General features: G+C 46.6%; 1 protein-coding gene and 1 non-coding gene across 7 annotated transcripts; both read right to left on the reverse strand.

The window, feature by feature from the left end:
• Window positions 1–2,012: 2,012 nt before the first annotated feature.
• ZNF236 (zinc finger protein 236) lies at window positions 2,013–108,543 on the reverse strand. 6 transcript variants are annotated; one of them, XM_048218519.2, is made up of 32 exons: window positions 108,197–108,543; window positions 93,068–93,210; window positions 91,654–91,818; window positions 82,436–82,614; window positions 79,994–80,118; window positions 79,522–79,694; window positions 77,241–77,384; window positions 74,542–74,745; window positions 73,441–73,669; window positions 60,641–60,913; window positions 59,225–59,428; window positions 47,984–48,125; window positions 47,105–47,365; window positions 44,234–44,481; window positions 43,124–43,225; window positions 42,558–42,709; window positions 41,084–41,187; window positions 37,351–37,502; window positions 35,589–35,801; window positions 32,959–33,241; window positions 30,197–30,300; window positions 27,932–28,297; window positions 27,037–27,182; window positions 26,702–26,942; window positions 26,168–26,347; window positions 23,138–23,293; window positions 17,568–17,755; window positions 10,949–11,080; window positions 8,763–8,954; window positions 7,596–7,725; window positions 5,180–5,356; window positions 2,013–4,535 (listed from the first exon to the last, which is right to left on the reverse strand). In XM_048218519.2, the coding sequence occupies exons 1-32, from the start codon at window positions 108,249–108,251 to the stop codon at window positions 4,411–4,413; spliced, it is 5,688 nt and encodes a 1,895-aa protein (XP_048074476.1). In that variant the 5' UTR covers window positions 108,252–108,543; the 3' UTR covers window positions 2,013–4,410. The 6 variants fall into 6 exon arrangements, with proteins under 6 accessions (XP_048074476.1, XP_026352283.1, XP_048074478.1 ...); XM_026496498.4 differs by lacking the exon at window positions 23,138–23,293 and having other exon boundaries at window positions 108,197–108,542; XM_048218520.2 differs by lacking the exons at window positions 2,013–4,535; window positions 5,180–5,356; window positions 7,596–7,725 and adding an exon at window positions 18,790–18,871 and having other exon boundaries at window positions 8,849–8,954; window positions 108,197–108,542.
• A 5,718-nt stretch (window positions 108,544–114,261) lies between these two features.
• On the reverse strand, window positions 114,262–114,366 carry LOC113253587 (U6 spliceosomal RNA). Its single transcript, XR_003315478.1, has one exon. It is a non-coding gene; the product is annotated as a U6 spliceosomal RNA (small nuclear RNA).
• Between the last annotated feature and the right edge of the window lie 29,813 nt (window positions 114,367–144,179).

The raw sequence follows: 144,179 nt of genomic DNA on the forward strand, positions 1-144,179 counted from the left end.
TAAACAGTTGTAACTCACCCCAAACCCAAATAAGTAAATATACAGGAGTTTTAAAATAATGCAAAAACTATTTTTATTATTCTTCAAGCCAGCACAGTGGCTCTTGGCATAACTATCCGTTTCTAATACAAAATTGGATTAAAGAAATATCATCCAATGTATAAATAGACCATGAAACAATTTTTAAGATAAAAAAAGAATTCTTCTGAAAAAAAAAAAAGAACTGATTTTAAAAGTTCTCTTTAGTGGTGAATCGAGAACGAATCCCTATGTCACTGGAGAATTTGTCAAATGGTTTACAAATCTTGATTTAATACAAAAGTCTTCATGCCGTAAAGCATTACACGTAAAAAAGATTAAACAGCAAAATCTTTTATGATCACTGCCTATTGTTCCTGCCACTTAATCTTTATTTTAGTGCTTTAAATACTTTACTCATCATCCATCTGAGAAACTACCGGAGCGCCTGTCTATGAGGGGGGCCGGTTCACACTGGGTCAGCGGGACAAAGAGGACACTCGGCTTGTGAACCTTACGGAGGCAAAGAGAACGTCTTACTGGAGAGACACAGGGCTTCAAACGTTACAAAAACTCTGCATGCCCACACTTTTTAATCAGTGAAGGTGCAACTAGGTTTTAAAATGCTAATTTTCATTAGAATAAGGTAAAGATAGAGAGGCCCCAGATGGGAATGTAAGCACTTTTGAAATTCTATTCTAAAAAGCCAAAACACCGACTTTGCGTGAATAGAGACTAAGTGGCAAAAAGAGAAGAAATCTAGACGACTACAAAGTGCCGGTTACATGCTTTCACCTTGGCCTCACTTTACATGGTAGACTTGAGAAAAAGACAGATTAGCAATGGTCGACGCTTGGATTAATTTGTTTGGTGGGGGGGCACAATATTGACTTTGAAATAAACCTCTGGGGAAAAAAAACAAGCAAAAAGCAGGCAGGAGAGGTCTCTAAAAATAATACCCAGGAAGCAGTCCTATATATCTTACATATTTTCTTAAAACAATGTTACTTCCATAAATCTGAGTGATCACTTAATGTTAAAATGTGTATCTTCATGAGTTACACCTATTTCCCAGCAAAGAGGAAAATCCGCAGGAAGAACAGAGATCTACTTACACTTTAAACAAATCCTGTACCTGTCCTGACACATGCATTTCTTGCACATAAATGCTGCAGGAGAGTTTAGACGAGAGCGGAGAACACTAGGCATAGTCGTGAGGCTCAAATTCACATTCCCCCACGAGCAGCAGCGGGCAGGGGAGCGCGGATGCCCCGTGAACTGCTGCGCTTGGACGGAAGAGAAACTCGACCGAACAGCGGGAATCCCTCACTGGGCAGAGGTGCCTGGTCCGTCAGCACCACGTGGTCAGAGGGCCTCACGCTGTGAGGGACGCCTCTGCTCCTCGAAGGGTCTCCCCCGTGCACCCCGTGAAGGATCGGTGGAGGCCCAGGAGCGCTCAGGGCAGGGGCATTTCAGGTTACGTTTTTGTTCATCTGTCGCCGTTCTGGGAAAACAGGAGCGCTTCTGCGTTCCCCAGTGGGCCGGCTCCTACGCGTCCCAGCCCCCGGCTACCTCAACAGCACCGGAGCTCTCCCGGGACTCTAGTGTGTGTGCAAAGGCGGCTCATTCCCTCAGCGCACGGGACGGCTTCACGGGCAGCTCACCACAAAACTGGGTCAAAGACAGTCGTGAACTTCCGCGGTACTCAGACGCCCAGGGTATTGCTCACTAGGGCCCATCACGCGGGCGACTGAACACAGGACTGACGCTTGTAGCTCATACAGACGGCGTGCCTGTCCGTGACCCGTATCCTGACTTTGTAAGTTCGAAGCTCCTGAGACAGACCTTGCAGGGTTAGTTTCTATGTCTGGACTTCACGGAGGCAAGGAAAACACCATTAAAGTTCTGCTCTGTTATAAAATGATCTGAACTTGAAATTAATTCATGTGCCGAACTATCATATAGTAAATATTTCAAAAGAAAAAAAAAATTAATCACACTTCCTAACTTCATTTTTTATTTATTGTTATTCCAAAGCAGATATGCTATGATGAGATATTTCTAAAAATACAGTTATCTATTCTCAAAACCCTGGTTATGCAGGAGGCTAGAAATCTCGTCAGAAGACATTTATCAGCCAGTAAAATATAAAGATCAACCTGTACTCCACCAAAGGTTCAAGTGAAATTATGCCTTTACAAAACCTTGTATTTTCAAGGAATGTTTTGCAAAGAAGCAGCTTTTATAATTAGGAAGGAAATAAAAATAATATATTAATGTCTTGTGTTTGCCTGCCAATAGTTAATAAATTGAGAAAACTCACAAAATGAATCATTGACAGATCTTTTTTCCTTTTTCTTTGATGAAAATAGAAGTAGGCTTTAGATTCACCTGGTAAGGCCTAAGCAGGCAACGGTCACCAATACAGTCCACTGAGCTATGCTTTCTGTACAATTAGGAATTAAATAAACCCCTTTCAGAGACTTGTCCTGAGAGATGACATTTAATGCTACAACCAAAATAAATAACCTAGCAAGAACACAATTTTTTAAATTCCAATAATTTCAACTTTGGAGATATCTGTTCACCAAAATTAATCAACATTTCTAAAATATTTTAATACAAAATTATAAAAGAAAAGTGCATTAAAAGCAGAATCTTTAAAACTCTGGCACAATTACAATTCTTCGGAATATATGGACTACAGCCAGCTACACTGACATTCAAGGAAAACCTCAGGATATATAATAAGTCCAGTATCACAAGAATAAGTCAAATAAGGCTTTTTTTTTTCCTTAAAAAAATATACAATACACAAAGCAGTTTGAAAAAAAAAGTAATATTATTTAACAGTTTTCTGACTTAAATATTTTCACATAACCAAAGTTTTTATATCATCATCAATATTATTTATGTACATACGCCAAAAAGTCAACAACAACAATAAATCAAAAGATGCCCTTTGAAAAAATAACAGTGAAAATGTCTCTTTCTTCAGGAATCTGAAATGAGCTTCTCTCTTAATATACAAAGTCCATACAATATTTATAATAAAACTGCTCTCTTCTGAAACCAGGGAGGCCGTGAAACAAAATAAAGGCAATTATTTTTCAGGAAAAAAACAAAAGCAAAACAACCCCACCTGTATGTTACAATGGAAAAGATACCCATTTATTACTACAAGGACTACAATACTGATCTGAAGTGCTCGTGGGGAGGTCAGAACTCGGATGCGCTCTCTCTGTAATCGGGACGAGTGCTTCTATTTACAAAATATACTGTTCAGCCACACAGAGGCCCATATACCTGTCTATGTACACGTGTATTTATATATAGAACATATAAATAATTCTGAAGGAGAGATTCACATGAAGTAAAGAACTTTCCGTCTTTGGAATGCTGTAGGACCAACGCACACTCTGCCCCGGCTCGGGGGGGGATTTGGTTTGGGACGTGTTCAATGTGGCACCATTGATGACAGTAAAGAGCTCCCTGAAATAAACGACACACCTGCCTATGCATGAAGAGAGGAGCGCAGGCTCGGACGGGGCGTCATCTCTAACCTACGAACACGCTGCTTCGTGACGGGGGGCGGGGCCGCGGCTCCTGTGCTCCGAGGACACAGTTCTGCTCTCGCCTGCTTGCGATGTATGGCTTGTGCTTTCTGCGATCATCTAACCCGGGGACCTGAAGGTGGACTTACAAAAAAGCAAGTGCGGCCCCGCCCCCATCCTGCGAGGACACTTTCATCCTCATTTGTGCCCCCCCGCCCCGTTTATGCCCCGATGCTGCATTCTTGTAGCTAATGGTTCGAGAATCATAATGCAGAGAGAACGGTCCAGCCATCTCTCCAGGTATTCTAGTAACTTACGGTAGACTAACAAGAGTCGATTTCTAATTTCAAAATGCACAGAGAAAGAAAATGGAAAACACTTCCCTGTGTGTTCTAATATTTTTCTGAACATCATGCACCAATTTTATGTTTGTTTTATAAGCTATGCTTCTTATAACAGAAAGCATGAAGAAAAATCTATCTTACTTTTTCCATGTTAACTTTCGTCTTTGCTAATACAAAGAGGTCACACTACGATGATAGTAAGATCCAGTTAACGTCTTTGTAACCAGACGCACTGGCCGCCGAGGAGAAGGCAGAACTGCCTAGTGTATACCTGAGTTCAATGATTTGTAGACAAACGACAACGACGCGTGTGCACTGCTCCCAGGTGTTTCCTATCAGTCTCTGAAGACAATGATTCTGGAGATAATTTTATAGCCAACAAACTAGCATAGTAACATCTTTAACACTGGAAGTTTCAGAACAGGAATTCCAAGGGCTCTGTTCCTCACCACATTTAACTTCAGAAACGGCCTTCGAGGTGGGGACGGGCCACGTCAGAACACATTGGCCAGGGCCTGCCACTCGCTCGCGGACTCCTGCACCACCTCCTCCAGGTGGAGCGTCCGGCTCAGCTCCTCGGCGCCGTGCTCCTGCTGGATGACGGGCTCCTGCAGATTGCCTGCGCACAGACGGACAGAGTCTCAGACACTCAGCAGCATGGGGACTCACGTTGAAATAAAGACAATTTAAATCGAGACAAGAAATTTCTAAATTGATTTGCATTCCACCCCAAAGAAAAGGAATCACTTGAGCTGCAGGTGTACTAACTAGGTCGGTGGCAACCCCCACTTTCCGAACGTGAATAAACACAGCCCTTGTTCCGCACGCTCCCACCGCAAGGGTCACATCAGCGTGAGGTCGGCAGTAGCCGCTGACTGGGAATGACAGCAACACGAGAGCGTGCCTTCCTAACAGAAAGAACAGAGCGCTAGAGCGGAGGTGAGCGCAGGGGCGGGCGCACGGCGGCCCGTCCCGTCTCACAGACCGCACTGCCCTGGACGACCCCGGCCTCAGACGCCGACACACGCGGGCTCCCCCACAGCACAGCCAGCGGCCCTGCCCTCCTCGTGCAGACGCGGCAGGGCCCGGAGGAGCCGGAGGGAGACGTGGCCCAGCGCCCCGGCCCGCCCCCTCCACCAGCCTCCGCGGTGGAGTCGGGCCCGAGCGGACAGCCGCGCTCCGAGGGCCCGGATGCACCCGGATCCGGCCTCTGCCCTCTGCCCCTCAGCGAAGCCCGCGGAGGGGCCGCCCGGTGCGTCTCACCCGTGTAGCTGTGCGCGCGTTTCATGTGCAGCTTCATGTTGCTCTTCTGGGTGAAGCCCATGATGCAGTAGTCGCACTTGTAGGGCCGCTCGCCCGTGTGCTTCTTCATGTGCACCTGCAGGGCGCTCTTCTGGTTGAAGGCTTTCTCACACAGAGTGCAGTGGAACGGCCGCTCTCCTGGGGGACACAGTGTCGTGTCAGCGTCTCTGGCGGGACCGCACTGGACGAAAAGCGCTGCAGAAGGGACGGGAGTTTCCCAGCCCTCCCACCCCAGACTGCTAACTCACAGGTTCCTAGCAACACTGCCCCGCGTGAGGCACGGACTAAAACTTGAATCAAAAGCTACTCAAACTCCTAGAAGCATCCAGAAATAAAAACAGAGCACATATGGTTTAAACAGTGTTCTGAAGACAATTTGGGCAGTAAAGCAAAATGACACTAAGTATATAAGAATGTCAAATGCACTTAATTAAAAGGATAATTTATCCAATATTTTTTTAAATGTCATTGTAATTGCTTTGAGGTTAATACAGAGGGATGAAACATGGAAGGAAGTGGGCACGTTGACTCCTGCCGGAAGCCAGGCTAGGCCAGCATCACCCAACTCCTGGCCCCGCTGCGCCCTCTGGGGCCCGCTGTCCCTACCGCTCGCTGTCCCTCACTCTTCCCCACACACTCGTCCACTGCCAGGCCCCCTGGGGCACAAGCCCTCCCCCTGGGCCTACGAGGTTCTTTCCCATCGACTGGGCACGGCTGCCTCGTGGTCAGGCGTCACCCCCATTCCCTGCGTGGCCTCCCTGGACCACGTGTCAGCATGAAGCCTCACATGGTTGCTCCAGGAGCACCTGCTCTGCATCTTCCCCGGTGTCACCCTCTGTCACTCCCAGTCTGTCCCTCCCACCCAGTGCCAAGACACAGGAGGGCTTACCACTGCCCCCCACGCCAGCCAGAGCCCTAAAGCGGCCGAAGGATGAGGAAGTCACTGAGGTGGTTCCGCCACGAGTCGGGTGACGGGCTGAGTCACAGGGAGATTACCCTGGTGGGCCCACGTGCACCCCTTCAAAGCAGAGGCTTCTATGGCCAGAGGCAGAAGGGGAGCTGCAGGGACCAGAGGCTGCACAGGGGCCGTTGCTGTCTGAGGGCAGCATGCACACTGGGGGGGGGGGGTGTACCCAACCAGCAGAAGCAGGGCCCACAGCAATATGCCCTCAGCAGGTTCTCCCAACCCTGGGAAGCACCTCGCGCATGCTAACAGGCAAACGGTGGTCTCTATTTCTTAAAACCATGTTTTCGAGTAAGTATATTAGAAGTACAGCATCATCGTCTTTCATGCAAAAGCTGTTTGCCGAACACCTGGGCGGTGCCGGGTCTGTGCTGACAAGCAGGGACGTCACTGACCACGCCAGGGCCCGAGAGCTGGGGAAGGACGCTGATGGGGAGCACCTGCTGGCAATACAAGGAGGCCCGTGGGCCAGCCAGGGGGACTGGGGGGCAGAGAGGCCTCCTGGGGAGGGGTGTCCAAGCTGACACCTGCAGGCAAATCAGAGATGGCCAGGCCAAGGGAGACAGGGGCTGGGCAGGCAGGACTAGCAGAGAGGACGCTCAGGGAGCAGAGGCGGGACTCCAGATGGCGAGGTGAGTGTGGGACCCCGAGGCTTCCCACGACCGGGTGCCGCAGGACGAGGGTGTGCAGCCGTGGGTGGGACGGCTCAGAGGACAGCAGGGTCCCACCCAGAGGTGCTCGGAGAACTAGAGGGTCCCGTCCGCCAGACTCCCAGGGTTTCCGTGTGGCTCTGTGCGAACGCGGGGCTGCCCACCAGACCAGGAGGCAGGTCCAGCAGTCGGACCCCAGAGGACAGGCCGCAGCAGACAGGGCCCTGGGATGGTGGTGTTTCCGCATGAGCCGCAGTGAGCCTCACGGGGCAGCAGAGGCAGGGGCTCAAGTGAGTTGTCAGGAGATGGGCCAAGAGGCAGAGAGATGGGAATTTGTGTCTTGGTGTTCTTGGTTTTTCCTCTGAGACAACAGACCTGAGCAACCTGACCTGAGTTTAGGTGGTGACAGGAAGGCAGCAAAGAACACTCTGAAGATGTCCAAGGAGGAGAGAGGGTGGCGTCCCCCCAGAGTAGGAGGAGCTGGAGCCCGGAGGTGGGGGTGGGGGGATCCCGATGAAGGCAAGGTCCCCGGAGGCCATGGCACCCCCTTATGGTTCTACTTCCCATGGTCACCAAGGAAACCGCAAAATCTTTTACTTGAAAAGTTAGCATGATACATTGATGAAAAATGAGGGAAAAAAACGAATATGTGGACCTAGCTTTATAAATAACACATTATGCTGTAGATGAGTATTTACACATTGAGTCTCATTTTCTCGCCAGCTTCCAGAACCCTGACCCGGAAGCACGCAGCTCACGTTACCTGTGTGGATACGGCTGTGCCGCTCCAGCTGGCTGGGCTTGGCGAACGCCTTTTCACAGGTGTCACATTTAAACACTCTGGGCTTCTGAGAGCTCAACGAAGGGCCGGCTTGATGAGTCTGCATGTGCTCCTGTTACACACACAGAAAGGAAGAAAGACTGAGATCGTGGCGGGACTCACAGACCTGCAACAGGAAACATGACCACGGGACCACATGAGCAGCAAGGACGACCCGAGCCCCATCAGGGATGAGCGTCCCCGGGGATTCAGCGGGGTTGGAGGGTGGTACCCGGACACCCCCGGGTACCAGCTGTGCAGGTGCGCGGGGCCCCTGCCCTCCCTTGGCACCACGGACCTCGACGGTTTTTAGGAACACTGGTCAGCTGTTTGGGGGGATGGGCCTCGACTGAGAACTGTCTGAAGCATTTCTCAAGACTAGACGGGCGCTACGGGGTGGGTGAGGGAGATCAAGTGGGGTTGCCAGAAAACACAGCAGAGAAAGCACCTAGGCACACGAATGCCTGCGGGTCTGGAGGGCGGACATCCAGGTTACTGTGCGGCAGGAAGGCTGGGATCCATGACGGGCTAACAAGCCATCCGATGAGGCCACTTCTGGTAACGAGGAGCGCTGGCCGGGTACACGCCCCCCACCGCGGCCTGTGCCCTGACCCCGGCCCTGGAACGCCCTTCCCAGAGCCCTCCCTCCCCCTCCCACGTACTGTGTGCATGTCTCAGAGTTTACCCAGCGCCTCTCCCAGCACGCGGACCCCATTCTCAAGGTGGGTACAGAGCAGGCTGCCGAGGGGTCCCCGGTCCCCTGAAGAAAGCCGTGCCAAGTGCGGGCCCCCAGGGAGAGGGGAGTTCCTGCTTCCCCACAGCCCGGCCAGTAGGTGCTGGCGGGTGTTTTACTATTGGCCACTCTGGTTGGTGAGAAATGGTATCTTAATGTCATTTTAAGTCCCAATAGACACGGAATCGGAACTGCACGCAAACATGTAACCCAGCAGATCTGTTCCAACTAAAATCCCACTGACTTTTTGCTCCAAAAAATGGGAAAGTGTGTTACTCTTTCCTTTCTGCGAGCGAGATTCATGACTTCTACTGACTCACAGACACCACCGGGTAGCCCTCCCTCGCGGGGACCGGGGCCAGAGCAGCGGAGCGTACCTTGAGGTGCGTGGCGCGCTTGAAGGCCTTCCTGCACACGGGACACACGTGGATGCGCTCCCGGCCGTGCACCTCCTTGCTGTGCTGCAGGAGCATGGCGGCCGATGCGCAGGTGCGGCCGCACTCCAGGCACTGGTGTGCCCGGCCCTCCTTCTCGGGCTGCCCGCCCTGCGCCACGGAGACGTCCGCCACCTGCAACGGGCGAAACCTGACTTTCCTCAGGGGCTGAGGTTTGCAAAGGGATGGACGACAAGACGACAGATGCACGCTGACGCGGTGTACCCAGCCCCCCCTGCGCGCTGTCACCCCGGGAAAGGCAGCGGGTCAGACCGGCCTGCTCTTGCAGTCCCAGCAGAGCTCAGCGACCAGAACGGTGCTCCGTGCATGTCGCCTTCCAGGGCAAACTGTCCTGGCTGCTCCCTCCCTGTGTCCTCCTCTGGTAACCGATATCGGGGTGCTGAGTACAGGGGCACGCACTAATAGCACAGAGCTGTTAGTGGGGCAGTGTTAGGTTACGCAGGTATAAAGGGTACTGCCCCCAAATGCTACTGCTTTCTCGGCAAACTGAGGGCCAGTAATCCTGAGCAGAAGGTGTGTTAGCTCTTGACTGGATTACAGCATTTCCCGAAACTTTGAATCACAACCAATTAGGTTTTCAAATCATTGTAATGGGATGCCATCAACACCCCGAAAACAAACAGAGCAGGGGTTTATTACTTAGCTTTTATAAATAAGCTTAGTGTTGCAGATAAAAACTTGTATATGACAACTTAGTGAAAGAAAATTATAAGTAATTTTAACAAAAATTGATGGGATTTGTCAACATTTTTATTCTAGTTTATCAAGTACTTTTCATACCTTTCTAATATACAGAAATGGATAAAATTTAAAGAAAAATAGTTAACAGAAGATTTCTACAAGGTGCTCTAAGATCATTCATCTATACTATGATAAAAAAAGAACAGAATGAGAAAAGGGATAAAACAAACAAAAGAGATCAGGAGCGCACAGATGACGCAGTCTTGTCACCCGCCACCACGGAGCTTTGTCGGGTGACGTTCCTGTCAGGTGTACGTGTGTCTGCATGTGAGGCCTGTATGTGTGTGAAGCAAAGAAACCACAGAAACATGGTGACGTGTTCAGGTCAGTGCATAAAATCTATTTCTTGCGAGTCAAAGAAAAGTCTGAAGCCGTGGGAATCGAGGAGACTTGGGCAGCTCCAGAGCTTCAGACGCGCACACAGGACGAAAGCCGGCCAGGCGCACGGGCTCAGAGAAGCCGGGAGCCAGCGGTGCCGCGAACGTTCTACGCGGGCGCCCGCGGGTGTCCCCAGGAGCTACACTGACGGAAGGCCACGACGAGCCAGAGCGCCGCGCCCATGTCCACCAGCGCGCTCCGAGTCCTGGGGGCCCTTCCTGTGCGTCCCGGAGCTGCCGTGGGGCCACGGAGACCCCGAGACACAAACTCGCCTCCAGCTGGAGGTGCGGGGGTTGGGGAAAGTCCCCGTGCTGACCCTGTCTGATTTCTTTATAAAGAAGGAAGAAGGAGTCCTCGTCCCATTGAAAAACCAGTGATTATTGTCCTGAAACTCATTTGCTCAAACTGCATAAACTAATGCTGCTCAGAGCCAGTGATCGTGTATTATCCGTACTTTAACTCGGAAAAGTTTTAAGGGAAGAGTTTTTATTAAACTCTTCTATATTTAGAACCACCATTTACCAAATGTCTTAAACCCTCAAAACACACATTTTAAGGAAAAAACTAATCAAATCACAAATAGGCCATGCACACACACGCGTGTGTGCATACAAAAAAGTACAACCAGACCTAAAATAATCCGCTAGGGTGTTACAAGAAAACCCTTGAAGGGAACTAAATGGCCATGTGAAGTCTGATCAGTAGGCAAGCAGAAGGAGATTGAATAAATTTAAAACTCGCCTCACACATGACTGGTCTCTACATCTTATTCTGTGGCACAAAAACCGCGCCCCAGCAAACCACAAACCGTGGAATGAGGAGGCAGTACCCACCGTTCAGCACAGGCTGACCCCCAGGCCGGCGCGGCTCCACCCCTGCTCCTCACCCCCATTCGGTTGGAGACGGCCCCCCAGGAGTGGCCCCCAGCCCCTCTCAATCCACGTCCCTTACAGCCCGCGGCCGAGCGTGGACGCAGGTGCGTGGCGTACCTGGTAGGCGATTTCCTCACACGCAGCGGCGGAGGGCTGCGGGGTGTGGCTCACCAGGATGACCTGCGGCGAACCCGCGCCCCCTGGGCCCGACAGCGAGGGATCCGTGAGTAAGGCTGGGAACTGCTGACCCTGCCAAAGACGGACAGTTCAGAAGTTGTGACGTTATCCCATCCAGCAGCGACGTACAAGGTCTCTCACGGTGCAGCCACCGTGGACCACACGTGGGCGGGTCCTCAGAACAGTTCGCCACAGAAGCAGCACGGGACCCAGCTCTCCACTCCCACACGTGTGCTCCAGAGAAATGAAACCCGCTCCCCCTTAGCTCTCGCGCACAAATGTTCACCGCTGCCACAAACGGGGAGACCACCCCAACATCCAGTAGCTGGGGGGTGGGTGCACAAAACGAGGTGTGCGTGTGCACGGAATACGGTTCAGCCCAAAGGAGGCCTGGGGTGTGTGGCACAGGCCGCGCCACGATGACCCTTGAACGCAGGATGCTGAGGGAGGGAGGCCGGCCACACAGGACCACGTGCTGGGGGACCCAGGGATGTGAAACGCCCAGAACAGGTGCACCTACAGAGACAGTAGCCTGGTGGTTGTCAGGGGCCTGGGGCTGGAGGGGGGCACGGGGAGTGAACGCTAACTGCTCCTGGTGCCACATTTCTTTCTGGGGTGATGAAATGTTCCCAAACTAGATGTGGTCATGGGTGCTCAACTCTGTAAATACACGAAAGACCATCAGATCCTGTACTTTAAATAAATGAGCGGGCGCTGCAGTCTCTACGGTATATCTCAGGTCGTAAACATAAAGAATGCTTATTTGTTTACAAATGCGCCATCTTGGGAAGCCACACAAACTACTTTGAGTCCTACTACCATTCCAGCACACCTCACTACCCACGGTGGATCTGGGACAGAAAGAGAGAATGGAGGGGGTGGGGTGAGACGAGACATGCACACAGGGGAGTCTGGCCAGGCCGGCCAGACAACAGGCTCCAAATTGGAAGCCACACAAACTCGTACACCTGCCAAATCAACGCTGATTCTCACACACGTCACGTGTGGTCACAACACACACGTGGAACACAAGGATTTGAAGAGCTGACATCAATGCACAGGGGGAGGGGCACAGAGTCAGCAAGAGCACTTTGGTCATAGAGCACACGGCCCACGGCCCCGGTGCCCCCGGCCAAAGATGAGGGGTGCTCCTCACATCTCCGGGGCAAGCCCAGCTCCCATGGGGCAGATAAAGACTGGAGCAGGCGTGGGACAGTAAGAAATGGACTGAGAAGGCATCAGAGGGATTGTAGTCCACTTTTCAGGGGAAAGATACGTCCTCAGGCACACAGGGACCCCGAGGCAATGGGGTAGAACATGGGGCAGAATGTAAATTTACAAGGAGAGCATGAGGGATTCTAGAGAAAAAGAGCTTCTTAAATTGATTTGCATTCTCTGCTTTTCATACGCACCTTTAAGAAAAGTGGAATGATGCTTTAGGTATCTCCATTTCTCAAAGTTTTTTACACAAACATGGCATAGTTTGGCAAGCTCCTAGCCATTCCAATAAAGCTTCATGTTTGCCACCCCCCTTACGCGGGAAGTTAGTAGAGTACCGCTGTTTTCAAGTACCAGTCACATCTCACACCTGTTACTCATTGCCTCTGCCCCCGCTCTTACCAGACGACCCAATCTTGGAAAATGGTGTCAGTCAAAATTAATAAATTCACACTCCCTAATTTTATGAATCAAAGATAAATACGACTGCTAGCCAGAAATTCTGGTACACGTAAGAACCACTCCTGGCTCAATAAATTCGTATATCCTCAAAGGAAAGCTAAGGCCTTTGAGACTGTGCTTACGCAGGTTTATCATGGGGAAAGGACAGTAGAGAAGTGAGGACTTAGATTAGCAAGTGCCGAGGGGAGGGGGAGCACATTGCAACATGAGCGACCCTTGTGGGATGGAAGGTCCTGGGTCTTGACTGACTGTAACAATGACTATACCTGGTCGTGATATTGTACCTACAGTTTTGTAAGATGCTACCACCTGGGGAGGCTGGGTAGACGGTACATGAGATCTGTCTGTATCGTTTCTTAAAACGGACTATCAACAATTAACTTAAATAAAAAGTTTCATTAAAAAAACTCCCAATACAATGTAACTTACTAGCTTATTACTGGTGTTTCAACTGCTAATATTAAGTATTCTTAACGCATACACCTGATTTAAAAAGCAAGCGTCTAGTAAAATAAATGCTCAACAATGAGCCACACCCCAGGAAGTGGTGACGTGAGTCTGCTAAAATGATGCCATCTGAAAGTCCTTTATCTCTGGTTTGTAGGTTTATGTGTAGTGTATTTATTTCTTGGCTATGTTTTGGTTTACCCTGGGGAAGAAGCTACAGGAATTCTCACTCCCACATGCACAGGGCGGAGGGGAGCAGGGCCCGGGGCGATGGCGAGCAGCTCCCAGGCCGCCCACAGCTGCTGAATCACCCTTCCAAGGTGAGCCTGGAGATGCTGAAGTGCAACCAAGTTTGGGAAATGCTGCTTGCACATCCCTAAGCCTTGCCACGCTGAGGGACGAGAGTCGGTGTGACAGCCGACCTGAGTCCCCACCATGTCCCCTAAGTCAGCCTCATTCCACGTTTTCCTGTTCTGCCACCTCGCCAGCGATCTGCTCTCAGAGCTCCTCATTTCCATGCCCTACACAACTCCGCCTGAACTCAAGTACACAGCATGCGGCCTCAGCAAGCACGTCCAGGTATCCCGAACCAGCCAGGCACGCCGCGGCACTCCCAGGAAGGAAGCGGGAAAGCGTTAGCAGCCGGGCTACGTCACCTCCAGCCACTCCGGCGTCACGGCACCTGCCAACTTCCGGTGCAGCCCACGGTCACACTGTGACTCTTATCAAGACCCAAAAAAACCACATTTCCGTATCTAACAACCAAGGCTTAAATCTTTGTACCAGGCCAATTATCTGTATTCTAACGAAGTAAAAAACAAACAAAACCCCACCAAACCTATAAGAATTCATATAAAATAGAATTCACTTCAAGAATCAGTTACTTATTTTTGTTTTCAGAACAGGAACTAAAAAATCACTTTGCTTTCTCGAACAGATTTTTTTTAAAGATTTTATTTCTTTATTTGACAGAGAGAGGGGGAGAGAGAGTGAACACACACGCAAAGCAGGGGGAGGGGCAGAGGCAGAGGGAGAGGCAGGCTCCCCGCTGAGCCGGGGCCCCATGCAGGGCTTGGTCCCAGGACCCTGGGATCATGACCTGTGCTGAAGGCACGCGCTTCACCGACTGAGCCCCCAGGCGCCCCCTTGAACAGACTTTTAAGTGAACGCTTGCATCTCCTCCCCAAACTGTCAGATGTAGGGGCCCGATCCTCAGCCTGCTACCAACAGTCCAAAATTTGGAAAGAAAAACTCATCACAAGTTTGTAGTTGAAAAAGAAATCTTTATGACTTACCAATTTTTCTTTCAATAATTTCCCTAGTAACTACAAAGCTACTTTTTAATGCAGGTATGTGTCCCATCGCTGTATTTTAACTTTGACTTCAGCAAGTTATATGTTTAAATAAGCCCACTCTCCTGTGCGTCAGAAGGGTCGTTTACCCCACCTAACACTCTCTAGCTGGGCTGTCTGCAAGTCTGAAATTACGACTACTTGCAGACATACTTTCCAAACATTCTGCTATTACAGACTCAACTGTGACCCTTGGGTACGAGCCACCTACCACCACCACGTGAGTAAGTACTGAAGACTGCACCCCTTCGTGTTTTTACCTCCATTTTCTCTTATGGACGTTATAAAGAAACAAAAACATAGAAAAATGGTACACAATAAATGTATACTATTTTCATGTCTTTTTAACATTTATAATTCACGGGTTCACACTCTTGGGTCCCTTTGGCGGCTTTCGGGAGGCCCCAATTTTCCACGTGCTGAGTGAGTTTCAGAGCAGACACGTGGGACCAGCTGCAGCCTTTGCCCGTGGCCCCTCTCGCTGCTCTCGCTTCACGTCCTGAGTTCAAGAAGCACGTGTTGTGAATAAGCGTTAAGGGATTACTTATTAAACCCTTCGATATTTGAGCCTCTTAGTGACTACCTCCCACTGTACTGAACAATTATTTTTGGAATGGTTAATTTCTCACAAGCACCTTTGATTTCCAGCTCAAATTTTTATGGCCATAAACAATCCTAATAATTTACATATTTATAAGCATTTCCATATATGTTCATTAACCTTTTGCCAATAAAATGATGGTTTTATTTGTGTGATAATTCATTGTATTTAGAAAAATAGCACTCATAATGCTAAGACAGGTTTGATCTGGTTTTTTCACATTTTCAGAGTATTAGATAAGTCTGGCAGCTAAGAGAAAAGATTCCAATAAAACACAGGATTTCTATTGGAGATCTTTAATACTACTGTTTTATATGATGTATGCTAATTAATCAATTTGGGTTTAAATTTTTGATTTGATAATTCTTGGAAAGTAAGCCAGATACTATAGGTAGGTGAGACAACCCGCAGACACGCAGGCGGGAGCCGCCATCTCTCCAGACCGAATTCAGCGCCGCCCCTCCTGCTGCTCTCAAACCCCACCAGCCTGGACGTCCACGCTGCGGCAGGACAGACAGGACGGCTGACATGGAGAACTCCCTGTCGTGGCGTGCCGTGGCCCGCGAGCACAGAGCCAGTGCAGTCTGTAATCTGTGCTGGGTGTGACCCAGCAGGAAGGGGCGGGGGCCGGTGAGCAGACAGCAGACTCCTCCAGGCCACGGAAAGAAACGTGGACTTGGTGCTGAAGGCAGCAGCGACCACAGAAGGGTTTTAGCCACAGGAGCAGCACATGAACCTTCTGGAAATTCTTTTAAGCAGTATCACCAGGAGGGCCTGCTGATGGACCACGGTGGGGCCAGAACCCCTGGCCACCTCTGCACCACCCTGTGCGTGGCAGCCTGACTTCATCACAGCGCTGACACCATCATACGCAGCCCTGCACTCCGACGCCATCTGCAGAAGCTTCTCGGGGCAGCAGTGCCTGCTCAAGTGTATAGGGCGCTGTACACTTGGCACGACAGTAGTTAGAGAAGTAGTCGTGACGTAAAAATTCTTTAAGATACAAATTTTAATGAAATTTAATGCCTTTGAATAACTTTTGCAGCGTGGGGCCAGATTTGATCAGAAAAGCCAGAGGCATTTATTTCTATGATTATGTTTGTTTTCTGTTTGTTAAATTATATCACTTCGAAAATTAGCGATCGTTATAATTGCAGTGAAAGTATTTGCTGGGTTCCGTTTTTAAAGTCTGTAAATATTTGCTGGGCGTGTGTTTCCTCAGTGCCTTGGGTGGCTGCTGGGCCCCCAGTCCTGCCCCAGGCTGGCTCAGGGAAGACCCGCAGGCAGGGCGCAGGGATTGGGGCCAAGCAGGGCACTGCTGCCCCGAGAAGGTTCTCCAGACGGCGTCGGAAGCACAACCATCTTGGGTACGAACCACCCAAGACTGGCTCCGCGGCCCAGGGCGGGCAGGGAAATGCCCCTTCCTTACAAACAGCAAGGACTAGAATCCAGTCCAAACAGCCACCCTGTGGCCAGCTGTGACGGGGCCAGACCACTCCTGCCCTGGACGCCAGGATTGTAACTCCTCGTCCTGTGTGGGCAGCCCGAGTGGAGACCAACAAGCCACGAGAACGCATCCTGCTTCTGGCCACATCCTGCCATGTGTCCAGCAGGGCAGGTGTATGGAAAGGGGAACGACCAGATAGGGTCAGTACAATGACTTTTCCTTATCATTTACCATGGTTTTTCTAACTAAACTCTAAAAGTGTTCCAGCGTCTCAGCTCAATGCATTATTCAAAATGCACACCCTTCGATCCAGCACATTGCAGGCATTCACCTAGGACCATATGTCACCGAGAGCGTGAGAACTTCCACACTACTTCCCGAAACCCCGAATGCAACACGGTGCCCCTCAACAAATTCGTAAAACTAAATGCTGCATGGCAACGAAGAAACTTTTGTTTTGCTAAAATCACTGATGCAGGGGGAGGGGGAACCCAGGTGGCTCAGCTGGTGAAGCATCCAGCTCGGTCATGATCTCAGGGTCATGGGGTCGGGCCCTGCCTATCCCTCTCCCTCTGCTTCCCACCCCTCAACCCCTGCGCTTGCTCTCTCTCTCTCTCTCTAAAAAAATTAATAAATACAAATATCAAAAAATAAAAAAATTAAAGTGAAGTCACTGATGGGGAAGGTATTCACGGTGTAGTAAGAGGGACGTTCAGACTACATGACATATACATGAGCTCACTTCTGCAGAGATGTTAACACGTGTCTCTGTCTATCTGCACATAAAGGTTCGGAGGGACAGATACACTAAAAGGTCAATCGTGGTTCTATCTGGCTAGTGGATTTTTTAAAACAGTCGTCTGCTTTACCTGAAGTTTCCTGTTCTCTTCTTATTGCATTTAACACGTTACTTGTATTTTAATCAGAAAAAAACCACTTCACTTTTGAAAACAATGTTCAGCGTATACATTTAGGAAAGAAGAAATTAAAGGGTGCCACGACCCCCCCGCGAAAGCAAGGGCGGCGCCCTACCTGAGAAGCAATGTTGAGCGTGACCGTGTCCAGTCCTCCAGAGAGCAGGCCCTGAGTGTCGGCCAGAGTCAGCGTGACACTGGCATCTCCTCCCACTCCCGACGAAGACATGACCAGGTTCTGAGCAGACATGGCAGATGGAGACATCGGCGTTGTCGAAGGAAGGCTTCCAGTGGTGGCATTCAGCTCTGCGAAAGAGGAGCGAGCACGTCAACGGCACAGCTGGGAAAATCCGCGCGTAACGGGACGGGAGGGTGGTTTTATGAAGGACCTAATCTGTCAGAATCAGCACTGACATCGCTAAGTTTCTGAAATGACATCGAGATCATTATAGAATCTCTCATTCCAATTTTACGGCCAGGCTTCTACAGTTTCTAAATATCTTTATGCATAAATACACTCTGCTTACGTATAATATCAAGAAAAACACAGTGAAAGAGTAAAAATATGACCTTACAGTCCTAGTCACTACTGCTAAGGCAGAAAGAAACTGCCAAGAATTTCCAGGACACTGTCCCCGTCTAGGACCAGAGAGGAACCTAAAAAGAGGAACCAAGTGGGACCCACCAAGCATCGATCAGCAACATGGCTTACAGTGTGACCATTCCTGCTTAGCCCCCCTTCACCCCCCTTATGTCTGCTTAGGCCGAAATAAACCTCATGCAACCCTTTAAATATTAATTTATCCTGCATGATATCTTACTTTTCTTTGGAAAAGACAACAAGACTTTTTAATATTTTCCCCTTATAGCCAATGATAAGAGAAAGAAAGATATCTGGGACAGAATCAGGCAAAGAAAGGCCTTTTCTTCTACAAAACAGAAAGTCATGCACTCGGCTGGCAAATGAGATGGGCTGAACACGGGATTATCAAAGTCCTGTGGTGGGCACCAACAGAAAACAATTTTTTGTTTTTACTTGTAAGCATAACACACATGCACATGCGTGTACACACACACACACATACACGCACGCACACAATTCTCACCATCTATCCTTCCACTCATGTAACAAACACGACTTATCCACTGTGTCGGCCGCTGGGCTAGGTGCTACGGACACCGAGATGGTAACTAAAGCAAAAAGTGACAACACTATTTCCTAATTAGGTTTGAAAACAAAACAAAAAGAGACTCCTGTGGCTACTTTGCTGTGACTTGGGTCACACCAGTCCAGAGCCTCTGCTCTACGTCAGGGCCAACAGGGAAACTAGGTTACTTACTTGTAACTGGAATCCTCCAAATACAATGCCTCCATAGATCCACACTCTTGGAGTCCCACACTGTGCTGCACAGACCTGGAACCTTCAAAAGCAGTATAACCATTAGGAGGCTAGGAGTCTGCTCTGCGGCAGCCACCGGGGCTCCAAAGACCACCTCGTCAGACCCCTCCCGCCCTACTGAGCTTCTGCACAGAGTGGGCTGCTGGGACACGCTAGGACCGGAGGAGTGTGGATTTGTGGAGGGTGTATGCTCTAAGCACTCCAGTTACCAGTACCTGGGTCAACCTCGTGTTCTCCTAACGTCACCTCCACGCACCCTTACTCTTGCAGACTAGCATGCACGTATGATTTTAACGTGAGCAGACGGAGATTAAAAAGAAGAATCCCGAGAACCTGGCAACGACCAGCTCCACACACTGACGTCAATCAGAATCACTAGGGTGAAGACCGGGGTTGGGAGGTCAAAGCACTCGGTCGAGAGAAGCACATGGTGAAAGGCTCACCGGACTTACATTTACAAAGAGCGAAACCAAATGCTAAGGGGGTTCACTGCGACTCACACGGCCAAGACTTCAAACCTCACCCGAACTCCTGAAATAAAGGAATGTCTGTTCTCTGCTCCCCACCAGCAGAATCGGACTCCCTGGTGATCACTAATGCAGTGAGGGGGTCCAGCACTGTGCGGCACAGGAGATCCGAAGAGAAAACAGAAGCCTGCGTGTCGCTGAGCTGAAGCGAATCCCAACACAGAGGTCAGTGGGGACACTGACCTCAGCCAGCACTGGAGTTCACATCTCTACACCAACAGTATGTGAATGACTGTTCAGCTATGTTCCTCATTCAAGACATTTTTCCACCAAGAAGATGATATCAGTTCAAGTAGAACTTCTGTCCTCAAAATGGTCCAAAAACAGGTGATGCGAGTAGGAAAAAAATAAAGTTTTCTTAAGCATGCAATAGAGTAACTAATTAAAAACTATAATTACATTTGTTCAATACATAGTTCTTAATTATATAGAAAAAGATTTATTTAAAGCTCTAGAAACCACAGTTTTAATTCAAACTAAATACTCTCAACCTGGAAACTAAGGATGAATACTTGAGCACGGACTGCAAACTCTCACCTTCAGTCCGCCATTTACCGGCTCTGAAACCACAAGTCCTCTGGGCCACATCACAAAAATCTAAGTCCTATTCTCATTTATGGTTCTAGATCAAAAAAAGTCATCTCTAAAGGATTAGTAAATCCCTTATGGTCATCAAACCTGACACTGTCTTAAATCATTGTTGGGTAAGTTTTCATAGTTTCTGAGAAAGCTTAATGATAATTTTGGAAAGTTTCATAAGTAGTTTAAAGGATATGAGATCAGTTTTTTCTTGAGATAAAAATGTGGCAAGAAAGGTGTGTGTGTATGCTGGGAGAGGCTGCAGGAACAGGGAGACACATCACTGGGCCATTCATCCCCAAGGAGAAAGTGGGGAGAATGTCCTCCTTAATTATAAAACGTACCCACAAATGGGAAATGTTAGACTTCTGAACTGCTGGGAAGTAAGTAATTGATTGTACTTAAATCTAGAAGAAATAAAGGCTAAAATAACCTTACAAAGGAAGGAAAAAAAGAATTGTGGCTTTTTCCACTGAAAGTATGACTCAATTTATTCATCAAAATTATATTAATAGTGGACAAAGGTTAAGAACAAAAAGATAATGCCCATTTGAGATAAATTCCTTAAAAAGCTGTGCTAAACTTCCAGCCTCTGTTAGTAACACCGTCTGCCTCTGGAAGGGCACTCACATCACGTGTGACCACGTCCTAAGAAAGCCACGTGTGTCCGATCTTGTTGTGGATGCGTCAGGGTCAGACTGTGAAGTGGCCTCCGACCCCGTGTCAGACATCTGACGGAAGCCCATGCTTCTGTCTTGTAAGTGGAACTCTGTGGTACTTCAGTGTATTTCTATGCCCCTAAAAGGTAAGGCCCTTGTTCTTTTCACTGCTTCAGTTAAGATGCAAAGGGCCAGAGCTGTCCCAGAGGCTGAAAGCCTCAAGCACATCTCATGCCCAGAGAGAACTCCAGATGACCACAGTCACAGATACCTTTGCTGGGCTCTAAGGGCCATACAAAGTGGCACTTCCAAACACTGAGAGTTTTTGTTTTACTGTTTTTCTTAGAAGAGGCATGTCTAATCACAAAATCATCTTCGTTTCAATTCCTGCGTGGTGTGGCTTGAAGCCAGGCCTGGGAGTGACTGATGCTCAGGAAAACGTCACTTTTGTAAGATGCAATCTCTTGACCAGTGTTATACCTACGGGTCAGCTCCGTTATAACTAGTCCCAGTGGGATGTGCAAACCTCTAAAAATGTCTGCCTGCTATCAAGGATTGAGTAGCTCAACATATGAAGAATCTCTCCCCACATCCAGGTTTATTCAAAGATGCGAAAGGTATCTGAGGACATAATACCACTGACCTGCTCGTATAAAACTAACCCTGTATTTATAAGAGCTGATGTTACGTCATTAAACATTTTAAATTATGAGCTCAATTTTTAGTTCATTAAATTTCTTGGAAAAAAATTTTAAATAAGGGCACCAAATTACACCAAAGGAAAGAAGTGTTCTCAGCTGGCTCTAAGACAGTTAGTCTAAAGGAGAGACAAGCATTAAGTCACGGAAGAGGGGAACGCTGTGCTTTTTGAAGAAACATCAGTGCAGGACACACAGTGGCCTTACGCACTACTGCTGCTCCGAGCTCCTGCTGCACAGAGAGACCCCTCCCCACAGTACGACACTCCGTCGCTGCGTGTGGGGGAGACACAAGGGGTAAAATCCTCACGTCTAACTAACCAGATGACCGCAGAGCCCTCGGAGCCCAAGTGTTCTCTGCCCTGATCAGAATATCTCCCGCTTTCAACAACGTCGTGTTTGCATCAGCAAACATCCAGGATCACCAAAGTAGCACAAAAAACTACTCCATTTAAATTAAAACACCTAAAACTCTACTTGTCTTTCCATGCATTTGCCAAGGGCTCATTAAACAGGTCAAGCGGAGCTTCTAGACGGACACACGATTCCACCCCTGCCGGCCGGTACGTTCCCCAGGGAAGTGGGCCAGGGAGAGCAGGAACTGCCACCATTCCAGAGCAGAGCCCACGACAGTCACCCACACTGGTCCATGAAACAGAGAGCACAGATGCTATGGAAACATCACAGGCCAGAAATCCAGGCTGGGATCTGCCAACACAGGATTCTGACAAAGTCCTTAACCACGCAGGTGCCCTCACACACGTTAGCAGACCGGCCGGGGGGGGGGGGGGCGGGTGGCAGGACAAAAAGCTCTCTTCCACCGTGGCCCACGTCCCTCCCCCCATATGCCAGCCTGCCTCAGCTCACGGGCCTCTGCTCGGCACCGTGCCACCACTCAGGATAGACGCCCCCACTCTCACAGAAGCCGTCCCCACCAGGTCCATGCCCTGTGACCTATGACCTGCTGTCCTTTATCTGCCATTACTGCCATAATTTTACAATGCTTTACGGATTCTTCAATAATGTCTGTGCTTCATCGGTTTCTAGGATCCTAAATGCAAAGGGACTATGTCTGTCCTGCTCAGTGTCATCTCCCCAGATTGGGTACAATTCTTACTACACAATACACTTAGCCTTTTGTTGAAGAAATGAATTACTGCATAAGAAAGCATTTCAAATAAGCATGGGAGAAAAAAACCCTTCTTGTAGCTACAAATACATCTAAAAATTAAATTTTTTCTCAAAAAATGAAAAAGTTGGAAAATTAAAAGGGCTAAGAAATGAATAAAATCTCTACAAGATAAAGAAAAAGAGACAGGCGTGTCATTGTAAACCGCTAACAAGTTCTTGTGAATCTGTAACTTAATTGTATTGGAGCTCATTTGCTTTCATTTGTCCAAGTCTACACTTCAAAACCTTAGAAAGATGTCTTTTTTAAAACCGTGTTCTCGTCATATGCGCAGGCGCCAGGAGATTCTCGCTGCGGGGCACAGAGCAATGAGCTAGGCAGGTCCCCACGCAGGGGGCAGGGGCAGCTTCGAAACGGAGTCCTCGAAGTGCCCACGCACATCAGCACACAGCGCCTCGCGCATCTGAATGCGACGAGTCGCTTTCACGCCTTCGTCAGCAGAACGACTACCTGGTGGGAACCCTAGAGCGGATCTGCGTCCTGGACGGAGAGATGAGCACTCGTCACAGGTGGCGGAACACGCAGCGGACACACCAGTCGTTAGAGAAGACGGGCGCCTTCTCTCCAGCGACCGGGCACAGCCCTGCGACTAGGCTCTGGGACCACGTCCCTGGTGCTGACGCGCTGGCTGCGTACCTGAGGAGTTCAGGGTCGCGCTCTGTGCGAGCAGCTGGTCACTGCTTATGGTTAGGGTGGCCCCTGCGGACTGAGCACTGGCAGCAGGAGCTGACAGTCTTATGCTTCCGTTTACTTCACTACTTCCGTGAGCATTGTGCTGAATAAGGTCTTGACCTAAACGGAAATTAATATTGTGATATCTGCAAGTCACACGTTAATTCACATCCCGGCAAGCGGGTTAGACATATGATAACATCCTATTAAAATGAAAGCTGTTTATTTATAATAATATTTATAGAAAAGAATGAAAAGACTATGAATACATTGCCCCTAAATGACAGTCTTTGTTCACACTCTCTAAGCTGTAACGCATGGTGAGGTGCTGAGGAGCTCGACTTTAACTCGGTACTCAGGCACTTAAAATTACATATGTGGTTGAATACAACATAAACTGAGTTGAAAATACTTGCACATGTGTAGACCGACCCGGTGTGGCAAATGTGTGTTTAAGTGGACTGTAGGGACATCACAAAACGATGCTAGGCCCTCCCCTGACCTCCCACCACAGGGGCTCGAGGAAACGGCGATGCCGCAGGTCCTGGGTGAGGGTTCCCCGCAGCACGGCACTCGGGGCTCACACGGGCCTGGGACGCACGCCCACCGGGGGGGACCGGCCTCCGTTCTAAGCCTGTGCATGCCAGCTTCCGTAGTGACACTGATCGTACACCGTGACCAAACCGTACGGATACAAACACGGGGGAACTGGAAGATCTGCTGACAGGTCAACGAAACCACACAGAATGCGCTGGGGAGACTGGACACAAACTAGTTACTTTAAAAAAAATATCTGCTGTCAAGTTAGGCATAAGCAAGACAACTCTGCAAAATAGGAGGGAAACGCATCAAAAGACAGAAGGACGGGGCACTCGGCGGCATCACCAGTGCGTCCTCACCCCGCTCTGCAGAAGCAGAACTGGGAAAGAAGCTGTGTGTGGCGGGCAAAATGGGAAACACAGAGCTCTGCTCAGCACAGCAGACCCGTCTTCAAGACGCCCGTGGATGAAGGGTCAGAGTACATGGGTATCACTTTTTTGATTCTCTGCTGAAAACTGCCTGAAACCTCACATACCAGGGCTCTGGTACAGAGGAACTAGATCATTTGGGGGGCCTGAGCCATCCTTGCCTTTTACCCAATGTTCAGTTTCTTTTTCAAATGACCTCCGAACTGCTAAACGTCCACAAAACTTCACTGAAGTTTTTCTAGCACAGACAAGAGTTTATAATTATACACACTAAGGGGAAAAACAACTTCCTACAAAATAACTGAAAATCCTACCTAGATGCTTTCAACAAGTGACCACAAACTCAGTTTTCCTACAGCCTTTTCGGTGTGGGGTAAGGAAATGCTGACACGTGAGTTGCCAATTCTCACAAGCACGTTAATGAGGATTGAGAATAAGAAGTCTCAAGTCCAGGGTTTGGGCAAACCTCATGTCATCGACTGACTTAAAGATTTCTCCCAGGATAAACCTTTAAGGCTAATTTTTTTAAAAAATAAGTTAAATTTGTCTCCTTACTGTTTTGAAAATACTAATAAGCAATAAAATAACTACATGACCAATAACAGGAAAACACGGGAGAAACAGAAGCACAATGCAGAGCTAAATAACACGGTGCCTGAACTCTAAGCAAGAATCCCGCGTTGCGGGCTTTTGCACAGGACTAGCACAGCGCCTCATACACGGAGAGCACTCAAGGAAAGTTCATTTGCTCAACAAACAACTTCCTTAAAATAAAATAAAAAACATTAAAATTCAGACATATACAATGAAAGCAGGAAGGTTACTGAATTACATAAAATTTAAAGTTAGTATGTTTGCTGCCTAATAGCATCTAAAATCACTCCATGTCACTCAAAACCAAAACTCCATTCAAGAACAGGTTCCTCGAGTTTGTCACATATAGTAAAAAAAATAAAGACTAAAAAAGAAAGCTTCTGGTTTCCTTCTGAATAAATTTTCTTTCTATTGCACTCATAAATTTTGCAGAAATCTCCCTGAAACACGAGTCTATTAGCCCGGACTGCTCCCCTGGCCGGGTCGGTCCAGTAGTCTGCCCACCACTACCGCTCATGTTTTGAGGGAAAATGCTCCCACGTCCACCATCACACCCGCTTCTCCAGGGACAATGTTCTGCCTCCTAGCAAAATGTTTTTCTTATCTTTAACAACAACCTCATAAGGTTGCTATGAGGCTTAAATAAACTAGTATTAAATGCATTAATATTTGTAAAAATACTAGAATAGTGCTTGGCACATAAGAAGGGTCACAAAAATTGCTGCTAAATTTACTGAACAGCTAAGAATCATGTGGGCAAAGCACACCGGTACGTATGCAGCAGGCTGAGCTAGAGGAGAACGTGCTGTGAGAACTGAGGACACTGGAGGACAATCTGATCAGAAACGCGGCAGCCCTGACACAGGGACACCATCGCCTGGTGGCTGACACACAGGATTAGTTTGCCGAGTTCCAGTGACCTGCACTCCCAGATGATATTTTCTCCCTCTTTATAGACTTCTCAGTGCCCCACAGCACACTTCACATGGTCCTACACAATCTGTGCCGACTTCTGAGAAGGAGCCTAGGCATCTAGAGTGTCCCCACACACACGTCATCCCAGTCACATGCCTCCAGTTTAGTGGGGCAGGAACACGGACGAAGAAGCTACCGCAGCCCGCTCCCCACGGACCGAATCAACGCGACGGGACAACAGACTCAAGCCGGAAGGACGTGAGTAACTCTCACTGCTAACTTCTGGTAACAGATTTGAACCGTGACCCTATTTCACTAAACTTGAATTTCCCACATTCATTACAAACATGTATTAAGCACTGGCTTTATGCAAAACTCAGTTTTGCAAAAATTAAAAAAAAAAAAAAAAAATATATATATATATATATATATATATGTACACACATACATACACATAAACAAATAAAATATAGTCAAATTGCAGGGTAAAGGAGGTTTAAAATGTGAAGTGACTAACCAGAGATGGTCAGGGTGATCTCCTGGGGAGACCCCGAGGACGACGCAGCGGTGGGCCCGGCAGCCTGTGCCAAGACCTGGCTCAAACTTGAGTTGTTAATGGTCAGGGTGATCTCGTGGGGGCCGCTGGACGTGGATACCAGGCCTTGCGATGTCATCACCTGAGAAAGGTCTTGAGTCCCTGGTCATCATTACAAAACAGAACAAAGGTAGGCTTAAAAAAAAATAGTAATTTTCTCCTTTTTTATATTAAAAATACTTAATAGTGAAACTGTTATTTCAAAAGAAGATTCAAAATAAAACATCAGTTGTCTCTGATTCCCTCATGCAGAGAGATAAGAGAGGCTTACGGTGTGACCGGAAGCCAACAGGACCATGGGAGCAGGTGCGGGCCGCGATCTATGCGCGGACGGTGTCTACACATCCCTTGTCGCCGGGGAGGCTTCCATACGCTTGGGACATCTGCTGTGTATGCTGAGCTTTCCGAAGACAGAGGGGCAGCCCAGCATCCTAACTGCCCATGGCGCTCACTCACCACTGCTGCTGGTGGTCATCACGGGGTCCTGCTCAGACAGCGGGCCGATGGTCAGACTGGCGGATGTCACGGTGGGCTGTAAGGACAGGCCAGGGATGGGCTGGATGACGACACTGGCTGGGACCGTGCTGTCCTGGGTCTGAAGAGAGTTGTTCTGTGAGGCCAGGCCAGGCTCCCCTGGCAGCTGCTGAGTAAGCAAGTTGCCCTGCTGTAATGTTTGCTGCAAAATACTCGGGTCGATCTGCAAAGCAACAGAGATCCTCGTCATGGGAAGTTCATGCTTACATGTGATTCTGGACACATCAGAGCCTGGGACGCCACGGCACGCGTCGTACCTGTAATGTGATGTTATTAATGCTGGAGGCATCGATCCCGGAGATCTGAACGTTGGGGCCGACTAAGTTAGCAGCCAGTTGTAACTGTATGCCCTCCAGGGTGGTCAGGCTCCCGTCCGTCAGGGACACCGTCCAGTCACCGCCAGCTGCAGAGAGACACAATGGAGATGGCTGCCTATCGGACAAGCTCCTTCGACAGGAAAGCAGCTCATTCGCACACAGGGCTTTTTATACACCCAAGTCCTACACTTACGTCAACATGATCTAGTCAACGAGTACTAGTATTTACTCCACGCCACACACGCACCTTAGCTAATTCAACACAAAGCAAATCCTCTGAAATAGATATTATCCATCTTAAACACACCCAGAAACTAGGCTCAAAGAGATTACACTGATTAGCCCAAGAATTAACACAGCAACTAATAATTGTGTTTTTTCAGGCTTCGATCATTCCACGGGTCGCATACATGGAACGAAAGCCACACGACATGTCTGATAGCTAAAAATATTCACTCTACGTAAATACACGAAACACCTAAATGGCTCAAATGCAGTACTTCTCCGGCACTAGGTGACCCGAGAGCAGTCAGAGAACTCTCCTACGTTACACATGCCGTCCACGAGGACTGATCGATAACATCTCACTACGAAGTCTGTGAGGATGCTGAGGACAAACACAGTGACACCAGTGAGAAAAAGCTCACACAAGTGCCGAGGTGTTGAACTAGACTCCATGAAAGGAGAAGAGGGAACTCATCTGAACAACGAAATCTCCGTCTTCCCAGTGACCTCTAGGGTGAACTGCTCCCAGCGGCGTCTCCCCCGACAGACAGACAGGCAGGCAGTGTCCACGCCGAGGGGCCCCTCCCCAGCTGCCCCGCTCCGGGCTCACCTGACACGGACGCGGGCAGAATAGCCTGGCCCACCAGCCCTTGCTGAAGCACATTTTGCTCGAACTGTCCCGTGAGAACCGAGTTGTTCATGACGAACACGTTTGGGTCGGTGGACGTCGGACTGAGCAGGCTCACGGGCTGCAGTCCTTCCGACGAGCTTCGAGTCACTGGCTTCCGGGCTTTCTTCGGGTCGGGCTTATAATGGAACTGCATGTGAGTCTTCCTCCGGCCCGACGTGCGGAAACGCAGCTCACAGTGGGGACACTTGAACGGCTTCGCTCCCGTGTGCAGACGCATGTGCACCTTCAGGCTTCCCTTCGTCGAGAAGGCGTTGCTGCAGACGTGACAGCTGAAGAGCTTCTGACCTGTGGGAAGTCCAGCCGGGGGTTAGTGGGGGCCAGTGACACTACATCCGTGAGCACTGGCGGGCTCGGGTGGGGGTGTGTGCTGACGCTGGGGACCCGAGTGCTGGATGGTGAGCCCCGTGCTCCCACAGGATGCCCTGCAAGGGACAGAGTGCTGCTGCAGAGCCTCCGAAGTGAGCACACGGTCTACAGTGTGAGTCCGGCATTGTCACAACGCTCGGACGTGTGCAGCGCGTGGGCACTGCTGCCCACCCTGAACCTCAGCAAAAGCTGAGCCAGCGTCCCCGGGCAGCTCAGCCCTGCCGCGCTGTCACCCATCCCTCGGTGCACAAAGGGCACATGCGTGTCTCAGCACCTGTCTCTCTTCCTCTGCACGGCGGCCCCCCACATACCCGCACAGGTGGACAGCACCCTGGACCCAGGGGTGTGGATCACACAATCAGCTGCTGGGACTCTGGCGCTTTTCCCACGTCCAGGGCATGATGAAGGCTGTGGAGGTGGACCTGAGTGCCCTGTCACCCACCTACTCTGCCCCAGGGAGGTTCCGGGAGGACAAAGGGATCCTTCTGTTTCCTTCTACTGCTCCCAGCAACCAATACTGACTTCTATTTACCAGGCTGGGCTCACCGGGACTCACCCCAGACGAGGGCCCCCGGCCTGCTGACCTAATCCTGCTTAGGGGTGTCAAAGGTCACCCGAGGAGCCAGCGTGGAGGAGGAGCCCTGAAAGGTAGACTTTTCTTTCTATTCCTCATGCCTGGGAGCTAACCCTGAATTCCGTGAGTGTGAGTCGTCCTGAACACCGCTGGCACCGGCCGGCGAGCGACCGGCCGACCCCCACCGGACCTGGGCTGCCGAGCGGACGCCTCCTGGTCCTCGGCAGCTCACAGCAACTAACGAAGCGACAGAAACACTGCCCACAGAAGAGACACACTACGTTCACATATCTATTTAATTCCAAATATTAATCTATCAGAAAAGAATTACAGGGCTTTAAGTAAATGTGTGAGATTTGTTTTGTACATTTTAGTCAATTCTGCTGGTAACCAAAAATTAAGAAGATAAATTAGTTTGGTAGCCATAATCCTCTACCATTTCCTGAGAGTTCGCCACACGCCAATTTCTAAGCGATAACCAGAGGCTCAGAGTGGCTTCAGAAGTGGACACAGACCTCCAACCTAGCAGAGGTGTGGAGCGGGCCCCCCTAACCAGTGGGATGCCCTGTGCACATCAAGAGGCAAAGCCTCAATATCCTTTCATTAGGACAACTAACCTTCAGTTCCTCAAATGAGATGAAGGGAAAAACACGGCCATTGAAAACTGGACATTAATGTTTTTCCTTTCTAGCATTTCCCCCCACGTAAAAGGAATTATTGCCTGTGAACCCTAATGAGATTTGCTAAATCCCCAGATCTTCTAAAACCTCAACAAACCATATCTCTTTGGCCTAAATGAGACTAAGAAGTAATTTTTTTAACAAAGTCATTTTTTTAACAAATTTTTTCCTTTCTAGCATTTCCCCCCACGTAAAAGGAATTATTGCCTGTGAATCCTAATGAGATTTGCTAAATCCCCAGATCTTCTAAAACCTCAACAAACCATATCTCTTTGGCCTAAATGAGACTAAGAAGTAATTTTTTTAACAAAGGTGTTCAAGTCTGAATAAAAATACAAGACCACCTACAACCTGGCATTTGAGACCAAGCTCCTTCTCCTCAGTGTTATCTGGGTCATATTCCCCCAAGTCAGGAATCAAAAATCCTTGTATACTCATTCCTTTGTGGTTCAGGATTTTTAAGCTTTCTATGATTCTGAAAGTATTTCTGTGGGCAAGATACATAGGAAAAGTCTAAAACGCCATCATAAGGCCCCTACGTGTGACACAGGTGCTTGTCCTTACCTGTGTGGGTCTTCACATGGCAGTCCAGAGTCGACTTAACAGTAAAGCTCTTCCCACATTCGTCACATTTGTATGGCTTTTCTCCAGTGTGGATCCGAACATGCCTAGCCAGAAAGCATGTGCAATTAGAAAGCACTTGCAATGAAGTGCTTTTCATTTTAATTTTACATACATTTACAAACAACCTCATAACATCCACATAAATGAAAATAACGTGTCAGTACGGGCTGAATACATTTGGCCAAATAACACCTTTAATCTTCACTCTACACAAAAACACCACAAACAAATTCAAAAGAAAAAAAAATCTGCAAGACCAATGAAAACAGGGCTTTCTTTAAAACCAAGGAGTGCTTATGAATCGAGAAGAGGAGAAAGATCACAGTGGAAGAACAGGCGATATACAGCTCAGAGAAGAAACACATGACCGGAAGCCCCGTGAAAGGGTCTGGCCCATACTCAGCATTTCCAAAGAGCAAATTAAAATGATAAGGTATCAATTCCCCATCCGTGTGCTGAGGGCCCAGTCTAGGGTGGTCAGGGAACTTCCAGAAACTGACGGGCGTCAGCGGCATGCCCAGTCTGGAGACCAGCTGGCGGCACCTGCCAGCACGGGCCCCACATGCACGCAAGTGCACACAGAAGCACATGCACCGCGGTGCTCAAGCGGTGCTTATATAGTGCTCACAGCACTCATATAGTGCTCGTGCAGTGTTCTGCAGCGCTTGTGTAGTGCTCGTGCAGTGCTCTGCAGCGCTCGTGCAGTGCTCTGCAGCGCTCTGCAGCTCTCGTATAGTACTCATGTAGTGCTCGTGCAGTGCTCTGCAGTGCTCGTGTAGTGCTCGTGCAATGCTCTGCAGCGCTCGTGTAGTGCTCATGTAGTGCTCATGCAGTGCTCTGCAGCGCTCATGCAGTGCTCATGCAGTGCTCTGCAGCGCTCATGTAGTGCTTGTGCAGTGCTCTGCAGCGCTCGTATAGTACTCATGTAGTGCTCATGCAGTGCTCTGCAGTACTCGTGTAGTGCTCATGCAGTGCTCATACAATACTCATATACTGCTCATGTAATGCTCTGCAGTGCTCGTGCAGTACTCATGCAGTGTTCGCACAGTACTCACATGGTGCTCATGTGGTACTCACACAGTGCTCGTGCAGGGGTCTGAAGTGGTGCATGGATCCCCGCAATGCTGCCTCCACCACCCCACACTGGTAGCCCTGGTCCTCAGGACAGCCTCGCCTGGGATTCCCACCACCCCCTCCCGCTGACCTGGCTCACCCCACCAACTACCCTGTGCGCTCCCCTCCTGGCACCCCTCCTGCCAGGCTGCACTCCTACCTACAAAGCACCCCAAGTCCTTCATCACAGTGCCTGGTGTTCTCCTCGCCATACGCCTTGCTGTCTTACTCCCCAGCCTTGAATGCACCCCCTCACTTCTGGGGGGTGCCTGGAAGGGACACTGCAGCTCCCTGTGGGCTCGCTCTAAACCCCACTAACCCACCTCGCCATCACCCTCACTGGCATACTTCCCTTCCCACATGCAGGCTAGCCATCACCTTCTACGCTCACTGGACATGCACTTCCAACGCGGGAGCCACTCTGCCGCCAGCCTCTGTCCCGCCCACGCGGAGGGTCCTGAGGGCAGCCTGCTCCGTCACCCACCTCAAAATCCTAACTGCTCTTCCCTGCGCCATGCTGCCCTACACCTTCCACCCATGAGCTCTCCCCTAACACAAACACCAAATATCCTGTGTTGTCCTGCAGGACAAACTCTACCTCTCACCTCCTCCCCTGGGCTGAGCCTCCCCACAGCCGTCAGGGTCCTGGGGTCCAGTCCTGCTGGACATGACCTCACGCCAGTCACTGCTATCGGGCTGACTGGCCTTAATCACAGGCTGCCTTTTGACACTGTCACACACCCCAGCGTGTGCTTGTGCCCTCGCTCCCCACACAGACCAGCACTCCTGGGGACAGCAGGTCCCTGATGCGGTCTGCAAACCCACACAGCTTAGCACCATGTCATCCTCAATAAATAATTCATTTCCTCCCTCCCTCCCTCCCTCCTTTCTTCCTTCCTTTCTTCCTCCCTCCCTCCTTCCTTTCCTCTTTTCTTTCTCTTTTTTTCTTTTACCTCTGGTAGTCCTCCCTTATCTACAGGAATATGTTCCAAGACCCCCAGGGGATCTCAGAATACATCCGCCTGAAAGCGCGGATGTATACTGTTTTTTTCCTGTACGTACGAGACACTTATCGTAAGGTAGAATTTCTAAATTAGGCCCAGTTAAGAGATTAACTACGACAAATGATGATTGGGCAGAACGATCCCAACAACACCTGCGATGAACGACAGGTGAATGCGCTGTCCCTCTCTCAGCACCGTACCGACCGCACTCCCCATCTTCCTGTGCTGACGTGAGATGACGACAGCTGCGTGACGCAGTGTGAGGCTACCATGACCTTGTGACAGAGGTCAGCAGGAGGATGGCCCACTCAGGGACTGTGGTGACCTTGGGTAACTATCTGAAACTGTGGATAAAGGAGGGCTGTTGACGCCACAACCGTTTAGACATGTGCACGAGCCATGTACAGAGCACACTGCTTTCTAATCAACGTTCTGGAAGAGCCCCACAATCCACAACAGCTTAAAACCCTCGCTCCACACACGGATCAGCCTCTCGGGAGGCAGCGGCCCTCCCTGGCCACGGGGCAACACCGAGCCGCACACAGACGCTGTCCGCGAATGCTGAGAACACGGCGGCAGCCTCACCTCACCAGGTCGCTGGGCTTCTTGAAGCTCTTGGGGCAGTAGGAGCAGCAGTTGGCATACTTGGGCTCGGCCTCCAGCTCCGCCTGCCTGTCCTTCATCTCGCTGATGCGGTCCTTCTCCGCGGCCGACTGCACCAGGACCTGCTCGGAGACGGTCGCGCTTTCCTGTGGCCGAATCTTGGCCAACTGCGCCGTCTCCTCCTCCGTGAAAGTGATGACCTCCGGACGAGCTTTTCGAGATGCACTTCTTTCAGAATTCTCTTCCTCTTCCTCCATACACACATCTAAACAAAAATACAGGAAAAGGATCCAATCCTAATAAAAAATTAAGTTTTCACAAAACAAGTAAAATGAAACCAAACAAGTCTGTAGGGTGTAAAGTGAGTTACACAGGAAGCTCTATTAGGGACAAAAGCGTTTCCTTCCCACCGCTAGTCCACGGGGAAACCAAGCTGGGGCCCCAGAGGGAACGGCACCGTGGTCACCTCGTCACAACAGTGCCAGACTGAGGACCAGCCCGGCAGAGAGCTCCTTTGAAAGCACCAGCGTCCACACACGTCCCCAGCATTCATAAACACAGACACTCGCTGACTAATACGGGCAAAAACTGAATTATCATCAGATAAAGAAAATCAGTAGCTCAAGACAGAAGACCAAAGTGACAAATTCGCAAAAAGGTCCTAATTAGTTACCAAAAAACCCTTAAAAATATATACATTTAAGTATTCTCTCAGTGAGATGTAAGGATGTATTTACACTGACTGAAAACAAGAATAAGGTGCTATTAGAATCTGACAGAAGAAAAACAAGTTGGCTGGGAGTGGGAGGTTGGAATGGCACAGATGACTAAAAAGTGAAAGAATAAGACCTCAAAAGAAACACTAACTAGCCAAATGGACAGTGGTTAGCACCACGTTAGTGACAAGAGCTACCGGGTTGCTTCTGTTAGGATGAAGGGAGAATGATGGGAGGGAGGGAGGGAAGGAAGGAGAGAAGGAAAGAGAGGGGCCAGGGGGGGACAGGGAAGGTGGGCTGTGGAGGAGAGAATAAGATTTGGATCGATTTGGGGGGGACAGACAGTAGCCCCACCAGCACAGATAATGAAATGTGGAAAGTTCTGAGAACCCAATTAACACGGCAAAGCCACAGGAGGGCAAAGGGCAGTGAAATGGAGCACAACACACAGACGACGCGGAAGCCGACGGTGTCGGGCCACACAGACTCATGTCCTAACACATGTGACCGAGGTCAACCCCTAGGACATGAAGCCGGTGCAGTGGCTGCTCTTCCTCAGTGATCCCGGAGCAGACGGCACCACGACAGATCACGGGGGAGCGAACACAGACGCAGCAGAGTGGCGAGGCCACCACAGGAGCCCCCCGCCCATCCAAACGGCAAAGCTGCATCCTCAGCCCTGGAGGCTGCTGCGTTGGCTCCCCCGTGAATGCCCTCCACACGGCAGGTTCCAGAAACAGGGCGTGGTGTCCTGCGCTCTGTAAGTCCCTGCAAGGAGAAGAGTTACTCTTCTCTCCTTGTACTTCACTAATCACAGGACAAAAGTGGAAATAAAGGCTTTATGAGGAATGATGAGACTGAAAAGTTGGCGCGGTGTCCTGACAAAGCCCAAGGGGTCAGAAACATCGACATTCAGAATTACCTACTGAAGAGGCCAGGGGAGCAGACGCTCTGCAGGGGAGAAGTCAGAGTTCTTACCGTCTGTAGGTAGGTTAGGCACATTTTAAAGACACTTTGCCCAAAACATAAGAACAAGCTACAGGGCTATTACGGCAGTTGAGCGCACCGGAGACAACCGTGACCTTGAGGCCAGGTGAGCACAGAGCACACGGGGGTGAGCCACCGGGGACGGAAGCCAACGAGCCGCCAGCCTTCTGATGGCTGCGAGCATGCCAACCCCACATTCACAGCCCTGCCTCGTCACACTCACTCCACAAACATCACATGCCAACTGCGTGCACAGTCAGGTCTCATGCTGTGGACAGACCACCGTCGGGTAACAGGGTCCAAACAGACAACAGCACATTCTTCATCCTGGCATTTTACCCGGGGGATGTGCTAAAGAGAGATCACCTCATACGCTCACAACGCTCCTCCCCGGAGGCCTGCCTTACTGGGTGCGTCCGACACTGAGCTAGCTACACGGTGCTTCGCGTCGACGCACTGAGGGACTGCAGCGAACGCGCAGGCTGGCGGAGGGGTGAAGCCCTCCCTAACGGCTGGCTCCTGCTGGCTCAGGGAGAGACCCGGACGGAAGGCACACGTCTATCCATAGGGAATTACGTAACAGAATACAACAGACCTCCACGGGCCCCCAGGAGCTGACGTCTGAGACAGACACCGGCGGAGGGAAAATCGAGGGGACCGCAAGCACCACGTACAACTCGAATCCCTGCTTGTCGAGAAATTAACGTATCTGCTCGGCTACGGCAGATGGTCTGGGGTGTGCTGACTGGTGAGATGGTTTCCTTCTCTGCCCTCTCTGAATCCTTTTCCAAAGAGAGCACGTGCTGCTGTCATAACCAGAAAATAAGCGAGACTTAAAGATGCGTGTGCACTAATCTATCACCAGGCGAGCGTGTGGTTATTGACCCTCGAGTCAACGCTGGGCAGTACCTCCTCCTTCCGCCTCCCCCGTTGCTGACACCGCGGAGGGGACGGCCTGGTGCCTCCTCATGTGCTTCTTGCAGTGCACTGTGGTCCGGAAGCCCTGCTCACAGAACGGACACTTGTAAGGCTTCATGCTCGTGTGCGTGGCCATGTGCCGGGTGAGGCTGCCGTTGGTTGTGAACGAAGTGCTGCAGACGCTGCAGCTGAACGCCTTTACTCCTGTGACAATGGAAACAAGGTCAAAACTGTAGCCCAGTCCCTTAAAATCGTAAGTAGTGGAAAGCAAACAAAGATATGTTCGAGAAGCCACAAAACTGAAGCCGGGTTATTTGCCCTGGCTCTATTTTAGGAACACTGAAATGGTCGTGGCGTGTCTCCCTACTAATTCACTAGTGGAATTAAACCCACAAGACCATTGCCGTAAACAAACGCCAAGTGCTCTCTGTCCCTCCATCTTTGACATTTCAGCTGGCAACATGTTGTGGATTATGCCCCAGAAAGGTTTTCTCAAATCCATCTTTTTTCACCATTCCCACAGCCAATGACGCGGGAACGGCCTACAACACCTGTGCACGGCTTTACTTCCAAATCAGGCCCGCCAGGAAAGCCCTCTCCGCTCTGGACTGAAGCCACAGAGGCCACCGTGGCTGTGTAAGCACCTCGCAGACCAGCCATGGTTCCCGGTTCCAGTCGTACAGGCTCCTCTCTGCTACAGGGAGCGCTGACTCCTTAGCTCGGCCTTCCAACCGGCCTTCTCTGGACCTGCCCTCCACCTGTCCTCCCGGCGCCTGCGACCACCAACTGTCACTAATCCCACAAAGCCTGCCCTTGTTCTGTTGGTGTGTTCTTATTTCAAATAAAGCCTTACACAGAATACACTGGTATTAAACAGATACATTAATATATGAAATAAACATACTGTGTTTACTAAACAGATAAAAGCAACATATTTAAAATATATTTAACTGCAAATCACATATCTGATAGAGAATATAGTAAAAACTCCTTAAACAGCTCAACAATAAGATTGCAAAGAATCTAATTTAAAAACGACAGAGGACTAGAAGAGCCGCTTCTCAATGGGCACGTGAAAGGCAGCTGCACGACCTTCACCGCTAGAGAAATGCAAACGAAGCCCATGAGTAGACACCACGGCACAGTCCTAGGGACGGTCACGGCAGAAGGACAAACAACGCCAAGTGCGGACCAGAGTGGGAAATGGGAACCCTCACCATCGCTGGTGGACAAGCAAAAACAGTGCAGCCACTTTGGAAAAGAGTCTGATCGACTCAAAGGTTTAAACAGGTACCATATGACCAAGCCATTCCACTGTTAGAGAAATGGAAACTCGCCCACGTAAGCTGCATACACAGGTTCACAGCAGGATGATTTCCGGGAGCCTCAAGAGGGAAACTCTCCAACGTCCAACAGTGGCTGAAAGAGGAAGGAAAGGGGATCCGTCCACACAGTGGAGTACGGTTCAGCTCCACAAACGAGTGGCGTGCTGCCTACAGTGTGGAAGGAGCCTGGACACGTGCGCAGGAAAGAAGCTGTGTCTGCATGTTTGTGTTTCGACGGCATGCCCACAACAGGCAAATCCAGAGACGGAAGGAGACCCCGGCTGCCGAGGACTGGGGCACGGAGGGAAATGGGGAGTGAGTGCTCACAGCTACAGAGCGTCTTCTGGCCAGGACGGAGGTGGTACTGATGGCCGCAGCCCTCCATCAACACACCGGAAACAACAAAGTCCCCTGAGTGAGGCAGTCACCTGTGTGTGTCTTCTCGTGCGACTTGAGGACCCCGGAGGATACGAAGCCACGTCCACACAGCTTGCACTTGTAGGGCTTCTCCCCGGTGTGGGACCGCACATGCTGCTTCAGGTGGCTGGACTTCTTGAAGCCTTTGTTGCAGTACTCACACCTAGAAACACAGCACGGAGAGCAGACGCCACGTCAGTCCACAGCACGAGCACAAGTGTGACGTCGGAGACCGAGGAAAAACAGCCTCCCCCGTGATCACTAAACACTCAGGCATAACTGTTACAGAAGCTAGCTGTGCTCTCCACTGTTGAAGAAATGATGAAACATCAGCAATAGTAACTTGTGAGACCAAATTCTGCTCAGAGTATCTGTGTGTCATAAACATGTATTTTATTATTTCATTCTCAGTAAATCCTATGGCAATCCCCAGCAGGCACACTACCTGATTAATCAGAAACTAAAGGAGGGGCGCCTGGGTGGCGCAGTCGTTAAGCGTCTGCCTTTGGCTCAGGGCGTGATCCCAGGGTTCTGGGATCGAGCCCCATATCAGGCTCCTCTGCTAGGAGCCTGCTTCTTCCTCTTCCACTCACCCTGCTGTGTTCCCTCTCTTGCTGGCTGTCTCTCTCTGTCAAATAAATAAATAAAATCTTGAAAAAAAAAAAAGAAACAGAAAAAAAATTTATTACAGAGTATTTTCTTTACTAAGTCGTACAGGACACTGTGAAACCTTCCACTGCCTCAAGGTCAGAATCGCTCCTGAGTCCAGACACTTGGAAATGCCAATTCATATACTCTTTAGGCTTATAAAATACTTTACAAAACAGATTTTCCTAGAGCTATTTTGAATAATATGTAAATGTACAGTATCATCTTCCCCTAAGTTACAGAATATATTAAAATTACTTCAAGGATGAAATAATTATGAACTATTTTAAAATTCTTATTCACATATTATTAAACACTAAAAAAAGGATTCAGAAATCTTTCCCATTTCCCAGTCTGAAGCTGTAGGAGGACGTTAGGCACATTCCAAACCCCCGTCTCTGGGACCAGGCACCCGCACAGAGGCAGCCAACCGTCGTCCTCTGATGTCCACACCCAACTGCAGACAGACAAACTGGAAACACACTTGGAAATCTCACTCCGTGATACGAGCTTGATTTAGGGGGATACCCATGAAAAACAGAAAAGCAAGCCAACAGCACTCGTCGACTGATCTGAGAAAGAGATTGGTTCTGGTCCACACGGCAGCAGGACAAAACCATCCATCTGCAGAACCGAGCGCCACTAAGCCGTCTGATGCTTGCTGAGAAGGCCCTCTAACTCACACCTATGAACTAAAGCCATCCAGCACCACCAGGACAACGCCGGCAGGCTGTGGAGAGATGGCCACCCTCAGAGACAGTCTGAAGCAAGACCGTCCCCACCTGGCCCCAGCCAGCTCCCGCCCCAGGACCAGGCTCCATCCGTGGAGACGGGGCCCTTCTCTGCTTCCTCTCTCCTCATGGACGACCCCCGCCCACTCTGCTGACCACACAGTTATTCTCCCCAAGTGTCCACCGACAACCTAGATCATAGAAGCCAACACTGAGGACGCGCTCGCCCTGGGAGAGCCGCCACGTCGGAGGTACACACGGCCTTCGGTCGCTCCGTCACAACACGGGGGACGCCCCCAGCTGCCAGGGGCAGGGTCCACAGAAAGAGCTCCTCTGCAGCCGTGTACCCAGGAAGCACATCTCAGGGAGCTTGGCTAGTCTCTACTTTCGTCATAATATTGGGGCAAAAGGTAAAAATGTAATGAAATTATAGGCTACGGGTTCCATGTTTCTTAATGTCTTGGGGGAGGATCCCCGACGTCCGTGAGAATCCTATGAAAGTGAGACACCATCTCGTCCATAAACAATACACACACACAGCCCTGCCTCGTGGCTGGTCCCTCCTCACCTTGCTCGCCGCTAAGTGGCATGCCAAGGGTGCGACCTTGGCGCCCCTTCCTTTTTTGATGGACATGCACCCACACGGCTTTAAGGTTAGCCTATACACTGACAGCTCCCAGATGTGTAATTCCAGCTGGACCTCTCCCCTTAATCCCAACCTGGTATAACGAACCAAAATGACACCTCTTCTCAAATACCAACCTTGATGATACAAAACCAAGTCTTATTGGCCTTAGCGCCAAAGCCTGCCCGCCAAGAAATCCCCCCTTCCAGGGACAGTAATTTCTAACTTCCAGTTGCTTGGTTCCCTTCCTCTCACACCTCCACCTGTTATAAATCCCCTAAAGGTGGGTCCTGCCTTCTGGCCACTCCCAGGATGGCAGCACCTGCCTCTCCCATCAGCTGCCACACAGCGCCTGGCAGCCCCTCTTGCTTCCTCTTTCCCCACGGCCCGTGTCAATATCCCATCTACCGTGTGCCTCACTTACTCATTTTGCTCACCACCTCTTCCCACGAGCATATAAACTTCTGAGCACGGAGGGTTTTCTTCTGTTTTGCTCACTAATATAGCCCCAATGGTTGGCATATCACGGGTTCTTAACAATTGTTGAATACATGAATGAATGATGCAAGCCTACAAGTCCACAGACACCCAAGCAGATGTCACGAAGGAATCACGAGAAGACTTTAGATTCATCTCACTTAAAAATACCAATGCTACATCCTAATTAAACGTTAGCAAGTGAATACTCGCTGAACAGATGAAAGTGTGAATAAAACATGAGGCCAGTCTCAGAAATCCTGAAGCCCATCTGTGTGTATCTCCCTCAGAATCCATGGATCCCCCCAAATTAGGAACCACTGCTCTAACACAGTTTTGTGTTTGCAAATTCATGACGATCACAGGATAATACACTTCCAAAGGTGGAAAAGCTTCTCTACAAGAACACCAGTTCAAGGTGCTGAGATCTCGCACAAAGAACAAATCCTACGGAAACGCGAGAATGGAGTCACTCGGCCTCTCAGACACTATACGCTGAAGGGCATCAGCAAACTTAGCCATTTTCAAAAACCTTAGTTAGGACCACCCATTTGAGGTAAGGCACCTTGCCATTTTTAAAGAATAACTATAAAGTATTTTTTTTGTTAAATGGCTTTGGAAAAAATTATTAGACCTTCGAAAGTATTTTATGCAAATAATAAAACTATTAAAATATTATGAAGCCAAGACTATCTCAATAAACACAATACTCATTTTGCTTTGTATGTGACACATACAGTCGTATTCAGTTTTGTAAAACTAAGTGTGTCTTATTCCTGTGAATGTGCACACTGTAGCGTGAGTGGGCCAGGAGTCTGTGTCGGCAGCACGCTCCACGAGTCCAGAGCAATGCGGGCACGCTGAGGGCACGCAGTACGTACCACTGAACGGACAGGTGCACGAAGGATGCACGGTGGACTTAAAAACTGTCTTTGCAATCACGGTGTACCTCAAGCCCACAAAGAACTCTGAACAACAGGCACACAGTAAATTTCAGTTACTCCTGAAAACATGGTAACAGGAAGCCACGACCGAGCAGGTTCCCCAACCATGGTCCTGTCACGTTAGCTGTAGAAATCTTAGCAAGTGAACCTTTTTCATCTCACATCCTTTAATCATAATAAAGTGGGGATAATAGTGGACCCTGTTCACAGAGTTTCTGAGAGGCAAATCGCAAAGGCCCAGAAGGGGGAAGCACACACTGGGCATAGTGGTCAGGCCAGCAGAGCCCCGCGGCATCGAGCTCTCTGTGCAGACAGCTACCTGTAGGAGCGCCGGCTCTGGTCCTCCCTGTCCTCCAGGAATTGAGGACGTTGAGTCTGAAGCTCCAGTTCCTCTTGGGACGACTCTTGGATCAAACGCGTTGTCTAAAATTTAGCAGAAGTATAAAGCAGACTACCTGAGTATCTATAAATAAAGGCAGAACAACAAACAACTAAGGATAAGAAATTTATAAATGAAGATTCAAAGGAGAAACTCCAAGTAGCTCATTGTAAGCATTTGACTAGATTAATAATAAAAACCATTCATACCAATTTTATTCAATACTTACTTTCTATTAATTTGTTTTAAATACAAAATTTAGCCAAGCATGAAACTGATCTTTCCATATTTTTTATAATCTCAGGAAGAGATTATTCATCTGCTCTACTGTTACTGAGAGTGAACATGGTCCTACTACCCCGCCTGTCACCAAACCACAGGGAGGGAAAGCATGCTCCCCCCGCTGGGAGCAACAGCACGCCCTCGGGGAGCAGCCGTCAGCACCATACCTTCCTGACACAGGGACGGCAAGCCGGCTACCGCAGCAGGAACCGAGCAAAGACAGGCTCGAGGATTTCTGACTACTGCAGAAAACACTGCTGCTCAAGGGACAGAGGTCAGCTGACCTTCAGCACATGCACAACAGGCACCGGACTGAAGGGTGGCGAGCCCACCCGTGTGTGGCGACTGGCTCACCTGACCTCCGTGAGCAAAGCAGAGGGGCCCCTAGTCCGCTCTAAGCGTGTCGGGGGCGCAGCCGCACTCAGAGGGCTCTGGCGTGAGGGGCGAGCCACCACGAAATGGCATGCTGCCCACCGCCCCGACCCCACCCAGATGCAGCATCTGAACTCCATGGCTTCTATGCTATGAAAAAGTGCTCTGAGGTTTTCACAGGAGGGGCCAGGCCTACCACTCGGAGAAGCTACCGACAGTGACCCTGTTCTTTCTCAATGGTGGCTTGTAAAGAAAGAAAACAACTGATTGGCCGATCATTTCTATCACTAGTGAAAACTTTCCCAAAATGGGAAAATCAAAACCAAAACTTAAACGTCTCCAACCAGACCAAGTAGAAATTTTAAATGATGCGTTTAAATATTTTTAGTATGTCAGCATTCTTTATATTTTCGTTCTAAAGTGGAAGGTTCCACATTTAAGATTCCACCAATAAAAACATTCAGGTTGTGACACTAAAGCCACAAACACCCTTCACATGTGATTACACAGCACTTTACTGACTTTCCTGACTTTTAACCCAAAGGTAAAATCCCACATCATGGAATTAAAGTCTGTAGGTAAAATATAAGTGTTTGATGGGAAAAGACGTGCACGAGCATCTCGGCCTCACAGATGATGTGGTCTTCGTGGCCACAAGAAGTGAGCACGGCCTCCCAGGAAGCTGACCGTGCACACATACGACGCAGAGGAAAACAGAACGCGCCCGCCACCCACACGCGCCCCTTCCGTGGACACTCACGACGTTCATCGCGTCAGAGCTGGGGACCTGCAGTAAGTTCTGCTGATGGAAGCTCGTGGACAGGGCCTGAGACTCCAGTGTGCTGGAGTCTTGTAGCTGCTGGACGGGTGCAAACGGGGGCTGCTGACTATACGTGTCTGTCACGGTAAAGCCTGAAACAAATCACAAAATGTGAGCTTGACAAAAAATACTGCAGTCACACCAAAAAAAAGGCCCCAAAAGTTGGTTTTACAAACGAAGATTTCTACCTTCAGAACTAGAATCAGGGTTAGCTTTCGTCAGCTGGCTCTCAGAACGTCTGCTCACGGCCTTGCCGGCCGGGCTCACACACCAGCCGTCTACATGCGGCCACCCCACCGTCCCGACTTAAGGAGCTTTCCACACAACCCGAGCAGACCACAAACAGCACCGCACGCACACACATGCACACGTAATCCACGCGGAAAGTTACCGGGTTTGAAATCATACATTTCAGAAGGGCCTTAAAACAAACATTTTGGGCTGTGGTAAAATTCACCCGACCCGGGTACCACCCCTGAAACGCCCGGGCAGGACCCACCACTGACCCTGCGACAAGCCAGCCGGTTCGAAGGACTGCTGAGGAGGGGCCTGCTGTTCGAACTGGTCCATGTGCCCTTGGAGGGCGGGCGGCGGGGCCACGAACCTATCTGAGATAAAATACAGACGGACGGCGAGTTCATACATTTCAAAGACACTTACATCTACCAATGTGTCCAAAAGGATACTTACGTGAGTTTTCAAAACTTAGCCTCCTTATTTTGAAAAGACAGTAGGACGGCAATATACATATATATATATATATATAAAATTACATGCATATATTAATTTATTTATTAAATGTATATTATATATAAATTACATATTCATAAATATATAAACACATATATTTATATATGTAATATATGTATATATTAACATAGATATATAATTTGATATATAAATATGTAATATATATGTATAATTTATATATACTTTTTTACCTATGGCATATAGTTAAGGCATTATCTTTATACTTCCAGAATATCACTTCAGAGTTTTCCTAAGACTCAGACGTTCTTCTATAAGGAAATACCCTGAGTACAATGACATTCAAGGACCATTTAACACCTTTTCGGATGTGCATTGCTCCAGGCAACACAGAGGATAAAAAGCACAAACCCTGCTCATAGACTAAATGCGCTTGGGGCTTCCATACTGCAAGACCGTACGCAGCCGGCAAACAGTCTGTCGGCCGGCCTGTTGGCCTGTCGTAACAGACACACATCAACCACGTCCCCAAGCTCCCTGGCTACAGCTGAGCTGACAGCTCTTTGTAGCGAGACTCCATCGATGAGGACGGCAAGGCTGGAGGGCTGCCGGCCAGAGACAAGGGCTCGCAGACCCGCACCGGAGCGCGCCCCAGACTCCCGCTGCACAGTAACAACACTAGTGATCAGACACATGGAGACTCACTGAAAATGGAAGCTACTCTCAGCACAGGAGGTGCTGAAGGTCCCATGTGTGTCATTCTCTAGCACAGCAAACTCTCAGGTGTACACACACAGCACAGACTGGGGTTCAAAGTCAGAGATGAGAGACACCCAGACAGGAGTAAGTGCACACGGCTGGAAAACTACGCGGACTGCTGTAAGAGTGAGAACTTGGGAGATATTTGCCTTCATCTGCTTCCAGAGGCTGATGCGTCAACTGCTGACCGAGTCCCGCGTCCTCCGTGCGCACGACCTGCTGTGGCTCCAGGTCCAGCATGGCCTCGGGGTTCGCGGGCCCCGCCGCCGCCTGCAGCTGCTCGCTCTCGATCTCCACCTGCATGTGCGTCGAGACGTGCATGCCCTGCTGGTCCACGGCGCTGTCGTCCAGCGAGGCGGCTTGCTGATGCTGCTGGAGCTGCTGGGCAAGCTCGTATCTTCAAAACATCAACGACAATCCGCACAGTTAGGTGCTGTCAAAACCTACTCCCATGAAGTACTGCTGTGCGAGCCGCCAATCACTAGATAACACTTAAGAAAATTATTTTATTTTGAAGCCGGGGTGGCAATCCAGTTGAAATGAAATGCTATTAATTATTCTAAAGGAAAATCATGTTCCTTTGACTTTAAGCGCTTTCACAGATGATAGGCACATGAAAGCAGCAAGGAGAGGAAGAAGGACAACACACGCCAAAGTATATAAAGTTTAAAAAGAAAAATAGAAGGATACCATATATTTCAAAGTAAAACTGTCCCAGTTCAAAATTAAAATTAAAACTCATTCTGCAATGAGTTATTTAGACAAAGAATTGAACAAAATAAGACAACGCCCTTACAGACCCATTTCAGTATTATGTGTACAGACTGGGGGCAGAGTCCTGTGACCTGCTGTCCCTCGCAGTCTGGGGCCAAAGACCCCTTATTTGACCAACAATCTATGTGTGACCGAACACAGAGTAGGAGGCATATGAGCGGCTGTTCCTGTTTCTGCAAGACCGTGTTCACGTTAACACTGCTGTTATACAGGAAACACATCCAGTACATTCCAGCAGCGTCAACAATTTATCTTCCAAAGAGAAAAGGGAACAATGAATTCAGTGAATGAATCAAAGAACTTAAAAACAGAAGCTCAACCAACTACCTGATGAATAGGCCGCACAGTATGGGGGACGTGAACAGTCTGCCCCCCTCTCCAAGGTACCAGGGTCAGACACGAACACACTGCACCACCTGCCTACCTAGAACTCCATTCTTAGTTCCAAACAAAATCTCTTCATTTTCTAATATCAAAAATAGTTGTCTCTCGACTACTTTCACTGAGGAAGGGGAAAATGTAATAGAAGTAGCCAAGTATGAAAATGTGCACGGTGACACGTTCACTCACTACGATGGCGACTCAGCAGTGCCAGACGTTCACCCCGGGCTTCTCCACGACCCCCCACTGGGGAGCAAGTGTGTCTTGCGTGGTAACCTTTTTCTGTACTTTTACTACTTTCTATACTTTTACCTTTTATACTTATTTTTAACCTAAGTGTGTATGGTATTTTAGGAGTCCCCAACACTTCAAACAAAGGGATGAAGCACGGGAGCTCCCCGCTGCCTGCAGGTGGGATCACAGTGTACACAATCTGGAGAAGGAGGACACCAGCCCTGCAACGTGACAGACCCATCAGTGCTTACGCTGTCAGCTCCATGTCACACGCTCACCACCTAAAGTAACTGCGCCCTGTGTCCCTCAGCATAAGCTGTGACAATCAGCGGCCAGTGTGACACTCCACCTAACAGAGGTGACCCGGCCCAAACCAGCTCACCCACTTCCCAGAAATTCTACTCCTGGCTGTCACGTCCACAACAAGGCCTGCGGCGTGGACCCCCACACCACCACGGCGAGTGCACGGACTTAAAACAGCCTGAATTCCTGACAAAGAAAAAGTCTTTTTCGCATGTCACGGGCCAGGTCCTGCCCAGGTGCTACCCTCTTAGCACATACGGCTCTCAGGCAGCCCGTATGGCGACCAGGGAGCACAGGACCCCGAACATCTAGGCACCACTATTTCCCCAGTTCAAATGCATGTGAAGCCATAAAATGCAGGGAAGTACAAACTGGATATAAAATTGGAAGAGTCCCCCACACTGACACCACCAACATCATATTCCAGCAGTTCAACTTCTCAGCTAAGTAATCAACTGAGCCACATCAAGGAAGACAATTCTTCTGTGTCCTAAGTGCTTAGGCATCCGTGTGCTTGGGCATCCAGACGGATAAAACCACACACCCGTTTCTCACAGTTAGCTGCTTTTCCCATTTGGGGTTTGGTTTTGTTGGTAACATCAGGCAGAGATATCTGGCTTAAAGTACTGCCTGAAAGTAAATGTTCTGGAGCAGAAGGTTTAATATCTTTGATGGCAGACCTAGTGACTCTTACTTTCAAAGTCTCCCGGGATGTGGTCGCCTCATCCAGGCGTTCCGTTACAACACAGACTACTGTGGCTTCCCAGAAACACCTGGGAATGAGCTCCAGATACAGCCCGCAATGCATTCTGCAAGGGCTTCTTGGCTCACCTCCATTAAGAGATGAGATAGCCCTCTAATCAAATAAAAATGTAAGTTAGCTTTAACGATGGATTTATGTGATCACCAAAACATACGTTCTTTTTAAGTCAACAACACAGAATAATGACCATTCAGATACACTGATGATATGCCGAGAAATCACAGGGTTGGTTGACTAAGATTTTCCTTTTTACAATCTTCATGACCCAATAATAATATCAGCTATAGTTTAGCATTTCAGCTACTACAGACTTCTTTAAGAGAGCTTACAAAGCATTTAGCCCAGTATAGACTACTTCGATATTATATTAAAAATAAAAGCATTAACGTTTTAGTCTGTGGCTCTTAACAGATCCTTACACAATGACATAAAAGTTTCTTCAGCCCATACACCTCAAACTAGACGTAATACTATAGGAATCAAAGACAATTATTTCTTAAAAACACTCTCCACCACTATCTGGGAATTACAGATTACTAAAAAGTGACCACAGAATTATACCTACCTATGGGTTTTCATGTGCTTTTTGCAATTTAGTGAGGTCTTAAATGTTTTCTGGCAATAGGGACACATATAGGGACGAAGGTCATTATGGATACCCATATGTCGCCGTAAGCTCCCACCAGTAGTGAAAGCTCCATTACATATCAGACACTTGAAAGATTTTAGTCCAGTGTGCGTTCGGACGTGTGCTTTGAGCACTCCTGCAGAAACAAAGCCTCTTCCACACTGAGAACATTTAAAAGGCTTTTCACCTGTATGTGATCTAAAAAGAATAAAAATTTTCATGAATAAGCTTCTTACAACTTTATAATGCTTTATACTCTAGAGTGCACTTGTACATTCTTTCACTTGAGCACCACTTTTTAAAGCTAAGCAGTGAGAAAGCCGAGATTCAGAGAGCTCGAGCGACTTGCCCGAGGCCACCCAGCTGGCACACAGCAGAGACAACGCTGTCTCGAGAGCCTGCGCCTACGTTCTAAACGTTTTCATGACATTTCACCATCTCTCAGGACTGAGCTTCTGCTTTCTTTTCACCGTTGCAGCACCGAGCATTAACCTAAATGCTGATCAACACGCCTGAAAAACTGCTCAAGTACGTAACTGTACCGCGACAGACCAAGTACTAGTTTGACGCGTCCTAGAAAGTGCAAATGCTGAAATATAAGAGGAATGCCAATAAAACTCAGCAACAATTTCTGGGCAAAATGTTTTGGTCGACACACTAAAGAATGAAGGTATCAGTCACCAAGAAATATTCTGGGGTCAAGTGCGACATTTTAAATACCCAAAGCTGACACTACTCTCCTTACTACTCCACGTCACCAGCTCACTAAATCACTGCATTTCCTCCACATTTCCATTTCCGAATCTGTTACCTTACCTGATGTGTTGTTTAAGGTGGCAAGATTTTTTATATGCACGATGACAGTAAAAACACTTGTACGGTCTATCTGCTTCGTTTACAAAATTATTATTAAAATAACTTTGAAAAAACTGGTTTCTTGGAATGGGCTGGATAAGACCTACAAACCAAAAGAAAATCAGGAATAATTCACTGTTAATACTACTAAAAAAGTTAAATGTCAAAAAGCAACTGCTTTCCCCCAAAGATGAAAATTTTGAGGAGTTAAAAGTATAGATCCCAGTGTTGCTGCTATATGCTATCTTAATCGTGTTAGAAAAAAAGCCCATTGGGAAACACAAAGTTAATGTAAGATATTTTCCAACATAAGGACTATCTGTACATTGCAGTCACTTCCTTTGGTTCTAGAGCCAATTTTTAATGGATTCCTACATTTGCTGGCACGGAATCTAAACTATATCCAAAATGAAGGTTAATCAGGACACTAAATCCCTTATTTGTTCAGTATAAAGACTGCACCCTAAGTATCATAATAAACTCAAAACACAAATGATTCTATCATGATCTTTTGTTCTAAGAACAAGTCAGCATTTTCATAGAAATTTTATTAAAGGGTTATCTGTGAATGGCAAAACTGCTAACTTCAGTATTTCAGGTTTGACATACTTTCAATAAAGGCAGAATCCCCTTAGATTGACCATGTAATAACATGTCTTGATCAAGCTCTTGAGTTAAATATGCGATTCAGGACAAACATACACCTGAGCCTTTTGAATTACTTCACATTCACCTGGCACATGAAGAGGAAAACTTCCGCTGTCAGTTCCCCCTGGGCGGCTCCTCCTTCCCCCAGGACAGCACGGCTGCCCGCCAGGATCTGGGCCCGGACCCCAAACTCCCTGCTCGCTTCACTGTGCCAGGCGCTTCCGTGTGAGGATTCTCGGCAGGTCCCTCTCAACACGCTGCGGTCCCAGCTTCCCCTGACACCCAGACTACGGCTCGATTCTTTGCCCTAAAACCTACTTCCCCCTCCCAACTCTCCTTGTCATACACGAGAAACACCCCTCCTCCCAGTCATACGGGGCCGGGTCTTCCAGAACTACTGAAAACTCCCTTCCCTGTCTCGTTAAGTCATTGGCCAGTCCTGGCAATCCTACTTCTCCAATGCCTTGTGAACCTGTTTCCCCGTTTCTTTTTTTTTTTTTTAATGATTTTTTATTATATTATGTTAGTCACCATACAGTACATCCCCGGTTTCAGATGTAAGGCTCGATGATTCATTAGTTGAGTATAACACCCAGTGCACCATGCAATACGTGCCATCCTTACTACCCATCACCGGCCTATCCCATTCCCCCACCCCCCTCCCCTCTGAGGCCCTCAGTTTGTTTCTCAGAGTCCATAGTCTCTCATGTTTCATTCCCCCTTCTGATTACCCCCCCTTTCTTTATCCCTTTCTTCCCCTACTGATCATTCTAGTTCTTATGTTCCATAGATGAGAGAAATCATATGATAGTTGTCTTTCTCTGCTTGACTTATTTCACTTAGCATTATTGTTTCCCCGTTTCTATTCTGCTGCCACGAATCTCAAACAACGGAGAAAATGATGACAAAGTCAGAGGGAACTCAGTAGCTCGGCTAAGCCACGTCACTCCTACATCAGATTGCGTCAGAAGCCCATTTACTTTTCAAAGAGAACTCAGAACCCTCCTTGTGGTCTGTGTTCAACCACAGCACAAACCCTCACACTGCATTTTCACAAGCGGAGCCAAATCAGGGCCATTCAGAGACTTCCTCTCTCCACAGCTCCAGCACTGTTCTACGCTCCCCGGGCTTTTTCCTAGCAACTCCGCTCCCACTCAAAACGAACAGCTTGAGTCTCCTTTCCCGGGACCCTCATACTGAATCTGATGGAGACAAACACCATGACGATGCTAGCCTCCAAAGAGTTTGTTCCTGAAGTAAGCAATGTGCTCACATGCCTTCAGTGGCTTCCTGTCAAGGACTCCATTACCACGACCGCTCAGCTTGGCATTCCAACACTGGCTAGTGTCCATCTCCACCTACCACCCACCCTTTATCTTGTCCCTCTAGATCCCTATGCTCTCGCTATTTTCTGAGCAAACCCAGCACTTGTCACTGTTCCTTCTCCCAACTCTTTTCCCCACTCCACTGGCTATAGCTTGAATACGGGACCTGTCCCAGGGACACAGCCTTGAGCCCACGACACCTGCCAAGGAGGACAGGTAATATGACACAATAAATTAGGTGAACAGAACAGAAAGCAGATGTGAATATTCTCCAAAAAGGTAAGTGAGAAGAGGAACTTTGCAGGTCACGACTCAGCTTAGGAATTCGTGACATTCAAGTGCTTACACAGGAAGTCTCTTGGGGCAAGCATAATAGCAAATCTCAGGCACAATTATTTGGGATTTTATGCAAATAGGCTCAATAACTATTAGCATAAAAGTACCACTTCATTAAAATCATAAACTCCAAATAAATAGTATCTGACAATCCATTTTCTTGTTCCTTGTTGAACTTAATAGAATGGTTTTTCTTTTTTAAAGATTTATTTATTTATTTTAGAGAGAGCAAGCGAGAGAGCGGGAGGGGCAGAGGAAGAGAGAGAATTTCACGCAGACTCCACAGAGCATGGAGCTGGATGCCGGAATCTGACCGAGAGCCCTCACACTGGCTGTCTGCACAGGGCCTCCCAGCTCCCAGCCCTTCTGAGAGCCACTCTGCGCGACAGGCCTAGTCTACACAGGCTCCCCGCTCAGCCACCTACCTCTGCAGCAACCCCCAAGCATGTAAGTCTTTCTCCTGTTGCTTCTGGAACCTACGTTCTCCATCATAAACAACTTCACAGAATGTCCAGTTCATCATTTCTTTTCTATAACAGTGGGTCTACGGTCAACAGCCAGTCCCTTGAAGCTGGCACTCTGACTTCTAGTGACTGCTTCTGCTCTGAGTTGAGGAGCCCTAGCCTTGCGCTCTGGCCTGGCTTGGGTCTCTCAATCTGCCCATCCTGCCTGCAGCTCCATGAGCCGGGGCCCTGTTTCCAACTCTCATGCAGCCTACAAACGCCCCTTCTCAAATAATTAGGAAGCACATAAAAAGAAAAAAGAACCTGCTCTCAGAGATAATCATAATTAACAGTTGTGTATATTCTAACAAGAGTGTGTTATAGACAAACACAAGTGGGATCAAGCATACGCCTGTTGTGGTTATACTTCATATATATACATTTACTGTCTTTCCAAGTCAGTTACATGGGACATCATCTTCAGTATCCTTCTGATGTCTGTAAGGTATTCCACTGGACCAATGCATCCCGTTCACTTTACAGAGTTCTGAGGAATATTTCTAGCGCTTCTAACTGTACATACTGCCACAATGCTGCAACAAACAATCGAGTCTACACACTGTTTGCCTCAGTGACTTCCCCCCTAGCCACGGAACTACAAGCTTTAGGGTGGTGTCCAGGCGTATATGTTTAGAAACAGACCCCTAAATGATTCTGAGTCCTTCACAAGTGGGTGTCGGGGGGCAGAGATCCCCTATGTTGAGCTATTAAGGCAGTAAAATAATAGACCTCATTTTTCAGATGTTTTTTCACTTCTAGTAATTTTACAAACACAAAGTTCTGTTACACAGGCTAATTACAAGGTCTCAATCTTTGAAGAAAAAAATGAAGGGTGAACCAAACATATATAAATGTCCTACGGTCTTAGTGATAATATGTCATTTCTACTAGACATGCAAATATGTCTATATGTCATATATAGATACATATATCAGTCCATATATATATAAATATATACATGTATTATTTTAAGGAAACTACTAATCTCAAAGAAAGGCATGAATAAATTCTAGTTGATTAATTTTGTGTCTCAAAAACAAACTGGAGGGGCGCCTGGGTAGCGCAGTCGTTAAAGCGTCTGCCTTCGGCTCAGGGCGTGATCCCGGCGTACCGGGATCGAGTCCCACATCAGGCTCCTCCGTTGTGAGCCTGCTTCTTCCTCTCCCACTCCCCCTGCTGTGTTCCCTCTCTCGCTGGCTGTCTCTGTCAAATAAATAAATAAAATCTTTAAAAAAAAAAAAAAAAAAACTGGAAATGTCCTTAAAACTTCCTAAAATTCCGGGGCAACTGGGTGGCTCAGTTGGTTAATTCTGACTCCTGGTTTTGGCTCAGGTCAATTATCTCGGGGTCCTGAGACCAAGCCCCGCATCAGGCTCTGCACTTAGCATGGAATCTGCTTGAGATTCTCTCTCCCCACCCCGACCCTCCCCTACTTGCTCTCTAAATAAATAAATAAAATCTTAAAAAAAAAAACTGTCTAAATTCCTTCTATGATAACAGAGGAGAAAGCTTTATCTTGTTATAGTGTTTGGGGAAAATATATTTAAGTCTTAGAAGAGCTTTCACATATTGTAATAGTAAGAAAATGCAAATACAACAAAATAAACTGATGACAAACATTTACCCACATTACGTATCATACATAACATAGAAAATAAATTTAGTATGTGAAGTTAGACAAATGTGTTAAAAAACGATAAATGCTCTAATATCGATATAATTAAAATATGAATATAAACTTGGAAGATCAATCACTACAGCCCTGAGGTTTAAAATAATAGATAACCAAAGGCTGGCTCACTTTCAGAGAAAAGATATTTCAAGTATCTATGCTACACAAAACGAAAAAATGGTGATACCACACAAACACACACGGTCCTATATACGGAAAACAGCGGCTTCTAAAAATATGTATGTATCAATCTGTGATTTGAAAACTGAGAAGCAACCACATATCAGAATCTCTTTTCCTATGTCTTATCTCCCCCAGTTTTACTGAGAAATCACTGGCACACACGACTGTGGAAGTTTAAGAGGTACAGCAGGATGGTCTGATTTACATCCACTGACACGGTTACCACAGCAGACTCCGCTAACACCGTCCTCCCATAAAGATACAATTAAAGGAAAAGAAAGAAGAAAAAAAGAAAAAAACATTCTCCTTGTGACGAGAACTCTCAGGGCTGACTCTTCGCAGTTCTCCTGGACATCACACAGCTGAGTCGCCGTGGAGCATGTCCCAACCCTAATGCTTATTTATCTTACAACAGGAAGTTTGTACCTTTGGACCCCCTTCCTCCAATCTCCCTCACCTTCCTCCCTCCTTCTCCCCTCTTCTGGTGACCACAAACTTGAGCTCTTGTTCTATGAGTTTCTTTTTTTTCTTCTTTTTAGATCCCACATAGAAGTGAGATCATACAGTATTTGTCTTTCTGCCTGACTTGTTACACTTAGCAAAATGCTTTCAAGGTCCATCCAGGTTGCTGCAAATGGTAGGATTTCCTCATTTTTTATGGATGAATAATATTCCAAAATTTCTTTACCCACTCATTCACTGATAGACACTTAGGTTGTTTTCATCTCATGGCTACTGTAAACAATTCTGCTATGAATATAGGGATGTGGTTATCTTACTGAGTTAGTGTTTTCATTTCCTTTGGATATATCCCACAAGTGGAATTGCTGGATCACATGGTAGTTCTAGTTTTAATTTTTTGAGGAGCCTCTACACTATTTTCCAATGCAGTTATACCTACTAACAATCCCACCGATGGTGCACAAGGTTTGCCTTTTCTCCACACGCACATCAACATGCATCATCTCATCTTTTTGATAATGGCCATTCCAATAGCTGTGAGGTGCCACCTCACCGTGGTTCTAATTTGCATTCCCTACTGACCAGAGATGTTGAGCATCTTTTCATATACCCATCAGCCTTTTGACAATCTTCTTTGGAGAAAAGTCTACTCAGGTAGTTTACCCAGTTTTAAATTTTTTTTAATTTATTTATTTATTGGTTTTGGGTGGTTATTTTTTTTTCTTTTTGCCATTGAGTTGTATGAGTCCTTTATGTATTTTGGATATTAACACTTTTATCAGATACATTGATTGCAAATGTTTTTTCCCATTCCATAGGCTGTCTTTCCACTTTATTGATGGTTTCTGTTGCTATGCGCAAACTTTTTAGTTTGATGTAGTCCCACTTATTTTTTTGTTTTGTTGCTTGTGCTTTAGGTGTCATATCCAAAAGATCATTACAAGACCCATGTCAAGGAGTTTTGTTCCCATGTTTTCTTCTGGAACTTTTCTCCCTTTGAGTGTTCTTGGCTCCCTTGTCAAATATTAGTTAACCATATATGTTTGGGTTTATGTCTGGGCTCTCAATTTTATTCCATTGTTCTCTTTGTTTTTACACCAGGAACACACTGCATCAATGACGACAGCTTTACAGTACAGCTTGAAATCAGGAACCGTGACGACTCCTGCTTTGTTCTTCTTTCTTATGATTTCCATGGCTATTCAGATTCTTTATGGTTCCATATCAATTTTAGGAGTGCTTTTTCTACTTCTGTAAAAAACACCATTGGAATCTTGATAGGATTGCACTGAATCCATAGATGGCTTTGACAGTATTGACATCTTAACAATGTTAATTCTTCCAGTCCATGAACATGGGATACTTTACCATTTATTTGTGTCTTCTTCAACTTCTTTCATCAGTGTCTTTTAGTTTTCAGGTACAGATTTTTTACCTCCTTGGTTAAATTTATTCCCAAATATTTTACTGTTTTAGATGCTACTACTCTAGTTAGGACTTCCAGCATTACATTGAATAGGAGTGGTGAGAATGGGCACCCTTGTCTTGTTTTGATCTTAGAGGAAAAGCCTTTACCCTTTCACCATCGAGTATATTGTTAGCAGTAGTCTTGTCAAAGATGGCCTTTATTATGATGAGATATATTCCTTCTTTGCCTAATTTGTTAACATTTTTTATCATGAATGGATGTCGAATTTTGTCAGATGCTTTCTCTGCATCTATTGGGATCATATGATTTTTTCCTTTCATTCCGTTAATGTAACATATCACATTGATTGATTTGCATATGCTGAGCCATCCTTGCATCCCTGTGATAAATTCCTACCTAATCATGGTGAATGATCCCTTTAATGTGCTGCTGAATTTGGTTAAGCAGTATTTTATAGAGAATTTTTGCATTTATGTTCATCAGGGATATTGGCCTGTAGTTTCCTGTTCTAGTAGTGTCCTTTTCTGGTTTTGGTATGACGATAATGCTGGCCTGGTAAAATGGGTTTGGCAATGTTCCTTCCTCCTTGAATTTTTTGGAAGTGCTTGAGAAAGGCTGATGTTAATTCTTCTTTAATGTTTGGTAAAATTCACTAGTGAATCCAGCTTATCCTGGGCTTTTCTATGTTGGGAGACTTTTGATTATTATGAATTTGCTAAGACTTTTTTTTGCGGCCTAACATATGGTCTAATCTAGAAGATGTCTGATGTGGACTTGAGAAGAATATGTATTCTGCTATTGTTAGTCAGAATGTTCTGTATACGCCTGTTAGGTCCCTTTGGTTCATAGTATTGTTCAAGTCTGCTGCTGTTTCCTTATCGATTCTCTATCTGAACAATCTGTTCATTGTTGAGAGTGGAGGATTAGAGTCCTCAATGATTACTGTGTTACTGTTTATTTCTCCTTTTAGCTGCTAGTTTCTGCTTTATATATTTAGGTACTCCCATGTTGGGTGCACAAATATTTACCATTGTTATATCTTCTTGATGTACTGACCCGTTTATCGTTATGTAACAACCTCTTTGTCTTTTTTTTCCACCATTTCTACTTTAAAGTCTATTTTGTCTAAAAAAATAAATAATAATAAATAATAAATACATAAATACATAAAGTCTATTTTGTCTGATGCAAGTATAACTACCCCTGCCTTTTTTTGGTTACCATCTGCTTGAAATGTCTTTTTCTATCCCTTCACTCTCAGACTATGTGTATCTTTTCAAAGCTAACGTGAGCCTCTTACAGGCAGCATATCACTGAGTCTTGTTTTGCTATACACTCAGCCATTCTATGTCCTTTAATTTGAGGATTTAATCCATTTACATTTAAAGTAATTATTGATAAGTAAGAACTTACTAATGCCGTTTTATTAATTGTTTTCTGGATCCAATGTTCCTTGTTTCTTATTCTGCTGTCTTTTTTGTGCTTTGATGCCTTTTGGTATCAGTATGTTTTAATTTCTTTATCATGCTCTTTTGTGTAATCACTATAGGATTTTTCCTTGTGGTTACCATGAGGCTTACAAAGACTACCTTAAACTTATAACACCTTATTTTAAATGGATAATAACTTCAATAGAATTCATAAATTTTACACTTTTACTTCTCCTCCCTCTCACATTTTAGGTTATTGCTGTTACAATTTATATGTTTTTTATACTATGTAACAACAGATTACTGTAGTTATAGTTATTTTTACTATCTTCCCTTTTTTTAAACTTTTAAATGAGAATTGTAAGTCAAGTGAACCACTGTTACCATATTGCAGAATCTAACTATGATTGCATATTTACCATTACCAATGAGATTTATGTTATTTTTTTATGTTTTTATGGTATTAATTATTGTTCTTTTACTTCCACTCAAAGAAATCCTTCAGTATTTCTTATAAGAAGATCCAGTGATATTAAAGTCTCTCAGCTTTTTATGATGGTAATCATGAACTTCCTCTGAATATTATGATCAGCTTGACTCCAATACCTCCCCAGTCTGCACATAGTTGTATTTAAAATTTAGCTCTTGAATTAGAAGAGAAAACATTTAGAGTATAAGACAGAACGTCTAGTGAAATACAATCCGTAACATGCAATAAATTTCACAATATTCAAGTTCAGTAAAAACTGCTGCTGCTTCATACCAAGACACAATGACTACTTGAAAATCATGGTGTGCTCTTCCACACTGCTGTGCCTGGGCATGCAATGGTAATGGGTGTGCGGAGGAAGTGAATTTTACTGAACACAACTCTGGCCTAGAAGTCAGAAGATCCAAATTCTAGTTCTACCATGAGTACAAACTGGTTGTATATGCTAAAAGCAACATTGTAACTCTTTCTAGATCTTAGTATTTTCATCTGTACAAATGAGGAATACAGAGAGGTTTTGGAATGACTATTTTTAAGTTCCTATACAGCTCTAAAAGTTTTTATGACCATATGGTACTATACCACCAACAGCGCTTCCTTCATATGCAGACTAAATGACTTGGTACGGTCGTTTTAATGCCTTCTAATACTTTTCTAAGTGACAGTCTAAGTCTAAATGACATATTGTGTTTTAAGTAACTAGGCTGAACTAGAACAGCTCATCTCCCAATGAAGTCAAATAACTGTAACTAATCTATGCTAAAACTCTGTCACTTTTTATCAAAATCTGTCCCCCAAAGGTTATCAAAGTCACGTCTTTTCTAGAGAGCCCCAAGGATCTCAGAGTCTGAAAGCAGAGACAGACACAAATATAAACTTAATAATAATGAAGTTAAGCATGAAAATAAATATTTACAATATTTTACATTTTACAATGTGAAGCCACTGTATGAATCATTTCCCTCATGTATCTCATTCAGCCCAGACCAAAGGAGAATTCTGCTTATTAGTCCAAGTTTTGATTCACAAGCATCTATGAAACCAAAAAGTAAAATGTACCCTATTTAACCTTAGAAAACGTCTGGAGTATTAGGACTGTAGTTTAATTCAACTAAGGCTTTACAAACTTCAAGTCAAGAAACCCACAGGTATTTAATTTGATTAATGGCAACCTGAAAAAACTGGTAACTTGAAGGTAACTCTCAAGCATGAAGGATAATTCTAGGGCCACTAAATAAATGTCGAGTTTGCCCTGACTTTAAGGGATTTTTCTGCATTTCAGGTATAGCACAAACCACTGAGAACCTACACATTAAAGATTAAATACACATGAAGTAAAACTGGTCTGTTGCTTTGCTTTGTGAGCGACCAAAAGCGGACAAGGACATCCCAGTATTCTAACCTCCCATGCGAGCTTAGATGAGTTTCTAGGCTTTGAACTACTAATGCCCTAAGAATCATAGCTCCTCGGAAGCCTAGAACTCAGACATAAAATCATCAGAGAACAATACTTTGGGGAGGATGACTCCAACTTGTCTGTTTTGGAGTTTTCCACTTCTTCTACAATCGATTATGATAAGTACATTATTCTAGAAAAGGTCTGTTTCGTCTAAATTTTCAAATGTGTTAGCTGTTTGAACTATAGCTGACACATTTAGTTACGTTCTATTATGCTTTCACTAAACCAAAATCAAAGACTGTGTCCTGTACAATATCTACTTTTGAAAATTTCAAGTTTTTCTATATCCTAGGACCTGATCAACTTTCTATTTCATGTATATTTAAAAAGAGTATGTATTAGAGAGTAAAAGATTCTAAAAAGCTATAAAATATCCCTTGTTACATGTGTACTTCAAATTTTCTTTAGTTTCACTCTTTAGTTAAATCGACCTAATTGAGGATCTTTCACTATACTTCAGAATTCGAATATTTCTCTTTACTTCTAATTGTTCTTGGTTTATATATCTGATGCTATGCTCCTAAATAAAGATTCATAATTGTCGATCATCTTATTAGCAGAGTATAATTAATTTAATCTAAAGTATCCCCTTTATACAACATTTAACCTTTGTTTATATTCAGTTATACATGGTGTTAATTTTGTTCATAGACTGGATTATCTTGCCTAAGACATAATGAACTACAGGAACTGCACAAAAGTAAAAGTTTTAGCACAGAATTTAATGAAGTTTCTTTAATTTTGTTTAGCACTTACAAAAATCATTTTTCCGAAGATTCTCATATGCCATGTTTTCTTTTTAGTTAGTTAACAAAATCATACTTTACTTGGATCATAATAACACTGAGCCTAAAAAAAAAACCTTAAAAGCTGGCAATTTTTCTTTTCAGTCCAAAGATTAAAGCAGCCATACAATAATCTGTTACATACTATGTAGGGATCTTAATATAAAAATAACAAAAGGCATTGCGTATTACACATAAAGAACACTTGACCACTTTGCTAGTTCCATTGAGGCAGGAATCTTTCTTCAGTAAGAACTTACATACTAATACCTTCACTTGTACACATCATTTCTTCCTTAACCAAGAACACAATCTGAGCAGTAGTTTAGACAGAACTAGGATCTTCATTTTGACTGTGGAACATACTAGGCCATAAAGCAAAAATGCCGAACAAAAACCTCATCAACACCATGCTTAAAAGCATGTAGACCGAGATATTTATGTAATCCTCGCACGGCACAAAGGGGAAGAGAACCTTACCTACGTCAGTTATGAGAATCGGCTCTTGCAGAGGAATATCGGGGACCGGAGCGCTGGCCTTGCCGACTCGCACCTTTGCAGGTTTGCGCTGCTGCCTCATCTTTCTTAGCTCCGTGTGCTTAAAGTGAGAAGCAATGTGAGTCTTCCTATGGCCTGAGGTGCGAAACTTTTTGTCACAGTGAGGACAAGCAAAAGGTCTGACCCCTAATAAAAATAAAAGTACACTGTAGAATTATTTCAAGAAAATACATCTCGACAACTAACACCAACATAAAATTCTAGTACGTTAACACTGATTTAACAGTCATCGCTTCAGGCTTGTAATTTCAGGGACATTATAAATTAGAGTTATTTTCCTTTGTTTGCATACAGTGCATATTCAGATGTATTAAGAGCATTTTAAGTAAAAAAGAACATTTGTTAACTCTGCATTGTAAAATATTTAAACCTTACGATATTCGAATATTCAGTCTTCGAGAATACTAGAGTGCGTGAGACTGCGTTCTCCCACATCACCGTCTGTAAAATGGAATAACAGCGCCTGCCCCCAGGCTGACTGCAGTGCCCAAACACGCTCAAGGCAAAGCAGCACTTAGCAGCTCTGAGCGTGCAGCAAACAAGCAGGACTCAATGCTGCTGCTCATGACGACAACAGTAATAATCTCCTCTTGGCCACTCTCCACTCTCAATTCGCTTTCCTGAAGGATACTTCCTTCACTTATGGTTTCATTGGTAAATGAAACTGGAGATTCCTAAGAACTTAGGGCACATAACAAAACTGATGCATTTTAGCCTTTTCAAATCCTCACCCACATGGTCAGCTCTGCCCAGGAACCCCAGGTTCGTGGGGAAGTACTGCTAATGGGCATGGAGTTTCTTCTGGGAGGGAAGGGGGATAAAAATGATGAAAATAGATAGTTGTGTGGGTTGCACAATTCACTTTAAATCTTATGATCTGTGAATTATATCTCAATAAAACTATTATAAACAAAATTACTGCCTAAACATGAATATTTTCATGCCTTAATACTGATTACAAAACACCCGAAAGGTAGAGTAGGTGTTAGGCTTTCCCTCGCTGCCCAAGGCCCCAGGACAAATGCCCCCCAAGGCGTCTCCTCCACAGAAAGGCCCACCTCCTCTACATCCAGCCGCGGTCGCCCACAAGCACCCCTCTCGTGGCTCTGCCCCGTACGTTCAACCCCAGGTGGTTCTGCTTAATGCTTCCCTCATGAAGCCCTCAGCTCCCTGAGAATCAACGTCCCATGGGCTCTCTTCACCAGTATGCACCCCGAGCTGAGCCTCTAGGGGGTAATCGTAAGTACTTATTAAAGAACGGAACCCGAGCCCTCGAAGTGCTCAGCGACTCTCCGCAGACCACGGTGACCCCGTGACCCCGGAGAAGCCCCGTGGCACCTGTGTGCAGCCGGATGTGTACTTTGAGGCTCCCCGAGGTGGAAAAGCTCTTCATGCAGTACTGGCACTTGAACGCCTTGATGCCCGTGTGTGTTTTGATGTGAGCGGTCAGGGTGCTCTTCACAGCAAAGGCCCGGAAACACTGTGGACACTTGAAGGGCTTCTCGTGGGTGTGAATGCGGATGTGGCGCACCAGGTCGCTAGGCTTCCGGAACTCCTTGGTGCAGTAGGGACACACGTGCCACCGAACGCCATTCTCCTCACGGATTGAACCTGCAGCCAAATGAAACCCAGCAACAGCCCAGCTATGATACCAAATATTAACACCCTTGAATGTCTTCCTAGGGTTGGATTAAAACAACACAGCATACGTATGAAAAGCTATACACTTTTTGCCAGAGCAGAAGAGAGATGATCGATTATGAAGAAAGTTGAAATTTCCATGATCACTGAACTTACTGAAGACTATGATTTAATCTTGCAGAAAATCTGACAGTCCCATGAGAACACAAACCACAGCCTTTGAGAGGTAAGAATGCTAACTGGACGGGTGATACAAATCAACAGCTGGTGACATAAACTCAGTCCACCGTAAATGTGAGTAAGAGCAGATTGAGCAAATGACTCCAAAATTAACTCAAAGAATATGAAGAGAAGGAAAGAAGTTGGAATAAGCATTGTTTGAATCTATCTGATGTCATGAATAAAAATAATACACATGCAAATAATTAGGAGATGGTGATTTTTTGTGCTGTAAAAGGCACTCATAAACAGTTACGACAAAGAAACAGTATGCATGGCATACACTCATTCGTGATCAAATATAAAAGATTCTTTTGTAACTTTATTATTACTCAACTTTCAATCAGGTTTAAAACTATTCCTATCAAACTCCAAATGGATGAAAGACCTCGATGTGAGACAGGAATCCATCAGAATCCTAGAGGAGAACATAGGCAACAACCTCTATGACATCGGCCAAAGCAACCTTTTTAATGACACATCTCCAAAGGCAAGAGAAACAAAAGATAAAATGAACTTGTGGGACTTCATCAAGATAAAAAGCTTCTGCACAGCCAAGGAAACAGTCAAAAAAACTAAGAGGCAGCCCACGGAATGGGAGAATATATTTGCAAATGATGCTACAGATAAAAGACTGGTATCCAAGATCTACAAAGAACTTCTCAAACTCAATACGCGAGAAACAAATAAACAAATCATAAAATGGGCAGAAGATATGAACAGACACTTTTCCAATGATGACATACAAATGGCCAACAGACACATGAAAAAATGTTCAAAATCATTAGTCATCAGGGAAATTCAAATCAAAACCACACTAAGATACCACCTTACGCCAGTTAGAATGGCAAAAATTAACAAGGCAGGAAACAGCAATTGCTGGAGAGGATGTGGAGAAAGGGGATCCCTCCTACATTGTTGGTGGGAATGCAGGTTGGTGCAGCCACTCTGGAAGACAGTGTGGAGGTCCCTTAAAAAGTTAAAAATTGAGCTACCCTATGACCCAGCCATTGCAATACTGGGTATTTACCCCAAAGATACAGACGTAGTGAAGAGAAGGGCCATATGCACCCCAATGTTCATAGCAGCATTGTTCACAATAGCTAATTCGTGGAAGGAACCGAGATGCCCTTCAACAAATGACTGGATTAAGAAGCTGTGGTCCATATATACAATGGAATATTACTCAGCTATCAGAAAGAACGAGTTCTCAACATTTGCTGCAACATGGACGGCACTGGAGGAGATAATGCTGAGTGAAATAAGTCAAGCAGAGAAAGACAATTATCATATGATTTCTCTCATCTATGGAACATAAGAACTAGGAAGATCGGTAGGGGAAGAAAGGGATAAAGAAAGGGGGGATAGTCAGAAGGGGAATGAAGCATGAGAGACTATGGACTCTGGGAAACAAACTGAGGGCTTCAGAGGGGAGGGGGGTGGGGGAATGGGATAGGCTGATGACGGGTAGTAAGGAGGGCACGTATTGCATGGTGCACTGGGTGTTATACGCAACTAATGAATCATCGAACTTTGCATCAGAAACCAGGGATGTACTGTATGGTAACTAACATAATATAATAAAAAAACATAAAAAAAAAAACCTATTCCTATCAGAAGAAAAATCACAAGCAGAATTTATGGAAATATAACAAATGATTTCTAAATTATAAAAATTTTAAAAACAAAATTCAGCAGGATCACTTTTTATCTTTCATAATTTTTTATTAGATTTACTCATCTGAAATTAAATAGACATCTACGACGAAGTAAAGAACCCACCTGAAATTACACAGATTTTGGCCAAGTTAATGAAATTAACTTGTTAACTTGTTAACTGTTTATTTAACTGTGTCTGTACAGACATAGCTTTATTAGGGGAAAATCTTATGTGTGCTTCTCTTTGTTATCAGTAAATGCAAGGAATTCTCCTTATGTTAAGTGAATCTATAAGGAAAGAAAATGTATTTTTCTGAATACAATGCTCTTTGCAAGACTAATTAACACAGGAAATGAAGTGAGGTAAACAATTAAAAAAAGAACATTTTTTTAAAAACAGTGCCACAATGGAAACCAGGACAAACCACAGGAAAAGAGCAGGAAGTAAGAAACGTGGCTTTAAAAAGGAGAGAAAGACATTTATTTTATGGTGATATTTTTTATATTACAGAACTCTGAAATTAAAGACTGTTTAATACCAACAAATAAAAATTAAGTCATAAAAGTGCAGTAATTTCCTAATGGTCTTATGACAAATCAGAAAAGGAAGGTATAAAAAGGTGGGAGAACTAGAGTACCTATCAGCTAAACATGGGAAATCCCCACCCCGTCAGGTTTTTTCTGGGCAAAAATGAAAACTTTTATCTTTAATTACCTACGATGACATAACATAAAACTGTCACCAGGTTCTAATTATTTCTGGGAATTGCATGGAACGGAAATTACAGACTAGCAGCCCTGCAGATGTCTCCAAATGTGGCCTGCGTATGTTTTGTTTGGCCCACGCACTATTAGAAAAAAAGTTAAATCCAGATTTTCAACCCTTTGACAAACTGAAAGACCTGGAAAACCAGATTCGCATTCCCACATGGCAACTGCCCCTGGTGCTGGGCAACTGCCTTTCTCTTCCAACACATGAATAAATGTAAAAGGAAAACATGCATTAGAATCATCTTCAAGATGAAAAGGCAATTACTAAAAATTTAACATCTAGTCTTTTTAAAAAATTGTCTAAAGACAGGAGGAGCTGAATAAACATATCTCAATACAACATTTGACTTAATAGGAAAATAGTAAAAACAATCCTATCACAGTCTGGAAAAAGTCCACTATCACGGCCATGAATTTATTGTGTTATAGTGATACAAGCCAATGAAATTAGATAAGGTACAGAAATATACAGTATAAACTATAAAGAAAAAGGTAAAATCATTATTTATAAATGATATGATTATATGCCTTAAAAAAAACTAAAACCAAGAAATAGGTCCGCATTTTAATACCTGGAAATCAACATCATTCATATTTAACAAAATCCAGGTGAAAATTTTAAACTACCACTAAAATATGAAAAAAATATAAAGAAAAGATCTGAATAAATGGAAATACACACCCCATTCTTTGGTACGAAGACTAGAAGTTATAAAGACATCAATTCTCACTGGTTAAATCACTTATATGCAAATAGCAATAGGATTTTTTAATAACTAGAGCTCTGGAACTTTAGCAGACAATTGTAAAGTACACATGAAAAAGTAAGTATGTGACAATCGCCAAAAACACACTTTGAAAACGGTGTACTGGGGAGGACTAGGCCTGCGAGTCATGAAGGCCTTCTAAGAGCTACCAGAGCACATGAATGAAAGACAGATTCGTGCCCAGAACACAGTCCGACAAGACCCATACGGGTCTGTGGCTGTAAAGAACGGAACGGTGGCATGGTGCCTGGACAGTGGGGTGTCCGCCTGGAAACAAACAATAAAACTGAGTCAAAGATTTTAGTTTAAAATATGAAAGTAGGGAAGTGCTGGATAAAAGAGGTTATTTCCCATAACGTCAGCGTCAAAGTCTGAGTCTAATACAAGTCCAAAATCTGTGGAACATTGACAAATTTAGCTATGGAAAAACAACACATTTCTCCCTTTTAACTCAAAAAGACAATTAGAAGAGAATTATACGCTCTCAAAATACTGTCATCCTCAATATATTACAGCAAATAAAGTCAAGAGTCAGCCAAACAGAAAAATGCAGGTGGCTCTTTAACAGGAAAAGCTGCTCGAGCTCTGACTCCATATAAGAGAAATGAAATTAAAACAACAGTAAGAAACCATATTTTTTTTTTAAAGATTTTATTTATTTATTCGACAGAGATAGAGACAGCCAGCGAGAGAGGGAACACAAGCAGGGGGAGTGGGAGAGGAAGAAGCAGGCTCACAGCAGAGGAGCCTGATGTGGGGCTCGATCCCATAACGCCGGGATCACGCCCTGAGCCAAAGGCAGATGCTCAACCGCTGTGCCACCCAGGCGCCCCAAGAAACCATATTTTTAACCTATCGATGAGTAAAAAGGATCCGCAGATCTGGACAACAACCCGTTCAAAAGGCTACAAGCAAACAGGCACTCCACTACGTGTCGTCGGGAGAATAAATGGACACCACTGCCCGAAGGGAAGTCAGCAATACATACCACAATTCTTTAAGTATGCATGAATTTTTTTTCCTTTGTTATTAAGCACATTAGTGATACAACTAATGAAATCTGAGTAAGATCTGTGGACTGGACCAATTTTAACACCCTGATGTTGATGACCGTCCTATGATTATCTAAGACAGTTTATCTTGGCCTTAGGAAATACACACTGAAGTATTTAGAGTCAAAGCGGTTTTAGATAAATTTATATTTATTATTGTTTGTATTAGCAAAAGACTGCAAATAATCTAAATAATTATTTATCCATAAAAGGGAACAATCCCTAGACATTTTTTAAAATAAGATAGCAAGGGGGGGGAAGTAAACTGCAAAAAAGATATACGTATACAGTATGCCCCCCATCCTGCTAAAAACCAATATAATACATAATATATAGCTATATGCCCTTGCTCATTTAAAAAACGGCCCAGTGGCCGCCCAGACTCTGGGGCCGGGGCGGGGGCGGGTGGTTCGTGGAGGACAAGGATGAACAGGGGTTGTTCACCATACACCATTTTAGATCTTTTGAATTATGTGACATGAGCCACTTCTACCTATTTAAAAAAATAATTTTCGGGGCGCCTGGGTGGCATAGCGGTTAAGCGTCTGCCTTCGGCTCAGGGCGTGATCCCGGCGTTATGGGATCGAGCCCCACATCAGGCTCTTCCGCTACGAGCCTGCTTCTTCCTCTCCCACTCCCCCTGCTTGTGTTCCCTCTCTCGCTGGCTGTCTCTATCTCTGTCGAATAAATAAATAAAATCTTTAAAAAATAATAATAATAATTTTAGAATATATGTATTTCTTCAAGCAGTCAGTTACCATGTGTCAGGCACCATTCTACACGGCTTCCATGGATTTTCTCATTCGGTTGTCTCCCATTTTTTCTGTCATTGCCCCATGTCAAAGATAACAAAGCTGACATTTTATTTTGTTAGATTTTTTTTATTTTTAAGTCATCTCTACAACCAACGTGGGGCTCGAACTCACAATCCCGAGATCAAGAGTCACCAGCCAGGCGCCCCTAAAGCTGACATTTTAAAGGTTAGCTAACTTGCCCAAGGTCAGGTGCCAGTCAATGGAAAGTCAAGGCACATACTGAAGTCTGTAATTCTAGAGTCTGAGCGTACTTTTCTCAGGAAAAGTCTGTCCTCCAGCCCGACTTCAAGGAGAGCATTTACCAGGTACCCCTGCAGGCATGCTCCTGCCCTGCAAGGAGACAGGCTACACACGTGCTGGGACTCGCCCCTGCGTTCGTGTACGAGGCAGACACCGTGCAGATTCATCCCATGGGGGTAAGAACACTCAGAAACGCCTGCGTTCGAGGGGTGCCTGGCTGGCTCAGTTGGAAGAGCATGCGACTCTTGATCTCAGGGTTGTGAGTTTGAGCCCCATGTTAGGTGAAGAAAATTTCTTTAAATAAATAAATAAATAAATAAATAAAATCTTTAAAAAAAATAAATAAATAAAAGAAATTCTGCATTCAAAAGACAGCAGGGCCTGTATTGAGGTATTTTTACCAGGTAAAGAAGCAAGAGCCAGGAATGAAGTTCCGGAAGCTTAAAGTCCACAACGGCCAGAGTGTGGCATGTCAGGCAGGGACCAGCACGCGTCCAAGCTTGGGGCCGACAGGGCAAGGTGCTGGAAAACTGCGCGCCACGAGAGATTTGCAGCAGGACGAAAACAAAGGTGTCCGAGACGTGTCCTCCTCACTCTTCGGTCAGGCTCCTCACAAGAGCACCTACTGCGATGCAGCCAGCTCCATCTTCACGTCAGCTGTGGCCGTGCTGGAGGACAGGGGTGACAAGGGGACAGGGACCCGAGCCCTGCAGGTGGGAGCAGGACTGAGGGACGGGAAGATGCCTGTGGACTGTTCGGTGGGGCCAGAGGGCACCCACTGTACTCAGAGAACAGTCAGGCAATTCTGGGGCAGCATCCAAGTGCTGGCTCAGACACAGGACAGAGGGACCTGGCTGATTTCCAGCGACGAACGATTTCCCCTGAGGCTACAGGTGCTGCAGAAGCTCCAGCCCAGGCGACAGACAATGACAGTCACAGAAAGTTGTTCTGCTTTCAAGCAGCAAAACATTAATTTAATACAGATACTCAGACCTAACTACTGTTCAACATTAACTCATCAGGGAGACGCTCCTTTCTTGGGATTCAGGTTCAGACGCTGGATCTCCGAAGAGACAGACCTTCGAACGAAGGAAAGCAGCCCTAGTCTTCCCTTACTCCTTGTCATAGAATATTTCACAACATGGCCTAAGTCTGGTTTTTATTGTTGTTGTTGTTGGCATTCTGTCAGCAGTGGCCAGAAACCCTGGGGAGGAGGTCTGCCCCTCTGAATCCTCGAGGCCACAGACTCGGCTGGTGGGTCACGGTGTGAGGCACAGAGCAGAGAGGCTGCAGGAATGCGCGAATAAAAGCTCGCCGCGGGCACCGCGCATTCCAAACTGGTGCACTCGTGCCGCCGCATCTTACAAACCCCTCACTGTACGCTCTCAGCAGTGACGTGTCAGAGCCTTCAAGTGGGTGGGCTTATGTCCCTTGCACGGCCAGTGACGGGGTTTATAAATAGGCCGCCCGGCCACATGCCAACAGAACTGGCACAGGAAGAGCCGTGCGACCACTCACTTGAATCGTACACGCTGATAAAATGAGCCTAGTAGAATTGCTGTGTCCAGTCCCAGTCGCCTGGGTTTTCCAGCATTGATCGAGAGCACGCTGTTGACTTCCCGGCTAGATTCTCTAAGCCGGAAATGGAAGAGCGTGTCATTTGTAGCTGGCTGGACTAAATTAAGAACGAGGAGATCAAGGACGCTCAAGAGGCAACAGCAGGTGTAAGGGGTGCTGGTGTCAGGTTGAGGCTCCTAACTCACGATGGTGATGACATCTCCTCCAACGTTATTGGGTTTTTCAGGATCACTTCACATTTGGAAACTGCCTACAGGGCTCTCAGAGCAGCAAAAGCTAACACAGAGGCCACTGTGTTGGCTGTTACGAAAAACTGACTTCTGATGAAGAACATGGGTTTGGAAATGAGGGTGAAGATGAAGCCATGTTTGTAGAGAACACAAAACAGCTGACGTCACTGCTGGGCACACTCCAGTTTCCCCAGAGGGACTGCAGGCTTCCATGCTGGGCCTAGTCGGATGCTGAAAACGGGTGGGCTACACGCTTTATGCAAGTGGGGGTGGCAATGAAACTGCTCTACAGGTTGCCAGAAGCTCTTCCAGCATCTCACGGAGCTCTCTTCTCAGATGGGGCTTCGAGAGCCAGTGCTCTGTAACACGGGACGGGAGCTTTGGTAACGGCGGCGTGCGTTCTTCTCCGTGGAGATCCGAGTTCTTCGAAACTTGCTAGATAGGACAAGTTTTCGCTGTTGAACCCAACATGTCCTTCACACACTGATGGCTGTCCTGGGTCACGGGCGTCTGGGGCCTTCTGTGGCAAAAGTACAGAGGAGAACCGCTTACCTGCTTTCTAGATCTGTCGAATCTCTCAACAAACAAAGGAATCTTTCCGCTGAGGGTATTCTGAATAGAATACCTGATTCATTAGAGCTTAGTCCACCTGAGAATGGTGAGCAATGGTGAGCAGTCCTTAGGAAGCAGCTTGTGATCAGTTACGTACTTAGGAGATGGCTGGAATGCTGGCTGTTCAGTGACCACCCAGCAGGAGGGAAGCAAGCACTCAGTGAGGCAGCCCCTAACTGCCGCTCATGGAGAAGTTTAAAATTCTCTTAGAATAACCGAGCTGGTGCACGATGAAGAAAGGCAAGCATCTCCAGCAGACGGAAGGCACGCCATTGGATGTGCCAATGGGACCCACAAAGCTTTTTGCAACAGAATGAGAAAGAATGTGTCAGTTCCAAAGTTTATCTGGCCTGCTCGCAGACACTCTTGCGAGCTCTCACCGTCCCTTACAAAGGGACACTCAGAAGGGGAGTTCCCACTCTCCTCCTTTCCATGATTACTCGCCTAGAGGAAGAAGCTCTGCTCATCCCATCCACCTCAGAGCACTCACTCCAAGCCTGAAGCACCAGACCTCCAGGAGTTCATGCCTTTGATCAAAGGTAAGACACAGGACTCCTGGTTTATACTACATATGGTCGTGCCTCTGCTTCGTGCAATGCTGGGAGTGCTGCCCCGACAAGAAACAACCAGTCCGCTGCTTCCGAGAGGGGTCATGCTGCCTTTCCGCAAACGGTGAAGGAGCCCAGTCAGAGCAAGCAGGGTGCAGAGCACGTGACTAAGGAGCAGTCCGACATCCGGACCCTCCTGCACGGAGGATGCGCTCTATCGCCCTCTCCAAGCTGGTACGACTCCAGGGAGGCAAAGATGGGCCAGCAGGGTCCACTGGGTCTGTTCCTCAGTACAGCGCCCTACGTGGTCCCCAGCACCTTCAGAATGCACCTCTAACCAGACAGATGCACGCACTGCAGGCTTCACCTGGGGGTGCAGTGACCCTGGAAGGGAGCCCAAAGTGTTGGGTCTTCAACAAGAACACGTCCCCTCCTACGTAGCTCCAGAAATAATTCAGAAGTTTTGGAAAGTGCTCCAGAAGCCTGACGCTACAGTTCTTAAAAATGACTCAAAGGTGTCCCTCTGGAGAGGAAAGCCGTCACAGCTGCTCTCCAATGCCTGCCAGGGAGCTCAGTTAACGATTTATAAAGAAGGAATTTTTCTGTGCCATTCACACCGATCTTTTTAACACTGCTTTGAGTTTCTTGCACATTATGACTTTTCTCTAAAACAGGTGTGATTCTCCCCAAATACAGATAAGTGACAACAAGAGAAGTTGCTTACATGCCAACTCAAATTGTTGCACATGAAAATGCTGCAGAAGTATGAGGAGAACACAATAACCAAAGTAATGTTTTCTAGACAGCATTTCTTGTTTTAACACCAGCATACATTCTATAAAAGAGAACGGTTTTATAACTTAACTGATTTAAAAGTAAGTACGGGTATTATCCATTTTTTTAATAAAAAAGGTATTTAATTAAGTGAAATTAAAAAAAAAGAATATTGGCCAAGCAAATTCAAAAATGTGTCATAAAGAAAAAAGACTCTGGTCTAAGAAGGTAAAATCTCTGTGGCCTTAAGAAAGATTTCTACACAGAATAGCTGTACCATCGTCATCCTTAAAAGAGTAAGTCACCAGCTTTCCAAAACACCTTTCCTTGTGATTTCTAGAGAGCCAATATTTTACTGCAATAAATTTCAAACTTTGTAATGATGATTTATATGTCACAAGTCATACGATAAATACAAAAGCATTTGCTAAATTTTGAATTAATATACAAAATACCTCTTAAAATAACGAAACGAACTCTACTAAACCCTTCTCTCTCACTCAACTACGTAAGCCGAATAGTGACAGCTTAAACAGCAGAGCGCGTGCAACGTGGGACACGCACCAGGTGACTTTGGAGCTGCTAAGAAGAGGTTACACTCACATCTGCTCAGGGTGCCAACCGGCCCTCAACTCCCCTTGCACAGCTAGTCCCAGAAAGAGTCACTACACTAAATGTGTTCTTCTCCCTACAAAGTTTTAATCAGAAGAAACACCTTTCTACAGAAACGCACCCCCACTAATTATCTCATGACACGTGAGGGATCACTCAGAAAAAAAACGCTGGCTCTAAACTCGTACTGAGGATCACATTTAAGGGAAAATTCACTAGAATCGCACGAACCTGCTCAGTAGTCTATGCACGTATGTAATTTATTCGGGCACTTCAAAAATGAACAGCCAGAACCTCTGCGGCCTCTACAGGCGGAATGCTCCCCATTAAAATCACGTGCGCTAACAGTAACCCCATCTGGAAACCACTGCCCAATGCTCAGGGCACGAGCAAACATCCAGTGGCGGCCAGGATGGAGCGCGCCTTCCTCCGTCTACGGGGCCACTCCTGCTCGGGGTCCTGCGCAAGTCTGGCCTTTGATCTGGAGAAGCCTGTGCGTGGGCAGCCCGGTCAGAGTAACTCTGAAGGTTTTAGCGCAGGAACTACAGACGGCAGCCAGCGCTCCCTCACAGGACAGGCTTCACAGGCTGGGAATTTCCATCCATTTACTGGGAGCACAAGAAGCAGATATTCAAAGACAACGCAAGGTAACTTACAACCTAGAAGGCTTCATATCGTAAATAAAAACATGGGGAAAAGGTGCTTTTCCCCCTTCTTTCCTCTCTGGACACCAGGAATCCCCAGATGATAAACCGCTTTGATTCTATCATCCTGTGTTTCAATTGGGGATGAGGGGACAGATCAGGGAAAAAGGGGAGTAGAACTGCCATGTTCTGTGGGTGGAAACAGGGATCTCACAACCACACGTCAACACTGAAAAAAGACACGCTCATAAGGAAGTGCTTGGGTGGAAACAGGGATCTCACAACCACACGTCAACACTGAAAAAAGACACGCTCAGAAGGAAGTGCTCAGGTGGAAACAGGGATCTCACAACCACACATCAACACTGAGAAAAGACACGCTCAGAAGGAAGTGCTCGGGTGGAAACAGGGATCTCACAACCACACGTCAACACTGAGAAAAGACACGCTCAGAAGGAAGTGCTCGGGTGGAAACAGGGATCTCACAACCACACGCCAACACTGAGAAAAGACACGCTCAGAAGGAAGTGCTCGGGTGGAAACAGGGATCTCACAACCACACATCAACACTGAGAAAAGACACGCTCAGAAGGAAGTGCTCGGGTGGAAACAGGGATCTCACAACCACACGCCAACACTGAGAAAAGACACGCTCAGAAGGAAGTGCTCGGGTGGAAACAGGGATCTCACAACCACACGCCAACACTGAGAAAAGACACGCTCAGAAGGAAGTGCTCAGGTGGAAACAGGGATCTCACAACCACACATCAACACTGAGAAAAGACACGCTCAGAAGGAAGTGCTCGGGTGGAAACAGGGATCTCACAACCACACGCCAACACTGAGAAAAGACACGCTCAGAAGGAAGTGCTCGGGTGGAAACAGGGATCTCACAACCACACATCAACACTGAGAAAAGACACGCTCAGAAGGAAGTGCTCGGGTGGAAACAGGGATCTCACAACCACACATCAACACTGAGAAAAGACACGCTCAGAAGGAAGTGCTCAGGTGGAAACAGGGATCTCACAACCACACATCAACACTGAGAAAAGACACGCTCAGAAGGAAGTGCTCGCAGAGATGAGAGCGTTCGTAATTCCACGTTTTGCAGCAAGAAAGCATTCACTCCCCAAGACACCTGGGAGAAGCAGAATAGTCAGAGTCACTAAGAAAACATTTCTAGAGGAACGCTCTTGCCCAAAAGACAGAAACCTATTTCATTGGGGAAGGATTTAATGATGCCTGGCCTGTGCAAGAGCCATACTGAAGCCCATGGGATCTTCAGAGACAAACAGAATGTATTCTAGCCGTACAACGGTCCACACGAGGGACTGCAGGGTCAGAAACATTCCAAGTGCTCCGAGTACCGAGAAGAGGAAGGGCAGAGCCCAGAGTCTCCTCCAGGTTCTGCTCTGGTTCAATGACCACCGGAGCTCTCCGAGACAGCGGGAGAGAAGGGGAGAAAGGAGACACTCCCATCACAGAAAGCCTATGGGAAGGATGGCCTGTTCGCACACCATGGGAGCCCGGCCTCACTGTGACATCAGCTTGCGTCCCCAAGTCCAGGACAGGGCCTGGCCGCACACACGGGGCAGGTTATGGAAAGCTCGACAGCCCACACCACGGAGCTGGAGGGGAGCACGGGGGAAACAGCTGAGGGTCCAGCCCAGGAGCCACGCTTACAAGTCAGGAGACGGCAGTGCCGTGGTGAAGAAGGGGCAAAAGTGGCCAGAATGTGGCTGCAGGGAGAAGCGGCCAAGATGACCTGGTGACGAGCCAGGGGGACTGCCAGGAGGACACACTAATCACAGGGAAAAAGGCAGCCCAAATTTACAACTGTCGAGGTTTTAATTTTAAATATCAAACAAATAGGTCGATACTATCAGAACATTCAACAAACATATCGCCTTCAAAAGAAAAAATAAGCAATATGCCTTCCAAAACGTGTAAACCTTAAAGCATATTAAAATTACCAGGTAGAAATGGTGATTTCTTCTTTATAATTTTTTTTTCTTTTTTATCCAACTTCTCTGGGCTTCCTTGGTCTTTTTCGTGCTCTGCCTCAGTGGGGTGGGTCTGCTCGCTGGAAGCGTGAGGGGTGTCGGGATTCTGGCCCTGCGCCGAGGGTGTCCTGGCGTGGCTGGTGTCGTGAGCATGCGCTGCAGCTGGAATTGAAGACAGCCCACTGTTTTCTAAGGCTTGCTGAGACAGAACAGAACTAACAGGTTAGGAGGCGGGAGGCCCGAATCTGCCTACCACAATCAATTACAGAGATGCAATCAGGCTTTGCCCCCAGAATCCTAATTCCGCCCTACTAGCAGTAAAAATCTGCGCTGCCAACAGCCGTTTATAGGCTAGACCCCCAACTCCCTGAAGCTGAAATGTCCCTTCTGCAAGCTGACAGCTCACCTCCCCCCAAAATACAGTATGGTAAATTAAAAGGAACTGGAATTAGTTAATTTGACATTTAGAAACTTTACCTCAGACCTCTTTGGTTCTCTCTAAACCGGTCTGGGAATCACTGTTTTAAGTTACAGTGGGTTCACCCTTAAGACTTTGGCTGTCATGTCCTCGAGACTCTTTACACCAACTTGTCACCCCAAATGTACAGGTAGGTGACAGGTTAGTTTGTACAGCTGGTTACTAAACAGGGAGGAGAATGCAGGCCAGCTCTCTTTGCAAATGAAAGACCTGAGGCTAAAGCTGGACTGGCGTAGAAAAATTAGAAAAGCGTGCTCTGCCCCATTTCCTTCTCCTCTCCCACGTGGGCGTGGCCCGTTCACACGCTGCTGAGAGAGGCAGACTGACTCCAATAGTTACAGGAGAGAGAAGAAGTTCTGAAAAGCCTATTTATTTCTTCTTAAGTAAATCACTTACAGAGTAAATTAAGTTTTAAACCTTTTTAAAATTTATAGATTAACTGTTTAGAATTCTGCACTGTCCATAAGCATACTTTGTTCCAACAGAATGTTTTCAATTAGGACGCATATCTAATGACGATTCCTTTACTTGGACAAGCCCTGCCCACATATTTTTCGGACAAGCACAGATGAGAGCAGGAAGGTGCGCCTCACCTGTAAAATGTCCTGGTTGATGCCCACGGTGATGCTGAGCTGCTGGCTGGGCTGCGGGGGCTGGCTGGACTCCGCCGGCCCCGGCTCCGAGAGCTCCAGGAGCTGCTGGATGACGTCGGTCACGGCCTGTGAATTCTGCTGGCTCGACGCAGACGTGACGTGAACTTCCGTCTGCTGGAGAGGTAACGTCTGAAACAGCGTGGCCTGAAACGCAGCAGCATTGTCATTGAAAACGTAAGAAGTACATCAATTTGTACTTCAACTTAAAGGAAAAAAAAAAAAAAAGAAAGAACAGGCACATCTTCCTTATGAGCATTAAAATCTAACAATATCCCAAACATAAATTTTAAATAAAATGCCTCACTGACTTTTACGTTAGGCACACTATGGGCTCTTAAAGGAACATATTGAATGAACTGTCGCACCACGCGTTTCAAAGGTTTCCTGAGTGACAGGAGAGACATCAGCTCAAGGTGGGGGTGTGAGCTCACAGGCCTCACCTCCCTGCTCGTCCAGTAAAACACAGAAACAAAAGGGTTACAAAATAAAGAAAACAAGAGAGAAACCACTGTGGACAAAATAATACAGGAAATTTCTGGAAAAGAGGGGCACCGGAGGCATAAATGCTCGGGAAAGCCACAGCCGAGAACATGCAAGGAGAGAGCCGCTCTGACTGCCCAGACACTCGGGAGTGCGAAACGCCACGCGGAAAGGAGGTGGAAGTCAGAGCCGGCATTCTGTGTGATGTGCGAAGGTGGCCGCAGGACACACAACCTGGGCGGGCCTAACGCACGGGGATGCCGTCGCTGAGCGTACAGCGGCGCTCACTCACCGCCGGGACCCGGCGCCACACCAGCGCAAGGCTCGGGCACCACGCGACGCTCTGTGGCTCTGGGGAGGGTGGGGGCGCGTATGTGGGCGTTCTCTGTACTTTCTGCTCAACTCCTCTGTCAACCCGAAACTGCTCTAAGAAAGACAGTCTATTAAGTAAGAAAATGGAAGTGACAGAAAAATACTTAGGACTGATGATAAGCCTTCTCTCCCCACAGAAGGGATGATGGGCACCTACCCTGAGGCAACAAAATGGGGGATCACCTCTAAAAGAGATAAAAATGAATACTTGGGGAGAATTGGGGCACCTTTTGTGGCCCTTAGCTCCCCAATGAAACAAAACGTCTCTACATCCTGCCACCAGGGACCCCAAATTTAAGAGCTGGCTCCCCGGGCACCCAGCAGCTCCATCCGTGCATGGACAGCCCCCACACAGAGGACTGGGGCCTCGTTCTCAAACACAGACCAGACTCCACACACTACAGGCCATGTGGAACGGGAAGGGGTGCGGGGAGACCCAAGGCCCATCACTCAAGCAGCAGAAGAGAACTTTAAAAAATGAAACACGAATTAGGTTTCAGAAGAAACTGCACCAAACCAGAAGAGAAAGAGGCAATCAGATCACGAAGGAACGTTCTCAGAAGTTAAAAGTCTTAGCAGCTTGAAAAAATTTCAATGAAAGAGTCATAAGACTGAGTTGAAGAAAACCCTCGAAAGTGGCACAAGAAGGCCTAGAGTCAGGAACTGTGAGAGGCAGAATCAGACACACAGAGAACTCGCCCCGGGGCTGAGCAGTGATTCCCAGACATGACACCTGGCTGAGACGCTCTTTCACACTCAAACTCGGGTAAAACGTAGGGCAGATTCCAGGTTTCCAAACGTTTCTGGTTTTTATTGAACATACAAAATTTTAGGATGATCTGATTATTCCAGGTGATTCACCACATCTACATACTGACTTGCATATTGCCAAAGAAAATGGTGAAAATCTAGTATTTGATTGATTCACACATTGGAAATCTTATTTAAGAAACAATCCAAAATACAATTTAAGACTTCATTATTAGACTCTAATCATTCTCCAGTTTTAGAACTTATTGACGACAGGCTCCCTCACCAGGAGTAAGGTGAGGAACCATCCCAAGCTGCCAATACTGTGAGAAAAGAGAAAACACAAATGGTAAATGCGAAAGTAAAGCTCGGGAACTAAACACTAATGAGTTTCCACGCTGGGGGGGCAGGTGCTGACGACACAAACCACCAAGAGCCAGCTCACGAGCGTGCGAATGCACGGTCCACTGTTGTGCACTTAGACTCGGCCGCCGCCTACCAACTGCGAGGAGAGGAGAGGTAACAGACCGAGGCAGAGCTGAAGACGCCCACCAGAACCCAACACAAGCGTGGGAGCGTGTGTCCTACACCTTTACACAATTGAGTTTCCCAAAAGGCCAGGGCCTCAGGAAAAATTGCCACTGTCCCATCAGATGTGGAGAAATATTATTTTAAAAGGATAACTGCTTCTTCAATCATGACGCAGGGATAAAGAATATTCAATAGTACTCATCAATAACACTGCAGGAATTACAATTTCATAAATTCATGGTTACATTTTGTGTGAATTTCATTGGTTCAGATGACAGTCCATAACTCAGGATCATCTGATACTATTGTGAGGTTTAAACAGATCGATTTTCTTTCACTAATTAAAAAAATAAGAAAGTACCCTTACCTCCTTATAGAAAAGTTTCATAGCACCTTTGTGGTACTAAATAATATTCTAAATAATATTCCATTTTAGGGGTCACAGTTAAGATGACCAATTTTGGTAAAAGGTTATATCCCCCAATCAAGCAGCTTGCCAGACTCACCGTTAGAACGTGAGCGGTCTCCGTAGAGCTTGCTGGATTCTGTGGTCCGCCCATGTGCATCTTGCTGATATGAGTGTTCAAGCTACCTAGACTTTTAAATACACAACTACATTCTGTACAATTATAGGTGGGGCCATTCTTGACCTTAAAGAACAAAAAAGAAGAAACGATTTTTTTACAATTAACTAGTAGATAAAAATATTTAAATTAAGCAAATCATAATTTACCATTCCATTAAAAATGGCAGAAACAATTTAACCATTTAACATTACTTTTTCTTTCCAACTGGATAGCTCTAAAATCAATGACCCAACTCTTGCATCAACCTTGCCAGTGTGAAATTAATTGAAATTTCAAAGTCTTTTCTGTAAATTAGAACAGGTTCGGAAGTAAAAAGACATAGTTTCCAGTTATTGTAATTTGGTGAAAATAAGATAGCTGACTTACATTCTCAATTCCGTCAGTGGTTACACCAACATAACACAGGTGTAAGCAGCACTCTGAGTCTTTGGCTTGCCACCACATACACACTGGGAAGGAGGACCGTGCACTGTGTAAGTTTTCATCATCAATTCTAATACCTCATATCAGTAACTACTTTGTACAACTATGATAAAGCCAACAGGGGGACCCCAGAGTGGAGGGAAATGAAGCAGAACCTCCGGGTACACAGAAAGTGTCTGAACTATTCCTTTGCCATTATTCAAGCCCAGCAGTAATTATTCCTATAATTATGAAGTCTGGCTTGAAAACAGACTGGCCTTCTCTAAACATGGACATTCTGTTCCATTTCTAGCACCTTGTTAAGGACCAAATTTAAGGCTTTAGGTTCATCATAGGACTGGATAATATTTACAAACCAATCCTTAGAGGTCGTTTCTGGAACACGGCCAGCTGCCCCAACACAGATCCCAGGGGGTCTCAGGCTGGGTGCCGGGTGAGGCCCCACCCTCCTGGAGGGGTTTCCTGACCTCAGGAGCACTGGCGAGAATCTCATAAGGCTGCACGGGGGGCCCAGCGAGGTCTCTCTGGCTGCCAGGCAAGCAAACGGCCATCCCACAGCAATCGTCTGCACAGAGGCAGCACCCCCAGAATAACTAGTACAGGCCCCTTCTACTCTTCTGAGACCGAAAGGAAACCTCACTCCACACGATCACTGCCTCACTAATATTTATGTGTTCCTCCTCACGTGTCTGGGTCTTAGAATAGAAAACTTAGTTTTAAAAAGTAACTCGCAGGGCGCCTGGGTGGCTCAGTTGGTGAAGCTTCTGCCTTCGGCTCAGGTCATGATCCCGGGGTCCTGGGATCGAGCCCCACATCGGGCTCCCTGCTCAGAGGGGAGTCTGCTTCTCCCTCTGCCTACTGCTCCCCCTGCTTGTGCTCTCTCCCTCTCTCTGTCAAATAAATAAACAGAATACTTGAAAAAAAAAAAAGTAACTCGCATATGGAAGGCTGAATGTGTTTATAAACTATGTGAAGGATGCAGGGCTTTTTATTTCAGTGATACTGAAGCCATCAACGAAAAATTAAAAAGATACACATTTGCTTTTAAGAATATGAGTCTTCATTCTGCAAAACAGTTACATAAAATAAAATGATCTGTGATAAAAGTGTTTGTGTCGCTTAAATGTTAATTTATATTCTACAATTATACTATAAATAAAACACCAAATCAGGAAAGAGCAAAGGTTAACCTGCTTAAGAGAAATACTTCCAGACGTTTTACAAATTGGTATGACCTGCAGACAACAAGAAATGGTGACCATCAGTCTCACTGAAATAGTTCACACGCAGGGAAATACACAGACCAGGGCTCTGGCTGTAAAAATGTGAAGGAGGCCATGGGCTGAGTCTGGCAATAATAATAGTAAGAGGAGTATTTTTTCCTCAATTTATTTCTTTTCCTTCAATTTCTTACACTTGATAGTGTCTGTGTTTCAAGTTTGCTAAAGGAATGAAATGTTAACAATCAGATCGATGGATCATAACTAGCAGACATATTATGATTATTTTCAAACATTTATTCATCAAGGCCATAATAGCATCCATAAGACCACAAAAAGATAGTATTTTATATTTCTCCCATACATAAGCCAAAAAGATATCCATACAGATATATATATATATTTGTTTGCTTTCTTGTTTAAAACAAAGTCTGCTCTGCACAAACTCTAAATCTGCATTTTAAAAGTAGAAAAGCATTTCTCAGGCTCACTCATCAACTCCAGAGCCATGTACCGCAGCCCCACGAGCGCTACACAGACCCGAGTGCGACAGTTACCTCCGAGTGAACTCTCTGCACGTGTGACTGCAGATTCCCTTTCTGAGAAAAGGCAGCAGGACAAAAGGCACAGGCGTGGGGTTTTTCACCTGTATGCTTAATCATGTGAGTTTGCAATGCCCCCTTCTGGTTAAAAGCTTTCCCACATTCACTACATTTAAATGGCCTTTCACCTAGAGAGGAAGAAAAACGATCAAAATGTAATTCCACTTGGGTGAGCATCCTATGGGTTAAAGAGAAACACATTACCCCCAAACCCAAGACCCCAAACCTGGCTGTCCAGACAGAACACAGCCCCACACTGTAGACTCATGCATCTAACTGCCTACTCAAAATCTCAAAGTTAAGACCAAGGTCAGAGAGCAAAGGACAGAAAAGCCAACATTGCCTTCCAGGTCTAGCTAGCTCGAAGGCACATGTTCTCTCCTCTAAGCCGCATCATAACTCGCCCCAAAGGGAACGTATTTCATACCTGTGTGTATCCTAATATGACGAGTTAACTGACTCGGCTTTTGAAACGTCTTTCCACAGTGTGGGCATGAGTACGTGAATCCACTCCTGTCGATGTTCCGATTGTAAGACCTTGTACTTGACACCCTAGTACAACACAGGGGGAAATATTGATGAAGTCATCACCTCTGTATTACAATTTCAAAACTGAAATGCTGCCAGCAAGTGTGGCTGACTGGTGCTCAGAACACACTCTGATGAGAAATCAATCACATGGAAGTGTGAGTCCACACACACAGATACACACAGACATGCAGCTGTTTTGTGTGTTCATTACCATAAAATTCCTTTTTCCCGACCTAATGAAAAGATAAACATTGCTTTGTTTTCTTGGAGGGGAGAGGTGAGAACGTCCCTCTGGACACGGCTGTACCCGTGCTGCTCGGACGCGAAGGCGTGTGTGGGTACGATCCCTGCGCTGCCGCGTCCTGCTCCGCCCGCCGGTCTCCTTGCTCTCAACACCATCCACAGGCTGATGATCTCCAAGTTCTCCCTCCAGCAACCCTGACACCAACCCTAGACACCGCTCTCTCTGCCTGACGTCTCTGCGCTCGGCTCCCTGGCGGCTGCGAGCTGGGGTGAACCCAACAGGACTTTGTTCATCCCCCACCGGCTGCTCTCCCAGACAGAAGTAGCAGCTCCCAGTTGGGCAAGGTTAAACCGCAGGAGTCGCCCCAAATTCTCCCTCTGTCTCACCCTGATTTTCAAGTCCATCTCCAAAAGCTACTGGTTTCACTCAAAACACCTCCAAAGACACTGAGGCCTCTCCGCTCTCCAGTCCTCACACCGCCACCGTCTGCTGTGATGTTCACGGGCCTCCCTGCCTCAACGCCACCCCCAGCAGCCACGCCACAGGCAAAGTTGGGGCAGGCTTCCCACCACCCTTGGGATACAATCCTCATTCCCAGGATGGCTGCCTAAGGCCCTCAGCCCCTGAGCTCTGCCTCCCTCACACCCAGCACCAGCAACCCCCTCCACAGCGGGCTCCCAAGCACCAGCCTCCTCACCGCAGCTGGGCTGTGGCCACTGCTCTCCCCTTTGCTCCTCAGTTCAAACACCCTTCTCAGCTCGGCCCGAACAGCCCGACAATCTGCCCGCCCGGCCGGCACGCGCCAGAGCCATCCAGTCTTATTTCCTCCCCACACAAGCACTGTCCCGAAGCGTCACCCTGACTCATCTCCTGAATAAACCAGCACCCCACGAGGATGAGGCTATCTGGCTGGCCCGTCCCTCCATCCCAGAAGGGCCAGAAGCCAGGGCAGCTGAGTGCATGCTGACACCTAGACGAGGTTCGTCATCTTTCCAAAACCCTCGGAGACACACCCACACTGCCTGTGTTAAAACTCCATCCAATCAAAACCTAGCGCGACGGATCCCGGGACGCCCATCAGCCAACTGCAGACAAAGCGGAGGGAGCGGGAAGGGCGAGGCAGTGCAGGCCCTGGGGCGGGGGGGGGGGGGGGGGGGGTCCCACACCGCTACAACACAGCGCTGAGAGGGTAACAAATCCTACGAAGTCTTCACGCGGTTCATACGCGTTATTAACCAGTGTGGAAACAGTGGTTGTGGTCGTAGCTGTTGTTAGAAAGTACACGCACTCCTAAGATCGCCCCACGAGTGTGACAACTGAGCAGGGACCGGAGCACGAGGGGCCAGAAGGCGCTTTGTATTTCGTTTCATTGAGGAAATGACGCTTCGAAAAATACATATAACTAGGAATAAACCAGATATGAAACTTTGAAAGACACGTTAGGTTTTACTAGAAATAAATACATTAAATGTATTTAAATACAGTCACAGTTGCTAATATTATGAGCTCAAAAACCAGGCAATTAGGGTTTAAATCCTTGAGGCTCGAAGCCTCCGAGCTGTAAAACTGGAAAGTAACTCGGTCCTGTACGTAGAGCGGCTCAGCCCCGAAGTGGGGACGTAAAGCCTCCTCGTCTGACAGGGCTGCTTGCGATGGTTAAGCTTTACTCACACAGGCTTATATGCACACTAAGCGTGGTGTCAGGAACACAGAAGTTCTAAACGGGAGGCATAAACAGACCCGTGTGTGAAACAGGTGCCGCTCTGGCCCCTGTGGGTCTGCTCTACACACCCCACTACCCGCCTGCGAAAACGTTCTGCCCGTACCTTGTCCTACAACTTTCAACACTACGATACTCGCTAACAATTTCTACTCCCGCAGCCTGATGCCTACTTTAAATTTCTGAGCTTCTCTTTCTTACCGGACACAGGACTACACGTTTTAAAAGCTCTCCGGACACCACACCAGCTCAGCCGCTGTGTTGCTGTTTCTAAAGCAGATGATATTTTTAAGCAATCATAGCGAAGTACACCCATTTTTAATATGTTGTATGCATTTCTTCTTTTTTTACCAAGCCCAAGTCAAGGCGCATACCTAATTTTATAATGAGTCTTCGTGTGCTCCTTCAGCTGGGAGGACGTCTCGAACTCTCTCCTACAGGCCTTGCAGGCATGCAGCCGGCTCCCGGCCAGCTCCTGGCGGTGCTCCTCCATGTGTATGGCCAACTGGCTCTGCAGCGTGAACTCATCCCCACACTCCGAGCAGATGAGATTCTAAAAAGCAAAGACCATCCGTGAGCGGCGCAAACATTTCAAAGCCATGACGTCCCAAAACAACTGGTACTGCAAATGGTCAATACACAGATTACACTTTCCTCTGGAACAAACACTATTTCACTCTCGAAAAATGTGTCATTATGTCCAAATATGCATATATAAAAATCATCTTGACTGGAAGAAAAAGCAACAGGGAAGCGGATGAGAGAACGGTGCCATTTCTGAGCACATACTGGCTGCTGGGTACCTGGCATTTGGAATACCTGTGCTGAGGTGTTCATGGCCACAGAAGGGTCAGGACAGAACTCGGATTAAGATTAGAGTTAATAGACTACCTTAAAACAAAATGACAGCCCATAAATTTTTGAATGGAAACACTTATCATTGTTTCAGTGTGTTTCACAGGCAGCCTCTCATGGAGAAGTCAGGGACTCAGTCCAGACACAGCTTGCCCGGCACTTGAAACAGGTGTAGTCTAAATAGCGTGGTGGAAAAAGTATAAAATACACACAGGATTTCAAAGACTTACTGAGAAAAGCAAAGAACGTAAAACAGCTCAATTTTAACATGTGAATAGTATTTTAGATATAGTTTCAAAATAAAATATATTAAAATAAAATTTATTTCATCTGGTTTGTTTTTTAACTTTTTTAATATGGCTACTCTAAATTTTAAATGACTCCTCTGTCCATTAGGTAACAGCGGTCCATGTGTCCCGGAGCTGGGTTGGCTCACTACTAGCTATGGCATCTGGGTGTTAACCACGGGGATGTCACAGCACCTGCCCCAAAAGCGTTATCCAAAAGTTAAATAAAATGACGCGTGTAAGACGCTCAACAGAGACCGGGGCACAGAGGGAGAAGTCAGCCTGGCTCTCGGCAGGAGGAACCGTGGGCTGAGGACGAAGCTGGACAAGCAGACTCAGAGTCCCATCACACAGGTTTTTAAACCATTCTCAACACAGACTGTCCAAACACAGGGAAGAAAATGAGTGTAACCTGTCAATGAACAGAAACTGTTATTTCCAAATAACAACAAAAAACATAAAATAAATTTTATTTTAATGTATTTTATTTTGAAAATATATCCAAAATATTATTTACATATTAAAAGTTGAGCTAGCTCTTCCACCAGACTTTCTTCTAATTCCTGTACATAACAGCCCTGTAAATGTGAGTAAACCCCATTAAAATGAGTAGTTCATCGATATTGAGAGCATCTTTGGCAAAAAAAGACGAGCTGAAGGGAATATTCTGAGCAATCCAATAATGATTTCAACTTAAATAACTTTAAGTTAGTATTATTATATAATAATCTAAGGAAATAATGAGCTACTACACTGTCAGCATCTTGTTGATAATAAAGAAAACTCTTTTCAGGAAACTGTCAAAAAGAAAAAAATACCTATCAAAGTTTGCTGCATCTCTTTAAAACAAAACAAAACAAAAACAAAAACACTCCTAAATTTGTATGGCAAAATATTCATTTTCACTCAGGACTGCCCCAGGTGTCCCTTCTTGTAATTGTGAAATAAAACTTGGCTCCCCAGACCTGTCCTGTCCTCACCTTATTCTTTCATTGCTCTGGCTTAGACCCGTCTCTTTTTACTTACTTTTTTACCAAATGATCAGATTACTATATTTCAGGAGCTATCTACACTTGTCCATTCTCAGAGCACAGCTCCCTTATTTGGCAAAAGCAAGGGCAAGTACCCCAGGGCCACAAGCAGAACACAGCACATGGTGGAGAGTGTCAAATCTGTCTCTGCTTCACACCCAGAAAGCCCCAGGAGCCTGGCCGTGCCCCCCACCCGCTCCACCAGCTGGTGACACTTGAGGAAGCCCTAGCAAGGAGCCTGATACCTTGCTTCCTTCGCTGACCGCTAAGGGACATTCCCCTGTCCTGCATTCTCCATATTCAGAGCTGACATCAATCCTGGAGGCTAGAAGTAGTGACTGCTTTCTCCCCTAGAAACGGACCCTTCTGGGTAATTTCCATCACAGAAGAGTGACAAGCAGAACTCGTCAAGGGAAATGCATGGCATTCTGATCAGCCCCCATCTTGCTGAAGGTCTAATTTTTACAGGTCAGAGTAGAAAATATGATAAATACTGTCTTGAGGCCGCTGCCCCTGTAACACCTGCCCTTCCAGTTCCCCACTAGGGGCCACCGCGTGACCCCTCCCTGCAGCCCCATCTATCAGACCCTCACTCACACCCTCCAGACGCCAGCACGGAATGCCCTCCCCCTGCCCCAGGCTTCCTCAGGAGCCTCCAGGTTCCCCACTCCACTGCCAAGCCCTTCAACTGAGTTCTTTATGTTCACTGCATTTTTCACTATAATTTCCCTTTGGTTCTTCTCTCTTCTATTCCATTTTTTCATTTGTTTCAAAACAAGTCATAAAGCAATTTTATGATGACTGCTTTAAAATCCTTGCCAAATAATTTCAACATCGGGGTCCCTTCAGTACTGGAATCTGCTATCTTTTCTCATTACCGTTGGAACTATTGTGGTTCTTGGTCTGCTGAGTGATTTTCAACTGTATCCTGAACACTGAGGGTATCGTGCTGTGAGAGCCTAGATCTCTGCTTATCTTTCAGCAGGCGGTAACTCTGTCTAATGCAGCTAGCAGCACACTGGGGTGGGGGCTGACCGCAGGGCCCTGCGCACCCCGGGGCGGGGGGGGGTAGGGGGGACCACGGTACGGACCAGTCCGCCCTGCGTCATCTGGTTAATCTCACTGCTGTCAGGGGCTCAGCGCCCCACTGACCCACCGGCACTACTCTGGCAGAGAACCAGAACTCTGCCTGCTTCTGCCGGGTGGAGTGTGAGAGGTCAGCTTCCAGCCTGGCTCTGCTAACACCATCGTGGGGAAACCTGGGTTCTACCTCCTTCTGCCAGGAGAGGGAGGCAAGATCAGCTCCGTACTCAATCCCCAGCGGTCCGGGATCAGAGGGCCACCTGTCTCTGAGGAACGGGACAGGATGGGGTGGCAGACCATTCACAGCCTGGTGGAGCAGTTTCTCAGTCGGTGTTTGGCTGGAGTGGGGGGGGCATCGTCAAAAAGATTTTCTATTGGTAAACCCGGTCTTTTGCCAGTTTTGGCTCAGGGGAACTAGGTTTCTTGAAGCGTTTTTTCATTTGCGCCTGTTGGCAGAAGGCTACGGGCTCCTCCAGCAACCTGTCCAGGCATACGGCAGGAAGAGAAGCCCGAGGAGCTCGCTGCCGTACTGCCCCTCAAGTCCCGAGGCCCCTCAGCTGCCAGCCTTCTTCCTGCCTTCCACAGCCTTCCGGCAACTGGGTGAAACCAGTTGGAAGGGGGTAGGGGGCTGGGATAGAAAGGCTTCTGCATGTTGGCTGGATTCTTACAGGTTATTTTGCATGTGACCGAAGGTCAGGCCTTCATCCTCTAAGTATTACTAATGTACCATATTCATACCAAGTCACTGAGAAATAAAAACACGCCAAACAGAAAAAGGTAGCCAAAACTGTATTGTTTCAACATACGTGGAAGAGACTAACACTCGTGTTCCAACATCTATTCTTTTCTTACACAGTACTAGATTGCCTCCCCGAGCGTAGGGCTCACTGACTAAAAACTCCACTCCCACCACTCTGGGTGAGGTCTGTGTTCTCTCACCTGCAGACTGGGCCTCTCAGGAGAAGCATGGCCCTCCCTCCCCCTTCTCACTGAGCCACATCTCAGAGGTAAGATTCAGAGAGAGAGGAGGGCAGGGGGGATCCCGGACAGCCTTGGAGGGTACAGCGGCCCCACCCGCTCTGAACTGCACAAGGCCAGACCAGTGACAGAGGAAAACTCCGAACCTGGGCCCTAACACCACCTTTAAGAAAAGAGCGCCTTATTTTTCACAAGAGGCCAATGCATTTTCACATCTGAAGTTAGCACAGCAAAGCCTTTTTGCTTCTGCCCCTGGAAAAACCCCATCAGGAATTCCCACCGGTGTGGGATGACGAAGTCAGGTGACTATCTTTCCCCAGCTTCTAGAAGCCGTCTCCTAGCAGTAGATGCCATGGCTCTGGGCCAGCATCCTCACTCCTCCCGCCACCTGCTGCAGACCCCCGTTCCACTGAAGCCCACTGACTGTCCACCCCTTCCTCTCTGATGATCACTCACTGATCTGAGAGCTCAGAGTCTGTCACACTCAGAGAAGACAGGACAGCAACGGTAACAGAAATGTAAAGTCTACTCATCAGGAAATACATGTTTCTCAAAGATCTTTTTGCGGGGGGGAAAAAGAGTCAAATGATGGAACACTGACATTCTCACAACCACGACTGTGAAAGGCAAAGGCAGCTGGGGTGTCACCGATGACACCGAGGGTCAGGTGAGGCCAGCTGCCTGCACAACGGGGCTTCCGGGAGATGATGTCATTGAACAGCTTCAAACCCACAAAACCAGATACCAGCCAAGGAAGGGAGAGAGGAGACAGTCATCAGAGGGAAGGACTCCTGGTGAGCCATCTGGAGGAACAACAGGGGAAAGAAGACGGACAAAGTGTGTGGAAGAGAAAATACAACCAAGGGAAGATTTTTGAAACTAATGTCCAAGAAACTAAGAATTTCTGGAAATGATAAATCACTGCTGTTCCCCTTTCGCGCCACGGAGAAAGTCAGAGTTGATCTTAGAAGGCAGCCCTGAAGCAGCAGCACCGTGAGGCACAGCGAGTCCGGCCCCTGGGAGGGGACAGCCCTCCCTGCCACCGCCACCCTCTGCGGGCACCCTGAAGAAGGCCAGCACGCGCCCCAGCCGTCCCCACCGGAGCAGCCGCACACCCCTGCCCCATTCCCAGCCCAGACCCACGTCCCCACTGTCCTGACGCCTCTCTCACGCCATCACGCGGGCTTCACACACGCTGAGCTGGCCGCGGGTGCCCAGGCTCCTTCTCGGCAACGGCCCACGTGTTCCATGTAATACAACGCGTGTACCCGGTTCGGACCCGGCTCCGCTCCCATTTCCCCAGGCGGGCTTCCCGCGCCCATCGCCAGCCGCCTGGTGTCTTCCCCTGGCGACGACAGAGCAGTGGCTCCATTTCACAGGGACGAACCAGGCTCTCGGGCCAGCGTCCCAGGCACTGGGCCAGGCGCCCCGCGGCTCCAGGACACACACACGGAGGAGGCGAGGGTCACTGACATTCTCAAGGGAGATGCACCCCGGGCGCAGGACGAGCTCCATCCCTACCTTTGTGAAGGTGGGTTTCGGAGCCGTGGTGGCTGAAAGCAGGGACTGAGCGAAAGTCAGCGTGGCACGGGAAATGCCGGGTTTAAAAGCTGTGCAGGGCCCAGTTCAGTGCGGTAGCTTTTCCCGGGACTGCTAAGTTAGTCAGACAAGTACTAGCTCGCTGCAGGGATCGAAGCACTTAATAAAAACAAAAAACCACCCTCAGGTTTTGGCCTGAGCGGAAGAGCTTAGGGATTCAGCACGGGAAGTCCGCTGCGGCCCAGGAGGAGCTGTCCAGGTGGTCCCCGCCTGAACCTCATCCTCACCTCCCCCTGAACTCACTCCCGCCCTCACCTTCAGGCCAAAGGGAGAGCTGGGTCTCCGGCTCACAAGTCACCTCCAGCAAGTCCTCACCCCTCACTCCAGGTGAGGGCCTCCGAGATGAATGACGGCAGCAACGGTGACTCGCGGGTCTGAGGACAGTTTTGTGATCATGAGGAAAAACGTCTTTGTCCTCACGAGACACGTACGAAAGTGTTTAGAGGTGAAGCAGTAACAGGACGATGGGGTGGGGCGGCAGGGTGGTGTCCGGCAAATTTTAATAACATCAATCCAGGTAAAGGATTCACTGTTCTCCAGTATTCATTGTACCAACCTTTCAAGTGTGAGATTTCTCAAAATAAAAAGTCAGGGGGATATGCTATCACGACAGAGTATGATGACTTATAAGGATCAACGGCGGATTTTATTTTAGACCCCCCCCCCCACGCTAGTGAAAAGAGAACATCTATTTGTAGACGAGGCTGTAGAGCTGAAACCCCAAAGAGAACCTGGTAGGATGGCAGGCTACAAAACTAACATACAAAAACACACTCCTTTCCCATAGACAAATGACAAACACGGAACAGAAAGACCCCCTAAATGACAGCAATAAAAATCCTGAACACTTAAGAATTTAAATAACATACTGGATCCATATGAACAAAACACTACCGAGATGTTTTTTTGTCTTTTGGGGGGGTTTCGGTGGGCAGCACAGCGAGGTTTATTGAGTGACAGTAAAGCGACAGTACAAAGCTCCCGAGGAGGGAGGGGACCCTAGAGGATAGCCACTGGAGTTTCTAAGTCCAGGGGGTTTTATGGGCTGTTGAATCTGGTTAACCCTCCCTGTGCCTGTCATCCAATCCGGTTTCTGTCACCTATCACACGGGGAAGAGTGGACGGCCACCGAGATGTTCTGACGATAAAGATTCAATACTATAAACATGTTCAATTTTCCCCTGTAACAATCTAAAACTTTAATTCAATCAAAGTAAAAGTACCAACTGATCTTTAATGAGGCAAAATTCTAACATTCCCATTAATAATAAACGAGAAAAGGAAAACAGGAAGCATATGAACATTTGCTTATCATGCACAGAAACACAGCAAAGGCAAAGATGAAGCACGAGAAGGTGGCAGTGCCCCGGGGACCCTGGGAGGGCCAGGCAGACAGTACAGGCGGCTTCGGCTCTTCTGATGCTCCGTGTTCGTACCACTTTGACTCGTAATAGTCAGTTACTATCCAGATATCGAAACTCACGCCCCCCCCCCCCCACGTCGCCCTCAACCCCACTCTGCTTTGGGCTGTCTTTGTGGTCACACCGACTGGACCCAGGTCAAGGGCAGTCAGTCCGCACAGGAAAGGGGTGGGCCTAAAACAGGACGCGGGCTGAACCCAAGAGCCCCGAATGTCCTTCAGATCCTAGGTGACATTCAGTAGGCTGACTTACAGTGGGCTGAGCCAGGCTACTGCAAAACGACTCCAGCGACAATGACAGAACAGAGCAAAGGACTGAGCGAGCGTGCCAGTGCTGGGGCCCCGGTCCCCACGGTGGAGGACGGCAGGGAGGCACGCGGGAGTCCCGGAAGGAGAGACTGGCGGTAGAGGGATCGGTGTGCACTCCGACGTGTGCTGCACCGCATGTGGGCCTGTGCTACGAGATGCGGTGGGATTTTAAGAAATGATCATTTCAGATTTGGGAAGTATTTCTAAGCAAGTCACAGAACCAGACTCTATCTGTAAATGAATAGATTGCTCACTGTAGCTTGGTCTGTTTGTATAGACAAAAGGCGGAAAACCACCTACGTGTCTGCCGGGCAACCTGTGGATTATGACACGTGTGTACACCACGTAATGCCGTGTGCTGCTGGAAAGAATGAGACGGCTGCACGAGGCGCGGACGCGTCGCAAGAGCCAAGGTGCAGCTCACCGAAGACAAAGGCCTGTATTAACAGGCTGCAGACAGCTGTGTATGTGCCCCGGATGCCCGGGGAAGGGCACAGAAGCTGCTCCCAGCAGGAGAGAATCATGCTCTGCACCCTCCTCTACTCGGATCTCTCACTGTGCGCATGTAGAACTCAGTCCGGAATATTTCAATATACCACCTAACACAAGCACTTTCTGCTTTTCAAAAAACAAAAGCAAAAACAAAAAAATAATCAGTGGGACAAGGAATACCTACACTCTGCAGGAGAAGGTGTGAAGCAGCACGGGCTTTCTAGAACATTCTAGAACATAATGTGGCATTCTACAAAGAACTTGAAAAAGTAGCATTAATTCAGTAAATCCAACTGCAGGAATCTATCCTAATGAAATAATTAAAGATACATATAAAGATGCACTGTGTATAATTTTAAAAAGTATAAATAAATGTTAAATAACAAAAGAAATGACTGCATATCATTATGCTATGTACAGATGCAGGAGAATAATAAAGTAATTTAAAATGCTGACATGGGGAAACATTTATAACATAGTAAGTGAAATGGGGAAAGATAGATTTACAAATATATTAAGGAAAAAGGGCAGGTTACAAAACAGTAGCATAAGTATTTTTGAATTAAAAAGCTATTCTTAAATAAATAAACTATTATGGAAAGCACGTATAGCAAAAAAAAAAAAAAAAAAAAGTCTGAAAGACGATGTGTGCTTTCTGTCCAAATGTTGTGATTCTTAGTTCTTCTAATGTTACTCTTGTTAACCTTTAGTTTCTAATTTTTTTCCAAAATAAACACACATTATTTATATAATAAGTTTTAAAAGATAAAAATAAATTAGTTTATATTAAAAGGTAAAGACATATATAAAAAGAAGAGACAAACATATATAGAAAGTATGAACTCAAAATTTAAAAACTGTATTTGTTTTTCTGTCTCAGGAAGAAAGTATACCAGTTTGCTATAACCCAGCCCTGAACAGTAGAATTAAAGGTGACTATTATATTCTCCTTTCTACTGTTTGCATTTTCCTAATTTGACACAATAATAATCAGGGATATGGGGGTTAATATTTTTAAAGCAACAGCCATTTTACTTCAAATTAGGCCCACCCACCCCGGCAACAGGGAGCCCCCGCTCACACATCAGCAGTGTAGCCCTGTCATCCCCAGTGCGGTCCAGAGACTACAGCTGTGGCCCTTTCAGAACCGCTCACTTTGGTGTATAAACTGCAGGGGGGCATCGTGAATTTCTTCTCTTCTCCCACATTCCCACAAGTCAGGGGATCCAGGAGCCAAGTGAGGAGATACTACCGTCTTCAGCGAGACAGCGTCTACTTCTGACCACTGCAGAATCCTACCTGGGCACATGTGGGTCTTCCAAATATACTACACACTGAAGTGTCTGCCCTAAGGTACTGACAGCCAGAAATGAAACATCTTGTCCCTGAAGTGGAGAATTAGGCAAGGCACACTGAATGATAATTAACTCCTTGAAATCTATACAAAAGGCTTTTTAAACTAGTTGATACCTAAAATCCCCCTAAGGATTAGATGCACTTTAAAAATCCATGAACAAAGTATAGGCCAAAATAATTACCTCTTCCTTTTCATGTAGCATAATATGCGCTTTGAGACTAGCCACTCTGGAGAATTTCTTGTTACACACAGGACAGGTAGGATCTTCCCCATTGTGGGTGCATTTATGAAGTGTCAGGTTGAATTCAACATTAAATGTTTGGGGGCACTGGTCACATCGATGTGGCTATTTGGAGAGAAAAGTCAAGAAGCCACTGAAATACAATCTTTCCACAATAAATGCCATGCAATATTCACAAGTACCATAATCTACAGACAATCTAAGGAACTTCTCAAGTCTCTTCTGGACCTGAAGTCAATAAATCCAAAATGGACACGGCAGATCTCCTTACGGAATTTCTCAAAGGATTATAAGGAATGCAGAAAATATCTTTAATAAAATGCTGCATATAAATGTATCAGGATATAGTCTCTATGAAAATAAACGTGAGAAACTTCAACTCGCTGGGGTGGATTTTTCTCTTCTTTTCTGACCAACTCCACTGCTCTAAACAGAATCACTTCAAGTAAAATCAGTAGTCATAAAACCGTTTACTAGATTATTAGAGAGTTGCTTATCACAGTCTAAAATTTTCCCCAAATGAAAGGTACTCTGCCACTTATTTGCAGAAAGATAAAATAACCACTGGTATTTCTCTCTGAATGTCCAGACACTAAAGAGTCAGTATTTTCAGATTTTCAATTAGGAGGGTAATACCAGTTGATATCAGGACTAGTGATATTATATATGAACATATATTCTGTATCATATTCACGCTGAAAACAAAGCCAGAGTTAGTCGTGTCCTGTTCCCTAGAGAAGAGGTCCCTGGCACTCTCCTGACCTCAAATGCCTCACCGGCGTACCCAACCTAGGGAAAGTCAACGATCGTTTTTTAATGGTAGTTTTAACTGCCACTTTCTATGTATCAGGCAGATCATTCCATTAAGACACTAATACTCTTAACCTAGCCCACAAGGGGCCCTGCAAAAAAGGATTCAAATCTCTAAGACAGTGTTACTCCCTGCTGAAATGCAATCTAAAATCTCTGGAATAGCATTTTTAAATGCAAGACCACTTCAGGATAATACTCCCTGCTGGAGAAAAACACATCAAGATACAACAATTCTGCATGCGGCACAGGGAAAGCGAACCACTGAACGTCCTGTTTTCAGATGATTTCTTCGTCCATGGACACAGAACTTAAACACAGAGATTCACTAGACAAGCTCTCACTTGATCTCATTAACCAACATAAGGCTTAGGATACGACTACGACTAAGCACAAAGCATCGGGGGACGTACTCACGTAAGATAAAATGCCCCACAATTTAGAAATCTAAATTACAAGGAAAATTTGTATTTGACATGCTGATTGTCACCATACCTCCAGTTTCAACGCTCACATTTCTGACATCCCTCTTGAGAATACATACCTTGTCATTTCGCTCGTGATCCCTCATGTGGCGTTGAAACTGGGACTCTTTTGGAAAAGATAGCAGACAGATTTCACACTTATGGAAGTTTGGAACTTGATAGGCATAATTAGTGTTCTCCGCATTCAATGTTAAAACTCCATCTATAAAATTGCATAAGTATAGACAATAAATACCAGTTGTTATTCTCATCACATAAATAAATTATTTGGTTATTGTTCAGAAACCAAATTATGTCAGATTTATGAGAGAATTTTAGAAGAAATTAATGATATCTTCAATTTTTTGAAAGGACATGATTTTAAGTCAGAATTGAGAAATGCTGGGAAGACTGAGGCACAGGACAACGGGATTATAAGCACTTGCTGGTAGGCTTTTTAAAAATCTGAAACTAAGCTCCTGAGTTGACATCCACCCAAAGACATGCAAAAGCCATGATGTCTCTCAGCCTTGCCTTCACGCTTAATATGGTTCAAAGTCGCTGGAAATCACAGCCCATTTCATCCCTAAGTCGCTTTGAGAGTCCATCAGCAACCCACACTGTTCACCTTAAGTCACTCAGCAAACAAAACTCAAGTAGAAGCATAAAAACTAATTCACTAATTCAATCTACCTCTGAAAACTGCTGCAGAGGGAGATTAAGTCAGAGAGGAAAAACTTCTGCTCTCCCATATGGTTAGGGTTTAGGAAGACCTTTGTCCACAGTGCTTTGAAGAATCCTTAGGCTTCATGATGTGCTTCTATAGACCCACATAAGTCAACAGCTATAAACATAAAAGTATTTTCAAATAAAAGTGTAATAATCACAAAAATTTATCAAGAATCTCGGAAAATAAAGATGTCTTAAACCTCTACAGTTACGTAAAATAATAAACTCCCAGTCTTATAATTTAGGCACAAATATATAACACATATTAATGATACAAAGACGAGAAATACATCACATACAATTCTTTGTATCTGGACAGTAAAGTAGGGTTGATTTCAAGACTCAAGGAAGCTCCGGACAGTCTTCTATTTCTCAAACGTCCTTGTGGTAAACACAGGCATTCCAAATTTTCAACAGACCTTTAAAATCCCCTCCTCTGAGAAAACAGCCTGCAGTCCAGCTTCGGCCACAAGGCCCCCTCCCCTACACTGGCATGTGCGGTAAGCAACAACTGAGAGATTCTCCAGGCGGGAGGTGGCAGAGGCCACAGAGGAGGTGGGAGAAGAGCGCCAAGGAGAAGGCTGGAGCCCCCTTCAGAAATTCTTACAGCAGATCCTTGAGGAAAGCACATTGCAGTTTCAAGAAACACTAATATAATTCAATAGAACAACTTCACCCAGAAACAGAATGGGCCACCACAGAAAAGATACACGTAACTTATATTCTATTTATTCCTCACTGTATCCACATTCTATCCAAAGGCCATGTATTCAAAATTTCCACTTTAATTAAATTAGTAACAAAATGTTTTATGCTCTCTGGGCCCCAATGAAATGATTGCTGGGACCACATCAACTGGTATAGTACTCCTTTTGGGAAAGTTAATACTATGGAAAGAAATAGCTTAGAGGTTGAGAATGTTCAAGTAAAATATCTGTTGAAAATTGTGTTTTAAAAATTCAGTAGCGAGTGTTTCCACCTAATGGCTGAACACAGTCATGAGAGAGCTCCTCACTAAAAAGCAAAATTAAAAGGCAATTTCAGGATGTAGAATGAAACAATGTCCACAGCCTCTATGTTGAAACTGCTTAATGTCACCCCAAAATGAGAAAGGATATAATTAACTGCAACCAATAGATAAAACCCTAAGAGATAAGAAACTATACATTTAAAACCAAAAATGACATTGTTTTGCTTATGAATTAAGACTTTTCCAAAAAAGATTTTTATCTTAAGAAACAAGATTTCCCTCTTTAACAAAGCTCAAAACATAATAAAATCACATTTTCACTAAGTCCCTTCCCGCAGTGATAATACAGTATTAATTTGGTTCAAAGACAAACTTAAAACAATGCTAATTCAAATTAAAGTGTAATTGAAGGGGAAAAAAAACATGCTTTAGTTTACACGTTGTGCATAATTTTAAAATCCACAGCATCTCCAGACCTTCACTTTGCTTTGGGGGAACAACTTTGTAACTGTGCTTTTTCTCTGCACTGAGAAGTCCAAGCCTTTCTCCCAGGGCGAGGTGGGCTCTCTCATCCACACTTTGCTTTCTGTGGGGGTGGCGTCCAAGGCCTTAATAAAACCCCTCTTGCCCATCACCTCTTCAAGCTCATTCAAATTGCTGGTCCCCAGGGTATGTGTTTTCCAAAAAGAGGTCTACGAAGTTGATGTATCCTTAGGACACGCTTCGGGAGATCCACGAGCCCTGTGAAAACTTCATGCAAACTCTCCCTGTCCAGGCATCGCCCGTTGCTGGGGAGGGTAAAAGCCACAGCCACAGAGGCCGCCAGACTTCTGAGGGCCAGGGAGCCCTGTAAGATTGGCCAGATCCACGGCCGCCTCCTGGTGCCCTCCTGAGCACGGCTGCATTTCCTAGGAGCAGCCAGAGGAACTTCCGTGAGATGGTGACACCACAATTCCTGACGCCTCCCGAATGAGAACAGGTGTTTTCTGCAGCCCCCCTCCACACACACAACAGAAGCACGGGCCCCGTGCATTCAGCAGTGCTCAAATCCAGGAGTTCATCCAGGACAGCATTCGGCCCGCCCCCAGCGGCAGGGGAGGGGTCACTGTGAGGTTTCGGGAACGCAGGGAGACTCTAGGCTGATTCCAGCCGGTTTCCCCGACAGTCACCTTACACACACACAGAGGCGTGACCACATTCTCTTCAACCGCTCACCCTTCCTGATACCAAGAACTCAAATTCACTCTCGAATGTAAACACAAACTGATTGCAAAGATCAAAAATTGTTTGAGCACCTTTGTTTTTCTTGAAAAAAATGTGAAGACTCGTTTCAAAATCAATTTAACTCTTCACGCAGAGATTCTCAATAGTATAAAACAATAACTATCAGCCAACCCCCAAATCAGAAAGCCTGTCTCAGAGCTGAGCAGATTAAAATAGGCGAGTGTTCCTGAGGCTACTGAGACGAGTCTACCCACGATTTAGGAACACGGCCATCTCTTTAATGCTCAGCCTTGCCACCCAAGGCCCTAGCCGCCCCTCCGTAACCATCTCTGCCACAGCGACATTCAGGCCCGGTCCACAGTGGGGACTGGACAAGCGGTCTGATGAACTGCTCTTCTCCCAGGAGCGCGCGCAGCAAAGCAGCCCCAGCAGCTAAATCTTAATGGCAAAGGTCTGTCCTTATCTCTGATCTAAAGAGCTAAAATGAACTTTTCTTTTCCCTCAAGATTTTTAAGTGATCTCTACACCCAATGTGGGGCTCAAACTCACAACCCCAAGATCAAGACGCCCGCTCCACTGACTAAGCCAGCCACCCTGCTAAGTTGATCTCTTACACACAACGCCTCTCTATGACACGATGATTCAACAAAACCCATTGCATTTATAGCATTCCACTGATTTAACTCTAACTTGCGTCTCCTGACTTAAATCCTTAAGCACTATGCATTGAAGATCCCAGCTACCCATAAATCCTGCTGAGGCATTTTTAAAAAAATTTTTAAGGTTTTACTTATTGACACAGCGAGAGAGAGCACAAGCAGGGGGAGCAGTAGAGGGAGAGGGAGAAGCAGGCTCCCTGCTAAGCAGGAAGCCCAATGTGGGGCTCGATCCCAGGACCCTGGGATCATGACCTGAGCCAAAGGCAGATGCTTACCCGACTGAGCCACCCAGGTCCCCGTCTTCCAACATCTTGTCCCCGAGAGCCCACCTCTCTAACCATGGAGGCATTTTCTCTGCTTTTCCATTCTGACATTAGGATGCTTTCCGAGGTCACCAAACAGACCTTCGGTAAGTCTGACAGCTGTTGCCCCTACTTCAAGAAGGGTCCCACTTCAGCTACCATGCTTTCTCCTCTTTACTTTCGTGTGTGTGTGTGTGTGTGTGTGTGTGTGTGTGTGTGTTATTTTTACTGTTTTCTAGTTTCTTCTTTTCTCCTTTCTCCTGTTTTCTCCTGTTCCTCCCACACTGGTCAGCATTCAGGTCTAAGCACAGCTGGACTTTTTCAGGTAAAACTCTGCAGTGCTTGGGCCCGTGAGCCCTTTCTACTTGGTCACTGTATCTCCAAAGCCTTGCACAAAGCCCGGCACATCCTGAGCACCTAGCAAATATTTACCGAATAGTCAGAGATAAGATGAAAGCTAATGACTTTTTTGGTCTCTACCCAGGCGTCCGAAGCACCCAAGACCAGCATATCTAATCTCTGCTTGTAGCCTGACTCATGCCCTTCACCTCAAAATTACCTAAGTTAGTATCCGTCCAGCTTGTTTTGTACCCACTAACTATTCTCATCTGGTACAGATATTCCTTAGCCATTTGGCTGTTCCCAGGAGCTAGCTGAAATGCATCTACATTATTTTCTCCGTAGAATCTCTGTCAGAAAAGAAAGTGCTCGAGTTCATAGCACCAGCCACAAGCACCTGCTCCCCTCTAAGAAGGAACAAACATCTGTCAACTCAAAGGTGCCTGCACCCAGGGAGGTGTACTACCAGGGAAGACTGGCACTTTTTGAATTTCGCCCATTATTTTTTCAAACGTATTTATTATTAGTAACTATTCATTTGGAAATGAAATGTACTCATATAAAAAAGTAATCCTCAAAATGTAGTCAGTGAAAAAAGCAGTATGTTCTAGGTGCGTCACTCCTTTAAAAAAAAGGGAGGGTGGGGCAGATATACCACAGACGTGCTCGTATGTGCATAAAATACCCCTGTAAAACTACAGAAAAAAGTAATAGCATTGGTTACCTGTAAAAAACGTAACTATCTGGGGAATAGGGCTAGGAGAGGGACTTTTCATTTTTCTTAAATTCTGAAGCATTACAATGTATTACCTATTCAAAAGGAGTTAGATAAAAAAGAAATACAATTTACTTGGGGGGAAAAGGTGAGTTATACACTCCATTCCCCCTGTTGTATAGCTAAGGAACCTAAGACCCCAGAGAACTTTAGCCACTTGGTCAAAATCACACAATTAGGGCAGAACTGGGAGTAATTTTCAACTCATAACTCAAGGCTCTCTCCTTATTAATCAGGCTTCCATGCCTCTCAAGGTCATGATTTCTGAGATGAGACCCCAATTTCAACCTTGAGCCTACTGTAAAAACAGCACATGAACCTGGATTTTATCAACAATATTTTACATCAATTGTAAGCCTAACTCTGTTTAGGTTCTTTCAGTATAAAATACATTCAACTGAGAGTCAAGCCAAAGTACCCTGCTTGTCAAAACCATGAGAAGTTTCAATGAGACAATTAGAGTCTGAAACACTGATACTGGTTTCATGATAAATGATAGGAAATATTATCTGTGACACAGAGTCAAAGATAAATACCTCGTCAGAGACTCACCAAATGGTCCCTAACAGGGTCAGGTCGCTCATGTTCCCACAGTAAAGTTCACCTTTACCCAGGTGTGCTTTCAATATGCCCACTTCGTCAGTATTTGTATCTGTGTGGAGTTTCCCTTTCAAGCCTATTACTACACTGTCTCTTATTTTTAAAAGGAATATCAATCCTCTTTCAAATATTTGCTTTTATTACCTGTAAATTTTTATTTCTAAAGAAGACTTTAAACTCAGGTGGATGTATATTTAGACACCATATACATTATCCAAATTTAACAAAACCATGGTGTGTTAAAATTATAACAAAATAATACCTCCAGTAGTACAGCCTCCCCCCCTAGCTAAAATAATTGGAGGCCCAAGGCCTAAAAGTAACAGGGCCTTTTTGAGAATAATCCGGGAGTGTACTGCTGAGAATAATGCGTCCTTAGACAATGCAAAAAACTAATTTTCTATATGTAATAGAATAATTTCTTGTTGATCTATTTGCTGCCATTATTCTGTGTCTCGTCTCCACAAACGTACAATTTATGTTAGCACTGCAGCAACAATCACGTAGAGCTAAAGGGTGCCACAGACCACCGTGCAGAGCCCAGGCCAAGGTTCTGCCCCAATTTCCAATGAAGTATGTATGCACAGGGATACTATGTTTAATGTACAGATCTTAAAAAAATGGTATCTATAGATTAAAACATGGGTTACTGGTCACAGATTAGGGAGATGGTGATGAAAGCAGGGCTGGGAGTCAGGAGCTTTAGGAATGTCAGTCCTGCCAAGTGGTTCCTAAGGTCTCTGCAAAGCAGATCATCTGCTGCTCGGCTCCACTCTTCATCCAAAGATGAGGATGATTTCCATCCTGCGTACTTACGGGGTCGCTGTGAAAATCCAAGGTATGATAAATATGAAACAAAAAATACTGTTTTAGAAAAGTAAACTGCACATCTACTAGGAAGGCTAAAAGTAAAAAGAGAAAAAAACAAGGACTGAGGAGGATGCAGAGCAACTGGAAATCTCATATTCCACTAGAAAGGATGAAAATCACTACAATCTCTCAAAAACCATTTGGCAGCATTGACCAAAGCTGAACAGACCTGTAACCCAGCAATTCCGCTCCTGGGTATAGCCCCACAGAAATGTGTACGTAGGTGTACCAAAAACACATGTTTAAAAATGCTCACAGAAGCATTATTTACAACAGCCAGCAAATAAAAACAATGCAAATGCCCTTTAACAGTAGATGACGAATTATCAATTTAAAGGTGAAAAGTAGAACAATAAAGCTTCTAGATGAAAATATAGGAAAATGTCTTCATGATCTTACAATTGTCAAAGATTCCTTACACAGGTCCCAAAAGTACTAAACATGAAAGGACTGATAAATGAGACAGTATTAAGATTAGGAACTTCTTTCGTGAAAAGATACCCTTAAAAGAGTGAACAGGAAAGTACAAAGAACTCCTATACGGCACATATAAAGAACTCCTACACATCCATAATGAAAAGACAGAACTCTTCACCAAAGACAGACAGACGGCAAGGAAGCATACAAACAGATGCTTTACATTATATCTCATAAGGGAACTGCAATTCAAACCATGAGATACCAGGACACACCTATGAGAAAGACTAAAATTTTTAAAAAATCAATCAAATCAAGCAAACGTGGACATGGATGTGGAGCAGCAGGAACTCTCATTCCTTGCGGGTGAGAATGCAGAATGGCCCAGCCACTTTGCAGGAGTTTGGCAATTTCCTGCAAAGCTAAACACAGTCTCACTGTACCATCCTGCACAGTGGTCCTCAACATTGACCCAAATGAGCTGAAAACCTGCACACAAATGTTTACAGCAAGTTATAACTACCAAACACCAGAAGCGGCCAACATATCCTTCCAATGTAAATAAACTCTAGTGCATGCAGACAATGGAATATTATTCAGCAATAAAAAGAAATGAGCTGTCAAGCCCTGAAGACACAGGAAGAAATCTTAAATGCATATTGCTTAGTAAGAGAAGGCAGTCTGCAAAGGCTACATATTGTATGATTCCAACTATGCCAGGAGAGCAAGCAGAACTATGGAGACAGTGAACCCTAATGTAAACTATGGAATTTATTAAATAATAATGTATCAAAATTGGCTCACTAATTGTTACACATGTACCACAGTAACACAAGATGTTAATAACAGGGGACAGCCTGAGGGGGGAGAGTAAGGAGTATGCAGGAACTAGGTACTATCTGCCCAATTTAACGTAAGTCTAAAACTGCTATAAAAAGTAGTCTATTCTCCAAGGAACTGTTGAAAAGGAAAAACAAAGCTGGGGGCATCAGAATGCCGGATTTCGAGCTGTACTACAAAGCTGTGATCACAAAGACAGCATGGTACTGGCACAAAAACAGACACATAGACCAATGGAACAGAATAGAGAGCCCAGAAATGGACCCTCAGCTCTTTGGGCAACTAATATTTGATAAAGCAGGAAAAAACATCCGGTGGGAAAAAGACAGTCTCTTCAATAAATGGTGCTGGGAAAATTGGACAGCTACATGCAAAAGAATGAAACTTGACCACTATCTCACACCATACACAAAAATAAACTCCAAATGGATGAAAGACCTCGATGTGAGACAGGAATCCATCAAAATTCTAGAGGAGAACATAGGCAGCAACCTCTACGACATCGGCCAAAGCAACCTTTTTCATGACACATCCCCAAAGGCAAGAGAAACAAAAGATAAAATGAATTTATGGGACTTCATCAAGATTAAAAGTTTCTGCACATCCAAGGAAACAGTCAGAAAAACTAAGAGGCAGCCCACGGAATGGGAGAATATATTTGCAAATGACACTACAGATAAAGGACTGGTATCCAAGATCTACAAAGAACTTCTCAAACTTAATACACGAGAAACAAATAAACAAATCAAAAAATGGGCAGAAGATATGAACAGACACTTTTCCAATGAAGACATACAAATGGCTAACAGACACATGAAAAAATGTTCAAAATCATTAGCCATCAAGGAAACTCAAATCAAAACCACACTGAGATACCACCTTACGCCAGTTAGAATGGCAAAAATAGACAAGGCAAGAAACAACAATTGTTGGAGAGGATGTGGAGAAAGGGGATCCCTCCTACATTGTTGGTGGGAATGCAAGTTGGTACAGCCACTCTGGAAAACCGTGTGGAGGTCCCTTAAAAAGTTAAAAATTGAGCTACCCTATGATCCAGCCATTGCACTACTGGGTGTTTACCCCAAAGATACAGACGTAGTGAAGAGAAGGGCCATATGCACCCCAATGTTCATAGCAGCAATGTCCACAATAGCTAAATCGTGGAAGGAGCCGAGATGCCCTGCAACAGATGACTGGATTAAGAAGTTGTGGTCCATATATACAATGGAATATTACTCAGCAATCAGAAAGAATGAGTTCTCAACATTTGCTACAACATGGACGGCACTGGAGGAGATAATGCTTAGTGAAATAAGTCAAGCAGAGAAAGACAACTATCATATGATTTCTCTCATCTATGGAACATAAGAACTAGAATGATCAGTAGGGGAAGAAAGGGATAAAGAAAGGGGGGGTAATCAGAAGGGGGAATGAAACATGAGAGACTATGGACTATGAGAAACAAACTGAGGGCTACAGAGGGGAGGGGGGTGGGGGAATGGGATAGACCGGTGATGGGTAGTAAGAAGGGCACATATTGCATGGTGCACTGGGTGTTATACACAACTAATGAATCATCGAGCCTTACATCGAAAACTGGGGATGTACTGTATGGTGACTAACATAATATAATAAAAAATCATTATTTAAAAAAAAAAAGTAGTCTATTAACTAAAATAATAAAAAATAAATAAAAGATTCAACCGAGTAGGAAAATCGGAAAAGATTTAAATGATAGTTTCACAAACGAGAACAAATGGCTAATAGATATAAGGTCTTTATTAGCACAAAACTGCAAGTTAAAAATCAAAATAACACTGCACATACCAGAAGGGCTAAAATGCTAAAAAGGACAGAGTAAATGCAACTCTCCGACACCGTGGGTAGGAGAAGCTAGTACATTCACTGGAAAACTGTGTTTGACAGTGTCTGTTATGACCCAGAAATGCAGAAATTCATAGCAGCACGTGTACGTAAGAGCCCCCAACTGGAAACAACTCAGGTACCTTCAGTAGAAAGGATAAACTGACAGTACGTTATATATGGAATAATATAAAACCATGTAAATGAACCTATTTCTGCCAAATAATGGCAGGGATAATCTCATAAAAACAAACACTGAATGAAGGAAGCCAGAAACAAAAGGGTCCACACTATGAATTCAATTGAGTTTGAAAACAGGTCAAACTACCCTGTGGTATCAGAAGAGGATAGGGGAGCCGGAGAGGGAGGGCAGCAGTCGTTGGGAAGGAACGAACAAACCTGGAGATCCTGCCAACGTCCTGGGTGCTGGTTACATATGGAAATTCAAGAAGCACATCAAAGCCTGTGCACTTTTCTCTGTAGATGTTTTATTCAATTAACATAATTATTAAAATACAATAATAAAGGTTTCAAAAAAATGCAGACATCTGGCTTTCTTGAAAAATCCTAAGCCATGGCAATAACTGCCTGGAGCAGAGCAGGAGCGTGTCCCTGCGGACCAAACGAGAGCTCGGCAATTCTCGGAAATCCCCAGACCCGACTACTACCGGTCACCCACTACCTTTACCTGATTCCCGAGTTCGCCTTAGCTGTCTGACCTGTAGTAAGAGCACACTGTCCGCTCATGCCGCCTATTATACAAAATACTCCTTTTAATCCACTAAAGCAATAGTTTTCAACTCCGCTAAGATTTCGGGCGAAGGCACCGCAGTGGTGTGGGCTGCTGAACCCCTCCATCTCCTGCCCTTCCACCAGAACTGCTTTGCTGCAGACCAGTGGTGTGCAGCCCTGCCCACACGGCGGCCCCGCCGGGCAGCCCTCAGAGCAGCGATGCCTGGGTCCCACCTCACAGGCTTAGAGACACCTGGACTCAAGGCCTGCTCATAGGGATCTTCAAAATCTCCCCCAGGTAATTCCATCATGTTTGCCAAGAGTGAAAACCACCACCTGAGACCTTGCTGAATTATTTCGGGTAATAAATTCTAAGACTAAAAAGTAATTTGGAAACACCAACTGCTTGGCACAGACACGGTTTCTGTACACAGAGAATATAGAAAGACCCTGGTGTAGGATAAGCACGATTTTAAAAACTGCTGAATTGACTTCATCTCACGAAGAATTAGAGCTTCGTATCGTTTTCCCAGGCTGTATTTGTGTTAAAGACCAAGATTTTTTTTAATAAATCCTTATAATGAAATATTTTTCTTTTATTGTGGGAAAGACCAAGATTCTGAACTCCTGTTAACTCACTACTTTATTCCAGGATCATAAAATCTCTAAATTTGATGTGTTACCTAAAGTCCTCAAAATACCATAAAGTCCAAGTCTCTCCCTACCTAGAAAGTTCAATTACGGAGAATGAACATCCTTGGACACCGATACTGTTAGAAAGTTTTTAGTTTATGCAGAATCTGTCCTCCCCTCGTCCCTGCCAGTAGTTCTGAAGCACGAGTCACCTTGAAACCTGGCAGCACCCCTGCCACCTTGTATGCGAAACTGCACGGCTCTTAGCTCTCATCCTAGTAGTCGAGCCCCCTTGGAGAAAAGCAGAGTTCCCAATGTCACCCACGGCTAAAATGGCCCGAACTGATCATCTGAGCGAGAGAGGACTGTTTATTCATTTGGCTCAAGGTCTGTTTGTCTCAGCTCTCTGGAAATGAAGTATTACAAATATTCCTCCGACAGAAAACAAAAACTGAGCAGGAGGCCGGCTAAAGGTATAAGCTCGGGGAAAAAATCTGTACCACCGCGCTGGAAAAAACAAATGGGAACCACACAAGACCAACAAGGTCACATTACTACTTAGTAAGAGTAAACTAAAATAAGTACTATAAAGAAAAAGTCCGATCTCACTCTTTATATACCCAGGACAGTGCCAGGCACCAAGCAAGTGCCCAATAAACACGGCCCCCATTGACCCCCACTTCCTTTGCCTCAGGAGCCCATCCACAGGTGGTGTACTGCCAGACCCCCAGTGGATGCCCAAGACCGCAGGGTGCTGAACCCTAGCTGTACTGTTTTCTCCTACACGCACACACGTACCTATCATTGAGTTTAACTCAGAAATCGGCACAGTAAGAGATTAACAGTAACAACAGAGAACTCCAACAACACACTGTAGAAGTTGAGTGAATGTCTCTCTCCCTCTAAGTCTCTTACTGTGCTGCACGCAACCCCTCTTCTTGGGACGTCAAGCGAGGCACTGTGACACAGGGTTAGGCTACCGTGACCTTCTGACAATATGTCAGAAAGAGCACCACCTGCTCCAGACCACAGGGGCCTGAAACCACGGAGACGGGTGACTACTGTACTTATGTTCTAAGCGAATTATTATTCCAAGAAATGTTTTTCAGTGGGCCTCCTCCTCATCTCTTCTTGAGGTCTCCATTCTGACATCCTTTTCTCTGGGAATCCTAGACTTCAAGTGTCTGCGATCTGCTGCCACAGTATTCCCGCCACCACAGTATTCCCGCCATCATCATGGTCCTCAAGAGGACAACAGAGATCCTGTTCTCTGGTGCTGAAATCTGTGACCCCGCCCTTAGCGCTGCCCACCCATCACAGGAAGTGCTTTAACATATTTGTTGAATAAATTCATAAACCCATATGTAGGGCTTTATATTTATCCAGACAAAATAATAAAATGCACACTTTGGACTCAAATCCCAACACTGGCACTAGCTGGGTGGACCTTCCAAATCACTTAACCTCTCTGAACTTTATTCCCCCCATTTGTAAAAAGCCCCACCGACCTTCCAGGTTCTTCTTAGGAATACAATTCATAATGGTAACACAGAAAACAAAATCATTTCAGATAATGAGGGACATTATTATGACAGTGAACTGACAGAGCAACAGTCCTCCAACATTTTGATCTCGGGGTCTTTTTACATTTTTAAATATTACTGAGGACCCCCAAAGACCTTAGGTGTATACAGATTATATCGTCACTTGCCTTATTAGAAATTAAAACTGAGCACTTTTTAAAATATTCATTTAAAAACAAACCTATTGTATGTTAACGCAAATACGGTTTTATGAAAAATATATCCGCCAAAAGAGCAGTAAGAAGAGTTTTTACTTTTACAAATCTTTTTAAAGTCTGGCTTAGTAGAAGACAAGTGGATCCTCATGTCTGCCTCTGCATTCTCTCTGTTGCAGTATGTTGTGTTCTATTTTCCTGCAAATCATTTTACTTGGAATATATTCAGTATGTTGTTTTGGAGTGAAATGCACGAAGACACCGCAGCTTCACAGTTGGGTGCCGCAGCCGCCTGTGTTCCTGCAAAGGCGTCAGCAATTTTAACCCTAATAGTTTTCGTACGATTAGTGCACATGCTAACCGAGTGAAATAACCAAACAGTATTGCTATGAAAATATTTACTCTGCAGAGCCCTCCAAGCATCTCCAGGAACCACACTGTGAGAACCACAGTGGCAGAGAAAGACTGGGGTGAAGTTATTTTCAGACAGGTTTGAGAAGGCCTCTCAGGAAGCTGAAGCACTGAGACCTAAGGAATGAGCAAGGGCAGGTGGATTCTCAGAAAAGGAAGAGCACAGGCCTCAACTCACCACAAATGTGGCCTCCACCAGGATCCCAGAGAACAGAATACTACAGCAAGGCCGGAGGGAAAGGAGCCCTCCACAAGGCCAGATCAATTAGGATCCCACAGGAATGTGGATTTTACCTTAAGGAATGAGAAATCCTTTGAAGAGTTTTAATCAGGGTGTGGCCATTTCATCTACATTTTAAAGAGCTCCTCCAGGAGGAGGGTGATGGACTTATGATAGGGCAAGGCTACCTGGGACCAGTGAGAGGCTCCCAGAGAAGGCCACCTGGAGACAGGAAGGCTGAACCAGCCAGGAGCACCAGACCTGGGAAGAGTAGGGCTGACTGGAAATACATTTTGGAGGCAGAAGCTGCAAGACTAATTATGAATCGTCTTGAGGAATAAGAGAAAGAAAATTCTTACGTTTGGGGCTTGAAAACCCAGGTGAACTGTGATGCCATTTGGGAAGATGGGAGAGACTGGGGGATTATGTTCCCAGCCTTAAGTCGATGCAAATTTTCCACGGTCTAAGCTACACCTTCTTCCAAGTAACTGAGAGGCACCGCACCTTACATTATTTCTGGCAGAAGGAACCTCAACAAAAATTAAAACACTTAACAAAATAAGGCCAACACGGGAGCAGTGACAGGCTTTTAGGGTCTCCTTGCAGACACCAGCAGCCACTAATCCGGATTCTGAGCTGTTACCGTCCAACTAGGAACCCGCACACCTGCGTTATTCCCCAGCCAACATCTCAGCTCCTGAAAAGCTAGGCGAGGTGTGTCGAGTCTTGCTGAAATGCATATGCTCTTTATTCTAACATTTCCTTAATTACGTGTCTGCTAACTTGATGGCTAAGAGAACAGCAGTAATGATGCCTAGTTGGGTCCGTCCCGTCAGTAAGTTCACACCACTTCCCAGTCCGCCCCTCTCTTCCTAAATGCGATGAAGGGCAAAATCAAACACTCTGATCTGCAGCTCCCAGATCTGACCTTTCTCCGTTTTGAAAAGCAGAGCCCGCCGCCAGGCCCCAGCCCTCCAGTGAGTCCCACTTACTCCTCCCCAGGGGCAGGGGACCCCGGAGTCCCCGAGCTCGGGAACCCGCCAGCGAGGGGACGAGTACCAGGAGCCCATCCCCTCCATCCCCACTCCCGGCCCCAGCTCACACGCAGCCGCCTCTGCGGCCTCCCCGTCCCCCCAGCCTCCCCGGCCCCTGCAGGAGCCCGCCAGGCCCGCCCCCGCTGGCCCGCGCGCCCGAGGTCCTTCCCGGGCCTCCCCGCCGGGGCCGCGCAAGCGAGCGCGCACTCGGCAGTCCAGGGCGACCAGGCCCAGCCGGGGCGCCTCTCCCTCCGGCCCACTTGTGCGGAAGGCCCCGCCGACCGTCCGCCCGTCCGCCCGCACACGCGACGCGGGGCCCCGGAGACGGCGGCCCGGCCCGGCGGCCCCGAAACCCGCCCCGGGGAAGGCGCCTCCCTCAGGAAGGCCTCCCGCCGCCCGGGAGCGCCGGGCTGGGCGGGCGGGCCGGGGAGGCCGGATCCCCGCGGGCTGGCGGAGGACGGCGAGAGGGGACGGCGAGGGAGGAGGGCGAGGGAGGAGGCCGAGAGAGGAGGGCGGCCGGGGGAGGAGGGAGGAGGGCGGCGGGCGGCGGCGCGCACCTCGCCCCCGGCCCCGCCGCCGCCCGCCCGGCCCAGGAAAGTAGGCCCAGCCCGGCGGAGGGGCCCGCCGTACCGCGCCGGTATCATTCCGCCCGCGCCCCGCGGCCGCCAGTCGTGCGACGGCGGCGGCTGTGGCGGCGGCGGCGGCCCCCGCCCCGACCCCGGCCCCGACCCCGCTGGCCGCCCCCGGCCCGCCGCCCCCGGCCCGGCCCGCTCCCGGCGCCCTCCGCGCCGCATCCGGGGACTATATTCGCGCGGAGCGGCACAACGCGGCCGGCCGGGCCAGAGCCGCTTACCGGTGTCGCCGCGCGCCTTGCTCTCCTTGGGCTTCGGGGGGCGGCCCCGCGGCATCGTCGGCGGCGGCGGCGGCGGACCACCCCTCGGCCGCACACACACTCACACACATACACTCGGCGGAGCGCGCACGCGCGGGGACCGGCCGCGGGGGCGCGGCGCGCGCCCGGCCGAGTGGCGGAGGCGGGCGGAGAGGCCCGGGCGGGCGGCCGCTAAACCCCGTCTGAGCGCCCGCGGGCCTCACGGGGGGAAGTCGCCCGACTGAGCGAACGGGAGAGCTAGAACCGCACCAACTTCGGCGGGTTCCATGACTCGGCGGGCCGCGTTAGGGGCGTTGGGCGCGGGCGCGAGGTGGGGGCGGGGAGCGGCGCCGTGCGCATGCGCGTTCCGCCGTTCGGGCCTGGTGCGGACAGAGGGACAGCCGGCCATGGTCACCTGGCTACCGCTGTCTCCGACGGCCGACCTGCGGGGAGCGGGTGGTCCGTGATGACCGTGGGTCCGCCTCGGCCCCGACGAAAGGCATGAGTGGGGAGCGGGCAGCCCGTGGTCACCCTGAATACCTCTTGGCCCCGACGGCCGGCTTGCGGGGAGCGGGCGGCCTGTGGTCACCCTCGGCCCCCCTCGGCCCTGGCCTGAACGGGGTAACTCAGTATGTGTCCAGCCGAAGTCACCAGCTGGGACAGCCGTCCGGAAAATAAGAAAGGTGCCCTTTGAACTGGCACAGGTGGTAAGGAGGAGCTATGCTGGTGGAAGAGAAGGGGCAAAGCAAGGGTCCTTGATGTGCCAGGTGCTTCGGATGTGCTCACCTGTGTTTAGGGTGTTCATTTAAGTGCAGGAAACACCAGGCGCATGGTCCTCCCGGGTCCCTCGGAGCGTATCCGCGCCCCACACTCTCTTCTAGGGGCAGAGTCCCGGGAGCCCACACTTAACAGATCAGGGTCTTGGACGGAGGAAGACCCGATCATCTGGTGTAATACATTAAAATGTACAGTTTCAGATGTGTGCATCTTTTATTTCTATTGTTGTTTGCTCATACTAGCTTCCACAAAATTGTGACACAGTAACAGGACGACAGAGGTCGGGGAGGCTTTGAGAGACTACATTAAAACACAGGGAACGATCATTTGCTCAAGTAAGCCAAAGAAAGGAGTCTAACAGTCAGTATCCTCCGGAAAATCAATCCAAAGCAGTAAATAATGATGACCAACTGCATGCAAGGTGCTTTGAGGGAATACAAAGGGAAAACAATGTCTTCCCCCAAAAATCTTGGAATGGGACAAGAAAGACAAAATTAGTCAATATAGTATAGAGATGTGAAAAGTTGATAGAGAAATTTGAGGACAACATAAATATGGTTGGAAAAATAAATAGGAAAGACACTCTTTTTTTTTTAATGATTTTTTATTATATTATGTTAGTCACCATACAGTACATCCCCAGTTTCCAATGTAAGGCTCGATGATTCATTAGTTGTGTATAACACCCTGTGCACCATGCAATACGTGCCCTCCTTACTACCTATCACCGGAGGAAAGACACTCTTTTAACTGAAACTTAGTAAATGCTTGCATTCTAACAGAGATGGTAAGAAAGGGCTTCCCAGGTAGAGGGAACAGGGCAAAAGGAGGAGAAAAAAGTATTTTGTCGGGTGCTTTATATGTTTCCTTTTGTTTACATATATTCATCCAAATACTGAAAAAACTAGGCAGATAATCCTATCTGAAAGAAACAAGCTCAGAGAGGTTAACCTCCAATGTCAGCTAGCCAACAAATGGCAATTGTTACATCTGTTTTTAACTGCTTACATTTTAGTGTTTTACATAATCCTGCAAGGTGCCATTTTACAGATGATGGTACTGAGGTTCAGAGGGGCCTAGTAATTTGATTAAGGTACATAGACTGTAAGCAAGTCCAAGGTGCAAACGAAATCTGCTTACCTGTTCATCCCATGTACACAGTTGCATCAAAACAAATACACATAAATTTAGACAAAATATGACAGTATTAACATATGCAATCAGGGCTAGCATAGGAATAAGGCTGAGAAGATGGTAGATCATAATCTTGGGTCATTTGTAAGTCAATTTGGATGTTAATGTGTATGAATGTACCCTATTCTGTTCTGAAAATGATTGGAAGCAATTTATATCAGTAAAATATAGATGAGGAAATCAGGATAAAGGAAGAAAGTAGAAAATCAAAGGGAATAAAGTACCTAAACTAGTAAAGTCCTATGGTTATGAAAGGTGAATAGGAAATTCAACTCCAGGTTTTTAAGCTCAGGAAGCAGATGTGATTAGTTACAAAATTCTCACTTATCCATAGTAAACAGTTGTATCCCTATGTAGTTTCATTGGATTGTTTTCTTTTTTTTACCACCCATATGCACACATTACCATCTGTAAACAGAGACAACTTTACTTCTTCCCTTATGATTTGGATGCCTTTTATTTCTTTTTCTTGCCTAATTGCTCTGGCTAGGACTTCCAGTGCAATGTTGAATAGGAGCTGGTCAGAGTGGACACCCTTGTCTTATTCCTGATCTTGGAAAGCTCTGAACACCTCACCATTGAGTATGATGTTAGCTGTGGGTTTGTCATAGATGGACTTTATCATGTTAAGATACATTCTTTATATACCCAATTTGTTGAGAGCTTTTATCATGATGTTGAATTTTATCAAATGTCCTTTCTGCATCTAATGAGATGAACATGTATCTTTTATTCTATTAATGTGGTGTATCACTTTAATTTGCACTGCTTTCCAAGGATAAATTATACTTGATCATGGTGTACAATTCTTTTGTGCTGTTGCATTCAGTTTGCTAGTATTTTATTGAACTTTCACATATATTCATCAGGGATGTTGGCCTTTAGTTTTGTTTTGTTTTTTTCTTGTATCCTTACCTGGTTTTGGTATCGGAGTACTCCTGGCCTCATAAAATGAATTTGAGAGTATTCCCTCTACTCAGTTTTTTGGAAGTGTTTGAGAAGGATTCATGTTATTCTTTAATGTTTGGTAGAATTCCCTGGTGAAACCATCTACTCCTGGGCTTTTCTTTGGTGGGAGATTTTTATTACTGTTTTAATCCCCTTACTCATTGGTCTGTTCAAATGTTCTGTCTTCATGATTCAGTCTTGGTAGGTTGTATGTAGAATCATTTCTAGACTAATCCTCCTGGATGTCTCAGAGGATTCCACGGGGGGGCTGATCTTTTCTTCCATCTCTCTCTCTTTTTTTTTTTAAGATTTTATTTATTCATTCGACAGAGAGACAGCCTGTGAGAGAGGCAACACAAGCAGGGGGAGTGGGAGAGGAAGAAGCAGGCTCCCAGTGGAGGAGCCTGATGTGGGGCTCGATCCCAGAACGCCAGGATCATGCCCTGAGCCTAAGGCAGATGCTTAATGACTGAGCCACCCAGGCGCCCCCCATCTCATTTTTAAATTGATTACTAAAGCAGACAAAAAAGAGGGAACATAAAACATAGGCTCCCAGAATCACCATGCAAGGCTCAGCTAGAGAACAGGGCCAACACCCTGGAAGACCCGTATGTGCTACTCCCTTAGGGCACCCTCTTCCTGAGGTATCTGCTCTCCTGACACTAAGACAATCATCCCCTTGACTTTCTGGTTGTACAGTCTTTTTAGATGTCTTTCAATAAATGAAGTATTGGTCCTTTGGTCCAGCTTTTCAACTTTCTCAGAGTTTTTCCAAATTCTTCTGTGACTTGCATCGTTGTCTTGTCTTGTGTTTGAGACTCACTGATGCTGGTGCACATAGCTGTAGCTCGTTTATTTTTACTGCTGCATAACATTTCCTTGTGCGACTACGCCACAGTTCATCATCCATTCATTCAGTCCATTGTCGACAGACTTCCAGGTCATGTGGAGTTGTTCGTTTTTTCACAGACATGCTATGACTATTCTTGCACTTGCCTTCTGGTGTCGATTTCTTTTTTTAATATAGGATGAAAAATATTTATTATTTTTTGCTTTCAATTTGTCCCATGTCAGCTAAGTTTACTTTTCTCCACTTTCTTTCCTTTTTTTTCTTTTTTTGGATTTTTTTTTTTTTCTCATTCTCCTTTTTCCCCTTTGCTAGTTGGAAAGCTATATACTTATTCTGTTAAGGGTAACCTAGAAACTTCAAGATGATACTTATGAAAGTAGAAGGTTAACATCTTTACCCTTCTTCTAATTTATAAACTATTGTTTGGTGTTTTAATTCTACTTGAAACTGCAGAAGATATTATTGTTTTATTTAGTCTAATTTGTGTAGATATACTTATATATTCCAATTTACTTATATTCCGATTGTTTGTCCTCTATACTCCTTATGTCTCCAAACTTCATCTCCTATCTCTCTGTCTCATATATACACTTGCAATTTCACTGAGTGAACATGACTAGCAGCAAGCATTCTATCTTTTTGTTTACCTGAAAATGTCTTTATTTTGCCCTCATTCTTAAAAGATACATTTTCTGGTTAGATAATTCTAGGTTAACACTTATTTTCTTTCAATCCACTGAAAATACTCACTTTTAGCTTATCTTTTGTTGTAAGTGATGACGAGTCGGTTCTCAGTCTTCTTTCTTTTTCAGGTCATTTTTCTTCGCTAGAAGCTTCTATGACCTTCTCTCAGCCATTGGTGCCTTGCAGAGTCATCACAGTGTGCCTAAGTGTGGATTCTTTTTGTTTATACACTCAGGGATTCAGTAGGAATTCTCAGGGATTATATCTACAAAGATGGCCTTAGCCCCATTCTTTTTCTTTCTCTTGGAATTCCAGCCAGACTTACAATAGTCCTGCTCATTTTATTCTCTATTTTTCTTAACTTGTCTTTCATATGTTCTCTTTTTCTCTGTACTGCATCTTAGATAATTTTTTTAAGATTTACTTTGCAATTCTCCAATTTTATCTTCTGCCGTGACTTCAGTTAAACCTATCCATTGAGTTTGATAATTCAGTTACGTTTTATTTATCTTTTATAATTTGGTTCTTTTTCAAATCTACTTGGTTAATTTTTCCAGCTTTTTAGTGAAAAAATTATCAAGCATACAAAAAAGTTGAAAAAATAGTATAATGAACTCCTGTAGACGGAACACTTAGATTCAACAGTCTTAATATTTTTGCCATATTTGCTTTATCTATTTTTCTATTGTCTTGTTTTTGTGTGTGTGGGTTTTGTTTCTTGTTTTTTTGTTTTTGCCAAGCTATTTGAAATAAGCTGCCGACATCACATTTTTCCCCTAACTACTTCTGCATGAATCTCTTAAGAATACTTGCCTTTCCTTACATATCCATGATATCATTACTATATCTAAGAAAAGTATCAATCATCTAATATATTTAATAGATTTAATATCTAGTCCATAGATGCTTCACTGACTGAGCCACCAAAGCGCCCCAGGACTCATGTCTTAAATTCATATTGTGCCTCATTTTATTTGTAACAGCTTTGTTGAAATATAATTGATGTACAACAAACGTCACATATTAAAGGGTAAAGTGCGATACATTTGGCATATATATACAAATGTGAAGCCATCAATACAATCAAGGTGCAAACATATCCTATCACCCAAACACTTCCTTGTTTCCCTGTGCACTCACCCCCTCTCCCTGATCCCCAATTCCCAGGCAACAACTGATCTTTTTGTCTCTATAGATTAGATGGCATTTTCCAGAATTTTATTTAAGTGCAATCATATGATATGTATTCTTTTTGCCTAACTTCTTTCACTCCGAATAATTATTTTGAGATTTACGCATGTTGTTGTAGTAATCAATAGTTCATTCCTTTTATTGCTGAGTAGTTATTTTCTTTTTTTTTTTATTGAGATACAATTTACATATAACATTAGTTTCAGGTGTGGAGCACAATTATATGTAATTGTATATATCGCAAAATGATCCTGATAAGTCTAGTTCGATCACTACACAGAGTTACAAGTTTTTTTCCTTGCGGTGAGAACTTTTAAGATCTACTCTCTTAGCAACTTTCAAATATACAATACAGTGTTATTAACTGTGTTCACATTACATTTTCAGGACTTACTTATTTTATAAAAATATGGAATGCTTCACCAATTTGAGTGTCATGCTTGCACAGGGCCCGTGCCAATTTTCTCTGTATCATTCCGATTTTATAAGACGTACTGCCAAAGAGAACACTGAACAGTATTTCATTTTATGGATACACTACCATTGCTGTACCCACCCACCTGTTGATGGACATTTGGGTTGTTTTCGGTTTTTAACTATTATAAACAGGACCCAGACTACGGTGCTAGAACAAGGCAGCTTGTGCTCTCAGGGTCGTACATATGTTCCACGTGCCTCACCTTGCGCGGACGAAGCTGCTATGAACATTTGCGTCAAGTCTTGGCATGGACACAACACATGCTTTCGTTTTTCCTGGGTAAATACCTAGGAGTGGCAGGGTCAAATGGTAGCTGTTCCTTTCACTTGTTTTAGAAGTTGCTAGATTGCTTTCTGAAGTCGTCATGCCATCTTACATTTCTACCCGCAACATAGTACACTCTGTCGCTTCACTTACTCACCAGCACGTGGTATGGTCAGCCTTCTGAGTTTTAGTCCTTCAAGTAGATGTGTAATGATATCTCACTGTGGGTTTTATTTGCCTTTCTCTAATAACTAAAGATTGAGCATCTTTCCATCTGATCATTTGCTATCCATGGATTGTCCTTGATGTAGTGTCTGCTCAAATCTTTTGCCAATTTTTAATTGGATTGTTTGTCATCTCATTGAGATGTAGTTATTTGTATACCCCAAATACGATTTCTGTGTCGGCTATATGTTTTATAATATTTTCTCCTAGTAGTTGGCTTGCCTTTTCATTTCCATAAGATCGTCTTTTGAATGACATAAGTCCTTGGGTTTTTCGAAGTTCACATTATCAATTGTTCCATGCTTTTTGTGTCATTTCAAGGAAACTTTGCCAAACCCAAAGTCATTAAGATTTTCTGTGTTTTCTTTGGGAAGTTTTAGCTCTAACGTTTTGGTCTTTCTCCATTATGGTTGATTTTAAGTATGGTATGAGGTAAGGGTTGCGTTTCATTTCCTCAACATGATATCCAATTGCTCCAGCATGATTTGATAAAAAGATGATTATTTCTCCATTGAAATGCCTTGTCAACATTGTTTAAAATTAGTTGATCATATATGTACAGGTCTATTTTGGACTCTATTCTGTTCTATTACTTTTTGTATTTCTCTTATCTCCAATGCCACACACATTTCCTGAATTTTAAAATCAGCTTGTCAATTAAAAAAAAATGTAAAAGCCAGCTGAGATTTTGAACAGAACTGCTTCGAATCCATACATTGATTTGGGAAAAATTCACACCTTAACCATACGGAGTTACCCAGTCTATGACCACAGTATCTCGTCCAGTTTACTCAGGTCTCTTCTCATTCCTCTCAGCTGTGTTCCGTAGTTTCCAGTGCTCAGGTCTTGTCCATCCTTTGTCAAATATATCCTTCCTCAGTAGTTCATACTTTTTATGTCATGTTAAACATATTGCTTATCTAGTGTCAAATTGATTGCTTTATTCTTTTATATTGGTCGTTTATCCAGAAACCTTGCTAAATTTAAAAGTTATACTAGCTTTTTCTGTAGATTCCAAAAAAGTTTTCTTAAATAAATGATTATGATTTCTGAAAACAAACTGTTTTACTTTTCCAACATGGTGCCGTTTTTTGTTCCCTTTTCTGGCTTTATTGCACTGGCCAGAACTTCTAAGACTAGTTCTAGTACTAACGGGTAGACATAGTAGCAGCAACCATCTTTTTCCCCCTGATATTAGAGGGAAAGGATTCAGTCTGTCACTATTAATTAGGATATTAGCTACAGGTTTTCTAGACTTGCCCTTTATCATATTGAGGACATTCCCTTCTTTTCCTAGACTGAGAGTTTCTGTCACGAATGAATATTGCACTTGCTAACATTTTCTTATGAACTTTTGCATCTGTGTTCATGAGAGGTATCAGCCTATAGCTCTTCTGGTTTTGTTTTTATTCCTATAGTGTGTTCTTCTGGTGTTTGTATTAGGCTAACACTAGTCTTCTAGGTTGAATGTTGACGTGCTCCTTCCTCTTGAATTTGCTGGAAGGTTCAGCATTAGCACACTTTCCAAGTCTTATACTGTTCGGGCTTTTCAGTCTATTGTTGTTCTGTTGGGTTTTTTTAAAGAATTTATTTATTTATTTGTGTGTGTGTGTGAGAGAGAGAGAGAGAGAGCACAAGCCTGGGGGGGGGGGGTGGTGGCCGAGGCAGAGGAAGAAGCAGGCTCCCCACTGAGCAGGGAGCCCGATGTGGGACTCCATCCCAGGACCCTGGGATATTGACCTGAGCCCAAGGCAGACGCTTCACCAGCTACGTCCCAATTTGTTGTTGTTCTTTGTTTCTCAGTTTCCAAGATAGGCTCCAGCTAAGGGTAATGAAGAAGAAAAAAACACAGCACTGGGCATCCATCATGTGCCACCAGGCACATTTACATGTTTAATCTCTGTTAGTTACCCCAGGACTAGCAGTGTGCATTATAGTCCCATTTTACAAGTTTATTGAAAGAGGTTAAATAACTTGCCTAAGATGACATAGTAAGTCTTGGAGTTCAGATTGGAAAGCAGGCTTCTAAGTCTCCAAAAGCTGCATCCTCTTTCCTACACCAGATGAGCAAATTAAAGTATATCCCTCGTAGTTTGAGAAACTAATATCTGGGAGTGCGAATTTAACTTCACTCCAGAGTCGCTTAAACGCACAGGTTGCATGTTGAACTAGACTCTGAAATCCACCCGATGTTGAAGCTGCTTGGAGTAGTTTCAGAAATAAACTTAGTTTGACACCAAGGAAAATGGAAATAACATGATAATTGAAGCAACAGTGCTATAATAAGACAGTGAGTAGATGAATTTACTGATTGCTGAGTCCAGCTGGAGTTCATAGTGATACTGATGGGTTCTGACTTGCGATTCTCTCAGAAGCACACAGGAGCCCAAGAAAATGGGCACAGTCCACATGGAAGGGGGCCTGCGAGGACTGGCAGAGCTGACTGGGGAGGTAAGGAGGGGGCGCGATCTCCCGCCTGACAGTGTGATTTCAGAAAGCACAATCAGCGGATAGGAAATGAGGAATGATGTTCAAACATTCAAATAAGAAAGCGAATGATGTGTGAATGTCTTGAATAATAAGGAAAGAATGAGGCCTAATGAGGACACAGGACATGCTCAGTGGTGGTGATGGAGTGGAACAGGTGGGAAAAGAAAGTTTGCCATGAGCGCCGGGCCTCTAAAACACCAGAGGGCAGAACGACTGTGAATGATGACAAGTCCGCAGTGGGATCATGTGCGAGATTGCTCTGGTTTATCTGTCCACCTGCCATCTGTCGCCTACCTCCTTAACCGTCTGCTGGGTGCTTACTACACGCCAGGCACCATGTCACCCTCTTCAAGGACGCATGAAAGACAAGCTCTGTCACTCCTGTGTCTGCCAAAGTAATGAGCAGAGAAATGGGGGGACATGGAGGTCATCTACCATAAAGTTAAAATGGTGTTGAAAAGAGAATGCAGCTGGTAGGTTCTTTATGCCAAAGACTACTTACTACAGAGATTCAGTGTCCACTCTTCAAACGGTACGAATAGATTCAGTTCTGAAATGCTAAAGAAAGAATAGGCAAAACATCAAAATCCTGAAGAAAATTTTCACATTATCCTAACAATAGGGACAATGACTCATTTAAATTCAATTTGGGGGCATTCTGAAATGTCGCAGTCTCCCCGAATAATACTTATTTATCCCCTTTCTAGAAAATGCTTGTCTGTGCTATCACTTGATCCTTATAATCCAGTCTGAGGTAGATAAGGAGTGCTATTCCTTTCTATGCACGAGGACGCCGAGGCCCGAGTGAAGTCACTCTCTTGCTCAAGGTTCGCGAAAAGAAAGAGCAGAGCTCTTCCCCAGACCCCTTCTGATCTGCAGCCCGAGGGGGTCCACGCAATCCGCACGCGCACCAGCTCCATCTCCGTGCCCCTTGGCGTCTTAGGTCATATTTTGTCCCTTACGCACCTGCACCAAGGGTCATGCAGAAATACCTAGCTCGACTGCGACTCCCGTTCCCTACTCTAGGACGCAGTAGGACGTGTAACAGGCACGCGGATCACGGACCCGCAATCCGGCGACGTTCTTCTTCATTTTATTGCTTCGCGCCTCACGGAGCCAGGAAGCTGTCTTCGGGCACAGGAAGAAGCGCTGGGCATCCTGTGGCTGCAGACTCACCAGCGGCCACATCCTGGAAAAAGGTGACAGGCCCTCCAGGAAGGGGCAACTGAATCTATCTCCTGACACAGCCGCGTAGACTCTTCCCCAAATCTGCAGCCATCCTTCCCAGTTAGTGAAACAAAATGTACCTTACGTTGTTCAACGACACTCACGAATCTTTTGAATTTCTGTTTCCAGAAAACACCCCGGAGCAGTAACAGGAATGTGGCATAAACTAGCATTCCCAAAGTGCAATCTGTACACGAAGGACCGCCCTTCGGGCAAATTCCATAGGAATGCTGCTCTGCAGCAACCGCCTGAGCTCAGGCACCTTCAGCCTTGCCTGACACCTTCGACCGGTTCTTCGGGCAACTAGAGAGGCTTGTTTTCATTCTGTGCTGGAGCAAGGCCCTGATCATTTTTTCTCCTGAGTAGATAAAACACAGAAGTGTTCTTAATCATGTCTCATATTCGGGGGCATCTGTTCAAGTCTCCCCTAAAAATAAGAGGCTGTATGTCAACTGCACCTTTCGCCCAGCCAGCAGAAGCCACCCCCAGCCGCCCCTGCTCAAGTGCGAGGCAGCAGAGGCACCGTGAGCTCTACCTTTTCACGCACACTCAGCTCACAACGTTCTACGGCCCACGTTGTGCAGCAGGTGCTCTGTGAAGCTTACACACTTCCGGTACATTTTCTCCCCTAGAATCCTCACGGCTGCTGACAGAAACCTTTTCGCTTCAAATGTCAGGCTGTGTGACCCTGGGAAGATCACTTCACCTTTCTAGGTCTCCAATGGTAAAATTAGAAAGTTGAACTAGTGGCTCTCTGAGGTCCCTAAGCAGTTTTAATATTCTATCACTGCTCTATGCTTCACCCATAAAACTTCACACACTGTTTTTTTAAGAAAAGCCTGTTGGGATAGTGGGTAAAGGTCCTTGAACAGGTACATTTCCAGGACTCCCTGCTCGCCCGTGGATCACAGGCGTGAGAGTCACACTTGCCTATAATAAAAACAAAAATGTGCCAACAATTCACCAGCAGACCCCAGCTTCATTTATGCAGCTCAGTGATGCCTGCGCCCCTGTCTGGGGAGGTCAAGTGCACAGAGGCAGCCACATTGAAAGAGAGGACAGCACCCTACCCCATTCCTCTTGAATCCTAAACACAGTCAGCCCATTGCCTGGGAAGCTTACCCTGGGGCCAAGTGATAGAGGAAAGGGGGAGGTTCCGAAGCCCCGCCACCGCTGACCCTTCCTGTCCATCCCCTGGTCTCTGTGAGGACCTCAGGGCCCACCCACCATCACACTCGTGGAGTGCAGCAACCCGGTTACTCCTCACCTCCACTGCAGAACTTACAAGAGATCTCCTAAAGCCACTCTCAGCCGGGCTTCCCTTCTCAGGTCCCCCAGAACTCTTTAGAACACCCAAGTGGGGCCCACACAGCTCTGCTCTCTTCATCGGCTGCCCTGCTCTCCCTGAGGCCTGGTCGCCATGTGGCCACTCACCTGCTCAGCTGACTCCCCGTCTCCCACAGCCGCACCTGGCGCTGGGTTGCTCCCCATAGTCCGGCTGGTGTCACAGCCAACAACCCTTGGCGACGCACTCTCCGTTTCTCAAGCTGCTCGGGCTGTGCCCCTTCCCCTTCCCTGCAAGTGGAGACTCTCCAGCACCTGCCTGGTCTTCCCACAGCCATGTGCCAGCATCACTTCAAAGCCGTCCTACCACACCTGGATTGGCCTTCCTCCCGCCAAGCTCGAGTCCCGGATAAGGACATTGGCTCCCAGGACACGGTTTGCTGGCTTTCCTGCACGGTCCCTGCTGTCTCGACAGCGATGTCTGGAACATTCCTTACAGTTGGTCACCAGATTCTGCTAATCTTAGCTCCATCTCTTGTTCCCCAGCCTGGCCGCCAGAGCTCCCAGTTAGCCCCGGCTTTAAACACGCCTCTCAGTTTCATCCCCCATCGTGCCTGCAGTGAGCTTTCCAAAATTCAAACCTGACCTTCTCACTCTAAGCTAAACTGTTCCGAGGAGCTGCCAATTCCTGCATTCTGGATTTTAAAATCTGTTTTAAAATACATCATGTAACGATAAACTGCACACAAGTGCATAAATACTGCTACCAACACCTGCACGCTCATCACCGCACCTGCCCCAACATCACAGTTGGGAGGCCTGTGTCCTCACGGCCACTATTTTGCACAACTTCAAGGGTCATGCCCAGGGGTCGCGCCACACACCCTCACAGCTGTGAGCAGCCCTGCATGTGCTCCCTGCTCCCCAGGTTCCCTCTCCAGGCAGTCAGCCCCAGACACAGAGCTACTCTTCATGTGCTCACCCTGTCTGCATCTCGAAGCTGTATGCAGTACCATTCTGCCCATATGTGTATTGTCCTCATTGTCATGGCTGCAAACAGTTCCATTGCATGACTATGTTGCAATTTTCTTAATCTCTTCTGTTGATGAAATTTAGGCTATTTTTGATTTTTTCTTTGCTACCACAGATACTATTGCTCTGAACATCCTTATACATGTCTCCCTGTGGATATAAATATTCTGGGCTGTAGGAGCGGAGTTGCTGGGGTTTAACATGATTTTCCAACGTGACTGCAAGAACTCACATTCTCACCAGCTGTGTCTGAAAACTCCTGGTGCTCTCTGTCCTCATCCCCATCAAGTACCACCAGGCTTCTCAGTCTTTGCCAACCTGTGAGGTTTTGAGTTTTCTAAATTTCTAGTGAGGCTGAACCTCTTATTTGCTTTTCCTTTTTGGTGATTTGCCTGTTGTTTTGGGTTTTTTTGCCCATTTAAAAAATTTGGTTTTATGTATTTTCATTGATCTTTATAATTCTTTGTATATTCTGAATACTAATATGTTATATGATAAATACAGGTATTTTATCAGATAGATACTAATATTTTATCAGGAAATTCAAGTTTTAATTTGATTGTAATTTCATGTACCAGTCTTTTCCCCAGCCGAAGGAGATTTCAAGTTTTTCCATCATGTCATTCATGATCCTTTCTCATTCACCTCCAGAGCCCTTTCTGGCTTCCTAAACCTGGGTGTCTCCCTGCCATCTGTGACCCCCACGGTAGTGATATTCATGGCCTCCCATGCCTCTCACATCCAGCTTTCTCCCTGACCCCTTCTGCATGAGGCGTCCTCCGTCCTGCAGCCATCGGTTTCCTAATAGCTTGCTTTGGTTACCTGAGTGTCTCTTTTCCCCCATTAGACTTCAGGATTTTAATCCCTTTGTTCAGACAGGGGGATTTGTAGGAGGCGGCAAGGCCCTTCAGACTCAGGATCCACACGGGGAGGGGGGGAGGGGGGAGGTGGTCTGGGTGTGAATGTACCCCAGGCGGGGCTGGGAAGCCAAGAGCAAAACCAGGTCTGAGGAGCAACGTGCTGGAAACTCTGGACACACTTGGTTCACCCCACAGGCAGGGTGTGGATGGGAATCCATGCGGGAGAGCCACCTGGACAGTGGGGTGAGGCACAGGGGCTGCGGGTGGGGCAGTTAAGAGCTCAGGTGGGACTGCACTCCCTTCACTTGGTGTGTCGGTGGGTCCCAGGCCAGCTGCTCCCAGCCAGGGCAGCCTCACAGGGTCAGCCAGCACGCTGTGCAGTCATTGCGGCTCCCCACGAGGTGCAGAGGCTGCCCTGGGCTAATGTCAGTCCGTGCCCCTGCTGCGTGCCCTGCCCTGGCCCCCCCGGGGTGGGCAGTGCTCATCCAGAAGAACGGGGCTAGGCTCCACCTTCATGTTATTAGAGCCAGAGATGACAGTTCACACACAGAAATGGGAAAAGGGAAAGAGGAACAGAATTGAGAAAATGAAGAAGAAATGGGGGAGAGGGAGGGGAGGTGGAGGGAAGGGGAAAGGGAGGAGGGGGAAGGGAGGAAGGGAGAAAGGGAGGAGGGGGAGAAAGGAGGGAGAGGGGCAGCAGCGCCACCTGGTGGTAGGTTGTACCACCAGCACGTCCTCAGCGGCAGGGCGGTCAGAGCCATCTAGTGGGCCCGCCTGACCCCGGGCTACACCAGAGCTAGGAACACGCTGGCTGCTGTAACAACAACAGATAACCGCTACTTACTGAGCAACAACTCGGAGGGGGTTTTCAATGACTAGATTCTTTTCACAGCTTTAGCTTTACTGGAAAATTGAGCAGCTGGTAGAGAGCTCCGTACGCCCTCCCATCAGCGGTCTCTGCTAGTAATGGCATCTGGCATTGGTTGGTACATTTGTGATGGTGACTGAACCAATACTGACACGTCCGTATGAACCAAACTGCATGCCTTGCGTTGAGGCTGACTCTTGGTTCTACGGGTTTTGATGAGTGTGTGTCACGTATCTACCGTTACAGCACAGAGAACGGTTCCAACACCCCCAAATTTCTCTGTGCTGCACCTATTCACCCCTCTCCCGGCCTCCCACTCTTGAACCCCAGGCAGTGACTGATCGTCCCCATAGCTCTGCGTCTCCCAGGACGTCACTGAGCTCGAGTCGCGCAGTTCGTGGCCATCTCAGGCCGGCTCTGTCCTTAGCGACATGCTCTTCAAGTTCCTCCGTGAATTCTCCTGGCTTCGTGACTCGTTTCTTTTTAGGACTGATAACATCCCGTGGTCTGGATGGACCCAGTTTATTTATCCATCACCTGTGTAGGACCTCTTGGTCACGTCCAGGTTTGGGTGATAATGAATAAGCCTGCTATAAACATCTGTGTGCAGGTGTTTTCGTGGACATAATCTTCAGATCCTGTGGGTAAATACCAAGGAGCGGGGCTGTTCAGGGAGGCTCGTACACAACGGAAATGGATTGCTCACCATTCTGGAGGCTGCAAGTCCAAGATCGAGGTGCCGGCACAGTTAGGTTCTGGGGAGGGCACTCCTCTGAGCTGCGACGGCTGTCTCCTCACTGTGTGTCCTCACCTGGTGAAAGGGGCCTCTTTTCTTAGGCACTGATCCCATTCATGAGGTCTCTACCTTCACGACCTAATCACTCCCAGAGGCCCCAGCTCCTAATACCATCAGCCTGGAGGGTGGGTTTCAACACATAAATTGGGGGGAGGGGGGAAGCAACACAAACATTCTCTCCATAACAATACCTTAACATAATTACTGCTCTCAGAGGTAGGTCTTGTCATTTGAGACACGCTGCCTATACCAAAGGTGAGCTTTAATTTCAAATGATGTGTAGTGAACACCATGTAACTGTGGCATACCAGACCTTTCCGGGAGATATTCTGAGCGGGGACAGCACAGAGGCAGAGCCATCCTTCTGACAGGGGCCAGAGCTCTTACGGTGATGCATCATTCACTTGTTGTGTGTTAACATTTCTTAACTTCTCTGAGGCTCAGTTTATTCATCTAAAATAAGTGAGGGCTCATGTTCTCTCTAGCTCTGACACTTTTATGATTCAATGATTTTGGAAGCTTACCTTGAAGACGCAGGAAATTGCTACATACGGGAGTGTGCGGAAGTAGCGGGGGTCTGACATGCGGCCACAAGAGGAACGAAACTGAAGTTTTCGCTTTATCCTCAGCTGAGATCTGAAACAGAACGGTAGGAGGGAGGAAGCCTCAGACCCGCCCGTCTGAGGCTACTGTGACAACTGCATGCAGGACACCATGTGGCCCCAGCCACACATTTAGCAGCAGAAACGAAGACCCATAAAACCCAACGGAAAACTTCCTATGGGAATTTCAGTCTAAAACGAGATAGCTGCCATCTTTCTCTTAACATCGCAAGTCCAAGCTTCATCCGAAAGCCCAGCCTCAGGAGCCAGACCCACCAGCTCTGGGCACTGGGAAAGCCAACGGGCTGAAGACTCGCCCCGGCCTTGTCTCTTGTCTGGGGAACCGGGAGGGTCTTCACGCCTCCCTCAGAGGTTGTCATGAATGTCAGTGGTGTACGGAGAGTATATACGGCAGCATGACAGCCTCCAGGAAAGGCCAGCCATTGTCACGCCCGCCAGGCCCACTGTGGAAGCCCTGGGTTCCGTGGCGCCATACCGGCTGCCATACTGGCTGCCGTGCTGAGTCCCGGAGCCCTGGCCTCGCTCTGCCTTTCAGCCCACCTCACCAGCTGCGTCACTTCTCCAGGGACTTACACTCTTCAGCTCTCCGAGTGACCTCATTCAATCAGCCGCTGACCATGTCTCTGGAAGCAAAAGGAGAAAGTCAAAAAATTAAGTGAGACACAGGATATTTCAGAGTTGTAGAAATTTCAAATATGACCTGGAAAGGAAAATGACAGAATTTGTTTTCCTCCACCAATGAAGCACAAAAGAATTCCTTTTCTCACTCCCTCATTTTCTATATAATGAGAATTTTGGGAGCAGAGGTGTCTTAGCCTGGTTCAACCGAAAGCAGAGCCTGCAACAGAGGCCTCCATACGGGTGCTGTACCTGGGAGTGTGACTCTAGGGAACGGAAATCGGTAAGGAAGCCCAATGCCATGTACTCCCCAGTTGGGGCCACCATGCACCCTACCGGGGACCTTCCGAGGAACATTAGGAAATGCATTCCAGAACCATCTGCCTGGCTGATGGAAAGAAAGTCCAAGGGTCTTTCCTACCCTATTTTGGGGTGGTTTTTAACCAAGTAAACCTTGGCGTGAACTGCGGCGCATTGACATAGATCCAGCATGGTTCTCCCTCTGTTGACCATGGTCATCTGAAATGGGACTTCAAACCCAGAAATAAAAATAAAGTCCCCCAATAACAACAAAACGGGGCCCCAGGCATCCAGCAGCCATTGGCCTAGTGTTCAAATTCTCACGGTTTAAGGGCAATGTTACTTCTCTGCACCCAGCAATCTCACCAAATAGGAGAAGGAGCAGGACAGGAGCCCAACAGCACTGACTGCAGAGGAAGGAGACAAGCCCACTGAAAAAGGCAGCCCTGGGGACTCTGCCAGGGGGAACATGATGATTCAGGGGCTGCTGGGGCTGCTCCGTGCTTCAGAAAGCAGCCACAGGAAGAGGCTGCCAACACTGACCCAGCGTTCAGGACACCTAGTTTATACCCGTATGCAGATGGGCTCAGCCACTTACTAGCTCTGTGTGATTGTGGGCAAGGTGCATGGCCACTCTAAGACTTTATTTCTTCAGCTGGAAATCGAGGGCTAATAGCTGGGCTCATGCAATCGAGAGAATGCATTTAATCACCCGTGGGAAATGCTCACATAGCCTTCAACATAGGACACAGACAGTAAGTGTGTTCCTTCCCCATCTCACCAAGCTGCGTCTTCCAGGCACATTCCTGGTTCTAGACCATCCTAGAACCCACATGGCCCTGAGTCACCAGTGGGAGGGGACCAGGAACACCTGAAGACCCCTCTGCACTTCCACGTGGCACTATGTTGATGTAACGTGGAGGCACATCAGAAATAAAAGATTTGGGGGCGCCTGGGTGGTGCAGTCGTTAAGCGTCTGCCTTCGGCTCAGGGCGTGATCCTGGCGTTATGGGATTGAGCCCCACATCAGGCTCCTCCGCTGGGAGCCTGCTTCTTCCTCTCCCACTCCCCTTGCTTGTGTTCCCTCTCTCGCTGGCTGTCTCTCTGTCAAATAAATAAATAAAATCTTAAAAAAAAAAAGAAATAAAGATTTGTGTGAACAAGGTGAAGTTCAGGTGCATTTACTGCTGCACTGGAAAACAGTGGTTGGACGGACTGCCGCCAAGTCTGGTGGGTATATTTGGCTCGAGGGCATCTTACTGAACTTGGGGTCCCCAGAGGGGTCCTCATCTCCATGGGCAGTTGTCCCGGGCAGCTGAATTTCACAGACACGTCGCTGGTCATCTTGAGGGAAATGCCACACCTACTGAAGAGCCGTGGGCAGAGGCACAATGAAGGGGTAGTGAGTACGAGACCCTAATTAAGAGTCACAAGAGCAGGCGCTCCACATGCTGCGTAGTGAGTATTTGTTCCGGCTGCTTGTTAATGAGCAAGTCTGTGCAGCACCCCCGTGGGAGGGGCCAAGCTTGCTTGTTTGCTTACTTAGAGTTAACCGCAAACAATTCTTCCAAAAAGATATTAACAAACATTGGGGTAAAAAATTCACTTTTTAATCCTGGATGCTAATACTTTGACAAATGAGAGAGTATCACAACCAGAATACGCAAGGCTCCGTGTTACTTACACGTGGGGTGTGTGCAAAGTTCTGCTCAATTTACCACCTTACAGCTTGTGTAGCCACCAACCGCGGTCAGGACACTGAAGAGTCCCGTTACAGCCTTTTCCTTAATTTCAATTTTTTATTTAAAATCTAGTTAGTTGACATATAAGGTAAATTTGTTTTCAGGTATAGATTTTAGTGATCCATCAGTCTTACACAACACCCAGTGCTCATCACAAGTGCCCTCCTTAATGCCCATCCCCCAACCACCCCATCACCCACCCACCTCTCTCCAGCAACCCTCAGTTTGTTCTCCATAGTTAAGAGTCTCTTATGGTTTGCCTCCCTCTTTCTGTTTTTTTCCCCTTCCCCTATGTTCGTTTGTTTTGTTTCTTAAATTCCACATATCAGTGAGATCATATGATAATTGTCTTTCTCCGATTGACTTGTTTCAATTAGCATAGTACTAATTCCATCCACATCATTGCAAATGGCAAGATTTTATTCTTCTTGATAACTGAGTAATATTCTGTTGTATATACACCACATCTTCTTTATCCATTCGTCTCTCGATGGACATCTGGGCTCTTTCCATAGTCTGGCTATTGTGGACGTTGCTGTTATAAACATCGACAGTCTGTCCTATAGTCCACCTACCTTCCCTACCTGCATATTTAACCCCCGACAACCACTAATCTGTTTTTCATTTCTAAAATTTTGTCATCCCAAACATGTAATATAAATGGGAGCATGGATCGCCAGGGACCACCAGAAGCTGAGATAGGCAAGGGAGGATCCCTCCCCTAGAACGCAGCCCTGCTTTGACTTCAGGCTTCTGCCCTCCGGCCGGTGAGTGAAGGGGTCCTGCTGTCTGACCCCACCCCATTACGACAGCCCCAGAAAACTAACCACAGACAAAACCGGCAAACGTACACCTGTGGACGTATATGGGACTGTCGCACGCATTCTCAAACAGCAGCCCTGTTCTCAGGAGAGAAAACCTGGAAACTTTTCACACACTCATCGACAGGAACGTGAATTAACATATTAATTATTATATAATCACAAAGTAGAAGTACTCAAAACGAAACAATTACAGCTATATGTAAGAGAGATTTCAGACACGACATACAGCATGCTACTGTTTCTGCAAAGTAAAAATCATCTAGAAATCTACCTCCTGGAATACACACACACACACACACACACACACACACACACACGTATATAACCTGATACAACATAAAGAGAAGCACCAGCGAGAGAATAAGCCCGAGTGCCCTCAGCCAGGAGGGGTTATTGTCAAGCTTCTCATGTTCGTGCTGACCGAGAGGGGCTTGCGGGCACTGATGATGTGGTTACAGAGACACAAATTCACCAACACACCCACTCATAGGCAGACCTTGACAATTTTTCACGAACCCAGGATTCCAATGATTTCAACTTGGTGCACACGAATCCAAAAAGAAAAAATAAATATAAACATGACCACGTCCTATCACCGTGGGAGGAACAGGGAAGCAAGAACGGCCAGCTGCTTCTGCGGCCTGCCTGTCGTCTACTACTTGGGTTCTTTTTCTTAAAAGATTTTATTTTTGAGAGAGAGAGAGAGCATGAGCAGCCAGAGGGGTAGAGGAGAAGCAGGCTCCCCACTGAGCAGGGAGCCCTAATGTGGGACTCGATCCCAGGACCCCAGGCTCATGACCTGTGCCGAAGACAGATGCTTCACTGACTGAGCCCCCCAGGCGCCCCTGATACTTGGGTTCTTTCTAGGTCCTCATCTTGTGGAAAGCACGGTGATGGGGCTGCAGCCACATGCTCGCACCCCGCTCCTCCTGGGGGTAAACCGCACGAGCTCGGCTGCGACGCTGCTGGAGCAGATTGCATCTGTGGCCGCGAGGAGCCCACTCTAGACAGTGGGCCCACGCCTGCCCCTGCCAGCACCCCACAGCGGCCCCCTTCCCAGACTGTCAGTATCACTGGGCATTATCACTTAGGGGGGAAACCTATGCTCTTTGGAGCCCAAAAGGCATGTTTTACCATATTTTTGTTTTGCGTTTCTTTAGCAGCCTGTGAATCTGGGTGTTTTCCATTTGTTCGCCGGCCTTGTCAACTCTTCTGTGAATACTTGTTCAGATCTCTGACAGTCTCCTTTTGGAGTGGAGTCACGAGTGGCCTTTTTCTTATTCGTCCATAAGAGTATTTTATGTATTAATCCCTAGGAACATGGCTAAGTGATTAGTTAGCAATTCATTCGAACTTCGTTGTCTCCTCCAATGGTAAACTTGGTAGAACGTTTCTAACCTGTGACGATGCTGGGCCCCACTTCTCTTCTCCCCCCTGCTCCAGAAACGCACTGGCAAGTGCTTGCTCTGGGTGCCGCAGGGCACACGCCGGAGGCAGGGGCTCTGGACGAGTGTCCCTATCCCACTCCACCCTGCTCTAAGTCCGTCTTCTGCAGCCCACAAAGAGCATGAAGACTTCTGCAGGGATTAACAAGCCACACATTATGTTCTAAGAATTATTTGACATTTCAATTGCCCTGAAGTGTGAATGAGCTCTATTGTGCATAGATTTAAATTCGTCACGAGCTCTCATGATGTCCTGGTTAGAAGCCTGTTCTCTATTTTCATCCATATATCAAAAGCGATTTCCTCTTGGAGTCTGAAGACAATGTGCCAGTGTTACGTCCAGAAAAAAACAATTTGTGCACAGTAACCACATCGATGAATCACCCATCTTCCTCAAGTCAGACTTTGTGCAGATATCAAGATGCCTCAAAGGTGTCTTTTCCCACATATTTACCTGTAGTCTCCGTTAATAATCAGCAGGAGGCCCAGGCCGCCGAGGGAAGGGGAGGGCAGACTCAACACGGAACAGAACACGAGAGAAAGGAAGGTTAGAAGTGCAGGTGAAAGTATCTCGCCCTCCTTGGATGCCAGCGTATGACCCCTTTTAAAAGAGAAAGCCAGAAACTTTCATTTCTTTCCAAATCAGTATATAACATCCTATTAAAGAGATATTTGGATAAAATATTTGTTATTTTTCAAGTAAAAATGAGGTATATTTATAACTGGGGGAGAGATTCCAAGCTACTGACGCAATAAACACACAACCCCCACTCCCCAAACTGCATTCTGGGTGGAAGCCTGTGGACAGGGCTGCACACCATGCCACTGTCCTCTGTGGGCTGCTCCTTCCTCCCCATTGTGTCAAAATACAGTCTCCAGTTTACTCTTTCCTCTGGTTTCCACCAAGTCACTGAGCGAAAGAGGAAAGAAGACGGTTTTCTACAGTTACGCTGACCGAGCCCTGAGTGAGAGGCTGTCTCTGCAGCAGACATCCGGGTGCCGGCTGCGGTGGGAGGGGCTCTGCGGTGCGGGGTGCGGGACAAGGCCGGGGTGCACGTGGGGGACGGCGAGGGGCAGCACTTCTCCAGAACCTTCCAAAGGTAAGACAAACATAAAACAGTCAAGCCAGGAGACACTGACTGTGTGCTGTCCCCAGAACACACTGAAAGAACGAGGCTCTGTACACGACCCAAGATTCCACGCATCACTCCCTCCCCTTTAATAGATTAGGACTCACGCTGACCTTTCCGATCCACTACTGGCACCTCAGGAGCATTTGGCGGCCTGCTGCCACTCCAGAACTCGGATGCGGCAGGCACCCCTGTGCTTCGGCATCTGTCCGGCTCCAGGTGAATCCGCACATTCCATCTCGTCTCCCTTCAAGGTTCAACAGCCGCAGAGAGGACCAGAACTCAGCTATTCACCGTCACTTGTATTGATCTGCTGTCTTCCCCAGCGGGATCCCGGGCACTTGCCGATGTCTCCCTTTGTCTGTGAGATCCCTGGCTTTCGGACGCAGCTTTTCTGGGGTTTAGAATAAACAGATGCTGCTTTGGCTTCCACGAGTTCCCCGGTGTCCAGCCCCTGCTGTGCCGCGAACACGTGGGCTATGGGGATATCCTGCCTTGTGTGAGCAGATTCCCGTCCAGGTTCATGCCGCCCTGGACCTTCAGTCTCGGCCACGCCGGGCGCCCTCAGTCCCTGCCCCCAGCCCCTCTGCTGGCCTGTGCTGTTGTCGCCTGCACCCAATGTGAGGTGCCTCCTACTTGACTCTGTTCCTGTGCAGGCGAGTAGCTGTTTGATACGCGGATGCCAGGACAGCGGAAAACGTGGGGGGGGGGGGTCTGCTGGGCAGGTGGACCCGCTGGTGCTATGGTGCTATGTCATCCTTGGACAGAGGACAGAGGTGCTCTGCTCAGAGATGCTCATGATCCCACAGGAATTACACGAGATGATGGAGAAAACACAAACTGCACTTCATTTGGCTGTTAGTAGCATCAGCTGGTTGATGGATAATACACAACTTAGAACAAGATGGAAAGAAATGTAAACGTAATAACAAGTAGGTATCTTTTGTGAATTCTTAACTATGAAAATCAATTCTGCCTATCTTCTTTTACCTAACGCTTGAAGGTGAATCCACAGGTAATAAGCTCGGAGCTCTGAGAGTAAAGGGCTTGCGGCAGGGAATCTGCACTGTTCCAGCTCCGCTCCCTGGCCAGCTGTCACGCGCTCACACGCCGAGTACCTACTGGAGCCAGCGTGACTCCAGAGGCTGGGAGAAGCTAGTGCACAAGCAGCCACGACCCCGCCACCTCGCAGCTGACATTCTGTGGGCAGAGACGGAGCAGAAGCAAGCCCCCAAACAAGCAAGCATGAGCAGTGCTTCGCGGGGCAAGCACCGGAGAACTGAAACAGAAGGAGACGGCGAAGCTGACGTCCGATGAAGAGGAGGGTCCGGCGTTGTGAGGACCAGGGGAAACTGTGCCTCGGGACGTCTGTGTGCCGGTGGGCAAGTCAGGACCGTGATCGGCTGATGCGCTAGGCCCTCACCGCGGCTGCCCTGCCCTGTGGCTTAGAGGGGCAGGTGTGGAGGCATGGGCCAGCGGTGGCAGGGCCTGCAGGTGGTTGGGCCCAGAGCCGTGGTCGTGGGGGTGGGCAGATGCAGGCATTTTCTGGATGTTTAGGGCCGAGGGCCGTAGGGTTTACAGGACCTGCTGAGGACTCCGCGCAGGGCTGAAGGCAGGAGACCAGCAGTTCGGGGAGCTGCTGAAATCAGACATGATACTAAGTGTATTCGTGAAAGCAAAGTGGAAACATCCCTGGAACTTACATAGCTTGGCCTCTGACAGGGTTTTCTTTCTTACAACAGAAGCTTGTTCTTTTTTATAGAAAATAGTTTCAGTGAACAACAGATCACAACCAAGTCTGTAGACAACAAGCGTCTGAATTACAGAATTTGAGAGTCAGAAGGAGCCTGAGAGATTACGTGGCCCACCCTCCTCACGTTGCAGACGAGGCCGCAGACCCAGAAGGTCAGGTGGCTTTCCAAGGACACGCACCTGTTTAAGGGCTCAGATGAAGAGCCTGCGGCCAGGCCCTGCTACTTAGGTCTTCGGGTCCTAGGAGGCATCAGCTCAGCACCACTGGATGCTCCCCCTCCCCCTGCCGCTTTCACTCTCAGCCCTGGGGGAGGCTGAGACTTCTTGGTGCCCCTGCGCCTGCAGCCGCATTAGACATGACTGGACTCCTGACCCACTGCGCCTGGGCTCGGGTGCTGGCTCCATCACTTTCTCGGGTGACCTTGAGCAAACTGCTAACCTTCCATTTGCAGTGAGCTCATCTAATAAATAGGGAGTGGGGTTAGGGTCTGGATTTGGGATTTAACGAGCTTATCTCTGCCTTTAAAACCCCGAGGTCAAGCTGAACTCCCTAGCTCACACCCAAGGAATGGTGATAGTGTGCCACCACAGGAGGGACCATGCAGTGGCGGACCTTCCTACAGCTCTTCTCACTCACCCTCCGTCACCTTACATTGTGAAGTTCATCATCAGGTCCAGGGAACCTACCTCCAACACTTCTCCATAGTCGACATTCAGGTGCATTAAAATTCTAAGTTAGTTGAACTATCAATCAGGTAACAGAACTCTGTACAAGGGAAAAACATTAAGTCTGGGGGTATGCATGCACACCTGCCTGTGTTTGCATGTGTGTGGGCACCTGTGTGTGCGTGCACGTACATGTGTACATGTGTGCACCTGCATGTGTGTGCATGTGCGCATGTGTATGCTCTTGCACCTGTATGAGCACATGTGTGTGTACATGTGTGCACATGTGTGCACGTGTGCGGGCACCTGCGTGTGCGGGCACCTACATGTGTACATGTGTGCACCTGCATGTGTGTGCATGTGCGCATGTGTATACTAATGCACCTGTATGAGCGCATGTGTGTACATGTGTGTACATGTGTGCACGTGTGCGGGCACCTGTGTGTGCGTGCACCTACATGTGTACATGTGTGCACCTGCATCTGTGTGCGTGTGCATGTGTATGCTCTTGCACCTGTATGAGCGCATGTGTGTGCATGTGTACATGTGTGCATGTGTGCACCTGCATCTGTGTGCATGTGCGCATGTGTATGCTCTTGCACCCGTATGAGCGCATGTGTGTGTACATGTGTGCACATGTGTGCACGTGTGCGGGCACCTGTGTGTGCGTGCACCTACATGTGTACATGTGTGCACCTGCATGTGTGGATGTGTATGCTCGTGCACCTGTGTGTGAGTGCATGTGTGTGCATGTGTGCATGTGTGCACCTGCATCTGTGTGCATGTGCGCATGTGTATGCTCGTGCATCTGTATGAGCGCATGTGTGTGTACATGTGTGCACGTGTGCGGGCACCTGTGTGCGCGTGCACGTACATGTGTACATGTGTGCACCTGCATGTGCATGTATGTGTGCATGTGTATGCGTGGGCACCTGCGCGGGTGTGTGTGCATGTGTATGCATGTGCGTGTGTGCATGTGCACGCATGTGTGTGTGCGCACACCTCCATGTACATGTGATGGATGAAAGACAGAAGGTGGGGGTGGCGTGATGAGATGCTTTCGTTTTGGGAATATTACTATTTTCTCTTCTTTCTCTAAAGAACAGCACTTCAAGATTCAATTATTTAATCCTGAGAGAGCCCCACGACATTTTATCTGCATAGAATTAGTCACAATGACATTACATCCCGATTCGGGAGCCTCTCAGATAGCAGCCCTGCGCTCCCTCTGCATGGCTGCAATAACAGGACACCTTGGCAGACGACCGCGGGGATTAACACCTATGTCATCCTGAAGCAATGATTACTTCACATCTGATCTCAGTGTGACTCCCGCCTTAAAATTTCCTGGGGAAGAAAAAAAAGGCTGCAATATTGTCAGAAATAATACTATTGTCAGAAGTAATGGTCTCTGAAAGTCATATTTCATGTTTAGTACGATTTTTTTGGCTTCCTCTGAATGCAAACATGGAGAAGGGGAGTTGCAGAAAACTCTCTGTGTTTCAGCTCCAGTCTCTAAGGCAAAATGTACCTCTCGGTGCTATTTATTATTTTATTTTTTCCTGGTTATTTTTTTTTTTAATGTTGAGAGAATGAAGACTCAACTAAAAGAGGCTTTCACATTTCCCTGCTCTGTGTTTAGTGGAAAAAAACCCAAACTCAAATGTTTGACTTCCTGGTCTTCATCCTCTCTTCTTTCCCATTTTGTTTTCTTTTTAGGTTTTTCTTCCCCTGACCTCATTCTCCCCATGACCTTTGTCAACATGGCAAGACTTCCCGGGAGGATGTTCTTTAAACATGGCAGATTGGACACACGTGATATTGTGGCATCCTCCTGAAGTCATACCAAAATCAAGGGAAAAAAGTTATAAACTCATAAGAAAAAAGAAAATAGACGTGGTAAATTGGTAATACAATTTGGGGAGATGGATAGTAGATGAACGAGTGGCACACGCCTTAGCGACTGGAGGAAGCTTTTGCCACATTAGCTTCCCAGGAGCTGCCCAGAAGCGGGCTGATGGATCTGGAAGCACCGTCTGGTTCTGGAAGCAGGGTTGAAGGGGAAACCTGCAAACAGGCTTGGTATTTACAGGAACTCCCAGTTCTGCTCCCTCAGCTTGTGTGTACTGGCAGCTACTTAACCAAGCACACCCACACCCACACCGAAGACTGGAGAAACCGGTTCAGGGAGGCTCTGCTCTCAAGGACTCTAGGGATCGCTGAGGGCACGGGGGAGGCACCATGCCAGGAGTTGGCAAACCTGCCCACTGCTCACTTTTCTAAATAAAGTTTTATTGGAACACAGCCATACATATTCATTTTCGTGTTGTCTGTGGTTTCTTTGGCGTTAACAACACACCACAACAGCAGAGCGAGTGTGGAGTGGTTGCAACAGAAACTCTATGGGCCCCAAAGCGTAAAATATGAGCTGTCTGCTCGTTTACAGAAAAGGTTTGCTGACTGCTGCTCTAGACTGAGAACCAGCAGTCAACCACAGAACTCCCAGCCAGCTTTAACTCACTGTCCACTCGTGGCTTACGCGTGTTAACATGGACAACTAAACAACTAAACATGGCCACACGTTTGGGGAAATGTTCCAGCGGAGACAAAACAAACAGAGCAAAAGAACTCAGAGAGAAGAAAAGACAGTGCGGGGAGCCAAAGAAAACTTCCCAAAATATTTCTATCCTTAATGTCCTTGCAAAGGTAAGAGAAAGTGTTTTATCCACGCACGTGAGCAAGCTGCTGTAGAAAAGAAACATGGAAGAATAAAAAAGAGTTCTTCAAAATTAATATATGAAAACAGAAACAAAGTAACTCAATAGAAATATTAAAGATATAACTGAAGAAATCTCCCAGAAAGTAGACTAAGGAAATAGACATAAAAATAGAAGATAAAATTAGAAGATAAATTCAAGGTGTCCAACTGCTGATAAATGGAAGTTCAAAAAAACCCCAAAAACCCAAAACACCATGGAGGAGGAAATAACAACAACAAAAAAACCCCAGGAGAGACATCTGGGTGGCTAAGTCGATTAAGTATCTGCCTTGGGCTCAGGTTACGATCTCGGGGTCCTGGGATCAAGCCCCATGTGGGCTCCAAGCTCAGCAGGAAGTCTGCTTGTCCCTCTCCCTCTACCCCTAATCGTGTTCTCTCTCTCACTTCTCTCTCAAATAAATAAATAAAATCTTAAAAAAAGATAACCCCAGGAAATTTCCTCAAATTGAAGGACATGAATTTCCACATTGAAAGAACCCAAGTATCTACCCAATGAATGAACGTTCATCGAGTCCTGATCCCATGCAATTTAAGAACGGTCCCAATAAAGGCAGGATCCCTGGATTTCCCCAGAGGAAGGAGAAAGGAAAAAACACAGGCCACTTTTAGAAAGTTCAGAAATCAAAATGGCATTGGACTTCTCCAAGACAAAAACGGACCAGTGTGCAAATTCCGAGGGAAAACAATCACATCTAGTACTGGATGTCTAAGTGAACTGCTGTTGGGCGTGACAGAGCAGGCGTTTGAACACGCCAGTCTCCTGATGTCTGCAAGGCTCCCAGAGATGTGCTCTGGCAAAATGGAAGAACAAAGAGTCAAAATCATGGGAAAAACAAAAAATAACTGTGAAAAGGGATGATATTAAGAAATAGTGGGTTAATATCAGAAGAAATGTCTAATTGCCACACTTGGTTCACATACAAACTCACTCTCATATACACTCACACATTCTCACACTCACATGTACATTCTTACACACATTCACTCACACGTGTTCTCCCTCACAATCTCACATTCAAACACACTCAAACTCACAACCACTTACAGCCCACTCTCCCACACTCACATTCTCAACACTCTCACACTGACATTCTCACACACAACTTTCATATGCATCCTCTTACACACTCACATATTTTCACTTTAACACGTTCTCTCTCACACACATTTGTTCCCTCACATAATTACAACCACTCCCTCACACACTTGCCTGCACACTCTCATCCTCTAACACACATTCTTGTACTCTATCACACACACTCTAACACACACATTCTTTCAAATACACACTCACAGATTTTCACTTTCACATTGTCTTCCATAATCACACAGTATTCTCACTCTCACACAGTATTCTCACACATCCTCACATTTATACTCATACTTTTTCACACATGCATTCTCTCACATATTTCAACACATACACTCACACAATTCTCACATTCACACACTCTTAAAACCACTTTCACACACACCCTTACACACATATCCTATCTCTCTCACAACTCTCTCCTACATTCTCATGGACATTCTTGCATACACACTCACAACCTATTTCACATGTTACCATATACACTCTCATTCTCTCACACATTCTCACGCAGATAGTATCTCACATCTTCTCACAACATTCTCACACGATTCAACACATGATTCTGTTTCACAGATATTCTCTCACATACTCTCACAACCACTGTGTCACATGCACAGTCCACATTATCTCACACACACGCCCTCTCATACATGCATTCTCTCACAAATATTTCATACTTCCACTCACACATACTGATACACACTATCTCACATATACATTCTCTTATACACACCCTCACACTCACAATTCCCTTTTAAACAGAGTTCTCACACACATTCTCACACCCTCACACTCTTATAAATATGCATTTTTTTACACACACTCACACATTTTATTTCACACACATTTGCTAACAGACTCTCAAGCACATTCTCACATACCCATTCTCACACACACATTCTCTCACATGTACATTCTTTTTTTCTCTTTTATCTCATCTCAGAGTCTCATCTGTCTGCAAGTTTGGGGATTCCATAGTTTTTCAGTTCAGTGTTACATTTCCCAACACATACTGAAATAAGTTAAACTGTCCCAAATTGAGGCCTTGAAGAGTGACCATAACTGGTCCTTGTTGGTCAGGGGCCCAGCGCTGAACCGGTCTGCTACAGCCTGGGAGCTGTAGTCAAGTGGAACACACGGGATTCTGTGGCTGAGGAGGCTGAAAAGCTGAGAGCTAAGCAGACTTCCATACAGACGCACACTACAGCCATCAAATATTCCCTGGAGCTCCCACTGCAAATGGGACACGTGCTGGGCCCTGTGAACACTCTGTCCTGTTCTCAAGAGATTTACCGTATATTTGGCAAGACGCAGAACAGAAGAAATTATTCATAAAACAAGATAGCAAGAATTTCAGTTTGGGGTAATGAAAAAGTTCTAGAGATGGATGTCGGGGACGGCTGCACATTCACGTGAATGTAATGCCCCTAAACTATACACTTCACAGTGGTTGCCATAGTAATTTGTACGCGTGTGTATTTTATTGTCGTCAAGACGACCGCTAATGAAAATGCGAGTGGGCTCTGCAGTCACCAGTGCTACCGGCATTTAGGGGCTGAAGTAACCGCCCAGGGTTTAGATGGGGTACATGTCTTGCTCCATTGCCAGTATGAGAATCAAGACCTGGCTTGTTTCCTGAGATGCTGGGAGTCACATCCAGAGAAGGGAACATGCGAAGATACTGCTTACAGCACAAGCCCCATGGCTCACACTGTGAAGCTTCTAGAAACTGGATGCAGCTGCCACCACTGTGTGGTCCTTCAAGGCACCAACAATTGGGTCAGCTTCTGCTATGCCAGGCCCAACTCCCCTCACTAGGCCAGGTCATGATCGGGTGGCCTTGACTAAGGCAGAGAGCGACTGGAGAGCCTTCCCTCAGGGGCGTAGTTTCTAGAGCAGTTGTCTACCTTTCTAGAAGGTGTCTTGATGCTGTCAGTCCAATGTCTGGCCAGCCTGCAGCTCTTCCCAGGCCCTGCTAACACCAGCTGCAGGCCCCCATATCCCCCCAGGTTGTCCAGACAATGGGCACTGAGGCTTCCTAGGGCTTCTGGCCAGTACTCCTGGTCCCTGACAAACTGGGAGCCCTACACTGACCCTCACCCCCCTGGGTGGGTGCAGAGCGCACCTTGCAGTATCCTCCTCCTTGGGAAGACTTGCAGCCGTGGGGAGAAGAGGGACCCTGTATAGGAGCAGCCCCCACCCCCTGCCACCCCAGGGACGGCAAAGGCAAATAAAGGAGTAGCTGGGGACACTGGTAAGTCTCGTCAGGTCCACACCTTTGACCCTCATTCCCTAATCTCATCTGATGGATGGATAAGATTCAGTTTCTTTGATAAACTAACGATATTTGCCCCCCTTCTGCCACCACAGAAAAGAGTGCACCCCAGAGGATGTCGGTTGGCATGTCCTACACACTGTGTAGTGAGAAGATAGCTCCCTCCCACAGCCAGGCACTCTCTGAAGTAAGACTTGAGGACGATCACTACGTGCGATGCTTGGAGATTAAAAATGTTCTTTTTATAGGAAGGCCTAACATCTATTTCAAGTGCAAAAAGGAAGAAATAGAAGAGAAGATCCTACTAGAACTCCAGAAGTATTTATAGCAGAGCTTTTCGAAGTCGAGGTTGAACTGGCATTACACGGAGACCGACAGCTTCATTCTGAGAAACAGGCAGCAAGAAACCAGGCTGGACAATAAAGCAAGAGACCTACTTCACATTCCTTCACCATGTGAAGGTCTTAATCCACACCACACAACACTTTCAGTAAACAAACAACACTTTGGCAGGAGTGCTGCTCCTGGCATTTCCAGATAAAGTCTTTTTAAAAATCTCAATCAGTCCACAATTAACATGGGACGCTCACGAAAGCGCGGCCCCGGGTATTACACAAGATCTGAAAGACTGTCGAGAAGACGAAGTTATTTTGACTAAATACCTTTAAAAAAGTAGAATTAGAACATTTTTCTCATTTCTGTTGTGCCTTACTCTAATGGAATGATCTTAAAACTAAGAATTTACAGGGCATTTTTTGAAATCAAGGTAGCTTTTGGGATTTTAAAACGGCCGTCATGACAATTACCCTGAGTCAGGGCTCCCCTAAGTTGGTGGGCTGGACGATCCCGCCTGGGGGCAGAAGTGAGCAGCCCTTTGGGATGGAGCAGAGGACAGCGCTTTCCTCCTGTACTTGAATGTGGAGAAGCAGCAGAGGCGATGCCTCGGACACCCAGCCATGGAGTGGAGAGAAAGAGGTCAGGAAGCAGGCCCTCGGAGGGTGTCAGAGGACAGAAGGACCTCCTGGACCCTCCGGCTGCCCAGCCTGCTGTTCTGAAAAGTCACATCCATGCTGCTGGTCTCCTCTGGGTAACCGTCTTTCATGGATTTTGATTTTATTCATTTATTTATTTTTAGAGGCCGTGGAGTGGCAGAGAGAGAGAATCTTAAACAGGCTCCATGACCAGCGCAGAGCCCGACGTGGGGCTCAATCTCAGGACCCTGAGATCATAACCTGAGCTGAAATCAAGAGTCAGACACTGAACCAACTGAGCCACCCAGGCACCCCTGATTTTATTCTTGATGCTTTCTGTATTCTCTAAATGTTCTGTAATGAAAGTGTCTAAGTTTTAATCAGAAAAGAATCAAAGACATGCATGTGAACCAGGCAACAAGGACGCGGTCAACGAGCTGTCACTAGCCTGTGCATCACTCTCCTTTCCCACATGTCGCCTTGTCCTGCGTATGAAGTCACAGGAGGGTGGGATGTCAGCTGGTCCCTTCGTCCCACCCCTCCGTGATTCTGAACAGGCTTCCTCTGCAGCACGGAGCAGTGGCACCTTCACCCACGTCCCCAAGTTCCATCCCGGCTTCTGGGAGGCTCTGCTCCATCTCCCCTTCCCCCAAGACCAGGATTCCTCGGTGTCTCAGACCCAACAAAATGTACACATCTGCGTCCCATGCTGCTCCCAGAGCACCCTGAAAAGCAATCTGCCAAGTCATGCCAAGGTAGCAACAATGTTGATGACAGTATGACAATCAGCCCTTTACAGACACTTAGGTTTGGAAAAGGAGGTCCGGGCATTCCCCAGAAGAAGGACCAGTGGTAGAATGGATGCCTCACGGCAGGGGTGGTGTTTCCTGCGGGCGTGGATCGGCCGTTCCGAGTTGCCTAAACATCAGCACGCGGGCAGCCCCTCGGATGGAGACTAGCTGCATACACACCTCTTTCTACACATGTCTTATTTCCAACTCTAATTTCAAATTAGAAAAGGGAAATGAATTTATGTTATTATTTTTGAGGTTGCCACTTAATGTTCACACCAACCTAGAGAAAAACACCTAATTTATTCAAAAGTTATAATCTCTTAGGATTCTGTTGGAACCTTCTCCCCTCTCTTGATGACTCTTGCCCAACCCTCCCACCTACTAACATCCCTGGCTCATCACGAGACAGCTGTACATTCAGTTAACTATCTGAGCTACCACAGTCCTTGACGAGTGCTGTGTTAGGGACACCATTAGTCACTGACAGCGCGCAGGACGGGAGCCATGCGATCAGCAGAGTTGCAGGCAAACCACGGCTGAGTGCTGCTGCGTTTAAACATTCAGGAGAAAGCGGACCTGACTTCTGAAGGCTGTTGGGTGAGCCAGAACTACACAACTGCAAAAGAAGCCATCAGGCAGGCGGCTGGGTGACAGGGTAGATAACTGCTCGGCAGGTGTCTCCTAGGAGGCTACTGGCGGCCTAGAGAGGGCCATCCTGGAAGAAAGGCACGTCTGCTGGCGTAGGGCTCCCCTGTAGGTTGGACTAATTCAGCTGCACACTTCAGTACCTGCTATTTTCCATTTGTTTAGGGATTAGTTTTCATAGGAAGTTAAACCTTTTTCCAAATACTGAAGATGAATGCCTGTTTAAATAATCCGAAAAATTTACAACAAAATGATGTCCAGACGTAAACTAGGTTAACAAACATTTCTAGTGTTTGTGTTGTCCATCATTTCTCAAGTGGAGAAGAAATACTATCTACGAAACCCTAAATTCTGAGTAAACTTACCATGGAGCAGGATCCCACGTGCAGTCCTGGGAGAAAGTGACACAGATGTCACCTTGTGTCTGAACCCCTGAATCACAGGTGCCTGTGATGGAGCGATGTGCCCCACGTGCTCCCAGTGGAGGGCTGTGTGCAGGTGACCCCGATGGAGACCTTGCCCGTAGATGCCCCCAGGCCATCAGCACCCTCAGCGCATGCTGCCACCACGTCACCTTCACCCCCACCGGCACCGGGACCACAGTGGAGAGAGCTCCGTAGGAGGACTCCTGCTCACACGACCCCTCTCAGGACTACTTGCTACCTCTTGGGAGTTAACAATCCCTCATGAGTTTTCAGATCTGACCAGCTGAGTCCAGCAAATCTGAGAGTGTCTGTGGGTGGCCTGACTTTGCTCACGTTCTCTCGCACCCTGCCCCGCAGGGTGAGGGGGACTTTGCTGACTGATGACCCCACAGATGGATCGCTGGGGCAGGACAGAGGGCATCAAAGGGGAGGGGCAAGGGGAGGACCCCAGGACTCCGTTCACTACCAATCAGAGCCATGTACTTGGAGAAGCTGCTAGGTGCCGGCCACACCCACCCACGTGCAAACACATTTAATAAAAAGGCCGGAGCGCTGCACGCGCAGGCTCAGTGACGGTGGACGTCAGGGGCAACGCCTCTTGATTCAGATGCCACTGGCTGTGGGCCAGGGTGTGCATGTCATGCAGAAAGGCTGGGGGCGTGGACAAGCCTTCCTAGAGACCAGGGTTCTGCACTTTTAATTGTGCTCTCAGATTTGAAACACTCCCTCGCATGTTCATGGTGAAAAAATCAAACTGGTTGTAGTGATACTAAAAACCCTACCTCAAACCATAAGCATCGTACGGGCCCGCTAGGTGTCTCTGACCCAACGTGGGGCTGCCGAGCCACGGCAAACCGAAACACTGATACGGACCGATCCGTGGTGGGGAAATTTCCAGAATCAGGATTTCAGATGGTGCAAGCCATATGGGCCTCATTCCGGGATTCAGAAAGGGTTGTTCATGTGTTTATGCATAATATATTCCATTTATGTTAAAACATTACTGCTTCAAGCTTCTGTAAATAACTTTAGCTTTTACCTTTTAGAAGGTTGTAAATTTTTCCTTATTACAAATTAATACAGTTCACTGAAGAAAATTCACGTGAGCAAAAAAGAAGAAATGAACAATCCCTGGGATCTTGCCACTCGTAAGCGGATGTCTATGACTATATGTGCACAGCTAAGCGTGAGACGGCGCTTTGAAATTCGGGTCTTACTGCATCTACTATCACCACGTGCTTTTGTACTCTCAACTTGATTGTGAATATTTTGCCAGATTTCCCAACCTTTCTAAACTATCAGTAATTTAAAAACTAAATAAAGTAAATGAATCATCCTTCCCCTTAGCTACTTGAAAAATGCTCCAGGGGCGTCTGGGTGGCACAGAGGTTAAGCGTCTGCCTTCGGCTCAGGGCGTGATCCCGGCGTTATGGGATCGAGCCCCACATCAGTCTCCTCCGCTGGGAGCCTGCTTCTTCCTCTCCCACTCCCCCTGCTTGTGTTCCCTCTCTCGCTGGCTGTCTCTATCTCTGTTGAATAAATAAATAAAATCTTTAAAAAAAAAAAAGAAAAAGAAAAATGCTCCAAATGGAAGTGCTAAGAGTTCTAATCTTTCTAGTGGATTCTTTGAGTATAGAAGTTGGTGCCAGTCACCTTGCAGCCAGACAGAAAGGGGAGAGTCAGCTAATGAAGGCCACCTCTGGTCCTTAGGGTTCACTGGGCCGAGGGGAGCATGTATTAAAACCTGAGAAGATGGCCTACACGCCTGTCCCCGTCTCCAGCATCTTCCCCATGGCCTGGTCCTGGAGGTGTTTTTACAGCACTGTGCATGCACTCTGTTTTCCTGTTGATGTGTCTTATTAGGGAGGCCCACTGCATCCCAGGTGTAACCATGTCCTGCTTCCAACTGACGTACCTGCCGTTCCTCCTCAGTCTGAGCTCCTCTCCTTAGACACTCAGTGAGATGAGCTGAACACCGTGCCCGTCTGCGGCCTTCTGCCTACTTCTCAGGACAAGCACAGGCCAAAGACAGCAGCTGGACATGCAGGAGCCCAGCCAGCTCCGCCCTCAGTGAGTAAGCAACTCAGGTGCTTGGGAAACACGGATCCTTCAGCCTAACGAGAGGATGTCATCGGCAGCTCCAGGCTCTTGCACTCTCGCCAGGGTCCCGGGCCTCTGTGGAGAGAACATCTGTGAGCGGCAGGGAGGCAAAGGAGACGTGATGAGTTATTGCTTGGTGCTACAAAGTCCTAACACCCAAAATATATTTTTAACGTATTGTTTTTTTTTTTTTAAATGTTGCTTTTTAACAACTTTTAGTCCACGTTCTCATTTTGGGCTGAGTAAACAGAACTACAATTAAAGCCAACCACAGTGATGTGCATGTTAGGCTGTCCAGGGAAACAGGACCAACAGGATGTGTATACGTACAGCTAGTGACCTTAAGGATATAGCTCCCATGACTGTTATGCTTGGGAACTACAAAATCTGCAGCAGGATGGGAGGCTGGAGACCCAGCAAGAGTTGACATTGCAGGTTGAGGCCAACAGCTGGAAGAATTTCTTCTTCTCAGAAGGTCAGTCTTTTTCCATTAAGACCTTCACTGATTAGGTAAGGCCCACCACAAAATGCAGGGAAATCTGCTTTACTCAAAGTCCACTAAACGTTAAATGATTTCAATGTTAATCTTATCCAAAAAACACCTTCGCAGAACAT

This window comes from Ursus arctos, unplaced genomic scaffold (assembly GCF_023065955.2).
Source record: "Ursus arctos isolate Adak ecotype North America unplaced genomic scaffold, UrsArc2.0 scaffold_17, whole genome shotgun sequence".
Lineage (NCBI taxonomy): Eukaryota > Metazoa > Chordata > Mammalia > Carnivora > Ursidae > Ursus > Ursus arctos.

Excerpts from the sequence above, each read along its gene's own strand:
- ZNF236 (XM_048218519.2), bottom strand. The coding sequence starts at position 108,251 with ATGCCGCGGGGCCGCCCCCCGAAGCCCAAGGAGAGCAAGGCGCGCGGC. Across the intron at positions 79,695-79,993 it reads TCATATTAGGATACACACAG|GTGAAAGGCCATTTAAATGT; the intron begins GTATGAAATACG and ends CTTCCTCTCTAG. Across the intron at positions 23,294-26,167 it reads GATCACCCTGACCATCTCTG|GTCAAGACCTTATTCAGCAC; the intron begins GTTAGTCACTTC and ends ATTTCCGTTTAG.